The sequence below is a fragment of the Tursiops truncatus genome, chromosome 17 (assembly GCF_011762595.2).
Source record: "Tursiops truncatus isolate mTurTru1 chromosome 17, mTurTru1.mat.Y, whole genome shotgun sequence".
NCBI classification, from domain to species: domain Eukaryota; kingdom Metazoa; phylum Chordata; class Mammalia; order Artiodactyla; family Delphinidae; genus Tursiops; species Tursiops truncatus.
The window spans coordinates 38,095,065-38,239,243 of NC_047050.1; the positions used below are offsets into that span (position 1 = coordinate 38,095,065).

The window sequence follows — 144,179 nt, forward strand, 5'->3', positions numbered from 1 at the left end:
TGCGGAGACAGCGCTTTCCCTCTTCCTTACCCACTCCTACCTCTGCTTATTTCACTACTTGTGGATTTTAATTCAAATACTGCTGCTCATTGGCCTCTTTCTGGTCTCCCTGATAGTGTTTATGTCCCCTTGTGCAATCCCAGAACACTGTGTACCTTAAGGACACTAAACACTGTTTGCAGTAATACATTTGCTTTTGTGATTACTTGTGCCCCCACTTAATAAGGGCAAGGACCCTGTTTTTGTTTATTCCCTATTTATTGTGTTTCCAGTGCCTAATACCTTTCTTGCCTCGTGCATAGTATGGTGCCAGTACATAACTGTTAAACAAATGACTTAATGTATCCATCAGGACTGACACTTTGTATAGACTTTTATAGTCATTTAGGAATCTCTAGGTGAGAATGCACTGACATGGAAATGAGATATAGGCCTCTCATAAAAATTATCCTAATTGTCTTCAAATGGCGGTGTCCACCAAGTAAACGATCTCAACAGCACTTTAAATACTTCAAACAGACACACAGCAGGGCAACAATGATTTCTTGGTCTTTGGGTTACATTTTACCAGAATAACAAAACTGGCCCTTTATCAGTCAAATAGTCGGATGAGTAGGCAAAGTACAGGGGAAACAGAGGAACTTAGGAAATAAGAGTAACAAAACTTCTTTCCTTCCTAAAAATCTTTAAACACTCCCGTCAACCCACCTTGACTTAAAATATAAGGTCTGCTGCTGTTCTTTCCTCTCTGACTGGATTTTGAGAGAGGCAGGGAGGTACAGTCATCCCTTGGTATCTGCGGGTAATTGGTTCCACCCCCGCCCCTCCACATACCAAAATCTGAAGATGCTCAAGTACCTTACATAAAATGACGATGGTATTTGTATATAACCTAGGGAAATCCCCCATTTATTTTAAACCACCTTTAGACTACTTATAATACCTAACACCATGTAAATGCTGTGTAAATAGTTGCACTTTTTGGAATTTTTTTTCCCTAGTATTTTCAGTCCTCGGTTGGTTGAACCTGCCTGAGGATGCATAACCACAGATACGGAGGTCTCACCGTACTCCTGGGCAAAGGACTTGAGGCCGGGAGTGAGGAGGGAGGAATTCCTTAGGTGGCATCTTCTCCTTGGATGCCCAGTTTAAATGGATCAGCTCTGTAGTCCCCAAGGAGAAGACATGTCTTGCCCAGATTCATGGCACATTTCCCTATGCGTAGTTTTTCTGTGCATTTTCCTACCACCGACAGTCAGTAAAATCTTATTTAATGTTTCATCCTCACTTGATGGTGTCTTTAGTCCAATCTAAGGCCAGAGCCTTTGTGGCTGTTGTCTGGAGAGACCCCTCCCCATGGGGAGATTCCTATTTTGTAGTAACCTTCCTGGTTCTCAAGTTTTTTTCCTTAAAGAAGACACTTCTTTATACATTTCCTCTCCCCTGAAAACCTATGAAGTGTACATTATCAGAATCCCCGTTTTTACAGGTGAGAAACTGAGTCCTTGTAAGGCTAGGGAACATGCCCACAGCCACGAGGTAGCACGTATCAGGGCGGATTATTAAACCCATACTTTGTCCACACAGATCACCTAGAATAATTGCTATAATAAAGGTTCAGACCAGTAATTTGCTTAAATGTGTAATGCACTGAGTAATTCATAGAAAATTATATATAATGTATTTAGTTACCCTGACCATCATTTCCCCCTACCTCTCCACTTCAGAGAGATTGGATGAGTCTAGGGAGTATAAAGTGTGATCTGTTTTACAACTTCACCCAATACAAATAACTAGGAAACACCAATGGCTTGTGGTAGCCTCAGAATAGAAGCTTTTACTTTGATTCCCTCTTTTAAAAACTGAGATATAATTTACATACCATAATATTCACTTTTTAAACCGTACAATTCAGTGGTTTTTAGTATATTCACACGTTTGTACAAGCACCACCACTAACTAATTCGAGAACATTTTCATACTTTGATTCCTTTTTGAAGGCTGTTTTCTTACAGGTATGAGAGAACAACTGAGTACATGCAAGTGAGAACTCCAAGAAAGAGCTAGAGACCTCAAAACAAAACTGGAGCCAGCAAATGCAGTGCTGCTACTGTAGTCTTTAAAAGGGAGCTGCATTGCAAGTAATAAGAATATGATATCGAGGTACCACTGTGTCAATAGTCAGGCCACGGTGGGCACGTTTGTCTTCTGTCTAGTTCAAGGGCTGCTCTCTAAAAGTGGTAAGAGGAGAAGGGTCCAAGGAGCTTAATGAAGATAATTAAAGAGCAGGGTAGTAAGATTCATGATGAAAACTTTAAAGAGCTTGCAGTAATTTCGTCTAGTTATTTAAGAAAACCTTCAAGAAAAGAAAAAAGAAGAAAACCTTCAAGGATATGAAACGATTTTTATACAGAAAATAGTGACCTTTTCTTTCTCCTTCTTTCACTACGGAAAAAACAAAGAAAATGGGTTCATTCTATAGTATGGAGGATTAGGTTAACCTAGAAACTCATGAGACAGACCCTTGTTAAACACCAAATGACGGTGGCAGCAAAAAGTCCTCTGATGCTTTTAAAAAAATTATTTTTTAAGTTGCAAAGAATAGTATAAAGAATTCCTTCACTCAGATTCTACAACATTAACATTTTACACATTTGCTGTATCATTCTCTCTCCATGTATGTATATATATATGTATGTATGTATATATTTTTTCAGAATCGTTTGAGAATAAGTTGTAGACAATGATTTCCCGTTATCACTAAATACTGGGTACTTCTTAAAGGAAAGGACATTCTCTGCTGAACTACAGTAATATTACAAAAATTAGGAAATTAACAGTGATACAATATTATTTTTTAATGTTCAGACCTTATTCGATTTTTGCCTATTGTCCCAATAATGTCCTTTAAAGAAAAAAAAAGTTTGTTTTTTAAAGGAAAAAAAAAAAGTTGTTTTTTAAAGGAAAAAATAAAAAGTTTCTGGCCCAGGATCCGTATTGCATTGAGTTCTCATGTCTGGTAAATTCCTTTAATCTGGAATAGTTCTTCAGAAAATAATTTCAAGGTCTTTCATGACTTTAAGAATTTTAAGAATACAGGCCAGTTATTTTGCTGCCTGTCCTTCAACTTGGGTCTCTGTTGCTTTTAACAAAGATTCACTTCTGTTCTGAGAGTTTTAGGTGTGGTCCTTTTTTTTTTTTTTTTAACATCTTTATTGGAGTATAATTGCTTTACAGTGGTGTGTTAGTTTCTGCTTTATAACAAAGTGAATCAGTTATACATATACATATGTTCCCATATCTCTTCCCTCTTGCGTCTCCCTCCCTCCCACCCTCCCTATCCCAACCCTCCAAGCGGTCACAAAGCACCGAGCTGATTTAGGTGTGGTCTTAAGTGAAGACCATCGGTAAAAGGAGGTGCGAGGTTCCTCTCTCGTACAGACTATTCCTGCTATATTAGAACTGTTTGTAGCTGGTGGGATGGACAATAAAACGTCTTTGTATTAGGAACTGACCTTTTTGTATTACACAGTTTTCTCAGCATCCCTGCCTTTTACAGAGTTTAATTTCTTTAACAGAAGTAGTTTCGTCTGTTAGCAAAACAGACAATAATAATAATTGTATAATTAGCACCTACTCTTTTAAAAAACATTTGAGACTTAAATTACCTGTAGACTCCTATTTCCATAATCTCACCGTTGCAGTGATGAACTATGCCCTAGCTCAGGAGACAAAGAGCTGCAAAACTGGGTGGGTGTTACTCATTAAAATCATTCAACAAATATTTGAGTACCTGGTGTATGTCAAGCTCTGTTCCAAGCCCTCGGAATACATTCGAGAACAAAATAAAACAAAAACCCCTGTCCTTGTAATCTAGTTGGACAAATTAAAATTTAAATTTAAAAAATCGCACACCAGGAATCCGACTTCTTAAAGAGGAAAAAGACAAGTCTCTGAGAAAAGGGACAGCCCTGCGGTTCGATTCTAACGTGGATAACGTCGCCGAACCCCTGGCTGGTAATCAAGTTCTCAGTTTATCCAGACGCGCTACTCAAATGATTAATCCGAACACCAAAGACCTGAAAGGATCGGCGGGGCAGGACTTCCTGAACTGTTCTAACCACTTTTTCAGCAACAGTCTCCCGCCCGGTGTGGGGCCTGACCGCCCCGCGGGGACCACGCACCTGGTCTCGCGCCCCTGCGCGGCGGTACCTCCGGCGCCCGGCAAAGCCGAGCACCTGGGAATCAGTCGCGCACCGAGAAAGCCCCGCGGGGAGATGGCTCTGGGGAAACGGCTCCTCCGGCGGCCTCGCCCACTGCAATGCAATCTGGGTGGTTTTTCCAGGTCCCTCCCTGCCTCGTTCCGCGCCCAGCCCCTGCCCCCGCGGCGCCTGCGGGCCCGGGAGGGTGGCTGGGAGACACGAGGACTAGGCGGGGCTGCAGCTGCGAGCTAGCTGAGGGGCGGCGGGGGGCTCTTTCCGGCCCCCGCACCCTGAAGTCCAGGAGCCGAAAGCACGCGACGCTGGAACTCCAGCTGCGGACGAGGAAGGGTGGTACCCAGCACCCTCGTGGGCCCTTGCAAAGCTTCCTGGCCCTGGTAGAGCCCGGCCTTCTCCCGCTCTCTGGGGACGCGAGCTGCGCTACCTGTGCCGCGACCGTCGTCGCCAGCACCCTCTCCAGCCAGGAAGCGCGGCGCCGTCGGCCTCAGACTCCTAAAACCCTTCCGCCACCTCCCCACGCAGTCCGCGCTTCCTCCGCGTCAGGAAAGCCGCATCTCCAGCTTCCCCTGACATGCGTCCTGAAAGGTTCTCAGATTTGCACCTGGAGTGGGTTACTGGCGTGATAGGTGTCTGGTTGCCCGTTTTCACCTCAGGAATAAAGGGCTGGACACCTGGAGCCGAATTAGTAATACTTCAGACGGAATTGTGTTCCCAAGAAGAGATCACTTTCAAATATAAAAGCCGAAGAAACTTCATCTCTAGCGCTTTTCTCTCGAAAATGTCAACAGGACCCACCACATTGCCGTCCGACTTCGTGGCAGGGCGATGGGGGCGGTGGGTGGGTGGCAGAGGTGGGCGCTCAGGCCCCTGGGCAGATCTAACTGCGCTAGGTAGGGAGACCGCTCGGGAACTTGGCCAAATCGACACAGAAGTACAAAGAAGAAGGTATGAGGTAGAGGGCGGGAGATCAGAGCGGGGACCTGTGGAAAAATCTGGCTTTGGCCTGATTTAGGAAAACATTAGGTACTGTAGATACATTTCACTTAGGGCCCAGGGCAAATCAAAGGAAGTGGGCCCCTGCCCCGGAGGAGGCTCCAGTCTCGAGCTAGAAGCCAGGACCAAACAAGGAGTAGCAATTAAGGGAGTAGTTGAGAGAAAAGGGCGTGGGTTCCATTGTGCCTGAACTTCCTCACGGGCGACCCCCTGCTGCTTTGCGCGCCGCAGCTGAGTCCTTGGGCGTCCCTTGGTGTCTGGGCGTCCAGTCCCGCGAGTTCCGCTCAGCCGCGCGCGGGGGGTTTCACTTCCCAAGGTGGACAGTACCTCGGGGTTTGGAGGAGCGGGCGCCCGGAGAGGGGGAGGGCCCCACGGGTTTCGCCTGCTGTTTGCACTTCAAGGTGTGTTGGGCTCGGGAGAGGCTTTTCCGGTGCTTGGCAAATGCTCCCGCCACCTCCCGGCTGCCGTTGGCCGGTCCCTCCCTCCGTGGTTCGCCCTCTCGGGGCGCCGCGCCCTGGGTAGCTCCGCACCCGAGCCACACCTCTGGCCTCCTTTCGCCTCTCCGCGCCAGGCCTTTTCTCTTGACCCTTTAGGACCTCCGGCTTCGCTCCCCACAGCCGGCATTTCCCCAAGACCCCCACAGTGCGGCTACTTCCAAATGGGTAACCCGTCCCTGCGCGCCCTTTACCCCTCACCCTTTTCCCGTGCGGCCTCGGCTACCCTCTGGGTGGCAACCGCCTCTTCCCCGCCCCTCGCGTCTCCCCCTCCTCCCTTCTTGCCCTCCCCTCTCCAATCATCCAGCCATTGTCTCCCGCCCCCTCCTCCCCTTTCCCCCGGGCGGCCTCCTCCCCCACCGCTGCCACGTCGTGGTTTGAAGGAGCCAATGGGCAGGCGCCGCCAGGTGTCTCCTACCTGCACCACGTGGGGGAGGGGGAAGGGGCGGGCAGGTAGAGCCACATCCCAAAACAGAAAAGCTTTCAGCCATTGCGCGCGCCTCCCGCGGGTGCAGCCCTGCTCCAGGCTTTTTGCATAGACGCACGGGCAATTGAATACAAAAAGGGCAGGCCTCCTCCGCCCTCCTTCTCACCCCCCTTCCTGCCCTGGGTGTGGAGCTCGGGCCAGGTGTGGGCTTGGGTGGTTGGTTACCGCCTTTTGCACCAGCGGCGGCGAGGAGGGGGGGGGTGGTCGCTCTTTCTTTTTCTCTTAGAAGAGGTTTTAGCACAGGTTTCCTCGTTCTCACTTCCACCTCACCTCACCGCCTCCCGACCCCCCTTCTCCCCCTCCCCACCTATCGTCATGACGGCGTCTCCGGATTACTTGGTGGTGCTTTTTGGAATCACTGCTGGGGCCACCGGGGCCAAGCTGGGCTCGGATGAGAAGGAGCTGATCCTGCTGTTATGGAAAGTCGTGGATCTGGCCAACAAGAAGGTATTTATCCACGTTTCTGTCCAAATGATAGGAGTGGGGCAAGAGCTTGTAAAAGTTTGGGGAGTCGGTAAACAAGTGTTCTTGCTTGCCCACTTGGGAGGCTGGACCCGGGGCCTAGAGAATCCAGAATAAAACCAAACCTCTTGGCCAACCGCCTTGGAACCGTTTCAGTCCTCCAAAATCTGGCCCAGGTGGGGAGGCCGGGGGCCGCCAAGCCATGCTCTCTACCGGACGGGGGACGCCCCGGGAAGGCGGGGTGGGATCCCTGGGGGCCCAAGTGCTCACTTCCAGGGCCTTTCGGACCTGATCCGGGTGGGGGTGGGGCTGGGGGCTGGGCTGCGACGACCTCTCGGCCACTGGAGCCGCTGGCGACAAGTGAGCTTTGATTCTGAGGCCAGACCCGTCGAGAGGTGTGGGCCGCCCCAGAAGGGGAGCAAGGAAGGAGAGCGAAGGTAGAGGTTCCCAAACTGAGGAAGGGAAAACTGAACCCTAATTTTCTCCCCCGGAGGTGGGACAGTTGCACGAAGTACTAGTTAGACCGGATCAGTTGGAGCTGACGGAGGATTGTAAAGAAGAAACTAAGATCGACGCCGAGAGCCTGTCCTCGGCGCCGCAGCTGGACCAAGCCCTCCGACAGGTGACAGCCCTGGGCCGCGCCGCCCACCCCATCTTAGCCACCCGGGCGTCCCTCCAAGCCAGCACAACTCTATCAGGTCCCACGCCCTCGCCGGGCGGTCCACGCGTGTCCCCGGAGCGAGGGGACAAGACCCGGGCTTGCAGCCCCTGGTGGACCTTCTGCGAGGAGGTCGCTGCTCCTTTTCGCCTCCCAGCCCCCGGGGTCTTTGGGCCAAAACTTGCTAGCTTTCGAATTGCTTCCTGAATTATTCCTGGGGCCAGAGAATCTGCCGAGTGATGAGCGGAGTTTGAATCCTAGCGCTCCAGCTCCAGATCCCAGACCCCAGACCCCAGACCCCAGACCCCAGACCCCAGACACGCCAGCCCTCTGCCGGGTTTGGGTCTGCAGCTCAGCCCTGGGACAGGGGGCGCTGTGGTGTAGACGAGCTGTGGCGTGCTGGAGGCGGCCCCAGCTAGGTGGGAACCTGAAGGTGCCTGCTTGGGTTTAGGCTCCTGAACTCCCAAAGGCCCGGTTCCGGTTCCGCTTCTTTAGTGGCCTTGGTCCTAGCGCCGGGAGGGTTTGCAGACCCGGACATGTGAGGCTGCTCCTTGGGTCACCGTGAAAGTAGTGGAATCCCCTTACTGGGATTGAGGTGACCTAAAAACCGGCTGCTCCAGGGTGCCGACGGGTACTGGATTGCGGATAGGGCGGGGCGCTAAACACCTGTGCACAGGTGAGTGTCCGGCGCTCTCACGGCTTCTGCCCTAGCACAGGAGTTGCGAATTATAGGGGAAAGTTATCATTTCTGTGGTGTGTTACAGGAAACGTATTACTAGATTTTCCAGAGGTCTATATACACATTACCCACATTCGTATCAGAAACTGACATCTTTCTTAAGTCTAGAACATCCTAACATAAAAAATAGCACCAGAGAATGATGTAATCAGAAGGCAACTTGCTGATGAAATGAGACCTCTGACTTAAAAGTCTCGAATGGATTTATCATAGAAATAGAAGGCGGTGGGTGTTGAACGGGAGGAAGAATGCATTTACTAAATTCTCCTGTACGTAAACTGAGGATTGACTGGAAAGCTACCTATATAAAGGAAGCTACACAGTTTGTAGGAACGGAGTCTTTCTAATGTTGCCCCCAGCAGCGGTGTTCTTCACAGCAGTTAGCGCGGTTTTCTCAGGTTATAACCAAGTGGGGCCACTTTTCAGAGTTTGTAAATCCTGCATCCATTGCATCCCTGGGTGTGTTTTGTTCTTTTCAGTTTAACCAGTCAGTGAGCAATGAGCTGAATATTGGGGTAGGAACCTCCTTCTGTCTCTGTACTGATGGGCAGCTTCATGTCAGGCAAATCCTGCATCCTGAGGCTTCCAAGAAGGTAAGAGTGCTGGCTTCTCGAAAAAACGATTGGACCTTACGGGTGACTGGAGGCTTAAAAAATGGTTTATCCAAGTTTCTCCATTTTAAAAATATGCATATGAGGAGTTAGTATTTTATGGGTACAGAATTTCAGTTTGAGAAGATGACAAAGGGATGGTGGGGATTGTTGCACAACAGTGTGGATGTACTTAATGCCACTGAATTGTACACTTACAAATGGTTAAAATGGTAAATATTGTGTTGTGTATATTTTACCACAATAAAAAGGTCACAACACTTTCATAGAGATGTTTGAGATTACAGTAATTTTATAGATACCCTTTGGTGACTTAATAAAAGTTTCCTTTTTGTTTATGTCAAGTTTTTGAGATGCTTGACATTCTCTCTTTTCCAAAGCATATTAGCTGAATTTTTGACATTTAAAATAACTACAAGTAGGTAGAACTGCATTTTAATACATTGTAATATTCCCGTCTGTGTGCCTTATCCTAGAAAGGAAAGAGCAAAGAAAAATCCAATTAAAACTTTTAAATTGCAATTCTAATGATTTCATTAAAAAGTTTTGTACTCTGACTTAACCATATAACTAGTGAGATGTTAATTATAGCATGCTGTACTTTGTGTGACTTAAAGTAAATGTTCAAAACTGATTGAATTTTGTATCAAAACAATAGGGTCACCCCCATCTTTTACCTTTACTTATCTTTCTGGTATGGAAAAGAGTATGAAACAAGAAAAATACTATCTTACTGTAGATGTGATTTCTCTCTCTGGGAAGAATACTGAGGGGCTGAGAAAAAATGGTGAGCGCAGACAGCAGACCCAGTGTAATCAATCATTGCTAATATAGTTGATCTTATCAACTTAATTAATTAGAGCTGTAACTTTTTATTGTGGTAGGCAGATACTGAACTTGAAAAGGTGGAAGTAAATATTTTTAAGGAAACTTTGTGAGGTAAGTCTTGCAATGAAAAGTTTAGACTGGCGTTTGATGTCATAAGTGAGCAGTCAGTGCAGATTTTCTTTCTTTTTACTCCAATAAGGAAAAGGGAAGAAATGAACTAAATGTATAATGACAATTTTAAAAGTCTGAAGGAGAAACTCAAGTTCCTTTATCTGGAGGCTTGAAGAAAACACTCCTTTTTACATAAACCTTAGTAATTATTTGATTAAAAGGGGGGAGTATATTTTATTAATTAAATGCTAGACAAATTGCTCTACCCTTAATCCAGAAATAGATATATATGAGAATTTTTTTTCCCCTCAAACTCATATAAGGGCTAAAACTTAATCCTTCCCTACTGGGCTGGAGGAAAACAGCTGTTTTTGTTATTTTAGGTACACTGCTTTGGATGTGGGAAAACGTCCAGAGAAAAACTGAGACATTTTCCTGAGCCACTTCTATTAGGATTTTGATAAAGAAAACTAAAACAATTAATTTAGTATCATTATGAAAATAATTCTATTCATTACAGAAAAATAAGGAAATGGTAAAACATAAAAGAAAATAATCCTTCCAGTCAGAAAACATTAAAGTGGTTTTTTGAATGTGAACATAGTTGAATGTATTCTTTCAGAGTTGTAGAAAAGCCTTACTTTTACAAGGAGCATTCATACTACACAAACATTTTAGCCTACTTTAAATTTAATATAACATTTGTATCCTTCGTAAGCAGTAAATAAAATATTCAGTATTTTAAATGGATATACCTATTAAAACCAAACATTGTTGGACATTTGAGTTACTGTCATTATAAACAGCTTTTACATAAGCATTTTTGTAGGTAATCTTGAAGATTCACAGTTCTTTTGGTGACTGTTTTGGAAAATGTCACCATGATGTAGTGATACCTATTTCAAATATAGCGTGAGCAGGTCACATCTAATAGAATCCAATAAAGGAAATTTATATAGAGACATTATTACTTAAATATTATGGGTCACAAACATTAAAAAGTATTTATTTCCTTGACTTTATAATGTACAAATTCCCCATAAGTGAATACAAATTATCTTGAAATTTAAAAAAAAATCTAAATTCAGTGTAACAAAATTAAATTTTGAAAATTATTCAATGAGGATTTTTTTTTTCAGGAAAAAAAAGTGACACAATAGTATAATATTTGCTCTGACAGTTGAGCTTTGTTTAATTACGACAAGAGTGATGCTAATAGCTAAGAACGACTGGTAGCAGCTTCTCCTTTGCCGTTGAGATTTGTGATATATATATATTTTTTAAGTGTAATTTGAGTTCTCAGGTTTAGCCAAAATAATAATGGTCAGGAAAACTAATGTGGGACTATAATTTGGCACAAAAATAATCCTCTTCAGGTAATCAGGAATTTACTGTCTTAATCTAATTTTAATACACAGAATATGTATTATTAGAACCCAGTATTTTAAACTACTAGGTTTTAATAGAAAACTAAATTTTGATAAACACATAGAATCCTATGTCTAGATATGTATTGTAAACATACGCATCTGTATGAAAACTGAGAGGCTAAATACAGGGTGAAAATACAGATGGTCTAAAATAATTATGGCTAGACAAAGTACATAATGTTATCAAACAGAAAATATAATAGCCCAAATGTTTTATAGCTTCAGAACTGTTTTGAATGGAATACATAATGGAGCACAAACGTATAATCTAGTGCCTTAAAATAAGATGAATTTTTCTTCCATGAGACTTTTATGTAGGATGTAATACTGTAACAGAAAATGAAGACACTCTAATGTTTAACTTAAAAATATTTTTTTAAATTGTGGTAAAATATACTTACATTCAATTCTTAGGTTCCCAATCATTAGGGAATCACTGAACTAAATTTATCTAGTTAACAGTGTCTACCTTGTCCCTCCTCAGAATGTATTATTGCCTGAATGCTTCTATTCCTTTTTTGATCTTCGGAAAGAGTTTAAGAAGTGTTGCCCTGGTTCACCTGATATTGATAAACTGGATGTTGCAGCAATGACAGAGTGTATCCTTTAAGTGATGACCCAGGAATCATTTGAAAAGACAGCTCCAGAAAACAATGGCAATTCAAGAAACTTTAAAACATTTTTAACTTTGACAGTGCATGAAAATTGACTTGTCCAAAATTTGTCTACTGTGCTAGGAAAAATGGTGCAATTACTGGCGTCTTTCAAAGTAGTTATAATTTACTGAATTTGAATAGTGATTTAGATGGATTTAGACATGGATTTTTGTTAGGTGAAAACATCTAAAATAGAATTCAATTTTGGATTATGGGAGTGGTTTTGTTTTGTTTTTTCAGTTGATGAATTGATAAATGATAAAATTGATAAAAGAATGTGGTGAAGACCACATTCTTTGCCAATTCTAAGGCCACTTGTTCTTGATTATCTTGGTTTTAGGGTTTATTTCATCTTCTTTTGAATGGATAAAAATTTTTTAAAGTTTGGATGTATACTCTTGACAAACAGCTGTTCATTGGCACCCCTTTTAACCTTCTCTGGGTTTGTCAAATACATGTAGATTGTGGTAATTATTACAAGCCATCTTTTGAGATGATAAGATGAAGCTGAGATTGTACCCCAAATTCTTTCATAACCAAGAAAATATATCTGATGCATTATGTATTGTAAAAGTAAATTTTATAATCACAAATCTTGTCATGAATGACCCATCATCTTTCATCCAGTAAGTCTTTAAAGTGCTAACTAATAAGAGTCATGTGCTAACATATCAGATGTAACACTGAGTAACAGAAGTGTTGGAGACTCGCCCAAAGCCACTATGAGAATCATCATGAAGTCAGATTCAAGTTATTTTCATGAACGTGGGGGTATAGATGTTTATTCTAAAAATTTCTCATCCATTTTCAGGTGCTAAAGCTTGATTTTTGTTTTATTTCAAAATTTCTTGATGTGAAAGGTTGTTTGGATATTTTTCCTAACCATTTGTAAACAGATCAGACCCATTTTATTTGCCTTCTTGGAAGTAGGTAGCTAGAATTTTGGTGTAGCTGATTTAGCTACTAGTTAATTACTGGTTTAGCTCCCAGCAGTGCCGGGAGAAGGGTAGAATAAGCGCATTTGAGTGAATTCTTACAAGTTTCATTAGAAGGTTGGGACAGTAGAAAAACTTGCTATGTGTTTTGTTGGTTTAAATGCTGTATGAATTAGCTCAGGCTGCCATAACAAATACCATAGACTGGGTGGTTTATTAGCAACAGATACTTATTTTCTCACAGTTCTGGAGTATGGGAAGTCCAAGATCAGGGTGGCAGCAGGTTGACTTCTGGTGAGGGCTCTTTCTGGCTTTCAGATAGCTGCCTCTTCCCTGTGTCTCAAATGGCGGGTAGGGGGAGAGGCATGGCCAGGAGTGTTGGGAGAGGTATCTTTCTTTTCCTGTCTTTATAAGGCCACAGGCCTAACAGATTAGGGCTTCTTCCTTATGGCCTCATTTAACTTTAATTGCCTCCTAAATACTCTATCCCCAGATACAGTCACATTGGGGGTTGGGGCTTAAACACATGAATTTTGGGGAGGGACAACAATCCCATCTATAGCAAATGCTAAACCATTTAATGTGCTGGTACAAAATAGAGAATGAAAAATTCTGGCAAAGTGTTAGTAGATATTGAAGGGAAAGTGTAATAAGTTAATTTAGAAAAAGACAACTTGAGTAGGAAAGACAGTATATTAAGAACCGTTTATCCCTGACTGCTCTGTTTTCTCTTTTAGCAAAGAAACTCTTTCCCTAGTAATTGTAGGTCAGAGATTAGTAAAAATTTCCATAGCTACAAATAAGAGTTCTTATATTTAGGTATTTTGGTTTTCTCAATGTGTTCACAGCTCAGAGAGCTTGTTAAAAGGTTACCTATTTTTTTTCTCCTTGGTTTCTTCTTAAGAGCTTCACGTATATACGATTTGGGGTTATTAGTAAACATCTTCAGTATGGTAACCTGGGCTTTTTACTTGCTCTATGCTGTCTTACCTGCACAATATATACGTACTTTTTAAAAGTACTATATACCTTTATATAGTTTTTGCATTGTCTGCCCTTAAAGGTGACCTAAGGTGAATGGGTAAGCTATGCTGATTATTTTTTCTGTCATTCCTTTTTATCTTAGCTCTGTAACTGTTTGTTGGCAGTTTTATTTTTCAGGTACCATGGAGAGGAAAATCAGAAATATTTGACTACAGTAAACAGGTGAATTGTGAATAAAGCTAAGCTGGCCTTCATTTCAGCCATATAACACCTGACATTTGAGGAAGGATCTCATGACCATTAAGTAATGCATTCATTGAAAAATTAGGGAATTTTTCTGTTTATTTTAAAACAGCCTAATTTTAGCCTAGTTTCTTTGGACTTACATTGGAAGTCTTAGCTTTTTTAGTCTTATTGACAATCAAAAAGTGGATTTTTGGTTTTTGTTTTGTTTTTGGCCGCACCGCATGGAATGTGGGGATCTTAGTTCCCCGACCAGGGAAGGATCCCATGGCCCCTGCAGTGCAAGAGTGGAGTCCTAACCACTAGACTGCCAGGGAATTCCCCCCAAAGTGGATCTTAATCTTAAATGTTTTTATTAGTGTTTTATTTGCATACTTCTTTCCCATTTAACAGGTAAGAAATGTTGTTAAGCCTTTCTATCTGTGGTTTTTGTTTTATGTTGCTGCTGTGATCAGTTACTTTATGACTCTTAGTCAGAGGATTCATTATTTCCCTGACTAGGCCATCAAACTAGTTCCTCAGGTCAAAGACAATCATACCAGATTTGACTGTGCAGAGGATTTCTACAACGTCTGAACTAAAGAGCTGTCCAATTCTCTCAGACCACTAAACATTTTCCTTTCTAATATGGAAATGGCACTGGATTTGGAAACATAAAGGTACTCATTACGCATCCTTGATGGTTTTGCCAAGTAGCTGGAGAGTCATTTGCTCCAGAGGGATTACCTGTTCCACCAGGTAACCAGCGAGGGAGGGAGAGAGGCTCTTGCCAACCCTCAGAAAGGAACAAGTAAGAATTTGCAGCTTTGCTTCCTTGGGAAAGTTACTGGCCTTCTCCAAGCCTCACTTTCATCTCAGGTAGTCCCCAGTGAAAGCTTTGTGAACCGTGGGTGCTATGTAAATGAAGTAGTATGACCACTTTGATAAAAGAAAAGGTTTAGGCATTTCTTGAATGCAGTCTTCGTTCTTATTTTAGCACATATGTTCCTCTTTTGTCCTTGTGTTGGTTCTAAAACCATTTGTGGTGTTAGAGTTGATCCTCTCTGAGTTATTCCAGCTGCAGTATTGTTACCTGCTTTGAGTTATGCAGTCCTAGCTGGAAAGAAGACCTCATTTAGCAGGTGAACTGTGGGTGGCATTTTGTAAGCTTTTTACTTAATCATGTGAGGTGGTGAGGGTGTGATGATAGGAATTGGGGCCCATGTGATTTTTTTTTTAAAGGAAGAAATTTATCATAGATCCCTTGGGGAAATTAATGCTAGTTGTCCCCTGCTGAAAGTACATTTTGATTATGAGGCTATTTGTATAATGACTTATCTGTTGTTTAAAAAAAAAACAAACCTATTTCCCCCAACGGTATTGGATGGAATTACTTCCTCCTGGTTTCTTAACCTATTTTTTGTTAGCTTTGTAACTCATGAGCTGATTTATTCTCCTTGATCAAGACCTCTGCCGTTGTGTTTATTTCATTTTGCCAAGCCTTTACTAAGAACTCATTTTAAATGAAGTATGGCCTTGTCCAGAGAGCAGGTGAAAGAAGAGAACTGTCTATCAACTGGGTGCTCACTATTTATCCCATCAGTAGCCTCCCGAGAGCCCAGTGGAGGAGGTATTGTCCCCTTTTCATAGCTAGGGAAACTGAGGCTTAGAGATTTTATCTTAAGTTAGAAGTGTCAGCATTTGAACCTGAGTCTGACTGCAAACAGTCTGCTTGTTAACTAGGGGATAATATTCTAGAATTCATAAAGATTATCTGAGGGTGGGGTTGGCTGTTTAAATAGATTATCTCCCTTATAAGTTTATAGTCTGTTTCCTGAGACTAAACTATTCAGGAGAAAAGGGAAGTTAATTTTGTAAAATTTCAATCTAGTTGTAGGGTATTGCATCCATATGTGCTGTTTGATATTATAAGCATATGCCGTTTCGCTAGTGCAGCTTTCCATTAACAGGGCAAAAAAAAAAAATCACTAAACCACTCTTGTCTACCCATCCAAGTGTTAGTAGGGGTGTGTGTGTCTTTCCCTGTGTTTGTGTTTCACCACTTCTTGTTGGGGGTATACGATATGTGTTTCTGTGGGCGTGCTACTGACACAGTGACGAGGGCAAGTTTTTCCCGTATATTAAAGATGGAGATAATAGCCTTACTAGCAGAGTGGTTAAGAACACGAGCTCTGGAGTCAGATTTACTGGGGATGAATTTACTGTACCTCTCAGCCCCAGTTTTCCCATCTTAAAATGGGCATAACTACTGCAAGGAATAATGAGCTAGTACATGAAACCACTCAGCCACTGCCTGCCCTACTGTGTGCTCTCCAGTGTCGACTGGGTTGTAGCATGTCTCCAAAGAAGAAAGCCATCTGCCAAAGACTGAAAGGACTTCCTTATTAATTTAAGACCTTATCTAAACTATCTTACGCCTAAAGAATTTTTTCCTAATCTTTCGTGAGACTGGTTATAGATCTTTTAAAACATCAGCTACATGTTAGTACAGGTAAGCTTCAGGGTTTAGCTTCTCCATATGTAAAAATAGTGTGTGCGAGTGTGGTTCATTCTGCACTTACGTGCTTATTTGTTATGACTAGTTGAACTGGGCCTTTGCAGTCGCAAAACCTTCATTGCTCTTAGAAAGTGGACGCAGATGCTGAATCCTCCTTGGCACCTTTCTGCGTATGAAAGGGATTTTAAGTATCACCAAGTGTACAGTTAAGTTGGGTTAGTAGTTGACCTTGTTGGCTAGAGGGGGGAAGAAATGATCTTTGGCACCACATCGGTATGATGTGAGCTAAACTGGCGAATACTCTGGTATGTGGTCTGTAATACGTTAGGTGACTAGAGATACTGTATATCCTTGGCCAGCACTCAGTTGTTATGTTAATTTTGTGTGGTTTATTTTGATTATAAAATAATTTACTTTTAAAATGTGAGTTTCGGAATTCCAGGATAGTTTTTTTGTTTTAGAAGGCTTTGGAAGACATTATCATGGAGTCTCCCTTTCCTAATTTATTTATGCCATATAAATGTCTTTTTCTAAAGCAGAAATTTTTATCTTTTTTTTTTTTTTTGCATTAGTTCCTACTTCTACCTTATTTCTTCGAAGGTATAATTGACTTGTCAGTTTTGCGCTTTGTTAACAATAATACCTCCTGAAGTAATATTTGGTAGGATGGATCTCGCTTTTTTTGTTTGTTTTTCCCCCTCTTGGAAAGAGTAAGCTTCTGAGGAATAGAGTTAAAACTATGGTTTTAGATTCCCCAGCATTTATTACTGGTATAAAGAAAGTTTTTGTTGCTTTGGCTCTTAGTTACATTCTTTTACACTGGCATTCTTTTTTCTTTTTTTTTTTTTTTTTAATATTTATTTATTTATTTATTTTTGGCTGCGTTAGGTCTTCGTTGCTCCATGCGGGCTTTCTCTAGCCATGGCGAGCGGGGGCTACTCTTCGTTGCTGTGCGTGGGCTTCTCATTGCCGTGGCTTCTCTTGTTGCAGAGCACAGGCTCTAGGCATGCGGGCTTCAGGAGTTGTGGTTGTGGCTCATGGGCTTTAGAGCGCAGGCTCAGCAGTTGTGGCACACGGGCTTCGTTGCTCCGCGGCATGTGGACTCCTCCCGCACCAGGGATTGAACCCGCGTACCCTGCATTGGCAGGCGGACTCCCAACCACTGCACCACCGGGGAAGTCCCTACACTGGCATTCTTGATTTGCTTCTTTCAAAGCTCATTTTAAAATATAGCAGGTTATTTATAGAACCTGTTTTTTATTATTTATTTATTTGGCCATGCGGCAGGTTTGAGGGATCTTAGTTCCCCTACTAGGGGTCAAACCCTTCCCCCTGCAGTGGAAGCATGGAGTCCTAACCACTGGACCGCTGCAAAAGTCCCTAGAACCTGTTTTTTAAATTATACAGCTCCTATAAGGGTAATTTATCACTTTCTGTTTTTTCCTTCATATAATTGTAGGAAATTCAGTTCTTAGTTGGAGCACGATTTCAACTTTTCTCATGACATTTTATGCTTGCTATTCCTTTGTTCCTTTAGCATAGGAATTTTAATGAAAAATGTCTGGCAATATGGGCAGTTGTGTTACTCTTATAAAAGAGTAAACAGAGTAGAACGGGAAGAAACAAACTTGTTGTCTGGGGGGGCGGGGCGGTGTTTAATGGCAATGAAAAATGGCTTTGAGTTGGAATTTTGAATTGGGATGCAATTTTAACATAGTTTAAACTTAATTGCTCCACAGTGTATTTTTATATGTGTGCTTCATTTATTTATTCATTCATTCATTTATTTATTTACTTTTGCGGTACGCAGACCTCTCACTGTTGTGGCCTCTCCCGTTGCGGAGCAACAGGCTCCAGACGTGCAGGGTCAGCGACCATGGCTCACGGGCGCAGCCGCTCTGCGGCACGTGGGATCTTCCCAGACCAGGGCACGAACCCATGTCCCCTGCATCGGCAGGCGGACTCTCAACCACTGCGCCACCAGGGAAGCCCTATTTTTATTTATTTTAAAATTTTTATTTATTTTGGCTGCGTTGGGTCTTAGTTGTGGCACGTGGGATCTTCTCTAGTTGCGGTGTACAGGCTTCTCTCTAGGTACGGTGTGTGGGCTCCAGAGTGTGCGGGCTCAGTAGTTGTGGCACACGGGCTCCCTAGTTGTGGCTTGAGGGCTCAGTCGTTGCGGCGTGTGGGCTCAGTTGCCCTGTGGCTTGTGGGCTCAGTTGCCCTGTGCCCTGTTGCCCTGCGGCGTGTGGGCTCAGATGCCCTATGTGGGATCTTAGTCCCCCAACGAGGGATTGAACCTGCATCCTCTGCACTGGAAGGTGGATTCTTAACCACTGGACCACCAGGGAAGCCCCCTATGTGTGCTTCTTTTAGATAGAAACTAAGAACTTACTTTTAAAGAGAGGTTATTTACCTGGGAAAACTGAGTGTTCTGAAACCAAATGTGTCCATTTTCCGCAGTCAGAAAAGGTAACTTCTTTTGAATGGATAAGTTAATATTGATGGACTTTGTGGCACTGAGGAAACGTTCCTTCTGTTCAACTATAGGCGAAGTCTCAGGACTTGTCTAAGTTCTGTGTAAATGCAGCAATTTGCTCAGTTGTATCCTGACATGCTCATTTTGTTCCCACCATGTCTGGCTTTACTCTTCCTCGTTTCCTCATGGCGTTTCTCATTGCAAAGCTGGCTAAGCCTGTTGGTGCTGTTGTGGCTGCCTCAAGGGCAGAATGACTAAGTTGCGTGACAACCATAAATCAGGAGGCACAGACTCATCTTTCCTTCTCTCAAGATCAGACGTGCAGCAAGTAATTGAATATATAATTATAAATTGATAGGAGAAGGAATCGGTACTAAAAGTTTTTTCTCACTCCCGTTTATTTATTGTTCATGCTACATTCTGGTAAGAATTATGAAAAACTGAATGAACCTTCTGAAGACAGTGGTGTGAGTGGGTGGGTGGTTTGGGCATGCAGGAGGTTGGGTGACTTTTAAAAGTTGCTGGGAGCTTAGAGCTGCTGATCTTCCTGGTGTGTGATGACTTGAAGGGAAACATGTTGGGACGTGTTACGTGGGACCAAGTTAGCCAAATGTCTAGAACGTATTCTTAATTTAAAAAGTAGACTTCAGTAAAATCTTCAGCTGCAAATCTATTCTACAGAGACAGGATACTTTACGTTGTTGCTTTTTCACTTGGCTTTCATATCATACATTTAGAAAGCTTCTCACAAACTATTGCTCAAAACAAAACAAATTAAGCAAAACTTCTTCTCTTGGTGCAGGGAATTACAGACACATTGTCAAATCAGAGCTGGGAAACTTGAATGAGTTACAGAACTTCTCTCAATCCTAGTTTCATCTGTTTGGTTTTACTGTTATCTACCTGGCAGGGCTACTGCAAAAATAGGAGGAAATAGAGTGTTTGGCACAAAATGGTGTGTAGTAAATGCCGTCATTATGTCAGTAGAGTCTTAGAAGTAATAGGTGCTGTGGTAGATGGAAAGAGATCAGAGGAAAGCGGACCTGTGCTCAGGAAATGCATAATACAGTTGAAGAGAGTAATATTTTGTAGGAATAGTATCTAATCAACTCTTAACTTGATGGTTGTGACCTAGAGCAGTTAGGGAAGACTTTGGTGTTGAGTGGGAGTGATCCGTGGTCTAATTTGGTTAAGGGATTAAGAAGATAAGAGGGTTTTATAGGGGAGTTACCTGAGCAAAGGTGAGAAAGTTTATGCCTCTTGTCATTGATAGAGGAGAAAAAACTGGTTTGAATTGAATATAGTTTCCAGTTCCTTCAAAGCTTAATTTTTCCCCAAGATTCTGTTTTGGGATAGAAAGTTACGATGTGGCAAACGTTCCTGTGGCATTCTCTGTTTTCGGCAATTTTCATTCCTCTAGGTCAGAAGTGAGCAAACTTTTTCAGTAAAGGGCTAAAGCGTCAATGTTTTAGTTTTTTTGCAGGCCACGTACAGTCTCTGCTCATTCTTTCTTTACAATCTTTTAAAAAATGTAAAAGCCGTACTTTTCTCTGGGCTGCACAAAAATAGGGTGAGGATCAAGGGTTGACTCTTGCTGTGTTTTCATCCATGTTCCTTACGGTGTAGGGTGTGCGTGCTTGCGTGAGTGTGTGTGTGTGTGTGTGTGTTTGTCTCTGCTGATAGGGGTTTTGCCACAGCATCAGGTTGGTCCTTATGCAGTGTTTCCTTGGTGAGATTTCTTCAAAATTTCTATCTAGTAATGGTCTCCTACATGTAAAAGTTGTCTCTGAATCAATAGATGGCAAGGGGTTAAGTTGCCACTCTTGGGAGATGTTGGCTTATACCTGCGGTTCTCAACCTGGGCTGGGTTTTACCCACCTGGGGACATTTGACAATGTCTGGAGACATATTTTTTGTTTTGTTTTGTTTTTGTTTGTTTGTTTGTTTTTTGCTGTATGCGGGCCTCTCACTGTTGTGGCCTCTCCCGTTGCGGAGCACAGGCTCCGGACGCGCAGGCTCAGCGGCCATGGCTCACGGGCCCAGCCGCTCCGCGGCATGTGGGATCTTCCCGGACCGGGGCACGAACCCGTGTCCCCTGCATCGGCAGGCGGACTCTGAACCACTGCACCACTAGGGAAGCCCTGGAGACATTTGTAATTGTTATTACTGGAGGTAGGTAGAGGTCAGCATGCTACTAAAAATCCTATAGTACACAGGACACTGCCCCACCCCCCCAACAAAAAATTATCTGCCCTATGTGCCACTAATGCTGAGGTTGGGAAACACTGGCTTATACAATGGCATTGGTCTCCATTCCTTTGATATGTTTCTCTTTACTTCATTGTACGCCCTTATAAGGCTGAAAGTGATATTAGAATTGCAGGGTTCCAGACATTTGGTGGCAGAGTTTACATGATAAACTATAGCTAGTCACAGCTCTTCTTTCTTAGTTCTGTAAGGATCCATAAAGTCCCTCCCATCTCCCCAGAAAACTTGGGGCAGTTGTCTCCCTAAAGCATCTTCATCCTTTGGCTCCAGTTTTTCTGTCCTATCATTATGTTCTTTGAAAATGGCGCTGAATTAATAAATACTTCATAGTACAGCTTCCCAAGGAAAATCATTTTAATGACCCCAGTCAGTGGTCATTGCTCTGTTGCTTGAACATCTCTTGGGATTGATTTTCTAATCCCTCAGTGGGGAGCACATTTATTTCATCACTAGATGATTGATGTAAAGGGCGGGACTGCAGGGGGAAATGCAGAAATTATCCACCATTTGAGCTTGATGATTATCCTGTGAGCCTACAAATAGGCATCTGGTGAGTTCAGATTTTTTAGTCATAAATGTGACCCTCTTAAAGTGTGATTATCATAAGTTATGGAAGTTGATCACCTGAGGGTTCTAGGAAGAGCGGGGAGAGCATCACGTATTAAATGCCTGCGTTGTGTCCTGGGCTTGTTTTATCTCATTTAATCTTCACAAGAGCCCAGGGAGGTAAAGATTATCACAACTTTGGCTTTACAGGTAAGCTGAAGTTTAGTGGGGTTAAGTAATTTGCCAAGGAACATATGGCTGCCTTTCTACATGCAGCGTATTTAATTACAGAGAAATGTAACCGGTTGAGAGATGACACACAAATGAATTTGCTTAGCATGTCTCTTTACTGGAGAAAGACAAGAGGAAGCTGTGGGGATGAAATAGAAAGGAATTTTGAATTGAGAATAGAATATTACTCATTCAGAAGATTGGCTATAATTCTTGGTGGGGAGAAATCCCTGAGTTGTTTTTACATTGTATCCTTTTTGTTTGCAGTAAAATAGTACCTACCGACTTTTTCTTAATATTTGTCTTCACATTTTACCCTACTTACAAAATACCAGTCAGGAAACATTTTTATAAAATAAGGCAAACATCTTAATAACCACCACTCAGATGGCTGTTTTCATTTTAAACTCGAGAAAAGATAGAGTCCCATAGTATTATTTGTTATGTGCATTGTACTACATTATTAAACTTAGGCAAAACTTGATGGAAATCTCTTCTGGTTGCACCCTCAAACCCAACTTGAGCCATGCATTTCTTTAAAAGCCATGTTTCCTGGCTTACCCAAACAGTGTACTCACTTAATCAAAAGCTACATTAGCCATTGTTGTCTCTGAGTGCTTGAACCGTTTCTACACATCTACTCTAAAAGGACAAGCATTTGCTGTCATCCAAGATGGGTGTGTTACGGGGTTCCAAAAATCTTCTAGAAGGGAGTTCTGGATAAAAATGGAGTCAGACATGTTTTCAGTAATCTGAAGTGTTTTGAACATTGGGCTTAAAAAAGTCATTTAATACCTTGTGGTCTTGAAGGATGTAACTGTATCTTTAAGTCAGCATGGTCATTGCCTTGTGTGTGTTGTAAAGACAGGGTAGGAATTCTGTTAACTTTGTTGTACGCTTCATGGTTTGACGCTAAAGTGCTCAATATTCATGCATTTGCTACCACTCAATAAACATTTTATTCCCGGTATTATTATTCCTGGTAATCCTCAGGACAGGATTGATTTGGCCATCTTAGCCCAATAGGGCAATTGGACACTTCAGGAAGCCTGGGTGAAGTCCAGACTGATGGGAAGCAGCTATTCTGAGATTTCAAAGAATTGTCAATCAAGATGCATTTTACTTGGCTTCTTGGCTCCATGAGAGTTTAATTTTGGGTAAAAGCAACCTCATTTTACCTCCCCAAAATGCTTCCTTAACTTAATCTCCCAGGTTTAAATTTCGAGAAGAATAGTTCAGCCTCCGGGTATGGAGCCTGTCAAGTTGAAGATATGGGAAATATAATTTTAGCAATGATTTCAGACCCTTATAGTAAGTATTGGTGTTGTAACAATGCGGGCCTAGTATCTGATTCCATCTACTTTCCCTCTCCTATACTTCTGAATCGCCACCACCCTCCCCCTCGGCTTTGTCTCCCTGATAGCTAAAATGATGACTTGTATGTTCTCATTCTAGATCACAGGTTTTCAGATCCAGAAAGAGTAAATTACAAATTTGAAAGTGGCACTTGGTAAGTACTTGAATACTATTCCATTTGAGCCTTTTAATGTGTTTTTATTCATATTGTGATATTTAACTCCTGTTATATTTTAGTAACTTTACTAAACCTTTTGGGTATCCATTTTTAAATAATAGGTCATTTGTTAAAGAAGATTGTATTTTAAAGTAAGCTCGGATGTTGGGATTAACATTTAATGAAATATTTGTATCCTTAGTCACTATGACTTTAGGTCCATCATAAGTTTGTGTTGTTTGTGTCTGCGATTCTGATTTTAGCCTCTCTGAACTGTCCATCCTCACTGGAAAACTTCCAAAGGAAAAAATCATAGGCTTTAAAAGAGTTCACAAGGTTTTTACTGAGATAATTTTAAGTACGTTCTATCAGCTCCTACTTTAAAGCAAAGGAAATAACTGGGGAGAAGTATGAAATGCTGGTATCTCTGTTTGTGATCACAAGTCGACCTATTTAAGTTTGTAAATCACTGCAGTGAATTTCATGAGATTGCTTGGTGCCTGAAGTGAACAGAAACTTCTGACATGTTTGCCCATAAGAGAGATGTTGAGGCCTATTTAGTTGTGGAGAAAGTGACTCATTAGGAAATGTCCTAGGAGTACTGAACATATAAATATGAGAGGAATAGAACATCAGAAGGTGTCAAAGTATAGAATAGGTGATTTAGAAATGACTCATTAAGGTGTGGGAACTCCCAAGCATTTCTGTAAAGGCTCTCTGTGATGCCTCCGTTTGATAGGGGAGATATTGTAATGGCAGACTTCTCACCATGTGCACACATGACCCATGTGGGTTAATTACCAGCTTTAGGTGGATCTTAAGTTTTGCTGTCAAACTGGATTTAAACCCCACTGGTGTACTAGCCCGATCAGAGAAGGAATTTAAACCCATCCTTCTCGGCTGTAGGAACTTACAGGCCATGAGAGTATTGGGAGAACTTTACTTCCTATGAATTGTTGCTGCGTTCTTTTGAGAACAAGGAAGTAGCAACTCAGCTGATAGGTGGTTTGCTGGGTGAGCAAGCTGTGCTGAACTGGCATGGGCAGTTGCCTCTGTATAGTAAACCACCTAAAGAATACTTTGAACTGTGCCCAGATAATTTTTGAGGTTATGAGGTAAGTTGGGCAGTACTACAAGTCTGTCTGAACTCCAAAGAAATAATACCTCAAGTGTCAATAGGCCAGTTGTCTTCTGGGGGTAATAGGTCAGACTGCCTAGCATTAATCATGCAGCCTGACGTTTTGCTTGAATCTGCAGCAGCAAGATGGAACTTATTGATGACAACACAGTAGTCAGGGCACGAGGTTTGCCATGGCAGTCTTCGGATCAAGATATTGCAAGATTCTTCAAAGGACTCAATATTGCCAAGTTGGTTTTCCTTAATCTCTATTTTATTTAACAATCCCAAAGGGATAATAGATTTTCTGTCATTTTCTCCTCACTGTTCGTTTTTTTTCCTATTGCTTTCTGTTCTGTTAATTTCAAAGGGGAGGTGCAGCACTTTGTCTGAATGCCCAGGGTCGAAGGAACGGAGAAGCTCTGGTTAGGTTTGTGAGTGAGGAGCACAGAGACCTAGCACTCCAGAGGCACAAACATCACATGGGGACCCGGTACATTGAGGTATGTGCTCACAACCTGACATGTGACACCCTGACCACCCTGGCATCTTGAATGAGTGTTCACATCAGAAGGCTCAGAAACTGTATTTAATTTCCCTTTCTTTTCTTAGGTTTACAAAGCAACAGGTGAAGATTTTCTTAAAATTGCTGGCGGTGAGTACCTTTTATATAATGTGGCTATAATAAGAAGAATCTAAAAGTTTACTTATATAGCAAAGGTAGATAAATAGGGTCATGAATGGTAGATAAATAGGGTCATTTTATTCCCAATGAAACATAAAAGTTGACTTTTTTTTTTTAATAGGAGGAAGAAATATCCAGTAGTGTCAGTGTAATGTGTAACGCTTGCCCTAAGGCTTGAGTCAACCAACTGTAGTTAAATAGCCATTAAAAATAGTGCTATACAGAGGTCAAAGGGTCATATAAAGTCGTGTACAAAGGGAAAGAGTAGTTCATGAAAGAAATTAAATGGTCTGAAAACTACTTTCAAACGGCCATATCAGAATATCTGGAATTGTTGCATATCTGCTTCTAGTTTTTCTCTTAACTTCCTTTACTCATCAGTGGCCGGGAACATGGTAGCATTCTGGCTTCTAGTATTTTAGAATATATGGTGTTTGTAGTAATACGGTCAGAAAGAAGTGGGAACAGATAAAGTCATTATCTAATTATTGAGTGATTCATAACTTTAAAACCTAAAAATAACAGATGCATAAAAAATGTTAACTGTGGTTTGTCCAACAGATGTTTTTCTATATGTGCACCTACTCTGTAAGTTCCTATTTTTCTGCTCATATTGTTTTAACTTCCTTTCTCCTTTTAGTATATTATGAATATCTTCTTATGCTACTCAAGTTTCTTAAATGTTAAATGCTGCACAGTATTATATGTACCATAATTTTTTTAAAAAACAATCCTATTGGGCATTTAGAGCTTACCTCCATTTCACTCTATGTTGCAGTGAATATTTTTGTATCTCTGTATGTGCCACTCATTAGGATAAATCTCTAAAAATAGGATAGCTAATTCAGAGAATGTGGGTGGACCTTTAAGGGGCTTTTGACACCTATTGCCGAAATATACTAAGGTGATTTCCCCTTAAATACAGAGAACATTTATATCCCTTCATTATATAGTCCTGTTAAAAATCTTTGCAACTGTAAAACTTGTAGTAACAATATGCTGTTTATACAATGTGCTGGTATATTTCTTGCACTTTTTTCTTGAGATAAACCAAGGCTTCCCAATTCAGAGCTTCAAGGTTAATAGTGTTTCCATTGTTTGATATTGGTTGGGGATAAAGTATATTTGGAGGTGCTGTGGTCCTGAGGTTCCATGGCAGATAACATTGCAGATGGCAAAGTTAACGTCCACATCAGTGCCTGGGATTTCATGGTATATGCGCAGTACGATAAGAATTTGTGCTTAGGGAAAATGTTACTAGTAAAGGATGTGTGTTTGAGTATTTGCTGCAGCACTGTACAAAGTGCTTTATGTCTGGCAGAGTGTTGATAAATGTTGAAACTGGCTGCTAAGTATATTCATTATTCTCTCTACTCGAGTATGTTTGGACCTTTCTTAATAAAAAGTAATCAGGAAAATAATACCAAAAATCACTAAAGAGCTTTCTATGTAATAACTTATTCTCATAATTTATGAGGTAGGTAATTTTACTCCCATTTTACAGATGAGGAAACTGAGATACAGAGGTTAAACTTGGCTGAGGTCATAGCTTGGTAAATGGTAAAGCCACAGTTGCACCCAGACATTTCTAGTTCCAGGGCCTGTGCCCTTAACCACCATGACTAGTTGCCTCTCCTTGAGAAGAATATGGTGGTTGGTCCATGATGTAACTGTATGGCTACCTTCCTATATTAACAGGGGTATTTTATGAAAATGGTAGGGGGAAAGTTTTAAATTTATGGGAAGAGGATTCTGCTTCCTGGGATGTTATTAATTCATATGGGAGTGTGGGACTTATGAATTAAAGACATTGCCAAAAATTTTACTTTTTTAAATTTGGTAAAGTTGATGTCTTAACCACTCCTCCCTGTGCTTCCTGATATTTGTGTTCCCTAGGTACATCCAATGAGGTCGCCCAGTTTCTCTCCAAGGAAAACCAAGTCATTGTCCGCATGCGGGGGCTCCCGTTCACGGCCACAGCTGATGAAGTGGTGGCCTTCTTTGGACAGCATTGCCCCATCACTGGGGGGAAGGAAGGCATCCTCTTTGTTACGTACCCAGATGGTAGGCCAACAGGGGACGCTTTTGTCCTCTTTGCTTGTGAGGAATATGCACAGAACGCATTGAGGAAGCATAAGGACTTGTTGGGTAAAAGATACATTGAACTCTTCAGGAGCACAGCAGCTGAAGTTCAGCAGGTTGGTTTTTAAGAGCATGTTGGTGGCTTTGTGTTATTTCTGTTCTTTCTTTTTTTAAAAATTAATTTATTCTTTAATTGAAGTATAGTTGATTTACAATGTTTCAGGTATACAGCAATGATTCAGTTATACACACATATATATATTCTTTTTCAGATTCTTTTCCATTATAAGTTATTACAAGATATTGAATATAGTTCCTATTCTTTATTTCTGAAAATAATACATTATTCATTGTGTTAAAATAAAACTTGGAAATTACAGAAAGTATAAATGCATGAAAAATATCTATTCTGTAACCAAATGATAGCCACTGTTATGTTAATATACACACAAAAAAATACTGTGTTTTTATATAACTGGAATATTGCTGTAGATATACTTTTGTATTCGGTTTCAAAAGTTTACTCATGTCTGAAAATTTTAATCTTTAAGTTAATACTGTGTTTCACAGGGGCATATAATTATTAATTCTATTGTACATTTGGGTTGGGTTTTTTTCTATCAGAAGAAATTTCTAGGTAAACATGCTTATCTGTCAATTTCTTCTTTTTTTAATTAATTGATTTTTATTTTTGGCTGTGTTGGTCTTCGTTGCTGCGCGCGGGCTTTCTCTAGTTCCGGCGAGTGGGGGCTACTCTTCATTGCAGTGCGCGGGGCCTCTCATTGGAGTGGATTTTCTTATTGCGGAGCACGGGCTCTAGGTGCGCAGACTTCATTAGTTGTGGCTCGCGGGCTCTAGAGAGCAGGCTCAGTAGTTGTGGTGCACGGGCTTAGTTGCTCCGCGGCATGTGGGATCTTCCCAGACCAGGGATCAAACCGTGTCCCCTGCATTAGCAGGCGGATTCTTAACCACTACGCCACCAGGGAAGTCCCTATCTGTCAATTTCTCATTGATTTCTTTAGAACTGGATCTAGGGTGTGAGCTTTTAAGGCTTTAATGTCTCGCCAAATTTATTTCCCAAAAGACTTGATCAGTTCCATATTGCTGGTGACAGTGCAAATTGTCCTTTTGTCCTGTTACTACCTTTCAGAATTCAGCGCTGTTTTTGAGGCACAGATGGGACAGTCAGCTCCTGAAAACACACTAAGATCCAAGCATAAAACCATCTGTAGGGTCTCAAGCCTTTCAGCTATTCTTCTTGACTTACCAGCTGAACATTTCTCTTCAAGGGTCAGTTAGTATTACCTTTGCACCTGAGATCCTATAGACTGTTTCACATGGCTCTTCAACTTATTTTACTTGGCTCCATAGTAGAACATAGTCATTTCAATGATTCCTTTGGTCTTTTTTGCAAGCAGTTCAGACACTGACTCTTATTTCTTTTTCTTTTTTTTTTTTTTGGCTGCGTCGGGCCTTCATTGCGGCTTGCGGGATCTTCGTTGTGGCTCGCCGGTTCTTCGTTGCAGTGCTTAGGCTTCTCTGTAGTTGTGGCTTGCAGGTTTTCTCTCTCTAGTTATGGCGTGCAGGCTCCAGAGTGTGTGGGCTCTGTATTTTGTGGCACACGGGCTCAGTAGTTGCGGCTCACAAGCTTAGTTGCCCTGCGGCATGTGGGATCTTAGTTCCCTGACCAGGGATCGAACCCATGTCTCCTGCATTGGAAGGCGGATTCTTTACCACTGGACCACCAGGGAAGTCCCTGTACTGGTATTCTTGAACCCTAAGCTATGAGCATTCTTGTAGTTTAAACAATTCTGTACTTTGTTGAAAATGAATATCATAAATTCTGAATCTCTAAAGTATGTTGAGCATGCTTTAGACTTCAAACACCCCAAACTAAAGGGGGAAAATGAGATTTTTATTTTAGATCTTTAATTCGAAGAACAGTTTCATGGAAATCATGCCCTAGAATCATACAGAGCCTTGGCTACTGTACCTTAATTGGTTTGGTTGTAGAGTATGCTTTCTCTGTTTGACTCAGCCATAGGTGGTTTTGAGCGTGGGTGAACTTTCGCTTTCCAGCCTCCCATCTCTAATAATTTATTTAATAAGTGTTGAAGTAGTCATAGACTTTGCACTGTCTTCTTTTCATTAATAATAATCACTTCATTCAATAACGTTTTACTGATCTCCTATTTGGCAGGCACTGTAGGTGCTAGACCATTTCCTGTCCCAAGTTTGTTTATAACATTTATTTTCTATTTGTGTTCTCCCCCCTAATGTTTGTACTGTGTCTGAATTGTTCGCATAGTTTCTTAAAGTCTCGCTTTCTCTTTGGCTGTGTTGTGTTTACGCTTTGATTGTTGTCACCTCTTATTCAGATAGCAACTGGACAGGCTGTGAGTGAGGAAATTAGGGCAATTTGGGGGGAGTTCATTGATTGTCTTATATTTTTAGTTATGAGCTGATAAAGGCTGCAGTGGTAAATGGTTCAGAAATCCTGGGGATTCCACACACGGCATTTGCACAAGGACCTCCTCGTATTACCTAGTAGGCATATTCTAAACTAAGACAAAAGTAGACAACAACCTTGTAACGTGAGTTTTGCCTGGGAGCAGTTCTTTCTCTAAAATGTACCTGACCTGGCATCCATTCTCAAGATAGCAGGATTCCATGAATTTAAAAGGTAGTCAAGGGACTTCCCCGGCTGTCCAGTGGTTAAGACTCCGCCTTCCAGTGCAGGGAGGCAGGGGTTGGGGAATTAAGATCCCACATGCTGTGCAGTGTGGCCAAAAAATTTAAAAATATATATATATACATATGTATATTCAAGATCCGCTGTTTTGCCACTGTCTCAAATTCACATGATTATTTTTATTTTCACTAATTGATTTTTTTCAGGTTTACGTTACCCAGCCATTCTGCCTTCTGCTTTGTACATCATTATAAATGTGACATATTTTAATATAATACAGTCACTGTTTGACTGTCGTTACTTTGCTGGGTCATTTTCTTTATATTTCTTGGGTTTGGAGGTGGAATGTGAAGACAATATTGAGAGAAACACTAGTGAAATGAAATCTAATAGGTTGTACATAAGTCCACATTTTAACAGTATGTCCCGATTCTTATAAAAGCAACAGATTGTCTTAAGGCAGATAGTGAGACATTTGTCCAGGTGGATAAGTCCTTAATCTAAGTGCATTGTGTTGTGTGTGGTGTATACCTCAGCAGGCATCTCACAAAAGTTGGTATCGTGCTTTCCCAGCTGAAAAGCATGAACAACTTTCTCCACGAGTGCTTCTCAAACTTTAACATGCTTGTGGATCACCTGGGGATCTTGTTAAACTGCAGATTCATATAGACTAGGTCAGGGTGGAGCTGAGATTATGCATTTCTAGCAGTTCTCCAGGGATGTCAGCACTGGTCTGCAGACAACATTGGAGTAGCAGGGCTCTAAACCACTTCTATTTTGCTTTGAGTACAGGTGCTGAATCGATTCTCCTCGGCCCCTCTCATTCCACTTCCAACCCCTCCCATTATTCCAGTACTACCTCAGCAATTTGTGCCCCCTACAAACATTAGAGACTGTATACGCCTTCGAGGTCTTCCCTATGCAGCCACAATTGAGGATATCCTGGACTTTCTGGGGGAATTTTCCACCGATATTCGGACTCATGGGGTCCACATGGTATTGAATCACCAGGTAAGAAAGTCACTTACTGGAAAACTGATTTGCTTATTCTTATTAAATACACCCTTCCAATAAAAAGATAACAAATGTTCATCAGTTGTATAGTAAGTCTTAAAGGAAAGATTTAACTATAAATGCAAGGGGTCTTTAAGATGAACTCCGGAAAGAATGCTATCATTGGTATGGTAATTCAAATTCAGCTCTGATTCCATCATCACATATATCCATCGAATTATCAATAGCATCGGGTAGGAGACAAATACATTACCAGTCTAATACAACATTTTACTGTTGCAGTTACTGAAGTCTGCAGCTCTGCTGCTGTAGTGTGAAAGCAATCATAGACAATATATAAACCAATGAGCATGTCTGTGCTCCCAAGTATTTTGTATCCATAGACTGTTTAGAAATGACTTATTTTATTTCACATATATATAGTAGATACCAAATTACATTCAGTAGAGTACAAACTCCAAAATAACTTGTATCTATACCACCTAGAACACTATGTGATCTTAAAAGGCGCTCAGATGTGTTAGTGAATTAATTGTTGAGAATCCTCTATCAAAATCTGATCAGCTTCTTATAGTATGCAATATATATTCTAAGCATATTAAAAGTAGTTCCTGGCTTGGTGTCTCTCATTTTTTAAATAAAATTAATTATATTAGTTGCTGGGCAGTTTGCCAGTATTTTGTGCCATCATAAGCAGGACAGAACTTTAAAAACCCATAAAGCACGTAGTTCTAATTAAAATGTTGGAACTCCTTATTAAAAGCGAAGTTGTATCAATTTTTGAAAATAAGATGTTTTCTGTGCATCGTAGTCTGAATATAGGTTTGTATTAAAAACACCAATTTTTTCTAAACTGCTAGTTTCCCACTTTCTCTTTTCATGTGATGATTTGGTCACATTCATAACCATAATCCTGTCTCACTGGAAAGTACATGCCACTGGGTACAAGGAATCAGAAAACATTGAGCCTCTGTTTGGTGTTCCACTCCAGCACATGCTCATTCTAACTCTCACGTCAATATGAAGCTATGCAGCATTTTATCTGACTAGGAGTCCTCTCGGCATGCTTCACTGATGGGATTTGTTTTGGATAAAATTCCCCGCAGTTCAGCATCACCAGGGAATTGTTTGGGTTCTCTCTGAGTCACCACTTCTAATAACCTAGGGGCTACTATTACTCTATGATTAACAACAGTAGACAGATTTGCCTCTCATTGACCCTGGGACCTGTTTGACTACACTTGGGAGAAATGCTTCTTTGATGATGGACAAGCTCTTAGCTGCCTCGAAGATGTTAGTTTTCCATCTTGGACTGGGTTTCCCTGGTGTCCTTAACTTCCCTGGTATGGTAACTCTTATGGTAACTTGCATGGTAACAATTTGCAATAACTAGTCCCTTAGAGACTTTAAAGAAATCCATAAAATAAAAAAGGAGTCTTATAAGCTGGTTGTGCCTTTTTTCTCTCCCATAAAATGTCTATGCTAAAGAAAACTAAGGCATTCTGGTTCTGTGGAGCAGACATCTACCAGCTTTGTTTTAAATAGGATTTTTAGCAAGCTATTAGTAACAGAGGAAATGTCTATAAACATCTGTCGGCCAAGGTTTAAAACAGAGATGCAAGGGAAGAGGTGAGAGAAGGGCTCCCAAGCAATGCTGATGATAACAGCTCTCACCACCCTTCACTGTGCTTTGCAACTCCCAGTTCCTCTCCTCCTTCCCTATCCACAAGCCACATTCCAATCTAGGCTTCAGGGAGAAGGGGAAGAGATGTTGCAGGTCAGTGAGAGACAGACTTGAAAGACAAAAGAGAGCAGTGGTTTGTTCAGTTTCATGTAGGAGGATGCATAAGCTCTAATACTGGTTCTGTTACTAGCTTTTCTCAATTGAGTAAGATTTAATCGGACTTTTCAGAAAGGAAAAACCCAGTATACAAGCCTCTGCTTTGAAACTGCAGTCACAAGGAGACGTTTTCAAAGTCCATAAATCTAATTCTAATCGATAAAAATCAAAAAGGATCACATTCAGCTATGAGCTCTCAAAACTATTTCTTCAAGGTTTTGTGGGCAATTCTGTTGATTAGGTGATGAAACATAAGTCTGATTTCAGTAGATCATACTGTCACCCAGATGTTATGGCTAAAATGTCTGTACTATGGGTGATTGTCACTGTGCATGTTTTGTAAGCAACCACTTCCTTGTTGAAGGAGACAGTCTCCTTTTGTTTTTATTCTTCCCCCACGTGCTCAGGGACGCCCATCAGGAGATGCCTTTATCCAGATGAAGTCTGCGGACAGAGCATTTATGGCTGCACAGAAGTGTCATAAAAAAACCATGAAGGACAGATATGTTGAAGTCTTTCAGTGTTCAGCTGAGGAGATGAACTTTGTGTTAATGGGGGGCACTTTAAATCGAAATGGCTTATCCCCACCGCCATGTAAGTTACCATGTAAGTTTTTCTTGGGTCTTGGCGCTATTCTACGCTATATGCTGGTAGGTGCTTAAGCTGCTTTCATAACTTTCTGTGCCCCTGGTTCTTTCTAAGGCAGGTGAGGTGGTTACATAAGTCTTTCCCATCTGAAATCGGTAGTATCTGGTAATCATTTAAGACCTTGGTTGTGGACACCCATAATTAGAGATTCTACAAATACCTCCTTTCAAATTATATTCTTGCTTTTCCAGTGATAAGCACTTGATTTCTGAAGCTTAGTGTGCTCAAGATAAGCACTGACTCTGGGAGACAACCTGGCTATGTAGATATTTTAATACGTAATAAATATTACATATTAAATACATAACATTTAAAGGTAAAATAAGTATGGACAGATCCTTTTTTTTTTTCCTGCAACACATTAAGCTTTTTTGTTTTGTGTTTTTTAAAGAAGGGCGAGTTGATGCCCATTTTGCATTTTTAATTTTTTTGAGCAGTAAGTATTTTGGGGGAAGGATAACCTGAAGAGCATCCCTCTTGCTCTCCAGGATATCTGGAATGAGCAAGTTAGTAAAAAAAAAAAAAAAAAAAAAAAATGCGTAAATAAATTAGCCAAAGTTACCATTGGCTCGCAGGATCAGTGCTTAATATCAAGCCATGCTGTTGCTCATTGGCACCTGGGTGCACGCCATCTGGAATCCTGTTTGAGAGGAATAAGCCCTTTAGTCGGGAGACCAAGTTCTGGTTTGTGACTAAGGAACATTTGGGGATCTGATGTTTAAAACTTGAATTTTCTGACCAAGTTTTCACTTTTGAGTAAGACATACCTTGTTAGGAAGCATGCTGGGTATGTTTAAAGACAGTAGCACTTGGAATACAGTCCAAAGATAACCGAGAAAGTAAACTGGATTATGTGCTTGATTCCAATAAAGTGGGGAACGTTAAGACATCACTTTCTAGTAAAGAGGGATCTACACCAATAAACCTATTTGATAAAGTAGTATTCCTAGGACATTCAGTAGGGCTTAATCCTTTATTTGCCTTGGAATGCCTAACTGCTAATGTTCCATTTATCTGCTGCTTGCTATTGGTGGATATCTAAGAGTTGATCATTAATGAGTATCAAGGTTTAAAAATTCATGATTGGGCTTAAGTGGATATCTTAATGTAATCTTAGTTGGAGGTTTCCTGTCCATAAACCACTGATAATATCAGTAACTTTTACAATTTCCCGTACTGATAATCTGTCAAGCATTATGAGATAAGGGAATTTCTCCATCATGTATAACCCAAATTCTTTTGCTGTGATATCCTTTCACTCCTCTCTTCCTGGTGGAAAAGTCGTCATTACAGACTTCGTAAGATTTTTACTTCTTCCCTTTTCCCCCTCACAAGCCCTAAAATAATAATAATTTCCCTGGCAGTCCAGTGGTTAAGACTCTGCACTTCCACTGCAGGGGCCACGGTTTCAGTCCCTCTTTGGGGAAGTAAGATCCCGCATGCTGCACAGTGCGTGGCCAAAAAAAAAAAAAAAAAAAAAATTTTTTAATCTAAATGCATTTTTACATAAAATATATTTCCATATCTTTTAATACTTTCTAAAAATTTTATTTAAAATTTGGCCATTTGTCAATTTAGTGGAAGAGTTCACTCATTAAAAAATCAGAATTCTAATTTATACATGCTAATATGCTTGTTCTACTGGACTTTATTTTTCCTGCCAACTCGCTTTAGGTGACAATCTCTTTATGACTTAGGTGTCTCGGTTTGTTCTGTTTGTCCTTTTTGTGGACTCTTTTAGGCCAGGGATCATAATTTTAAAATTATCTACACTAGGTATCTACCATGTAGCAATTTTTGATGGGTATGAAGGAGGTACCCAAAAATTGAATATGAAATCAATATGTTGGTCTTGGGTTTTTTTGTTTGTCTGTTTTTGGGTTTTTTTGGCCGTGCCGCACAGCTTTCAGGACCTCAGTTCCCTGACAGGCGTTGAACCTGGGCCATAGCAGTGAAAGCCCTGGAATCCTAACCACCAGGCCACCAGGGAATTCCCAGGTCTTGGGTTTATGTACCCATATTCAGCTGACTCACTCATCTCCATAGACATATAAAAGCTCATAAGAAGAGCAAAAGACAGTAGAGATTTTCCTGTGAAAATTATCCAGTGGGCTTGAGCTATTTGCAACATCTATTAGGTGGTTCTAGGTTTGAAAATTAAAGTCAGGAATTCCAAATTCAGTCAACCTCTCAGTTATCTCTTCTGTTGGGTGCAGATGGCTTGGAGAGTTGTGTTCATCCTACACATTAAAGCTAGTGACCAGCAAGTGGTCTGACTTAAGTGAGTTACTGGGCCTTGAAGATGTTGCATAACCAGAAGACAAAGGAATTCCATCCTTTCTACTTTCTATTTAATCTGAATCAACTGACTCTCAGGAAGACTTGCACATATATTTCTTCAGGGTTATCTCCCAGATTGGATTTTTTTATTTTTTAGACTGGTCTGAAGATGTAGATTAGCGTCAAAAACCCATCTTCCGGGTTGCCTTGAAGTGTACATGATCCAGAGTTAATCTACTCCTTTTGGGTCAGTTTACTCTGGTACAGTCTATGCTTTGGCATAATACATGGTCCTGGTGAATAGTGTTTTGTCATAACTGTCTTCATGTTGTCCTATAGAGTAGATAACAATATGAACTAGCAGCCTAGTGCTCAAAGGGGGAAAACACCCAGCTTTTGGTCTGAAGTTACACTAAATGTCAGTCTGTCCCATGTTTCTTTCCTCAAAGAGTTACTTTGTGGTAACTGGCACTTAGGAGTGGGGGGAAAAAAATCATGTGTCATGAAATGGTTGTGAAGACTTGAAAGTCCACTTGATACTGGTTTTTCCAAATTTCAGGATAAGAACCGTTCTTTAGGTTGACGGAGTGTGTGAGATTTGAGATTGCTTCTAGGTGTTATCTATATAACCAAAAGGAAGATGCTTGGGATGGTATACAGAACTGGTCTCTTTCTTTCGAATGTATATATGGAACAGCGACCTTGTAGCTTTAGTGCTAGCAGATGTGTCAACTACTACAAATATATCTCAAGGTCTCTCTCTTTGCTTATTTAGGCCTGTCTCCTCCCTCCTACACATTTCCAGCTCCTGCAGCAGTTATTCCTCCTGAAGCTGCCATTTATCAGCCCTCTGTGCTCTTGAATCCACGAGCACTGCAGCCCTCCACAGCATACTACCCAGCAGGCACCCAGCTCTTCATGAACTACACAGCGTACTATCCCAGGTAAGGCTCTGATGGAAGTGGAAATGAGGGACAGAAACAAAGGACTCCTTTAATAGCCGCTGCCTGAGTTCACAAAAGAATGTTGTCTGCCACGTTGAAGGTTAGCATGACCGGCAACGGTTTCTGGTCCTATCTCTGACCAAGAAGGTTGTTTCAAGACAAACCAAAATGTTTATTTTTTAACCATCTATTGACAGCATGATATTTTAGGTTACGTGTGTATACAACTTTCCATTTTTCCTTCTATTTTAGGGTTGTTAGTAGCACAGTAATCATTCTAATAGGGTGGCAGTATCATGTGAATGAATTACAAAACGGGAAAATCCATGATGATGACAGTTATATTTTTAAGTACCATGAATTCATGTCAACCCAAAATAAATAAAAACTGTTGTTTTAAATTTTATGAGGCTTGTATTCTTTCCTCTCTAAATCTTTACTAACAAGTCCAGAATGAGATTATTCAGTACTTTATTAGAATCAACATATTTTAAATCTGATTATTTTTAGTTGTCCTCAATTTCTTGGAGGCAACAGGATATAATGGAGAGAAATTTGTCAGTCTGGAAATTGGGAGACCCGAGTTTTGGTCTCATCTGTTCTTCTACCTGAGGCAATTCACTTGACCTTTCTGGTTGTTACAAAATGATGAGGTCAGCCACGCTTTTGGAGTCCCTCCCAGGTCTGATTGCCTGTGATTCTAACTTGTATATATAATAACCTCTCGTTCTCAATTTTCTTTTCAAAAAAAAAAAAAAAATTTTTTTTTTTAAAGTCTTTGTTTGGACTTCCCTGGCGGTCCATTGATTAGGACGCCGCACCTCCACTGGAGGGGGCCCAGGTTCGATCCCTGGTTGGGGAAGATCCCACATGCTGCAAAGCCAAAAAAAAAGTCTTTGTTTAGCTACTAACCAGTTCACTTTATTAAAATAAAATTTTACTTTGGCACAAGCAATATTGCTCAGAAACTTTTTAAAGTATACCAGGCCTTGTTTTTTCCTTCTCAAGCTATTTAAAATGTATGTTTTGAGTACATCCACCAATGTGTATGTGAGGTTTTTGATAAGTGGCCTGGAACTTACCTATCTGATCTCTGTGTGGTTTTTTTGGTTTGTTTATTTGTTTTTTTGGCCTTGCTTCGTGACTTGCAGGATCTTAATTCCCCGACCAGGGATCGAACCCAGGCTCCCTGCAGTGGAGGTGCGGGGTCCTAACCACTGGACCGCCAGGGGATTCCCTGTCACACTGTATTTTTTATTCTCTCTCCATCTGCAGTTTCCCAATAGGGAGCAAGAACTTTGGAATCTTGGTAGCAGTGAAGCTGGTAGCCACTATTAATTAAATTTGTTTAATTTTTTTAGAAATTTTAAAAACATGCATTAATGCTATTGAAAATATTCTTTTTGTTTGTTTTGTTTTGTTTTTTGAAAATGTTCTTTATTCTCCTGGGGAAGAAGAATAGGGAGAAAGCCATGATAACCATCAGCTGGCCATCTTTTGAAAGCTTGAAAAAGGTCTCAGAAGCATGAGTAATTGTTAATTGTTCATGGTTGAGTAGCGTCAGACACCCAGCCCAATCCCAATCTGTCACCTTCTCTAGACCCTGTGACAGTCACTTGCTGGTAGTGGCTCTGGTTATAAGAAAGATCTCTGTCTTCTTGTCTGACACCATCAGAATGTCAGGAGTGGAATGCGTTGTGCCACTGGATGCCTGGTGCAATTTCTTGTGCCTATAATACACTTGCAGAGTATCCAATTCCACCATTGCCTTGCTATCTGGGCACTGTTAAAAGAAGGAATCTCTTAGAAAGAGTTTTCCATCACAGTGAGATGGGAACTTGAGTCTTGAATTGAAGCCCCAAAGGCAAGCGGAACTGACATTTCTGGCTTAATAGCTCCTGTAATTTTGGGTCCCTGCTTATATGTTAATTTTTTTCTACTAGTGGGTTTTTTTTTTTCTACTAGTGGTTTTAAAGTTTGTAATGTCCTCATTATTAAGTCTAAGAGGATAGAAGTAGTGAGTAAAAGTAGACTCCCATTCTACACAACACCAAGTCCAAAAGTAACCACGGCTATCAGTTTGATAACATACACGTATCTGTGTGCTTGTAATAATGTGGCGTACTAACATACTGCCCACTGTTTTGTTTTGTCTGTTTGTTTGTTTTAACTTGCCAGTATGTCATTGACTTCTTCCCTAAGGAATATCTGTATATTTACCTCACTCTTGTAACTTCCATATGATATCCCAAGAATGAAAATATATCATAATTTAACAATTCCTTTATTTTTATAGACATTTAATTTTATTTTTCTGTTAAACAAACTCGTATTGATCTTTAAATACTTCTATTTCTGTAGAACAATTTCACAGGAGTGGGATTTTTAAATCAAAAGTCATGTATGTTATATTTAAATTAATATTTCCAAATAACTCCTAGTATGGTTCACTTTCAATTTACATTTCCCTAATTCTAGTGAAATTACTGACACAAAGTGTCCAAACATGGGGATGTGCTGTTAACCATACTTAAAATCTGTAATAATTTAAAAAGCAAATTCCAAAAATGATAAAATATTTTACAGTTTTGGGAGAAAGCCATTAATTTCTAACATCACATGACTGTAAGGCATTTGAGGCTCTGTGATGTAAATGTTTAAGTATATTTTGGCCTATTCTCTGATACGTAGGAAAGTGTGAGATAGCAAACTTTAGGCTAAAACAAGATATTAAATCAGAAGCTCTGGAGTTTGTCTCTTTTTAAATCAAAAAAAAATAAATTCCCTCCATTTTTTTTTATATTTCATTGAAGTATATTGATTTACAGTATTGTGTTAATTTCTGCTGTACAGCAAAGTGATTCAGTTATATATTCTTTTCCATTATGGTCTATTACACAATATTGTCCCTCCACTTTTTTTTTTTAATTTTTAAAAAATTTTTATTGGGCTTCCCTGGTGGCGCAGTGGTTGAGAGTCCGCCTGCTGATGCAGGGGACACGGGTTCGTGCCCCGGTCCGGGAAGATCCCGCGTGACGCGGAGCGGCTGGGCCCGTGAGCCATGGCCGCTGAGCCTGCACTTCCGGAGCCTGTGCTCCGCAACAGGAGAGGCCACAGCAGTGAGAGGCCAGAGTACAGCAAAAAAAAAAAAAAAAAAATTTATTGGAGTATAGTTGATTTAAAATGTGTTATCCACTTTTTAAATGAAATATGTCCGTTTGACTTCAGATTATGCAACATGTTCATTACTTTAAAACATCAATATGCTAACATTTTGCAGACTTTTAAAAGTATGCCCCTCAAAAAAAGTAACTGGTTTTACTGTTTTTAACTTTGAATTTATCTGGGCAAACTATAATTTAGTACTTCTGTGTGCGACATACTGGGAATATTAGGGTTAATGAAATATGGACCCTTTCTGGTGTAGAGTAGCTGACAGAGTTCATCCCTGTGCAAAGTCAGTGACTTCAAAGGGCTCCTTCAGCTAGCAGGCATTTGTTCTTATTTTATTTCCTCTAACTTGGTATATTTGGAGATAGAACCTATGACGGGTATTTCATCATAAGGATTTGGGTTACTTGAGGAACATTTAAGGAGAAAACAGTGAACCAGTGAATTGCTTTCTTTTTGTTTATTGTTAAATGAGTTTTTAGCAGTTTAAATGTGTGGCTGTAACAACAGCATCTTGAAGAGCAAGTGAAGTTAAAGCAAGTGGTTCTATTTTCTGATTATGAACATTGGTTTTTCCTTTCACCCCTTGGAAGAAGATTTCGGTTACCCAGTATCCCAGAGCTTAGCCCAGGGTACAAAAGAATTAGAAGGGACTATCTGTTCATACCCACCCTGCTTATTACTCAGAACTCTGTTTTCACACCTTGTCTCTCCCATTACATAAAGTCCTACCTTTTGTTCTGACCGCTCATTTTTCTTAGAAAAGAATATTCTCTTTTGCATCAAAGCTGTAGCACACGTAAGAAACATGCTGAGTCTTCAAAGAAATGTCGTGTGATTTAAAGAAACGTGGATTAACATAAATGTCTTTTGTATATCCGTTGCCTCACCTTTTGTAGGTGAGGCAATAGATATACAAAAGACATTTATGTTAATGTCTTTTATATGTTATAAATAATAACATATCACCTTGAACCAAAAGAGAGGGCAAGGGATGTTTGACATTTTTAATGATTGATGCTTTATTTGCATACCCATCAGAAAGGTTTGGGAGGTGTGGGAGGGGACTTTTATTTTTTCAGATAACCATTATTTGTAAAATCATTCTTTCTACCCAAGCAATGAATACGTATATTTAGTAATATTGAGGCATTCTGCAATGCTTGGTTTGTTGTGTGGTGTTCTTGTATTCTATTCTGAAATTCTTTGCACCTGAGCCAAAAAGAATACCAAGCCTCTGAGAGATGCATGCATTTCCTATTTTGAACACTTGGCTTTCTTATTCCAGTTTCCTTTTGTTATTGAGATAAATATAGGTTCACAAGGTTGTAACAAACAGTACAGAGGCATCCCATATGCACTTTAACTAGTTTCTCGCAGTGGTAACATTTGACAACCAAATGTAAAGTTAAATTTACTTTCTAATTTACTCATTGAAAGCTTTCTTTTTTTTAGTATATATTTTATTTATTTATTTTTGGCTGCATCAGATCTTAGTTGCAGAACGCGGGGTCTTCCTTGATGCATGTGGGATCTTTCGTTGCAGGACAGGCTCCAGAGCACATGGGCTCTGTAGTTTGTGGCATGCAGGCTCTCTCTTTGAGGCGCGGGAGCTCAGTAGTTGTGGCACGTGGGCTTAGCTGCCCCGCCGCATGTGGGATCTTAGTTCCCTGACCAGGGATCGAACTTGAATCCCCTGCATTGAAAGGCGGATTCTTTACCACTGGACCACCAGGGAAGTCCCAAAAGCTTTCTGATAGGACTAAGAAAAAGTTCTTGTTTTAAAAAAATTCTTTTTATAACTTAAACATTTAGTGCCACAAATGCAAACTGGAACTCAGCATGCAGTGAAATTATACTAGAACATTGTAACAATGCAATATTAATGCAATATCAGGCAATGTTGTTATAACGGAGAAGCACCAGATAATTTTTGTTGGTGGGAACAACTTTTTTTTTTTTAGTTTGAATGACATGGCTAAATGATGTAAGCAGGAACTGCTGTGGGCAATTCAGTCTATACTATCAGTCCCTGAGAATTCAGTGTAGTTTCATGGAATAGTCATTTGTTAGTCTAAAGACCTTATTCATATGATGAGCAGTTCAGGGAATTTAAAATATGCTTAAAATTCTTTTCAGCGTTGTAGAAAATTATCAAGTGCAGTGAAGGTCAAGGAAAAAAATTTTCATTACCCAAAACACTTGATTGATTTCAATGTGTAAGGTTTTTTTCCCTATGGATTTTTTTTTCTTACAAAATGGGGATGGTATTATACATGTTATTTTCAAGCATAACTTTAAAAGAATCTATTACAGAAATTTTCAAACTAACATAATTTGGGAGAATATCTATTACCCAATTTCAACAATATCAATATTTCCCAATCTTGTATCATCTGTTTCCATGCGTACCCTGCTATACCCTTACCCGCAGAACATTTTAAAGCACAAAAACCTAGAGATCATTTCTTTCACTTGTTGCTATTTATGTGCCCAATATATCTTTAAATTAAGCACCTTATTCTTAAGCGTTAATGACTTTAGTTAAAGCAGAACTTAACTAAAACACATGTGTCAATGTTGATAAACCTATTTTGCCTCCATTGCCCTATTTAAGCATTCCTTGGTATATCTTTAAGACATTACCTTGAAGTAGGCTAAAAGGAAAAATTGACATTTGTCTATGAATTTTATCTAATAATATAGAGTAATGACTTTTGATTTTCTTTACTGTGTGTTATGTGGTCTTTTAAGCCGCCTTTTTTTTCTTTTTCTTTCGGCTGCTTTGGGCCTTTGTTTCTGCACAGGGGCTACTCTTTGTTGTGGTGTGCGGGCTCCTCATTGCGGTCTTCTCTTGTGGAGCTTGGGCTCTAGACTCACGGGCTTCAGTAGTTGTGGCTTGCTGGCTCTAGAGCGTGGGCTCAGTAGTTGTGGCTCACAGGCTCTAAAGCGCAGGCTCATTAGTTGTGGAGCATGGGCTTAGTTGCTCCGTGGCATGTGGGATCTTCCCGGACCAGGGCTGGAAGCCGTGTCCCCTGCATTGGCAGGCAGATTCTTAACCACTGTGCCACCAGGGAAGTCCCTAAGCTGCCTTTTTTTAAACCAAAAGCAAAATGGCTTTATTAGCAAACATTTTCCATTTAAGTTCAAAATAATCAAATCATAATAACCACGAAACTAGAATGGGATTGCTTCTGGAGAGGTTCTGATCTGGAGGGGGAGGGGTGTGATGGAGTCATACTGCTGGCTCTGTATTTGTACCTTTCAATGTTGTATGCTATTCCTATTCCAAAAAGACAAAAGCTCATTTAAAAAACAGAACGCCAAAATAGTTTACAAAATAATAACTTCTGTAAATGTGCCTCTCTGGAAATTGTTGTCTTCTGTTACTTCTGTTACAAATGTCCACGGTTAACAGTGTGTTTTGCTTCCTTCTTCATCTAGATTTTTCATCAAAATATTACTTTTAAAAATGTCACTGTTTTCTAAGCATGTAAGAAGATCAGTTGTTATCATTTTATACTTTAAATCAAGCAAAAAGATTACTTATAAAATAATTTCTACTTGTGAGGGCAATTCTTGTTTTGAGTAAACAGTCTGTAACTTTACTATGTATTTGGAGCATATTATGATAACTGTAGTAGGGGGGTTTTTTGTTTGGTTTTGGTAATCTTTGACATAATTAGGGTAAGTTAAGTTTAGTTACCAAACTATTTTGACAGTACCTAAATTTGCTTACAGTTTCAGTGAAATAGATTCTTAGAAGATTTCTTTATTCCTTCCAGAGTGTTTTTATATTTGTTGGTTACTTAAACTTTCTCCAAGGGGTAGATGCACATGCACAGAGCAGCTTGTACAGCCTTTAGGAAGAGCTAACAGACATTGAGAATCCAGATGTGATCATCCGTCCTTCTGCCTCAGTTTTAAACTCAAAAAGAATGTTGAAAAGTCATCCTTCTTGAGATTGTTCATTTCAGATGAACAAGTTAGTTCAGAAATTTCCTACGTGAAAAGTGACTCCATCTTTTGCACTTGCTAGGATTAAAACATTGTTTCTCCAGTCACTTTCCAAAAATATATGGTCTTTGTAACACTAGGGGTGTTAATAACCTTAATACAAAGGCTCGGTGCAGTAATTTTGCAAGAAGTAGAAACCAGATTTCTTTTTGCAAGACTTCTCGGCATGTTTTCTATGTAACTGTGTTTTAATTTTCTATGTTTTTTATGTGTTTTTTTAATTAATGTGTTTTAGTTTTCTATGTTAATGTCATCTCATCCAGAGGAGAGAATATAGTCTTCTATTCTTTTCCCTTAACCTCTTTTTCTAATAGGACAGATAATGCTTTGATTCTCTCTCCTCTAGGGAAATACGGCAGGTCCTCAAAATATGAATATTATCGTGCTATGACTACTTCTATTTTGGAATGCTACCTGATAACATCAGTGTTACCAATGTTTAGTAATTTGTAATTATTAGATGAAAGGGTGTTATGAGAATTATTTCCGATAGAGTATATATTGTGTTGTTAGACACCCTGGCCTTCAGTATTTTCATATCTTTCCCTGCTCTACAAAGAATTTTCTATGAGTTATTAGGATACATAGAATATTATAAAATTAGATTATGTAAATTAGGATTTGAAAAAATATAAGATAGGAAGAAATATTTGATAGTCTGACAACAGAATCTTAGGCAATTAAATTAATATTGGCATAACAATCATAGGCTCTGAGCAGGAGGAAACTTGAATTACAAAACTCATAATTTCAAAGGAAAGAAAGTCATTAATTCTCAGGGAAATATAGTTTTTCTCTACATTGGGTTTGAAAGTTTTTACCCAAATACGTAGAGAGAACATGGAGTACTGCCATGGAGGAAATCTTCACCAACTTTATAATGTAGTCACTGGTGTGTTTCATTCAGTAGTTTCTTTTTCTTTTTTTTTTTATAATTTTTTTTTATTTTTGGCTGCATTGGGTCTTCGTTGCTGCACGCAGGCTTTATCTAGCCGTTACTCTTCGTTGCTGTGCGTGGGCTTCTCATTGCAGTGGCTTCTCTTTGTTGCAGAGCACGGGCTCTAGGCGTGCAGGCTTCAGTAGTTGTGGTGCGTGGGCTCAGTAGTTGTGGCGCACGGGCTTAGTTGCTCTGCAGCATGTGGGATCTTCCCGAACCAGGGATCAAACCTGTGTCCCCTGCAATGGCAGGCGGATTCTTAACCACTGTGCCACCAGGGAAGTCCTCAGTAATTTCTTAATGCAATCTCAGTGTGACTTGCTGAATGAATCTCAGCAGTAATGTCTTCATAACTGTGATGCTCTAGCAGTTTTCTGAATATAAACCTTTGGGGAGACCCCTCTTGTGCTATTTACTTTTTCCCTTCATTTCCTCTCAGCTCCCTCCAGTTCTTTGCCCATTCAGGCAACTCCAACAGGGTTTCTTACCCAGCTCAAGTGCAGTCTCCTTGTTAGTTTATGTGATGCGGTACAGTCCCTCCATGCACTGTAGGACCTCGGAGTTCAGGGTTACATTGACTCACTCATTTGGCCCCTAACCCGTTGGGTTCCTTTGTAGTTTTATCAATTTTTGATCCTCTGTAGCTTTTGAGTAGCAGTTACATTATTGTTACCATGTACACCTGAGACTGATAAATACTGACACTTGAGAATCTGAAACCTAAGTAAAGATAAAATGGAGGTAAAAACCCAAAACAATGACTTAAAATGAATGTTAGGATGAGCTACTGGCATAGTCTTGTTTTGATGGACAGCTCTCTTTTTGCCGTTATTTAGGGTGTGGTTAAAAAATTCCTTATCTTTCTCTAAACCACCAGCAAATGCACATAATTTTTACGTTATCCTTATTCTGTGGCGATGGCATAATCCATTTATTCTGTGGTGATGGCCTAATCCATTTATACTTTATACTTTGAAGCTATTCTTTTGTTTAATGTTTCCCTTATAACATACAGCACTCCCTACCATTCCTTAAATTACATGGGATTTGAAAAAGGCTAAGACTTTCTGATAACTGAGTAACTTTCCATGGAAAGCATTAAATATCTCAAACATTGACGGTAAATTGTACTTAACTGAATTGGATTAGTTGAAAAGTTAATTTATTTACTTATTTTTTTAAATAAATAAATTTATTTATTTTTTGCTGCATTGTGTCTTCGTTGCTGCACACGGGCTTTCTCTAGTTGCGGTGAGCAGGGGCTACTCTTTGTTGCTGTGCGCGAGCTTCTCATTGCGGTGGCTTCTCTTGTTGTGGAGCATGGGCTCTAGGCATGTGGGCTTCAGTAGTTGTGGTGTGTGGGCTCAGTAGCTGTAGCTCCTGGGCTCTAGAGCACAGGCTCAGTAGTTGTGGTGCATGGGCTTAGTTGCTCCGCAGCATGTGGGATCTTCCTGGACCAGGGCTCGAACCCATGTCCTCTGCATTGACAGGAGGATTCCTAACCACTGCACCACCAGGGAAGTCCTAAAAACAGCTTTATTAAGGTAGTTTACATATCATAAAATTAACCTATTTTAAGTATACAATTCAGTGGTTTTTAGTGTATTTACAGAATTGCACGGCTAATTTTAGAACAATTGTGTAAACTAATTTTTAGATAATGTAACAATCTAATTTTAGAGTAACCCATTACCCCCAAAGGAAACCTGGTGTCCATTAGTAGAAACTCCCGTTCACTTCCTTTCTACCCACTTTACTTGCCCCTCCCCCATCCCTAAATAACTATCAATCTATTTTCTGTTTCTATGGATTTGCTTGTTCAGATATTTCATATAAATGGAATCATACCATATGTGGTCTTCTGTGACTGGCTTTTTTTTTTTGGTGGCATTGGGTCTTCATTGCTACATGCGGGCTTTCTCTAGTTGTAGCGAGCGGGGGTCGCTCTTTGTTGGGGTGCGCAGGCTTCTCATTGCGGTGTTTTTTCTTTTTGCAGAGCACAGGCTGTAGGTGCACGGGCTTCAGTAGTTGTGGCACGCAGGCCCAGTAGTTGTGGCTCGCGGGCTCTAGAGCGCAGGCTCAGTAGTTATGATGCACGGGCTTAGTTGCTCCGCGGCATGTGGGATCTTCCCGGACCAGCGCTCAAACCCGTGTCCCCTGCATTGGCAGGCGGATCCTTAACCACGGCACCACCAGGGAAGTCCGACATGTGAACTCTTAGTTGCAGCATGTGGGATCTAGTTTCCTGACCAGGGATTGAACCTGGACCCCCTGCATTGGGAGAGCAGAGTTTTAGCCACTGGACCACCAGGGAAGTCCCTGCACATTTTTAAATTGAGTTATTTTTCTTACTCTTTTTTAGTTGTAACATTTCTGTATATATTCTAGGTAGGAGAGCTTATATGACTTACAAATATTTTCTCCCCATCTGTGGGTTGTCTTTTCATTTTCTTGGAGTCCTTTAAAGCACAAAAGTTTTAAGTTTTGATGCAGTCCAGCTTATCTATTTCTTCTTTTCTCACTTATACTTTTGTTGTCAGATATAATGCAAGGTCATGAAAATGTATTACTACATATTCTTTTTTTTTTTTTTTTGCGGTACGCGGGCCTCTCACTGTTGTGGCCTCTCCCGTTGGGGAGCACAGGCTCCAGATGCGCAGGCTCAGCGGCCATGGCTCACGGGCCCAGCCACTTCGTGGCACGTGGGATTTTCCCAGACCGGGGCACGAACCCATGTCCCCCGCATCGGCAGGTGGACTCTCAACCACTGCGCCACCAGGGAAGCCCACTACATATTCTTTTAAGAGTTGTGTAGTGTTAGCTCTTACACTTAGGTATATTATCATTTTGAATTAATTTTTTATATGGAGTGAGGTAGAGGTCTAAATTCATCCTTTTGCATGTGGATATTTCATTGTTCCAGCAACATTTACTGAAAAGACTTCTTTCCTCATCAAATTATCCTGGAACCCTCATCAGAAATCAATTGACCAGGGAATTCCCTGGCTGTCCAGTGATTGGGACACCACGTTTTCACTGTCACGGGCCTGAGTTTGATCCCTGGTCGGGGAACTGGGATCACATGGGCTGTGCAGCGTGGCCAAAAAAAAAAAAAATCAATTGACCATAAATGTAAGGGTTTATTTCTCACCTCTCAAATTCTATTCTATTGATCATTACCTACCCTTATGGGAGTACCACACCATCTTGACTACTGTAGCTTTAGAGTAAGTTTTGCATTTAGGAAATGTAAGTCTTCCTACTTCGTTCTTTTTTAAGAAAGTTTGGCTATTCTGGGTCATTTGTATTTCCATATATGTTTTAGCTTCAGTTTGTCATTTTCTGCAAAAAAGCCAGTTGGAATTTTGATAGCTATTGCATCGAATCTGTACAATTTAGGGATAGTATTGCCATTCTAACAAAATTAAATCTTCTGTTTATGAACATGGGCTGTCTTTCCATTTATTTAGATCTTTTATTTTCTAACAGTGTTTCATAGTTTTTAGTGTACAAGTCTTGCTCTTCCTTTGTCAAATTTTTTTCCTAAATATTTTGTTCTTTTTGATGCTATTGTGAATGGAATTGATTTCCTAATTTCCATTTTGGATTGTTCATTGTAGTGTATAAAAATGTAGTTAATTTATTTTATGCATTGATCTTATATCTTTTAACCTTGCCAAACTGGCTTATTCTAGTAATAATTCAGCAAACTGTATTCGATTTTCTACGTATAAGTTTGCCTTCTCTCTATACTACCATTTTTACTCCATAAGTTACTTTATTTCTTGCTGTTTTTTATTTCAATAATCTGAAAGACCTGGAATTTAGGTTGAAAGAAAATTCTTATTCTCATGCCCTGTCAGGTAGATACAGATTATTTAATTTTTCTTAAGATATGTTGTCTACAGCAGATAATGCTAGTGCAAAGAATAAAGATGTGAATCCCAATTGTATTGTGTTTTGGCTTCATTGGAATAGGTGCTACCCTACAGATGCTGAACATAATTGTCATTTATAGCCTTAAATTTCTAGTTAGATAACTTTTATTTTATCTTGGTTGTATTTTGAAGGTATTGGGTTGGCCAAAAAGTTCCTTTGGTTTTTAAGTGAAAATAAAAGACATATTTTTCATTTTCACCAAGACCTTTATTGAACAACGTATTCACCATTTTGTTCCACTACCTTCTGCCATTTTTCAGGCAACTTCATAATTCCATCTTCCCAAAAGTTTTTATCTTTTTGAGCAAAGAACTGTTCCGGGTGCCTTTTACAGTCTTCCAGGGAATTGAAATTCTTTCCATTAAGAGAGTTTTGTAAAGACCGAAATAAATGGAAATCTGAAGGTGCAATGTCTGGTGAATACAGCAGATGAATCAGAGCCTTCCAGCCAAGCTGTAACAATTTTTGCCTGGTCATCAAAGAAACATGCGGTCTTGTGTTATCCTGATGAAAAATTATGCATTTTCTGTTGACTAATTCCGGACACTTTTCGTTGGGTGCTGCTTTCAGTTGGTCTAATTGGGAGCAGTACTTATTGGAATTAATCATTTGGTCTTCCAGAAGGAGCTCATAATAGAGGACTCCCTTCCAATCCCACCATATACACACATCACCTTCTTTGGTTGAAGACTGGCCTTTGGTGTGGTTGCCCCACGATCGCTTCCATTCCACATTATTGTACAGTATCCACTTTTTATCACCTGTCACAAATTTGTTTTAAAAATGGAACGTTTTCGGGCTTCCCTGGTGGCGCAGTGGCTGAGAGTCTGCCTGCCGATGCAGGGGACACTGGTTCGTGCCCGGTCCGGGAAGATCCCACATGCTGCGGAGCGGCTGGGCCGGTGAGCCATGGCCGCTGAGCCTGCGCGTCCGGAGCCTGTTCTCTGCGGCGGGAGGGGCCAGAGCAGTGAGAGGCCTGCGTACCGCAAAAAAAAAAAAAAGGAACGTTTCAGTAGAGAATTGCATGCACAAATATGGTCAAGAAAGTTTTTATCGCTTAACTTAATGTGGAACCCAAACATTAAAGCAATTAACATAACCAAGCTGGTGCAAATGATTTTCAGCAGTTGATTTGGATATTTTGAGTATGTCGGCTGTCTCCTGCGTGGTGTAACATTGATTTTTTTCCATTAATGTCTCGATTTGATCACTATCAACTTCAACTGGTCTTACCCGACCTTGGAGCATCACCCAGCTCGAAATCTCCAGCACGAAACTTCACAAACCACTTTTGACACGTTTGATCAGTCACAGCACCTTCTCCGTACACTGCACAAATGGTTTTTTGCATTTCAGTTGCGTTTTACCTTTCTTGAAATAAGAAAGCATAATATGCCGGAAATGTTGCTTTTTTTCTCCCATCTTCAATATTAAAATAGCTACACAAAAATCACCAATTTTGATAAGTTTTTTTTTTTTATGCATGCTGATATGACAGCTGTCACAATGCAATCTAACAAAATTGTTTCAAATGAAGTTAAGACAACTAAGTGCTACTAGGGCCATCTTATGGAAAAAAACAAGTGAACTCTTTGGCCAACCCAATACGAGATACATAGATTTAATTTATAAGAGATCTTTAACCAGAGGCATAGAATATGCCAGGTCAGAGTCATAGAAGTAAGTTGTATACTATGGAAATGATCTGATTTTCATATCCAGTGTGGAAAGTCTGAGTAACTCAGCAAAATACACAGAAGTCTTGATAGTCTTTGAGTATTAGTGTTAGTATCTATCAGGCATTTGACATAAGCAAATATGGTCTTTGAATGAATGGTGCTTGTATAGGGAAATACTGAACTAGAAGTTGAGAAATCTGGGTAGTTCTTCAGTTTTGTGAAGAGCTAACTGGTTGTGTGACCTTTGGGAAATTATTTAACTCTTAGTTTCCATTTCCATCTCTGTAAAAATGAGGAGGTGTGGCTAAATGATGGCTAAAGTCCTTCTCAGGCCTAAAGTTCAGCATTCCCTCTCTTTGTTCTGACAGTTACACACAGATTGACTCTTGATCTCTAAAGAGACTCTCCTCAGAGAGTTGTAAAAATCTCGCTAAGTGACTCTAATATGCAGACAAGTTGAGAATCACTGTTTTAGAGACTTAAGTTATGGGCAGCTTGATGTCAAGTAATATTTTTTCAGGCTCCCATATTTTAGAAATGAAATGGAAGAATGATTATGGAAATAGCAAGAGTGAGAATAATAATAGAACAAGAAATTACTGTATTTTATGGTTTGTGGAGTAATTTGATATGTTAAATCATTGAAGCTGAAGAACAATTATGTGAAACTAGGAAGTGTAATCCCCATTTAACAAATGATAAAATTGGAATTCAGAGACATTAAGTGACTTGCTCAAGGTTACTGTGCTACTAAAATGGAGTCTGAGGGGCCTCCCTGGTGGCGCAGTGGTTGAGAGTCCGCTTGCCGATGCAGGGGACACGTGTTCGTGCCCCGGTCCGGGAAGATCCCACATGCTGCGGAGCGGCTGGGCCCGTGAGCCATGGTCGCTGGGCCTGCGCGTCTGAAGCCTGTGCTCCGCAACGGGAGAGGCCACAACAGAGGCCCGCGTACCGCAAAAAAAAAAAAAAAAAATTTGCATAAAATGGAGTCTGGGACTGGATTCACCATCTGGTATCATTCCTATTAACCCATCAGTTAGGATTATGTAGGATAGATAATCTCAAAGATTTTTAGTCCCTTCCATTATGTGTTTACTTGTCTTTGAAATGGGATAATTACTTACTTAGAATGATTTATAAGAGTTAATAATCTAAAGCTGTGGGTCTTTATTGCTCTTTAAGCTAATGACTACTTAAAAAAATTTTTTTCCCTGTGTGTGTGTGTGTGTGTGTGTGTGTGTGTGTGTGTATTTTTTTTTTTTTTTGCGGTATGCGGGTCTCACTGTTGTGGCCTCTCCTGTTGTGGAGCACAGGCTCACCGGCCATGGCTCACGGGCCCAGCTGCTCCACAGCACGTGGGATCTTCCCGGACAGGGGCACGAACCTGTGTCCCCCTGCATCGGCAGGCGGACTCTCAACCACTGCGCCACCAGGGAAGCCCATATTTTTAAATATGGGTATCTAGCAACTAACTGTGGTGGCAAACAGATTGGGTAAGGGACAGGGTGAAACTAATTTCATAATACAGTAATTAGTTGAGTTACCACATAAAGAATGCTTAGGGGGATTTCCCTAGTGATCCAGTGGTTAAGACTCTGTGCTCCCGGGCTTCCCTGGTGGCGCAGTGGTTGAGAGTCCGCCTGCCGATGCAGGGGACACGGGTTCGTGTCCCGGTCCGGGAAGATCCCACGTGCCGCGGAGCAGCTGGGCCCGTGAGCCATGGCCGCTGAGCCTGTGCGTCCGGAGCCTGTGCTCCGCAACGGGAGAGACCACAATAGTGAGAGGCCCGCAAGAGTCTGTGCTCCCAATGCAGGGGGCCCGGGTTCGATCCCTGGTCAGGGAACTAGGTCCCGCCTACCACAACTAAAGATCCTGCACGTGGCAACGAAGATCCTGAGTGCCACAACTAAGACCCAGTGCGGCCAAATAAATAACTAAACATTTTTTTAAAAAAAGAAGAAGAATGATTAGGTATTCATGTGGCTTTTGTTCCTTGGAGGTAATTGCCCCCGATACACAAAGAGGACCCATCATCAATTTCCCCTCGTGTTAATGGTGGTTGATGTAGTTTGTTATGCATCCCTTCCAATTTACTTGTTCCTTTCCACCCCCCACACATTTTTTTTTCAGTCAGGTTGGAAACAATAACTCATGGGTGCTATAGTACTCTGCTGTCATATTATGCTCTACTTACTGTGTTGTACATTTGTGTATAGGAGTAAAACAGTCTATTCTTTGGAGCAATCATTTTGTATACTTTTTGGTCTCTGTGGCTATGGTTTCTATTATTCCTTTGCGTTCATGCCTTTTCATGCCTTAGTATTCTTGATAACTAGCCAGTTAATCATCAATGAGCTCGGCTTTGGAAGCGGTGCTTTGTGGTTGAGTGGCTGCAGAAGTTTCCTTCTCTCCTTCCTTCATTTAGGACTGTCAGACAGAACTGGATCTTTGGGGAAACCCTGTATTTAACTCTGCATTAACCCTTCTATCTTTCAACTTTCGGCTTTTGTGGAGCTGTGGGACAGAATAGCTATGGTGTACTTGTCTTGGGAGAGATAATTCTAAGAATTCTAAGAAAGATCACCTTGAGAAAGTCTGTTTCCTTAAGTAACTAATGTTTTTAGAGTAAATATTAGACATTGTCTATTTCTATTGGTTCACTGTGCTTTCTCTCCCTTTAGCCCCCCAGGTTCGCCCAATAGTCTTGGCTACTTCCCTACAGCTGCTAATCTTAGCGGTGTCCCTCCACAGCCTGGCACGGTGGTCAGAATGCAGGGCCTGGCCTACAATACTGGAGTTAAGGAAATTCTTAACTTCTTCCAAGGTTACCAGGTCAGTACCTTGAAGAAGAAAAATACTCAGTGCCCTTATTACTTAAGTTGATGTGCCTAAAGAATGCAGCCAGGAAAGAAGCAAATTCTCTGAAACTCGTGTGTACGTGTTAATAAATAGATTTTCTTTATGAAGAACCAGAGTCAAAGTCAGGGGGACTAGTTGTCTGAGTGCTAACTTCAAACTCATCCCTTCAATACGATTGGGGCTTTTCCATGCTGTTTTAATTACTTCAGCTTAATCTATTGATGCTTTTTTTTTTTTTTCCAATTGGGCTGCTTTTGAGAAAGCTCTTTAGGGCACACAGTGATGTGGGTGTTTCCATCTATAGTAAGATTGGCTAAGAAGGAATTTTCCTCAGACGTGGAATTGGAGTATTTAAAAAGTAGTCCGAGGCCTCTCTGCCTAATCTGGAAAAATGAGGGTGACTCAGTGAATCTTTAGATGGTAACGCCTTAAAATGAGCTATAAGATATTCAGTGAGTCTTTTATGATCTGTTAATTCTTGTGAAACTGCTATTTACTCTTGTCAGTTTTTCTACGACTGTCTGTGTCCATCAGCTGTTCTTTGACTTAAGAACAGCTTGGTAAGAGCTCCTTAACAGCAAGCAAAATCTTCTCATTGTCATCTCACCTGAGCGGACACCTTTCCTTCCTTAAATCCCATGGTTAGAACCCGAACTCCTTCCTTTCCTGCAACGTCTGAAAATCAGTATCTTGCAGCCTTTTAATTGCGCTAAAAGCAAAAATGGTCTTTCCTCCTGGAGCTGAGTTGTGCTTGAGTCTTCAGAATTGAGAAGCACTTGTAGGCCTAATCATCAAATCCTAAAATAGCCCTTGAGCATTTACAGTACAGCATGATAAGGGCTGTGCCTGCAGGTGCCATTTCACTCTTAGAACAGGTTTACAAGCTCTTGGTATCCATGAATCATGGAGGATTGTGGAGCTTAGCTAAAATGATGTCAGTGGGGATGCCCCGAACCTACCAAGTTACCATGATGGAATATTTTTTGACAAATGAAGAAAAGCTGTGTCTGATAGTGAAGACTGAATGAAGGTGGACAAAAGTTATCTTTTGTTACTGCTTGGCTTGGCACATTCTTTCCAGAAGTAAGCTATTTTTCAGAGATCAGTAGATACTTTACTTCTTCCCTAAACAATTATGCTGCCTGTTGGAAACCCTTGCAGGAATAAAAATGTTACTTTCCGAACTTCGTATCTGATTCACTAGATTATGAAAAGAGTAGAGAATTTTACTGAAGGCTATTGAAAAGATTATTTAATCTCATGGGGAATACATTTGAGTTTTGTATTTTCTCCCATGGTTTTCCAGGTCTAGAAAGTATAAGCAAAGTTTCAGGTTTTAGTAGTCAGTTGAATTCATTTCTTTTGTTTTGACTAATTAACTTTTATTACATTCACACTGAATAGAATTAAGTGGTCGTACACATATATTGATTATGAGAGTAAGCAAAATTGCTCTTACTATGAAGAGTGCCATGGCTGGCTTTTGTGGGTATTTATTATACCACAAACACGTAATAGCAGCTATTTCTAGATTTATGGCTAAAAGGTTGACATGCTTCAAAATTAAGATAAACTGCTACAGACTGAAGTTATTTTATTTAAAAATTTTATTTACTTCTTTAAAAGATTTTTTTGATGTGGACCATTTTAAAGTCTTTATTGAATTTGTTACAATATTGCTTCTGTTTTATGTTTTGCTTTTTCGTCTGCGAGCCATGTGGAAACTTGGCTCCCCGACCAGGGATCGAACCCATAGACTCTGCATTGGAAGTCTTAACCACCAGATGGCCAGGGAAGTCCCTGAAGTTATTTTATCTTCTAGTAGCTTCTAGGGAATCATTGAAGGTTGGAGCAGACCTAGTATAATCAGAAGCACAAAGATTCTGTGAAATTATTTTGTCTCAAGGCATTTGCCTTCATTTCTGAAGTGCTTGGAATTTATGACCTGGATCAATAAAGTAGGATTACATAGGAACCTGAATTATCTAATTCAGTATATCATATTATTCTTCAGTAGTTTGAGCTTTAAGGTAGTCACAACGCATACTTTCAAAATCTTTTGTGTATAACCTGATTTCATATCACGCTTACATAAAAGCTGATATTTTCTACTGCGTTTAAGAGTCCTTCCTTGCCTTCTTATTTATTTTTGCCTGTTCTCAGTTATTTTAGTAATAGCCGCTAACCATGAGAGTCTAGATTCTTTTAGATATGGCTTTGTCACAAGACAAAAATCAATGGATGGCTTTTAAAAAAAATTGTTCTCAAGTGTAATCTGTGTCTGTCTCTACCTATGGTGCATTTATTGCTGTTGCTGATTTCATGGGAAGTTTTCATTTGATTGTTATTTATGATTCATCCTACATGATTATATAATTTACTTATGTAATTAAGCAAATCCTTGGTAATAATTGGTTGAATGAATGAAATCTCTTAATGGTTTCTGTTTCTGTCTTTTAAAAATATATATATATAATATATAAAATGGCATATGTTATTATATATAAATATATATATTATATATAAAATGGCATATGTCATCTTTATAAATGTTATTTTTAATTTTCGGATGTATGTTTCCTCTATCCTCAGCGAATTCTTTCTATAAAACTACTCCAACTTAATTTTTCCATACTTCATTTGGGGTCGAGGAGGCTGTAAAGTTGGAGAGGGCAAGGATTTACAAAAAGGGAAGAATTCTGATGCTAAAGCAAGATGCAGGACATGGGTTCTGCTATCAAATCTGCATTCTTGTAAAAGTACCCGAGTTAGGCCCATTGTGATAAATGAGATTAATAGAATGAGGATTGAATTTACGAAGGCAAAAAGACAACTGTAAAAATATTTGGTGATGAGGATGTCATTCTGGTCATGGAAATAAATCTGTGTCTGTATTTTAGTTGATGGGCCTCTTATTCTGAAATGGGCTGTTAGGTATCCTTATATAAGTCCTTTAACTTTTTCACTTGCTCTTTTCATTAACCTCTACCGTCAATGGCTTTGCGTTTTCAGTAGTGCTAGTTTTTGTTTCTCCTCGAAGTACTGACTTTATTCATTATCTCCTTGGGCCTCTCACTGCTTTTTACTTGCTGCACTGCTGAGAGAATTAGTTTGCTATTACAAATATATCTAATGCTATTTAAAGTTCACCAAGTTATATAGAGATATTGGGCTTATTGTAGAATACCTTGAAAATAGTTGGTGCTCAAATATTTGATATCTAGTCATACTTGTGGTGTGATGGAAACTGTACTATTATCAAGATCTGAAGTGTTTGATGGCGTTGCAGTACGATGTTCTTTTTCTATCCACGTGTTCAATCTAACTTCCCTCCTAGTAGGGATTTTTATGGTATTTAGACGAGTTAAGTAAGAAATGACGACTTGGGATTAGCAGTTACATATATGGCTTGTATCAGTGTTAACTTGTTTCCTATGGTCTAAATGTCCTATAATTCAGTTGGTAGATCTATTCAGTTGAAATACTAACCATCCATAGTGACAATTTGTCCATCTTTTGATCCTGTTTGTTTTAACTTGCATTTTAGTATGCAACCGAGGATGGACTTGTACACACAAATGACCAGGCCAGGACTCTATCCAAAGAATGGGTTTGTATTTAAGGGCCCCAGCAGTTAGACCATCCTCAGAAAAGAAGGTAAGGCTCTATGATGTGAAAGTTAAATTATGAAGGGCCAAACACATAGAGGTCAAGAATCTCAAAGTGTTTTTTAGAAGTCAGGTGGCAGTTGCCATCTTCCCTTCATGTGATGTAAGAATGTCAGAAATCTTAGAAGGAATGGAGACTGGAATTAAGGTTGTCATCTAAGTAGATAGTATCTAAGCAACATATATGGAAAGACTTTTCCATTTGGAAATTTATTCATATCCTGTGGAATACAGGTTGGGTATGCTTTCTTTCTTTTGTTTTTCTTTTTAATTGAGGTAAGAATCGCATAACATAAAATAAATCATTTTAAAATATACAATTAAGTGATTTTTATCAACTCTGAAAGAAAATCCTATACCCATTAAGCAGTAGCTCCCAATTTCCCCTCCCCATAGACCCAGGCAACCAATCTGCTTCATTTCACGTTTTTGAGGTTTATCCACGTTGTAGTGTGTATCAGTACTTCACTCCTTTTTGTGACTGAATAATATTCCATTGTATGGCTATACCACATTTTGTTTCTTTTGTTTATCTGTTGATGGGCATGTGGGCTATTTCTACCTTCTGGATATTGTAAATAGTGCTGATATGGACAATTATGTACAAATATTTGAGTATTTTAAATTATTTTGGGTATATATCTAGGAGTAGAATCACTGAGTCATACGATAATTCTATCGAGTTGGTTACACTTTTTTTCCTAGTTTCATTTTTTTTTTAATGTTGTGGTGAAGTAATACATAATATAATACCATTTTAATCATTTTTAAGTGTATAGTTCAGTGGCGTTAAGTACATTCACATTGTTATGCAAACATTACCACCATCAACTTTTCACCTTCTCATACTGAAACTCTAAATACATTAAACAATCTCCTTTCCCTCTTTCCCCAGCACCTTGGGAACCATTATTCTCTTTTCTGTTTCTATGCATTTGACTATTCTAGATACCTTATAAATGGTATAACACAATATTTGTCCTTTCATAACTGGCTTATTTCACTTAGCATAATGGTTTTAAGCTTCATCTGGGTATACTTTTAAATATGCTCCATTCCAAAATGACTGTGAGGTTTTTGTTGCATGTCTTTCTTCTCTTTTAAACTAAATCTAGAAGACCCAACACAGCCATCAGTCAATCAATCAATCAGTCAATCAATAAAAGAAAAAAGTCACACTATCTGTCTTCTCATGTAGCCTAGTCCTCTCAAACCAGCCAATATTTGTTGACTGCCTCAAGAACTACAGTAGATATGCCTCTTTTTTGGGTCATAAAAGACCCCCAAGGACAGCTCACAGTCTATTAAAGATGCCCAAGTTTCCCTCCAAAGAAGGAGATTGTGATGGCGGGCTGGAAAGAATGCCTTCTCAGATGGCCAGGGTTCTGGTACCCCCCACTTTCACTGTGAGTTCCAAGTCTCATACTCCTAGGATTTCAAAGGGTCAGGGTCAGCTCATAAATTTAAATCTGTCAACAAGTGCTTCTTAACTATATTTACAACTATATTTTGCATACATATGGAGATGATAATTCTTTAGAGGTGACATTTCCCTTCTCTAAAAATTGGGGAAAAATCTCTTCTACATATGTAACATTTTTGGGGGGTGAGAATTAGGTGGATTAATAAGTATAAAGTTATACAAACTAAAGTTCTTTATGTATACAAATAACTATTTTGTTGCTAAGATCACAATAATCATTACACGGGCAATGTTTTTGACTACTATCTACATTTCAGACATTTTTCAGATTTCACCAGTATTTCCATTAATGTCCTTTTTCTATTCCAGGATCCAGTCTAGGATTTCACATTTAGTTGGCCTGTCTCCTTAGTGTCCTCTGGCCTGTGTTAGTTTCTCAGTCTTTGCTTATTTTCTAGACCTTGACAATTCTGAGTTATGCTGCTTTTGAAGTCTTATGGGCTGTCCTTTAGTTTGAATTTGTTTAATGTTTTTCTTGTGATTAGGCTGGGGTAATGGGTGTTAGGAAAGAATACATAGAGGTGAAGAGCCCCTCTCATGAGATCTCATGATACGTAATATCTGTTGTACTATACCCACATGACCTCCCTGGTGGTATCAATTTGATCATTTGGTAAATGGCTTCATCCATTCAGGCTGTCCTAACGCAATTCGATGGACTCGGGTGGCTTATAGACAACAAATATTTACTTTCTCATAGTTCTGAAAGCTGGGAAGTCAAGATAAAGTGCTTATAGTTTTCTTTGCTTTTTTGTGAAAACTTTTGTCTGTATACTAGGTATTTTTGGAGATTCTTGCAATATATTAAGCCTGGTATTCTCACAACAGCTAAATTTTATGCAAAAAAACAAAACAAAACAAAAAATCTCCATGTAACTCATTTGAAGAGTGTTTTTTATACTTGGTCTCTTAAGTGTATAGTTTAGATTACTTTGTGGATTGAAAAATCATTTTTTGTTTCTTTTTTGGATCAATATTTTAGTTTTTGGCCCAAAAATTCAAGGTATCTTTTGTTTGTTTTTGTGTGCTTGATTTTAGAGATTTCAGTTTTGTTTTGTTTTTTAATTAATTAATTAATTAATTAATTATTTAGCTAGCTTGCTAGCTGCACCCGGGTCTTGGGCACCCAGGGTCTTCGTTGCAGCATGTGGGATCTTTAGTTGCGACATGCAAACTCTTAGTTGCGGCATGTGGGATCTAGTTCCCTAATCAGGGATTGAACCTGGTCTCCCTGCATTGGGAGCATGGAGTCTTAGCCCCTGGACCACCAGGGAAGTCCCTCAAGGTATCTTTTGGATAAAAAATGTAGCTTTCAAAATTAGACAAAACTTCTGTCTTCCTCCTCCAACTAGTATTATAAAAATGGGCAAGAACAACAGATAAATGCTAATTCTATTGATTTAAATGACAAACAGGCTTTCTTTGATTAAAGAATCTGAGTTATGGGTTTTATTTTATCTTTAATATAAGGAAGAAGAAGCTGTTCTTCTGTCCTAACAAAAAAATCTCACCTATGAATTATACTTTCAGAAAAGAGATGTCAGAATTACTGGGAGGAAATAAAATATTACAACTAATCAGAATTGCAAGCTTTTTTTTTAAGGGGTTTAGGTTCATTCCATAGGGCATAACACCAGTTGGTGAAATCCAGATATCTTAAAAGAATTCTTGGTACATAGTACTTTTAATGACAGTTTAATGCAAAATACAACATTGTATGTCTTAACACAGACCTTACTAGAAAGGAAAGACTGATTTGTGGATACTTGCAGTTGTAGCTTCAAAATTGTCTTTGCATAATAGTGTTTGCTTTCCTGCAGCTAAAGGGGAATAGGAAACATTTTCTCCTTATTTGTCTGAGATCTTCTATTTTTTGCTGGCAGCTAGGAATGTGCTCTTTGCTAAATGCTAAAATTCCATTGGATACCACTGGGATTAAAAGGCAGGTCTGAGAAGGTTAAACTTTTAATTTCTTCTGAACTCTTCCACATTTTGACAAAATATGAAGGTATAATTTTCAGCATCTACAATGGTTTCCTACTAGAATACTAATAGTATGGGCTGAGAATGAGGAAGGTAGAATTCATTGACTCTGATAACAGACAGGTCCAGAGTTGACTGACTTGGCTGGATCCAAGGGCTCACTCTCAACCAAACTCTCTCCATGATGTACCCCCAGCAACTCCTGCCTTCCCACCCTTCCATTGCAAGTCCAGAGGAAGCCAGGAATTCAGTGTCACTGGCCCCACTTTAAGTCCATCTCTGAAACCACTGTGGCCAAGGATATGCAGGGCTCTTACTGGCTATATCTGAGTCACGTGTTGGGCTCAGCAGTAAAGTTGCCTCTTTATGGCCTTGAGATTGGGTGAGGGGCAGTCATTTAAGGAAAATCTGTTGCTATTGCCAAAAGAAGGACAAAATAGTTATTGGACAATAATGTTGTTGGGTCATTGATAGAGATTTTCTTGTCTGTACCAAGGAGGAGGTTTCAGTGCATAATGTTTAAAGCTAAATGTTAACTATGGTCACTTTGTAAACCACATTTTAAAAGCGAGTTCTAACAAATAAATGTTTCTCTGTTCTTAAAGTACCTGAATCTAAATCTCTACCAATTTTGGAATCTGTTCTAAAAGCAAATCTAGTCTTAACCACAGTTACAAACTGGCCATGTGAATAAGGCTGAACTCTGAACAGCTATCTTTATTTCTATCTTCATTTCTGTTTCTCATTTACATGTCAAAGTATACACATGCCTAGTTACAGTTTTCATTTTAAAGATTTTGTGTGGTGTATAAGAAAAATAGCACAGTGGAACTAATTTACATTCAAATTCTAGATCTTCCAATTATTGGCTTAATTGCTCTGTGCCTCAGTTTCCCCATCTATAAAGTGGGGATAACATGGTAATATAATAAGGTGGTTGTAAGGATGAAATAATCCACATAAAGGTGGCTTTTATCCATTAGTCACTGACATGTAGAGCTCATGTTTGCTACAGTGTCAGTGTCATTCCTCAGTGCTTCTTTTTTTTTTTTTTTGGCTGCCCCACACGGCATGTGGGAACTTAGTGCTCAGACCAGGGATTGGACTTGCACCCCCTGCATTGGAAGTGAGGAATCCTATTGACTGGACCGCCAGGGAAGTCCCCTTTCAGTGCTTCTTACTGATACAAATATTCTTGAAATTTTTAAAAATTTCTTATACTAGAATTTAATTTAAAATTTTTGTCTTAATGGTTTAAGTTATTTTTAAAATGGTATTAAACCTCTAGTATCAGTAAAATGTTCTGATAACTTGGGAACCCAGAATAAGGAATGAGGAGAATAGTCTCTTCACAGAAGAATTAAGTGGGGAGGTGAAAACACACACGTCATCCCATGCATGGTAATACAAAGGGTAGGGTATTGTGGAAATGCCAATTATCACATAAATTTCACTTGTCAGCACTGTATTCCCTGAGAATTTGCTGGGTAAATCCCAATTCTGTCTGTGTAAAATAAAAATTTGGACTACCTAAAGGCTTTTTCAGACCGTTTAGAATTCAGAATCTCTTTTTTTACGGCTACTAAGAATTGTAAAATTTAGAGACTATAATTTTTCCTTTGTTCATTTTTTTCAGTGTTTGAAAGATGTATGGTGATCCTGAATCCTTCAGACATAAGACAACTTCTAGCAACTTCAGGAGAAGTTTGTCTACACTCAGGCTGCAGTATTTTCAGCAAACATGATTGGACAGTGGGCCTGTGCCCTATCTTTTGATGGAGTGAAAAATTTGAGCCAGTGAAGCCAAATTCTTATTGCAAGCAGCATGCTTGGCTCCTTGCTGATTGCAAATAGGCATTTAAAATGCGAATTTGAAATCGGGTGTCTCCATTACTACCAGCTAACGTGGCATCATAGGTGTTTCCTAAGTTTTAAGTCTTGGGGGAAAAAAATACACCACTAGTGTCTACTATCTCCATCAGGAACTCTGTTATGAAAGCTTCATTTTTGTGTGTTCCCACTCTTTTCTCCCCATCTTCTGCACAATCACGTGCTCTTCCTAAGTAACTCAAGAATAAGGTCCTGGACTAAAGTCACAAACTTACAAAAAGAAATAAAGCTAATATCTTCCCAGTCTCTTGGCCATCACAGTGTCTTACAGTTAAAAGCCACCGAAACTATTTTTAAAACACCTTGGAAGAAGTGAGATGAAATGGTACACCCACCACAAAACATACATAGTTCAAAAGTTGGATTTTTTCTCAGTAGGTATCAATTGTAAATAAGAATGAACTAGGGGCCAAAATGTAAAACCAAAAATGAAGCAGCTACGTGTAGTTAGTAATTTCTAGTTTGAATTGTAATTGAATATTATGGCTTCGTATGTATTATTTTATATTGTACTATTCCCATTATTGATGGTTTGGACTTTAATAAGGAATTCCATAGTTTTTAATATCACAAAATGAGATATTTGAACAGTGTATTCTAGAAAGCAATATACTAACTAAAGTGAATGCTTGTATATATTAAGATAGCCTTAAAACTTTTTCTCTAATGCCTTAACTGTCAAATAATTAAAACTTTTAAAAGCATAGGGTTATAGTCAGCATGCTAGACTGAGAGGTAAACACTGATGTGGTGAGAACAGGTACTGATGCTGTCAGTGTTTAGCACTATGTGTTTAGCTGTGTTTATGCTCCAGAAGTGCAATATTAGACACTAGCTAGATAGTACTGCTGCCTCGTGTAACTCCAAAGAGGAAACGGGATTTGATTAATTGAGTGCACGTTTCTTTAATTTACTCATATTGTCCTTAGCTTGGATGCAATGCCATGCAGATTTATGTGGCTGCTATTTTTATTTACTTTGCATTACTTTAACACCTTGAATGGAGAGCCAAACATTCCCTCTTCACTGACCAGCAATGGCCCTTTAACTGCAGTAGGAGAAATAAAAAGAAAAAAGAAAAACCATTTTGTGTGAAAATTGGTGATAACTGGCACTTAAGATCAGAAAAATAGTTCTTTATACTTGGCTACCTTAAGATGCTGTCTGCCCAAAGCTCTGAAAGACTTTAAGATAGGCAGTAATACTACAATACTACTGAGTTTTTGTAGAATTGTTACATTTGATAATAAAACTTGCCTGTTTAATCTCAATGTTTGCATTCTGTTTTGTTATTAGAAGAGTTAAGGGTAATGGTGGAAGGGTGTGGTGGGTAAAGCCTTTTTTTCCTGAGGTGGTAGGATATTTACCTAAGTTACTATAAGTATTTGTAAAAGCTATCAATGATTAATGCACTTCAGATACAGATCAAACAACTATCCTTAGAACATAAATCACTGAGACTTTGATTTTGAAATTCTTAAGTTATGGTAGTGATAGATACTAATACGTGGTCCTTGCATCTTATTACTAGGGCTCTATTTGCTTGACAATTTGAAAACCTATTCAAGCCACATAAGCCTTTTTCTTTTTTAAGGATTTTTTTAAAAAATTAATTTTTGGCTGCGTTGAGTCTTCGTTGCTGTGCCCGGGCTTTCTCTAGTTGCAGCGAGCGGGGGCTGCTCTTCGTTGCGGTGTGCAGGCTTATTGCAGTGTCTTCTCGTTGCGGAGCATGGGCTCTAGTCACCCGGGCTTCAGTAGTTGTAGCACGCGGGCTCCGTAGTTGTGGCGTACGGAGTTAGTTGCTCCGTGGCATGTGGAATCTTCCCGGACCAGGGCTCAAACTCGTGTCCCCTGCATTGACAGGTGGATTCTTAACGTCTGCGCCACCAGGGAAGTCCAAGCCATTTCTTAAAAGCCATATAATAAGAGCTAGAACTTTAGTGTTTCTGAATCCCACATGCTCCTCCTTTATTCCAATCACTCTTTGCTAAAGCTGAGTTCTCCAATATTCTCTCTAAGCCAAATTTATTTAGGACCCCGGTTAAGTCTTGTGTGACTTACACCACTTTAGAGTTACATATATTGTCAGTATCACTTATTTGATGTATATACTCTATTTTATAGAGTTCAATTCCAGATTTAGGTTATAACCTCAAGGGCAGGAAGTACCTGTATTTCCCTCACATTTCTACATACATGTTCTTGTTAAGCATTCACCAAATGAAGTTTAGTTCACCTAGACAGTTTTTCAGTCTCAGTCCTTGCCAATGTCATTTATAAAAATGAAGCAATTTCTTTCCATTTTGTGCTTCAGCTTTGGGTCTCTGTTATCTGCGAGGAGGCAACAGAGCTCTCTAGGCAAGCTGAGGTTCCTTTGCGCTTTGATGTCTCTGGCAGGCATTTAACATTGTCCAGGCTATTCCTTGCCTTCAAGAAAAACAGGTTGCGTGGGCTAAGGGAATTTCCTATTTACCTCCTTGAAATAGCACCTCATGTAGTTGCCCTCCTCATGGCAGAAAAGGAACACAGGCAGTCAGGAGGGTATGGAATCGAGTAAAGCTGGTGGGGGAGGAAGAGACTGAGAATAGAGAGGACTTGAGTATATTAAAAAACCTTAAAGGTCCACCTCGTAGGTTTATAGTTGATTTCACAACTTCTCTTCCTCTCTCTGCTTCCCCTAGCTCTTTGGGGAAAAATTTTTTAACATATACAAAAATAGAATAATGACCACCATGTGTCTTTCCAGCTTCAACAATTATGAACTCAAAGCCAATCATTCCTATAGATTATGTAATCAATTGTATAATCTATTACATATAGGATTATATGTAATTATATAGATTATCCATATTCTTTTCCACTTTCCCCACTGCTGTATTTTTTTGAAGCAAATTCTTTGGGTCATGAGTAAAATGGAGTTCCAGGTTTAAAACTGGGCCACGGTAGGAAGTGCTCTTATTGAGAAGAGGAAAAGGATAAATAGGACTGAACTGGTGGAAGTAATTCAGTTTCCAGATGTCTTCTGTTTAAGGTTGAATCTCTACAGTTGTGCTCAGTACTCCATTCCCTAGCCCATGTGCTAATAAGAGACACAGACTAGACAGGAGGCGATGTAAACTTTGAGGACTGGAAGGCCACCAGGATGAAATTCAGGAGTAAGAGAGCACTGAGTGGGTGCCACAGGGAGAAATTGTTTTTCTACGTTTTTGCTGCCTCCTTTGTGTTATGTGAGATCTTGAAGGCCAAGATCCCAAAGGGTGGCCCGAGGGATAAAAGGTTCAGAAACAACAGCTTGACTTGCCCCTAGCTTAGACCTAAGTTAAAGGGCAAATGTCCTTATTTCAATGTACTTCCCCTCAATTCCTTTATGTGGAAGGTGGAGGGATATTTGGGGCCAAAATCCAAGCTGGTAATCATTACCTTGGCAGAGTATACTATGAGCTACAACCAAAAAAGCCACCGAGAATATGTGTGATCAACAATAAAAAGCATTGTATTGGTTAAATGAATCTTCACAACAACCTATTACAGTAGGTACCACTATTATTATTTTTATATACCAGGAAATGAAGGGTAGGTTAAGTAAAAGATATCATGGTTGCACAGAAAGTACAGGAAAGGATCTAGAATATAAAGATCTGGAGACAGGTTGAGGTGATTAATGCTCTCCTAATTGCTTAGCTGCTCCTCTTTTCCTAGCATTGCACAAATACAGTCCATCGTTACAGAGTCACAGAGTAGTGCTTCATAGTGTTCCTTTGGTCTGCCTTTTTACTTTATTGCCGGTATGCCATTAATTCAGCTGCTGAATTATTCGATAGCTATGTATTGTTGCTGTACTAAAAGTGAATGTTGATAAATGGGTAACAAAGCTGCTTATTACAGACTCGAATTTGAGCCAGTGTTTTATAATGCGTATAAAACCAATATGATAGTAAACACCAGAAACATTTTTTTAAAAAAACCAATGTGGAATTCTCAGCTGGTTCTGGACGGTTCTCAGCCTGTGTGTGTGTGTGTGTGTGTGTGTGTGTGTGTGAAAGAGAGAGAGAGAGAGAGAGAGGGAGAGAGGGGGAGAGAGAGAGAGAGAGAGAGGGAGGGAGGGAGAGAGGGAGGGAGGGAGGGAGGGAGAGAGAGAGAGAGAGAGATTCATCCTTCCTTACCTGATGGTGTTTCTCATGATTTCTTCCTGAGCCACTTTCTCTATCTATTCTCTGGGCAAACTCACTAATTTACTTCCACACGCTTCTTTGGAGCTACCGGCTTCTAAACCCAACAATGCAATAGATATTTCCATTTGGAAGTCTCCCTGGGCGTTTCAATTTCAACATGTTAAAAGAGAACATATCTTTCTGTGTCCAAAAACCTTCTGGTCCTTGTGTTCTCTTTACTTCAGGAAGCAGCACCGCATACCACCAGGTATTAAAGGTAAGAAAGCCTTTTTTTTTTTTTTTTTTTGCGGTACGCGGGCCTCTCACTGTTGTGGCCTCTCCCGTTGCGGAGCACAGGCTCCGGACGCGCAGGCTCAGCGGCCATGGCTCACGGGCCCAGCCGCTCCGCGGCATGTGGGATCTTCCCGGACCGGGGCATGAACCCATGTCCCCTGCATCAGCAGGCGGACTCTCAACCACTGCGCCACCAGGGAAGCCCAAGAAAGCCATTCTTAACTTCCTTCCCTCACCATCGTAGTCATCAGTGACTCTCACCGGTTCTTTGCCTCAGTATTGGATTCTTTATATCAAATTCTGCTTTCCTCTCTTGCCAGTACGTTTTTTTAAAAGAACAATCTTTTAAATTAAAAACACAGATCTGATTACATGTTTTTTAAACCACTTTACTGAGGTATTATTGAGATATAAAAAGCTGTACGTATTTAGCATACACAACTTGGTGAGTCCTTGGAGATAAGGCTATACTAGTGAAACCATCACCACAATCAATGCCACCAATATCTATTACCTCCAAAAGTTTCCTCCCACCCTCTTTATTTTTTGTGTGCATGTGTGATAAGAAGACAACAAAGTGATTATGTGCCCTTAAAATCTTATTAAAGGTTTCCATTTGCTGTAGGAAAAAATACCCAAATGTATGACTGCATGCTATTGCATGAGCTGACTCTTGCCTACCTCTTGAGCTTTTTTCAAGGCATTCTTCCTCTCACGCTCTACACTTTGTTGTACCTTTTCCAGTTCTTCGCAGGAATGATGCACTTTTTGTTTCCTCTGCCTGAAACACATTTTTTTCCTGTTATTCCTCTCTTCACTGACTGCTATGCAGAAATCTTACTTTTCTGAGGAAGGCCTTTCCTGACTCACTAGACTCTGTAAGATCTCCCTATAATCTGCTCCCCATGTTGTAACTTCCATCAAGGTAAAATGTGTCTTCTTTCCCCCTGTATCCTTAGTGACTAGCCAGCCCTTGGGATATATACAATAAATATCTATTGAATGAATTAATCTATGTTCATTCCTGCTGGTGAAAACTAATGTGCTTTGTACAGTTTTCTTTTAGAGTTGTTTACAAATTTAAATGTTAAAAATCAAAAATTGTTTTTCTTTAGCACCGTTTAAAAATGTTAAAAATGTTAGTATTAATCTAGTTATTAACAGTATGCTTTTTACACTGAGGTACAAATTCAGAGAGTTGCCTTTCACATTGATATACACATCCAAAGAGAGTTTGGTGTGAAATTTACCTAAACATGATTTCAGCTGCTTCTGCCATCTCCAATTCTCAACCAGAGTGCCTATCTAGGATTCCAACAAGATTTTAAAAATATATCTATATTTAAATCATGTCATAATCGATGAACAGGTTTTTGTTTTTTTTTACTGTATTAAAAAAATATCATGGCCATTACTCTGTTACACACAAATTGTTATGGTGATAAGTCATAATTGGTGGGAAATATTTTTCCCCCCCACAATCACTGTATGCTTTTGGTTTTAAGATACCTATACTTTGGAAGTGTGATTAGTCCTCCAAACAGCAGGTCTAGATATGCCCAGTCAATCATCTGCACTGGCTGGTTGACTAAGAAGTGGTTCAATGGCAGCTCCAGGACTGCACTAGACCCATCCAGTTCTAGCTGGAGCCCTTTGTAGGGTGGGAAGACAGCAGAAGCAATTTCATGTATCAGGGCATTAGGAATGGCAGATTCTTCCCTGAATTAATAATTGAGGTACTCAGAATCCATCTGCTATCTAACTACCTTTCCTCTATCATGCGAAAGAATTCAATCTGTTATTTACATGTGCCCAGAAGGCCTAAGAGCAGTCAATGCTAGGGAGCTCCTAGCACTGAGGGGGCAGTCTCAATCCATAAATAGGATCAACAGAGGAACAAAAAATCAAACCAAAAGCAGGATACTCAATTAAATGGAAATTTCAAATACATAACAAATAATTTTTAGCTTAAGTCTGGCCCAAATATTGCATGGAACATGTACTAAAGTGTCCTATATTACCTGGCAATTCTAATAGTCAATTCAACTAAATTTCACAAATATTTGGAGGGCTTACTTATCTGAAAGAAGAGAGGATGGAAACTTGGTCCAAAGTCAGCAACCTTTGTCTACTAAAATAGCTTTGCCTGGGAAAATCTTGATAATAGGCCGCTTAGTACCAACAATGTTTTTCTTTATTTATGAATATTATTTCATATGATCAATTTGGTAAAAAAAAAGTCTCTTCCTGGAGGAGTTTTAACTGTAGGAAAAAAACCTACTTTAGAAAATGTCCTAAGATGCTTAATATGTTAATTCAAAAATATCTAAATAGAACACACATTGTTCAATGTGTCCCACTAGGGAGGATTATATGGTTCCCAGTTTGACTCTGTTGGTTTGTATGATTGTAGTTCTCCCAGTCAGTGGAAAAGGAAGACAGCAGATCCTTAGGAGTGATAATAGAGCAAATATACTCAGGAGGCACTGACGCATAGCTTCAAACAATGAGGAAGAAGTGAGGCCTGCTTGAGAAATAACTGTAGGAGCAACTGATAAGTGCAGCCCCTTATCCCCTTTTTTACAGAAAAGGCAGAGAAAAAAATTAATCCGGGCTTCCCTGGTGGCGCAGTGGTTGGGAGTCCGCCTGCAGATGCAGGGGACATGGGTTCATGCCCCGGTCCGGGAAGATCCCACATGCCGCAGAGCGGCTGGGCCCGTGAGCCATGGCCGCTGAGCCTGCGCGTCCGGAGCCTCTGCTCCGCAACGGGAGAGGCCACAACGGTGAGAGGCCCGCGTATCGCAAAAAAGAAAAAAAAAATTAATCCACAGTCACAAGTAGAACTAGTGACAAGCTAAGACAAAACGGCTTCAAATCATAGTTCTCGTTGATAGTGCAAAATATACAGCTTATCACGTTGGTCTTCTAAGACACCCACAGCTAATACTATTGTCAACAACTTTTAAGTCAATTACCAAAATACTTGTCTACAATGTGTTTCAAAGAGTTGAAACAACGGTATAAAACATGACCAAAATACAAGCCAGGATATAATGGTGGTAAGAGTGTTATGTGTTTTCAAAGATGAATTGATCATATTTGGTTCAGACTTCACAAAGGAGATGGTGTTTGAAAATAATTTAAATATGTTCATCAATGGATAATTACAAATTTATGACATAATAAAGATGAATCAGAGTTCCATATCTTTAACAGAAGAAGAGCTGAACTAATGCAAAGATTTCACACTAATTATTCTGTTACTAGTAATAAGGTGACGCATTGGATAGAAGAATGTTTTTGAAATAGACTTCGCCTGTACTTTTTTGGTTTCAAGTAGGTAAGTCTTCAGGGGCTTTTGTTTTATATTTGTCTCATATCCTGGTAACAAACTACTTGGCACACAGAAGGCACATATTTAATTTTAAGATAGAAACCTTAGGAATCATTTCAACTCATCATTTATCACATCCAATTTGTCACTAGGCCCTGTAAATTTACCTCCAGCATCTTTTGAATCCCTTCTCTTTGAACATTTTTATTTCCATTGCCTTATTTCAAGACTTTACTTTTTTAACCCAGTTTACTACAATAGCTTCCTAATCTACATTTTCTTAAAAGACTTACAACAAAGCATTTCACATCAATCCCTAAAAATATCTACTGCATACTAAAGGGGTCCTCAAACTTCTAGAGAGGAGGCCGAAAATCATATTGTTCTTTGAGAGTGGACTGTAAATAAAAGACCATTTGAGAAAATTTGAGGTGTTTAGGATTGGTCAAGATGAGGCAAAGGATAATGAAATGACCCTTCAAATTCTGGATGGGAAACTAGCAGCCCATGGTTTGCAGTCGTAAAATGGTCAATCAAATTCGAATCGGAAGTTATCTTAGGACCATGTGTCCACTAGCTATGTGCATTATTATCTGGAAGCAGCTGGTCTTATCGACTTATGGAATGACTTACTGAACGCTCAGCTATACGGCCAGCTGCATGGCAACATCTTGAGCAGTTAGGGGTACATCTTTTTGGATGAGTTGATATTTTGAACAAAAAATGTCTTATTTTTCTCATAGCAAAATTACACTGGTTCAGGGATAAAATGACCCATTCTCATTATTCTTATGTGGAAGTTTAGGGTTCAAGGGAAGAATGTTTCTACTAGGGAACACAATCACGATTCCACTGATTAGTATCTAAAGACTGAATATTTATCTCTCTTCTTTCATGTTTCCATTTGATTTTGAGAAGCTATTTTTTTCTGTCTCCACTACTGTGTAGAGCATGCAGTATAATTTAAATTATACTTAAATTTACAATTAAGTCCTTGAGGTGATCATGAAGGAACTATGGGAGGAATGGTCATCACCTCAAGACCCTAGACTTGGAAAACAGTGGCCCTCAGTGGCCACTGTATTGTTCTCGCATGAGGTGGAGCTCTGCCTGCTTATCATCTGATAAGCTGGACGCTGAAATCTGCTGCTGTGTACGTGGGCTCTTGTGGTTTTCAAAGACCAACAGTTTTGTTCTCTCTGCTTTGGCCCAGGCCTTTTCTGGGCAACTGGTATCTTCCATCCATGTTTCTAACTCCTGGTCCAGTGCTGTTTGACAGGCAAGACATATTTACATGCAACCAAAGGCATAAAAAGAGTTCCTGGAACTGTTTTTGCACAGCACTGAAAATTGATAGCTTCTCCCCAAATATCCTAACTTGATAAAGGAAGGAGACTCTTGCTGCCTGCTAAGAACGCCTTTTTCCTCTCGTTCTATAATGGGCATTTTGTCAGTTCCTAAATTACTTCTTAGTACTGTTGAGGGAGATAGATCCTGGTATATTTGGAGAATGCCAGATATAATAAAAGTGAAGACAAACAGTATAACAAGTTAAAACTATGTTCCATTGTTGTGGAATATCTAAACGCACCTCTCCCCCGCACTGACCATAAGTATTACTGTTTTCAAAATAATATCATGCAAATACATTTGTTTAACCAGTTTGGGTGGTTAAAAACACTAAGTTCCAAGTACAAGCTTCTTTCCTGTAGATGTCTAGCGGCTTACTAAACCAACGCGTCAACCCAGAGGGTTTTGCCTCGCTCTGAAAGCACCAGGAGGACGCAGGAGCCCTGGGTTCCAGTTCTGGCTTCGACTAGTTTTGTGACTTACACTCGTTGCACCTCAGTTTCCTCTCTGTAAAATGGGGCGGGCATGCGGGCTGGATCTGGATATTCTCTTGACCTGAGTCCACCCACAAAGGCCCCAGAAAGCCCGCTCGGGCGCCCACCTTTACTGTGAGGACGGGCGAGGAAAGGGGAGGCAGCTGGACGCCCGCACTCACCTCCCGTGGGGGGCGGGGAGCCGGGGGAGCGGTCCCGGAGCACCAGCAGTGGGCGGTGCCACTTCGCGTAGAGCCGCCTTCCGGCCTGCGCAGGACCACGCGCGCCCGCCAAACGCTCCGGCCGCCCTCCGCTCCCGGCACTCTGGTTCCAGGGCCGCCCGGGGGGACGCGGTTGGCCGCGACACCGGAGGGGGGCGGGTCAGGAAGTGGGGGCGCGGCGGCCGGGAGCGGGCCTGGGGAGGCCGAGGGGTTCCACAAGACGGAGGGCGGGAGACTCTGAGCCGCGCGGGAGCCGGAGGGGTGCCCCGGCCTCCGCGGGGACGATGGCGGAGGAAGAAGGTGACCTCCCTGGGGTCCAGCGCGCCTACTGTCGCCCGAGGTCTCGGGAAAGGGGGCGGGGGCTCGAGGGCCCCGGAGGCCGGGGCTGCGGGCGGCCGCGGCGGTCCGGCGGGAAAGAGCGGGGCGGCGGGGGGAGGTGTGTGGAGAAATTCAGAAGGAGCGGAGTAAATAGCCCGAAGTTGTGTCGGCCCTAGTGGGAAGCGAAAGTGGAGCTTGAAGTTGGGAATCGTGTAGGAAGAGAGAAACCTGTGTGGGGAGTGATGGAGAGGGAGGGCTGTGAGCAGATGACTGATGGGGGTGGGGGACATACTTGGGTTTAGAAGATGTAGGTTTAGGTACTGAATGCATTTTCGAGAGGGATAGTTGTTTAACCAAATGCCCCTCAGTGTGAGTGCGCTTTTTAGAGGTCTGTGGATTCTGACAAATACAAAGTCATCACCCGTGAGAGGAGCCGCAGGCCAAGGGGACAAACAGAGGCAAGGGTTTGGGGTAGACATGGTAAGGTGGATTGGGAGGGGATGAGCAAGCAGAAACTGAAGAAGGTCAAGTTCAGTTACAGGTTAGGGCGAGATGGCAAAGGGAGAAGGGATGTAAGTGGTTTTGGGGGCATCTGGAAGCCAGGAGTACTTCTGGGTGAAAGTGGGTGGGCTGGAGAAAGCTTTTCATGCCCCTTCAGGGCCAATGCCAAGAAAATTATTCATAGAAATCGATAGGTATGAGATAAAAATGCGGAGTTGGGAGGAACTTAGCTAGTGAGAGATGTTATAGGAAACATTCGTGTCATGATATCTTCATGATAGGCATGCTACTTTCAGGCATAGGTATAATGGTGTCTCTTGACTGAGCAGTTAGATTTTTCATCCTTTTGGAAAACATGACTTTTTACCTTATTGAGGGGAGTTGTGAATGTGATCTGTTTAGATTGAAGCCTTACTGAACCAAGAGTGGAAGAAGGGAGTTTCAAGAATTCAGTGGAAAGCAATTTAAAAAAATTAATTGTAAGAATTGTTTGCTGTTCTGTGTCTTGCTGTTCTGTCCCTGTGCTCCCTCTTGCTTCATATTTGCCTCATCTTCCTTAAGTTTTCTGTGTTAAAACTGATCTAAATTTAAGACAGTCTACCTAAAAACATCTTCAAAACCAAAACTCTTTGTAGTTGGTAAGGAAGAAGGTAATTCTGTTTGTTGCCTTGGTTTTATCTTTGGTTGCAGTATATGTAATACATTTTTTGATATTTTTTCCTTTTCTGATTAACTGCAAATCTCTAGGGGTAGGTTGATGAGCTAGCTTATATGTTTCCATGAGCACTTAAGTTAAAGCATAAAAAAATTAATACTGCAGTACTAAAAGTCTTTAATATTATATATCATGCAAATGAGAAATTGTTTTAAGAGGTTATAGTTACACCTAACCAGGTAGGTATGATGTAGAACCAGTTGTGGTTTCACAAACTATACACGTTTGTGAAATTTAATTCTGTGATATAAAATGAAAAATGATTTTTGTTTGTAGAATTACAGATAATCCAAAGCAATGAAATACATCTTGGAACAATTAATGGATTGCAGTTTTGTTAAAGTTTATTCAACAGAGTTTTTATTTTTTTTATTTTTTATTTTTTAACATCTTTATTGGGGTATAATTACTTTACAATGGTGTGTTAGTTTCTGCTTTATAACAAAGTGAATCAGCTATACATATACATATGTTCCCATATCTCTTCCCTCCTGCGTCTCCCCCCCCCCACCCTCCCTCAACAGAGTTTTTAATTCCATAAATATTTGACTGTCTAATGTGTTAGGTACTGGGATATAATAGTCAACAATGAGTGAGTAATTCTCATTTATTGTAATCTAGTAATGATATTTATAGTAAACATGTCTATGTCCTACGCATTTTTCTGAGTACTTTCCATTTATTAGGCACTCTATACTGTTTTTCAAAATGCATGTTATTGGGTTTCCCTGGTGGCGCAGTGGTTGAGAGTCTGCCTGCCGATGCAGAGGACACGGGTTCGTGCCTCGGTCCGGGAAGATCCCACATGCCGCGAAGCGGCTGGGCCCGTGAGCCATGGCCGCTGAGCCTGCGCGTCCGGAGCCTGTGCTCCGCAACGGGAGAGGCCACAACAGTGAGAGGCCTGCGTACCGCAATAAATAAATAAATAAATAAAATGCATGTTATTTGTATTCACTGTGTTAAAATTAGACTAAATAGTCTATTTTACTTGTATCCAGATGTTCTCTATATCGCTTTTTGCTTATCATTCACATTCACTTGGATCCTCTTCATTGTCCCACTTTTCTCTAAGTAAATACTCTTTGGGAAATCTCATCTTCTCTTGATGCTGTAGAGGGTCATGGTATTTATATTTATGTTTCCTGGAAGATATGTTAGAGCAAAGAAAGAAGTGATAGCCTTGAGCAGAGTAATGTTCATAATTCACTTGGAAGTTGCTATGTATAGTCTAGATGGACATTTGCAAGCCTATTTGTAGCCCTGTTAACTATCTTATGTGAAGATCACTGAGCCAGAGACTGAAATAGCAGGTTATTTTTGTGGCTATGTTATCATTTTTTTTTATTTGACTTTTTCTTTTATTCTTTATTTTTGATATGGTTAGATTCTTTTGTTTTTTCTTCCTTTATTTTGGCTGTTGGGTCTTAATTGCGGCACGTGGGGTCTTCGTTGAGGCATGTGGGATCTTTGTAGTGTGCGGGCTTCTATCTAGTTGTGGCGTGTGGGTTTTCTCTCTAGTTGTCGCACAGGCTCCAGGGTGCGTGGGCTCAGTAGTTGTGGCGCACAGGTTTAGTTGCCCATGGCATGTGGGATCCTAGTTTCCCGATCAGGGATGGAACCTGCTTCCCCTGCGTTGGAAGGTGGATTCTTTACCACTGTACCACCAGGGAAGTCACTCTTTTTTTTTTTTTTAATTGAAATATAGTTGATTTACTACTTTGACTTTTTCTTTACAATGCTAAAAGTATAAGATAGTGAAAAGGAAACCTGAATTCTATCCCAGAGCTTTCCTATCAGGATTAATAATCTAGTTTGTCCACAGCTTTGGCCTTTGTTACTTACCCACCTAAAGATTCTGGGCTTTGTTTATCAATTATGAAGTTAAAAGATCAATATAAAGGAAATGAGGTAAAGTTTGCATCCAGTCAGTTTTGATTTATGGTCACAGGCAAAACATTTAGGGACAAGATTGAAGAGATTGGTTAAAAAGTTTACTGTATTTCCCAAGTAGTACTTTTTGCTCCCACAGTTTAATGCCACTGAAATTGCCATGTCTTAAAACCAATGCACATATTTAACATGGTAGTGCCAATTTTCCCCTTGAAAAACATCAAATAATATCTTAAAATACAGGCTTCTTAGAATCAAGAAAATATAGTATTGGAATTCCCTGGCAGTCCAGTGGTTAGGACTCTACGCTTTCACTCTGCGGGTTCAGTCCCTGGTCAGGGAACTAAGATCCCACAAGCTGTGCAGCACGGCCAAAAAAATAATAAAGAAAATACAGTATTATAGATCCTTTACAGATTATTTATTTGTATGACAAACATTGCTAATATAGATTCCTGAGAGATGACTGATTAAGATTTATATACTTCATAAATAATGGGGTTCTGTGCAAAATTTTTGTTAAATTCCGTGGTGGTCCAATGGTTAAGACTCTGTGCTTCCACTGCAGGGGGCACAGGTTCCATGCCTGGTCAGGGGACTAAGATCCTGCATGCTGCGCAGCGCGGCCAAAACCAAAAACCAAACCAAACAAAAAAACCATTTATGTGCACAGAGAACACTTTATTAAAATCCTTGTAAAGTGATTGATTTTATAGAGAATTTTTTTAAAAAGAAAAATAATAGCTTTTTGTAAAGAACACTTTATGTGAATATCCCCTTCCTTCCCAAATTATCTTTATCTTAAATGTGTGCTTTTAGACTGTAATAAAAAAAGCCCTATCTAACCCATTGGTCACATAATTTGTTAACTTCCTCAGTAGATTTGTTAACTTGATTTCTGAAATTACCCAATTAAAATTTTTTAATCCAGTACTGTTAATGTGTTTAATCATGCACGTGTATCTACTAAGTATATGTCCTGTGGTTATATTTTTTCCATGTATTCTTTTTTAATAAAATTTAAAATAATAACTTGCATTTGAAGACTTCATTTGGCTTTACATAAATTTTCATTCTTGTTGAATGCTTCTAACTTTTGCTTTAACCCATAGTGGGGGAAAATTAAACGGAAATCATGAAGAAGGAATATAATAATATTTATTAGTTGTCCCAGATTTGTATGCAAAAATACTCAATATCCATGGTATGGCTTTTCTAATAATGTCATTTTGTAATGTATTCACTGACTTTACTACTTAACATGATTATAAAATAAATGATAAATAGTATAGAAATGGTTAAAAATTAACTAGTCAGACAGAATCCACTAAATATACAGTAGTTTTTCCCTCAGTGTGTCAGTGTTTAAAGATATTTTAGCAAACGTGAATTTGCTTTGAAGCTACTTTAAAATCCATTTTACTCATTTTCCACAGTAAAGTTAGAGAATCAGCCATCTGATCATCAGCAACAGTAGCTGATTCATTTCTCCTTTTTTAACTCCTCTTTTTAGGCTCATTTTTCCTAGCCTTAAGCCATTACTAAGAAAAAAGAAAAAACTCTTCTCTGCTTCTATTAGAAGGAGATAAGTTCTTGTACCACCTGAAACCTTGACAGCCCATCATAGTATCCTATATCTACATGACATAGTCTACCTCATAATTAACTCTAGGGAGGAAAAGTAGTTAAGTTGAATATCGTAAATTCCTGTTTAATTTAGAATTTAGTTTACTGATTTCGAGGTACTTTCTGCATTACATTTTTTTAATTGGGTATAGAAAGAGTAGATACTCTAATTTTGGGAAAATTTCTGAGAGTTTCCCAAATATAGGGATTTTTATAGGTTCAGCCTGTTTTCCAATACCTAAATCTCTAAGACTGTTGAATGATACTGTGAAATTCTCCAGAACCTTCAGGATTATTTAAAAAAATGAAGTATAGGACTTCCCTGGTGGTGCAGTTGTTAAGAATCCGCCTGCCAATACAGGGGACATGGGTTCGAGCCCTGGTCCGGGAAGATCCCACATGCTGCGGAGCAGTAAGCCTGTGAGCCACAACTGCTGAGGCTGCGCTCTAGAGCCCATGAGCCACAACTACTGAGCCCGTGTGCTACAACTACTGAAGCCCTCGTACCTAGAGCCTGTGCTCTGCAACAAAAGAAGCCATCGCAATGAGAGTAGCCCCTGCTCACCGCAACTAGAGAAAACCCACGTGCAGCAATGCAGACCCAATGCAGACAAAAATAAATAAGTAAATAAAATTTATTTTAAAAAAATGAAGTATAGTTTTATGATCAATGTATTTTATTTTTATTTAAAAAAATTGTTAACTCATGAATGATGCATGTTATACTCTCAGGTAACTAGAATAATAAGCTAATTTATTAAATAACACTTTGTTCTCCAGTCATTCTGGAAAAGAGTTTACTTATTTTGGGATATTTTGAAAATAGCATCATCTCAGGAGAAGAGCTCAGTTTATCAGTAGGACTATGAAAGCACGAGTTGGAGGCAGAACTTATACTGTCTTTTTGTATGTAGGAAAGGAAAGTTTTGCGGGAAGTGCTAAAATACTTATGAAGAAAGTTATCTTTGGTACAAATAGTTCTTCATGGGACTTTTACCTAAGTATAATAAAAGTAAATCAGTTTGAGATATAGACAGAATAATTTGATACATACATTGCAATAACTTTTCAAATATTTTAAGGACCAACTATAGAACTGCGCCAAAGAAAAAAGCCAAAGTCTTCAGAAAATAAAGAATCTGCCAAAGAAGAGAAAATCAACAATACCGCAATTCCTGAAAGAGTTCCAAAACGTAAGTTAGAGAGATTTGGAGTTTTTATGCTATTACAAAAATAGTTACGTTAGGTAATATATTTTACATTAATATTTCAAAGTATAAACATATTTTATCTTAAGTATGTGGTGATATTGGTCAACTTGCATTAGGTTTTGCTGTAGAACAATTCCTAAGTCTCACTGGCTTACAAAAAACATTTATTTCTGATCAACATTACATGTTGTGGCTGTAGGTTGGCTGATGTAGCTTCATGTCATGAAGGCATAATCCCTATTTGGGATATGTTTTTCTTGTGGCAGAGAAAAAGAGCAGGAGAACAGGCAGAGTCATGCAGTACCTCTTAAAATTTCTGCTGAACTGGCACACTGTCACTTGTACTCACATTCTGTTGGCCCAACCAAGTCATATAATCAATCTAGACAGTGGGATGGAGAAGTTTAGTTGACTACAGGGAAGCATGGCAAGTCACATGGTAATAGGCAGGGATGAAAAATCTTTTTATAGGAAAGGACAAAATAGTTGGGAATACGAATAAGTCTACCACATTCTGGCCTTTTGGTCATAAACATTTACTTGTCTCCCTCAGACAAAATATACTTGGTACCTCCCCGACCCCAAGGAAGACACCCAGTGTTATCCAGTCAGGGCATCAGTCTTGAAGCCCAAGGTCTTGTTATCTTCATCAGGGTCAGCTATGACTCATTCAATCCAGAGACCTATGAATTAAAAAGACAAGTTATCTGCTCTGTGTCCGGGGTCCCCAAGAACACCATCATGTTCAGAGATTAGGAGGAGTCACAGGTCTCAGAATTTATTCATATTCACAGCTGTAATTTATTACAGTGAACAATACAAAAGAAAATCAGCAAAGAGAAAGGACCTATGGGCTAAAGACTGCAAGAAACTAGGCAGAAGCTTCCAAGTCACGTAGGACATACATAATTCCTTCAGCATCAAATTGTGACATTTGTAGGTTTGTCTACCTGGGAAGCTTATTAGCAACTCTGCTCAGGGTTTTTACTGGTGGCTGGTCATGTAGCCTCTGCTTAATGCATAGGAAAATTCTAGATTCCCAGAAGGAAAGCAGTAGGTATGAACCACACTGTTTGCACAAATAAGTTAGGCACAGTAAACCACTCATTAGAAAATGGTGGGAACCCTTTTGAAATCCAGGTTCCCAGATGCCTGCCAAGAGCCTGCCTTGTAAGCAGGCTTTTCTTAGCAAAGCACATGCCCCCTCTCCCATTATACACTTTTGGATGAGAATATGATATCAAAATAAATGCTTCCATTCAGAAAGAGGAAGAGTGAGAGACGCATTAACCACTGGTCCATAGCAATTTTGAAATCCTACTAGGTAAATATGACGTCTTCCTCCTCTGGGGAATGTTTCTTGATTAGGCCCTAGTTGTTTTCCTTGGAAGTAGTTTCCCAGTTCATTGTTCTTTGTCATCCTTGGCTTCATCCTCTGGAGGTCCTTCCGTTTCTGTTATCCTTCTGAACCATATCTGAAACTGGCTTTGGAGACTATGCCATCCTTAGGAGCTGAACAGCTTTCGTAAATAGATTCTTTCCCATAGGGAGTTCAGGGGCCATTTATATAAATTTGCTCACATAAGATAAAGGCAGTGAGTCACCTACAGATCTAGTTCAAAGGTTAGCAGCAAGAAAACTTTTTGGGAGCTGGAAAATAATAATCCATCTGCGTGACAAAACATTTTATAAAACTGTTTCCTGTGAATAGTTGCAATTTTAATACTAATTTTTAAATTATTTTAGGTAACAGGATCACAAACAGAATATTACTAGAGTACCTTGATTATCAGCAGCTTTTTTTTTTTTGACATTTTTATTTTAGACTGCAAAAAATAAAAACGAGCAAACAAACAGACAACAAAAAACTTGAAATAGGCTTGTCAAATGATGTAAATTCATCCTTTCCAGGGAAGCAGAAGATAGACCAGTGCAGGTTATCCTCAAGGCCACATATATCCTGCTTCACTGCTGCTTGCACTCTGCTGGGTTTTGATCCTTCTTTGGGTCATAGTCTGGATTATTTTCCACATCTCCTTCTTCTTCCCCTTCCTCATCTGCTTCTTCACCCTCTTCATCATAATCATATATCAATAGCTTCTCCAGTAAAGTATAACACTGATCTTGGGATTATATGCTCACGTAAAAAGTGACCAATTTCAAAGTCCACAGCAAGGATAGCTTCAGCCATCATCCAGATGTCCACTCTCAGGAACTTCAGGAGGGGCAAAAACATTAAAGAAAGAGTCATTAGAAACTTTTTTGGTCACAGTATGAATTGTCCCACATCCCTTGTGTTTCTGTTTCTTCGTAATGGTTTTCAAAGTGACATTCTTCCCTTTTTTCCAATCTATCTGGCACACTGTACAACCCATAATTTCTGGTCCATCAAAAGAAAAAGGATCAGAATCATCTGGTTCTGACCTCATCCTATATGTCTTTGTCAGCCCTTCATTTGTCAAATATTCATTGGGTTCAAAGTGAAGTTCTAAGACAAAACTCATAGGCTGACCAGCATCTGAGAACTTCACTTCAATATCTTTCAAGTGCTTCAGAATAGGTTCATCCCGTTCCTGAACCATGTCACTGACCAACATTCTTAAACATGGTCAGCCAAAATTCAGGAATTCCCTTGGGGTCTTCTTTTTCTTCATCCTTTTTCTCATCTACAATCTTGGCCTTTTATTTTAACTCCTCCGAAATTTTATCTTCCTCATCTGGTTTCCATTCACATTCTTCTTCTATAGGCTCATAAATGGCATAATGATCTCAAATCGCATATCAAATAGAGGCTGATAGGGAACAGCATACCTTCTTTCAAGATCATGAACTCCCTCATAGAACTTGGCTTCTATCTGTGCACATTTAACTTGAAGGTTTTTGAGAGCATTCACACATCTTTTAACTACCCTAGACAAGTTGTCGATGTCTGCCATGTTGTATGAATGCCAAATATCAGTGGCTAGCAGGGGGAGCCGGGCGGCCAGAGGTGTGCAGGCAGTGACTCAGGGCGGCGGTGGGAGGAGCAGAAGCTATCAGCTACTTTTGATTACAGGAAAGGGACACATGAGAACAGAATTGGCCCATTTGTAGTCAGGAAAGAAGAGGAAAATAGGAATCCAAAATTTCTGGGGCTTGTAGTGTTGAAATTAGTATTGTTTGTCTCTTTAACTAGGAAAAAATATTCAATAAAATTGAGAAATACTTTAAGTAACAAAGGCTGATTAAGATGAATCCTTAGGGCAACGCCCAAATCAAGGGCATGACTGTCACATAGTTTGTTAAAATGTATGAATGGATTAAAGTAGCTCCTACTAACTCCTTTCAGTTGAATAAAGCACTCAGGGAAAAAGAACAAAGGGTGTGGCTTTATGTGGCAAATAAACAAAGCTTCATAAGCTCAAAATACTTGTAGTTAAAGAGAGGCTTATCTAGAAGAATTGTGGGTATAGTTATTGGAGTATGGAGTTGACTGGAATCAAGTAGGTAAAAAGCCAACAAAATTGTCTTTTCTTTGCAAAAATGAATGATTTAATTTTTAAAAATTAAGGTATAACTAACATATCATAAAATGCACAGAATCAGGGCTTCCCTGGTGGCGCAGTGGTTAAGAATCAGCCTGCCAATTCAGGGGACACGGGTTCAAGCCCTGGTCCGGGAAGGTACCACATGCCGCGGAGCAGCCAAGCCCATGCGCCACAGCTACTGAGCCTGTGCTCTAGAGCCCATGAGTCACAACTACTGAGCCCGTGTGCCACAACTACTGAACCCTGCACGCCTAGAGCCTGTGCTTCACAACAAGAGAAGCCACCGCAATGAGAAGCCCGTGCACCACAACAAAGAGTAGCCCCTGCTGGCCACCACTAGAGAAAGCTTGTGTGCAGCAATGAAGACCCAACGCAGCCATAAATAAATAAATAAATAAATAAATAAATAGAAAAGAAAGCCCTGATTAAAAAAAAATGCACAGAATCATAGGTATTTAATTAAATGAGTTTGGGTACTTGACTACAACTAAGATACATAAGATTCCCTTATCCCGGAAAGTTCTTTAGTGTCCCTTTCCAGGAGATTTTCCCTGTACCCCCCAAAACAACCACTCTTCTGATATTTTTCAATATTGATTAACTTTGCATGTTCTAGAATTTCATATAAATGGAGTCATACAACATATATGTCCTTGTGCCTGGGTTCTTTCACTTAGCTCAATATGTTATCCTTTAAAAATATAATCATTTTCAGATTCATTCTTCTTGCTGTAAGTGTTCTTGCTTTCCCTATTGGACATTTGAGTAATTTCCAGTATTCTGCTATTATGAATAAGGCTGCTGTGAATACTTGGACGAATCTTTTTGTGGACATCTATTTTTATTTCTCTTAGGTAAAAACCTAGGAGAATTGCTGGCTAAGCTTTGAGAGAGACATACTGTCAAAAGAACTGCCAGCCTAGATTAAGGACACAACTATTCATGTCTTAAAATGATGTATGAGTCCCTAACTTTCTACATGCAGAAAGCAGGCTGAGTAAGCTGCTCTAAGGGTATCTTTCTTGAGAAGGAGTGAGTGTGTTTTGCCTTTGGGAGGGAAGTAGACATTTGTGACTAATGGGGCAAATCCTGGTGGATCCTTCTATTGTTCCCAAATGTTTTCTCTCTGCCCTGAAAGTGGATTATACATTCCTTCCCATTACCATGTGATTTGGATTGCCTCTCTGAAGTGGAGTATACTTCCCTACCCCGTTGTCAGGTTTATCCATGTGACTTTCCAGGGCCAATGGAATGTGAGTGGAAGTAGCAGTGTACTAGTTCTGACCAGAAATTATAAGAGGCATTGTATGTTTTTGTCTGTTCTGCTGCTCTTTTCCTTTGTAATGAGAACAGCATGTCCCAAATAGGGACTGATTCCATTCTGGAATTCTGAAGATACAAGAAGAGCCACAGCTAATCTGAAGTCTGGAATTGAGTGGAGAGTGACTGCTGACCCCAAAACCACAGTAACATGAATGAGAATTAAATATATGTTCTGTAAGCCACTGGTAATATGGGGGTCACTTTTTTACTACAGCAAAGCTGACTAATAAGAGTAATCATTTAAAACGTTTTGGAAAATACAGTATAAGGAAGGTATTTAAACAATTTAGAGATAGCTCCTATAAAATAGTATTTTCCCCTGATTACAAAAATATATTTTTAGGGTAGAAAATGTGAAAATAGAGATAAGTATAATAAAAATATATGCATAATTCCAGTAGATAATAACTATTCTTAAAATTTTGGCAAGTACTGCTTATATTTTTTTCAATGTATTTATACTTTTTCCTTTCTTTTTTTTACTTTTTGTGAAATTGAATCCTACAATTTTTTTTTCTTTTGGCCGTGTGGCTTGCCGGATCTCAGTTCCCCGACCGGGGATTGAATGCTGGTTGAGCCATGGAAGTGAAAGCCTGGAATCCTAACCACTAGGCCACCAGGCCCATGATAATTTTTTAATATAAATTTACTTATTATTTATTTATTTATTTTTGGCTGCATTGGATCTTCGTTGCTACACGCGGGCTTTCTCTAGTTGCGGCGAATGGGGGCTATACTTCATTGTGGTGCATGAGCTTCTCATTGTGGTGGCTTCTCTTGTTGAGGAGCACGGGCTCTAGGTGCGCGGGCTTTAGAAGTTGCGGCTCGCGGGCTCAGTAGTCATGGCATGCAGGCTTAGTTGCTCCGCAGCATGTGGGATCTTCCCAGACCAGGGATCGAACCCATGTCCCCTGCATTGGCAGACGGGTTCTTAACCACTGTGCCACCAGGGAAGTCCCCCGTGATAATTTTTTTTTTTTTGCGGTATGTGGGCCTCTCACTGCTGTGGCCTCTCGCGTTACGGAGCACAGGCTCCGGACACGCAGGCTCTGGACGCGCAGGCTCAGCCGCTTCGCGGCATGTGGGATCTTCCCGGACCGGGGCACGAACCCGTGTCCCCTGCATCGGCAGGCGGACTCTCAACCACTGCGCCACCAGGGAAGCCCCCGTGATAATGTTTTAATAAATAATTTCCAGGGCCCAGAGCTCTTTATTTTCTCTAAAATATATACACTTATACCAAACACTGATAGCTTGATTCCAGCTTTGACTCTTTACAAAATCTTCCATAAACAAAATAGCACTAAGGTAAAGCATTTATATATAAGATTTGGTTGAATATATTTTTTGTAATAGCCCTTGATAATTAGGATTAATTTGTCATTGTCGAAGACTTAATTTAAAAAAAAAACAGAAAAAGATACATATTTAGAAACTTTGTAGCACTTTTACCAAATTGCCATGGTAGGTAAGTTTTTTTATTAGTCTGTTTATAGTTTACATTGTGTCAACATTGCTTTAATTAACTGTCTTTTTTTTTTTTTTTTTTTTTTTGCGGTACGCGGGCCTCTCACTGTTGTGGCCTCTCCCGTTGCGGAGCACAGGCTCCGGACGCGCAGGCTCAGCGGCCATGGCTCACGGGCCCAGCCGCTCCGCCGCATGTGGGATCTTCCTGGACCGGGGCACAAACCCGTGTTCCCTACATCGGCAGGCGGACTCTCAACCACTGCGCCACCAGGGAAGCCCATCTGTCATATATTTTTGCAAGTATGCTTCTGTAGCCCAATAATAATACCTATTGATAGTATTTACTGATCTCTTACTATGTGCCAGGCCAAATGCTTTACACGTACTATTGGAAGCAGTGATTTTATTTTATTTATTTATTTATTTAACATCTTTATTGGAGTATAATTGCTTTACAATGTTGTGTTAGTTTCTGCTGTATAACAAAGTGAATCAGCTATATGTACACATATATCCCCATATCCCCTCTCTCTTGCGTCTCCCTCCCACTCTCCCTATCCCACCCCTCTAGGTGGTCACGAAGCACTGAGCTGATCTCCCTGTGCTATGCAGCTGCTTCCCACTAGCTATCTGTTTTACACTTGGTAGTGTATATATGTCCATGCCACTCTCTCACTTCATCCTAGCTTACCTTTCCCCCTCCCCATGTCCTCAAGTCCATTCTCTACATCTGCATCTTTATTCCTGTCCTGCCCCTGGGTTCTTCAGAACCATTTTTTTTTTTTAGATTTCATATATATGTGTTAGCATACAGTATTTGATTTACTCTTTGTGACCTACTTCACTCTGTATGACAGTTTCTAGGTCCATCCACCTCACTACAAATAACTCAATTTCATTTCTTTTTATGGCTGAGTAATATTCCACTGTATATATGTGCCACATCTTCTTTATCCATTCATCTGTCAGTGGACACTTAGGTTGCTCCCATGTCTTGGCTATTGTAAATGGAGCTGCAATGAACATTGTGGTACATGTCTCTTTTGAATTATGGTTTTCTCAGGGTATATGCCCAGTACTGGGATTGCTGGGTCATATGGTAGTTCTATTTTTAGTTTTTTAAGGAACCTCCATACTGTTTTCCATAGTGATTGTATCAATTTACATTCCCACCAGCAGTGCAGGAGGGTTCCCTTTTCTCCACACCCTCTCCAGCATTTACTGTTTGTAGATTTTTTTTGATGATGGCCATTGTGACACGTGTGAGGTGATACCTCATTGTAGTTTTGATTTTCATTTCTCTAATGATTGGTGATGTTGAGCATCCTTTAATGTGTTTGTTGGCAATCTGTATATCTTCTTTGGAGAAATGTCTATTTAGGTCTTCTGCCCATTTTTGGATTGGGTTGTTTGTTTTTTTGATATTGAGCTGCATGAGCTGCTTGTATATTTTGGAGATTAATCCTTTTTCAGTTGGAAAGCAGTAATTTTAAAGCAATTGTGTCATGCTGATTATTTTTTTAAATTTTTATTTTGTTTATTTACTTATTTTTTATTTTGGCTGCACCGAAGGCTTGTGGGATCTTAGTTCCCTGACCAGGGATTGAATCCGCACCCTTGGCAGTGAAAGCACAGAGTCCTAACCACTGGACTTCCAGGGAATTCCCTGATTCTAATGTTTGATTTATTGGGTAGTGTCTTTCAAGCACTTTGAATATAATTCTTATTAATTTAGTGATATCTAGCTAGTTATTCTATTTAATGTTTCTAGTATACTATACAAATTAATATTTATTGAATAATGTTTTGAAAATAGCTAAGTTAATAAGTCAACCAGTTTGTTTTTATAAACCTCTCAGTCATTTAATAATGTAACACTGGGCTTTGGGCCTTTAGGCCTGGGCTTAATTTACTGAATCTTTTTTTTCCCCTATAGTTTTATTGAGATATAGTTGACATACAGCACTGTATAAGCATAATGATTTGACTTGCATACATCATGAAATGATTATCACAAAAGTTTAGTGAACACCTCGTATAGATGCAAAATTAAAGAAATAGAAAAACATTTTTTTCCTTGTGATGAGAACTCTTTTAAGATTTTACTTTCTTAACAATTTTCATATGTAACATATAGCAGTGTTAATTATATTTATCATGTTGTATATTATATCCTTAGTACTTATTTATCTTACAGCTGGAAGTTTGTACATTTTGACTGCCTTCATTCAGTTCCCTCTCCCCCACCTCTCATCTCTGGTAACCACAAGTCTGATCTTTTTCTCTATGAGTTTGTTTGTTTTTGAGGTATAATTGAGCTACAATACTATGTTAGTTCCTGTTACACAACATAGTGATTTGCTATTTCTGTAGATTTCAAAATGATCACCACTGTAAGTCAGGTTGTCATCTGTCACTATAATTATTGACTATATTCCTCACACTGTACATTTCATACCTGTGATTCATTTATTTTGCAACTGGAAGTTTGTACCTCTTAATCTCCCTCACCTATTTCTCTCCTCCCCTCACCTCTCTGCTCTTTGGCAACCACCTGTTTGTTCTCTGTATCTATGACACTGTTTCTGTTTTGTTATGTTTGTTCATTTGTTTTGTTTTTTAGATTCCACATATAAGTGAAATCATATAGTATTTGTTATTATTATACTAAATTATAGTAAATAGCTATAACAGGACTAAACCATCCTGTGTGTTCAAAATTCAAATGTGTTTTATGTTTTCATCAAAAAGTATTTACATAGGGGCTTCCCTGGGGGCGCAGTGGTTAAGAATCCGCCCGCCAATGCAGGGGACACGGGTTCAAGTCCTGGTCTGGGAAGATCCCACATGCTGTGGAGCAGCTAAGCCTGTGCGCCACAACTACTGACCCTGCGCTCTAGAGCCCGTGTGCCACAACTACTGAAGCCCACGCGCCTAGAGCCCATGCTCCACAACAAGAGAAGCCACCGCAGTGAGAAGCCCGCACACGGCAACAAAGAGTAGCCCCTGCTCGCCACAATTAGAGAAAGCCTGCGTGCTGCAACGAAGACCCTACACAACCAAAAAATAAATAAATAATTTTAAAAAATTATTTACATATATATAATGTGAATACTTCGTATATGATGTTGTATATGACGTTTTAAATACATAATCATGAAAAGTCATTGAATTGTACAATTTAAAGAGCTGTATGTAATTTATAGTATGTAAATTATTCCTCAATAAAAACATTTCTTGATAAGGAAAAAAATAACAATAGTAATTCTGAATGAACCTGTTTTTTTTTCTCTAGATATTCGGTAGTATGTTCCTTTTATTCCTTTTTTAAATTAATAGACTTTAATTTTAAATTTATAGAAGAAGTGAGCAGACAGTATAGTACAGAGTTCCCATTTTACATGCCCCGCCCCACAGAATTTTCCCTATTATTGACATTTTATATTAGTATGGTACATTTGTTACAATTAATGAACTAATATTGATACATTATTTTTAACTAAAGTCCATACTTTATTCATATTTCCTTAGTGTTTATCTAATGTCCTTTTCTGTTCCAGGATCACATCCAGGATACCACATTACATACAGTTATCATGTCTCCTTAGACTTCTGTTGGCTGTGACAGTTTCTCAGACTTTCCTTGTTTTTGATGACCTTGACAGTTTTGAGGAGTACTGGTCAGATATATTGTAGGATGCCCCTCCCTTGGAATTTGTCTGCTGTTTTTCTAATGATTAGACTGGGATTATGGGTTTTGGGGAGGAAGACCACAGTTAGAATGCCATTTTTGTCACATCATATCAAGGATACATACAACCTTTGATTACTTTTTTCTTTTTAATAGAAGTCCATAAATATAAATATCATCCACAACTGATTACTTTTAATATGGTTTTTCAGATATATTATTTCAGCGCTTTGCAAAGATATTCATTGGCTGTCTTGCAGCAGTTACTAGTGGTATGATGTATGCTCTCTATTTATCAGCCTACCATGAACGGAAATTCTGGTTTTCCAACAGGCAGGTAAGAAGAAAGAATTTTGAGCATATGAACGTTTGTTTTAATACTTAATGTTAATTTAAATAATGTGTTTTCCAGGGAGCCAAAACATGCATGATAAGTATGACACGTGCTTTTTTTTTGGTTGGTACTCAGGCCTCTCATTGCCGTGGCCTCTCTCGTTTTGGAGCACAGGCTCCGGACGCGCAGGCTCAGCAGCCATGGTTCACGGGCCCAGCCGCTGCGCGGCATGTGGGATCCTTCCGGACCGGGGCATGAACCCGTGTCCCCTGCATCGGCAGGCGGTCTCTCAACCACTGTGCCACCAGGGAAGCCCGAGAAGTGCTTAATGTTATGCTGTAAGCCAGTAGGAACAAAATGGTATAGAAGCTGTCTTGAGTCACAGTATCAACCTTGAAAAATTTAATAGCATGTATTTCAAGGTGGTAGAACAGAAATTATGAGGGGGCTTTCCTTCATGCAATTGATTTATCGGGACTTTTGATGACAGTGAAATGTTATGAAGTTTAGTCAGCTTTTTCGTAGTTTTGGTAGTTTACATTTAAGAAACAGTCTGTGGCAGTTTCAGCATCAAAATATTTTAATTTTTAGATTAGAATGTTTTGAAGTGCTGAAAATGATTAGCAGACATAACAGTATTTATTAAAATGTTGCCTTATATTATTATGTTTAATGTTTGGTTTTAAATCATGTTAATCACAGACTCTACTCACTATAGTTATATTCATAATTTGTTTGGCCTTTGAATAAGTTTGTTTTCAGACTTACCTTCGCAATCAGGTATACCTGTAATATACATTGGCAAAGTTCGTGGTGTTACCACTTGACTCTAAAGTTTTTTTATTTTTGTTTTAATCCAAACTCTTTTTTGTTGTTGTTCTTGTTTTTGAGCGAGTAGTCAAGCTGACTAAATGTTTTTAAGCCATTGATTTATCTAACACCACCAAAACATTTAACTGAATAATTACTCACCTGTATTGATTTGACCAAGGATTTTGTATAGCCTATTTCCTTGAAAATGTTATGAAGATTAAGTATTAGTTGTTCTCAACACTGGATGTACAATAGAAAAATCTGGGATGATTTAAAAAATAACTTCCCTCACAGATTCTTAGGTGGGGTAGGGCGAGTGTCTGGGGTCAATATTGCACAAAATCTTTCCATGTGATTCTGTTATGTAGGCAGAATTGAGAACAATAAGGTTTAAAAATCTAGAAGACATTCATGAAGAGCATTGTGATGAGCCAGGAGCATTGGCATCATCTGGGAGCTTGTTCAGAATTGCAGCTTCTCAGGCCACACTTTAGAATCAGAACCTATGTTTGAATAAGATCTCTAGAAGTTTTATATGAACATTAACTTTGAGAAGCACTGATTAAGAGTGCTTAATCACATCTTTGAAATCACATCTTAGAAAAATCAGTACCCATTCATAAAAAATAATTTTGAAGAAATTTATTTAGACTAATAAGCTCTAGATGAGAAGAAAAAAAGGGTTCACTGGTCAAATAAATCTAGGAAAGACTTTATAGAGATTCTCAGTGCATAATGAATAGTGAAACTGAAAAGTTGCAATGAAAAAACTAATTTAATTTTCTCAAATCCAGCCTTTACATAGCTTATTTAACTCTTTTTAGGTAACACCCATTAATACCTTAGGAAGTTCTGTTGATCAAACTTTGGGGAAACTGCTCTGAAATCTTTTGTATTAATTGATAAAATTATGCATGAAAATAAACATGTTTCATTTTAAAAGATTATAGATTTATGAAAGTTTGATTCAGCATGAAAAGCACAGGTTTCAGTGTTTTTGACTACCTATATTCTTGGTTCTTTACAGCCTAATTTTAGGAATTTTAAGATTCACTTACATTTCTAGGAGTTCATTTGAAAAGAACTGGTGAGTTATCTGCTGCTCTTGGAAAGCCCTAATTAAGGGCTTGCTGTTCTGGATACCTAGGGAAGTGGAATAGCAATAGAAAAATAATACTTTCTTTTTAAACTTACATTTTTATTATGGACTTCTGACACCTCAACCATCATTTTTTACTTCCTGCTGTACTGTTCTTGTTCTCCTTATGGTACTACTTTGGGTTTTCCTTCCAGATTTTTCTTATGTATAATAGGCAAATAACTTACGAGTTACCATCTAGTTTAAACCTTAAGTATTTCATTAAAGTGATTGTCAGATTATTGAAAAGTTTAATCTTATTAATGTGGCCACTAGTGGTTAAAGGAAAATTCAAACATGTCTTTGAATAAAAGGATAAATAAATAGCATTAATTTGGAATATGAGGAGAGAAAAAGATTGCAGTTGAAATTTAAGACACTGGTATTTAAATAATCATTTCATTTTCTTTTAGGAGCTTGAACGGGAAATTACATTTCAGGGTGATAGTGCCATTTATTATTCTTATTATAAGGATATGTTAAAGGCACCTTCATTTGAAAGAGGTATGATAACTGCATTTGTATATTTAGTAACAATATTTTCCTAAAATAAAACATTGTTCTTATATGTGGGAGCCCTTGAATGTGGAGATTTGTCTCAGAATATAGGTATTGGTCTTTCTTGTAGTTAATTTAAAAATTGGAAAAATGAGGCACAGAGTATTATATTTTGAGATCCTTCTTGGTAATAAAGTATTTAATGACCTCTGAATAACATGTTCAATTCTTGTAAAAGCAGAATAAATAATCTGGAGAAAAATTTTTCTGGCTTTAGGTGTATACGAACTGACACACAATAACAAAACTGTATCTCTGAAGACTATAAATGCAGTGCAGCAAATGTCTCTATATCCAGAACTTATTGCCAGCGTTTTATATCAAGCAACTGGTAGCAATGTATGTGTTTCTTTTGACTTTAATATTTATTTTCTCACATATTTATGAATCCTCAAAATTATATATTGTCATCCTATTATCTCCTTCTCTCTTTTTTTTCCCAATTAGGAGATTATTGAGCCAGTATATTTCTATATTGGCATTGTTTTTGGATTGCAAGGAATATATGTCACTGCTTTATTTGTTACAAGTTGGCTTATGAGTGGAACTTGGCTAGCAGGAATGCTAACTGTTGCATGGTTCATTATTAACAGGTAAGAAAGATGTTTTTAATTAAGTTTTACAATTTTTTGTGACTGTGGTAGAGTTCTAAAAATGACTCCCCCCCCCAAACCTTCCATGCCCTGATTCCTGCCTGTGAATATGATGAGATTTCATCCCTGTGATTATGTTGTGTTGTACGGCAGCAGTCCCCAACCTTTTTGACACCAGGGACAGGTTTCCTTGAAGACAGTTTTTCCACGGAAGTGGGGTGGATGGGTCAGGCAGTAATGCAAGGGGCAGATGAAGCATCGCTCGCTCGCCCGCCGCTCAACTCTTGCCGTGCAGCCCAGTTCCTAACAGGCCGTGGACCAGTACTGGTCCGTGGCCCGGGGGTCGGGGACCCCGGTTATACGGCATAGTTGACCTTAAGTAGGAAGGTTAGCTGGTGGGCCTGATCTAACCGTATGAGCCCCTAAAAGTGAGCAGCTTTGTGCAGCTGGTACAGAAGGGAAGTCAGAGATATTTGCAGCATGAGAAGGCTTTGGTGCCTTGTTGCTGGATTGAAGTTAGGAGGAAATGAATTCTGCCAACAACCAGTGAGCTTGTAAAAACTCTACAAGCCCCAGTTGATGCTTTGATTTTAGCTTAAGGAGACCCTGAACAGAGAATCCAGCCATACTGTGCTGGGTTTGTGAGCCAATGAAGCTGTGTTATTTTAAGCCACTACATTTGTGGTCATTTGTCATGCAACAGTTGAAAAATAATACACCCACCTCTATCTCTCTATTTTCAACCATAGCAACATTGGCATACATGTCTTTCCTCATTTATTTAAAATTGATGACATAGCTTCATGAAAAGAAAGAAGAGGCATCAGATATATCAGTTTTAAGTTAACCACTATATTAATCTATGACAGTGTGCTTTGAATAATAAATCCATTCCTTTTGGTGATTAAAGGAGCCTCAGTTCTTTAATAGTGAGTACAAAGAGGGTAGGGGATGGGACTTCTTTGAAATGGAGAGCTAAAATTTTCTTGGCATTGGTCAGTGTCAAAAATTTATTTTTTGAATGATCCTTTTTTGGCTTTTGAAAGTGCTTCCTCTCCATAGCACTTTCCCCTCATAACACTTAACGTGATTAAATTTTAGAAAATGAGACCTTTCTTCTGTTATATGTTTTCTTTTGCAACTGCCAAATGAAAAATATGGTACTTCAAAGACACTGAGTTTCAGATTTAGGGCTATATCTCTTACTGGGCTTTGTTTAGGGTCACATGCTGGCAACAGTTTGAAGTAAACGATTTTAAAAATCTTCCTTAGAAGTTTTAAAGTATGGCTGTCCAGCTTTATGAGTTATCAGTATATTTCTTCTTAACTCATAAAGGGAGTACAGGGATGAACCAAACTTTATTATTATAAAAGCAACATATGTACATCATAAAAAACTTGAAACCAGCAAAAATCAAATAATAAGTTCACATTCCCACCACTTGGAAATCACTCAGCATTGTTTATATCTTGGTGCATATTCTTTTGGACCTTTTTCTGTTGTGAATATGTGTGTGTATACATGTATGTATTTGTGGTATATGTATGTATATATATGTATATATTTTTTAAACAAGATGAGATATATTGCACATACTGTTTTATATGCTGCTTTCCTTATTTAGAAGCCCCTGCCTTTCTATTTCAGTAACTTTTTTATCTTTTCTAATACCCAGCCCATATTAGAATTTCCTGTGTTGACCCCAAAATACCCTCTATAACTGGTTTATCCAAACCAGTATTTAATCCAGGACTACATATTGCATCTGGTTGTTACGTTCCGTAACTCTCTTTAAATATAACATAGTCCCTTTTTTTTTTTTTTTTTTCTTTTGCGGTAAGTGGTCCTCTCACTGTTGTGGCCTCTCCCATTGCGGAGCACAGGCTCCGGACGCACAGGCTCAGCGGCCATGGCTCACGTGCCTAGCTACTCCGCGGCATGTGGGATGTGGGATCTTCCCGGACCGGGGCACGAACCCATGTCCCCTGCATCGGCAGGCGGACTCTCAACCACTGCGCCACCAGGGAAGCCCAGTCCCTTTTTTTTAATGACAGTTGGCTTGTTGAAGGGACCAAGTGAGTCGTCCTACAGAATGTCCAAACTTCTGGATTTCTCCTATTGCTTCCCTGTGGTGTTATTTAACTTTTCTCTCTGTCTTCTGTGTTTATGTAATCTGGAAGATACCTGTAAAGGCTTGATGGATTCAAGATAAACAATTTTGCTTAGAATATATTGTTGATGATGTAGTTTTCACGTTCTGTGACTTTACAAGTTACAGGGTATTTAGTTGGCCTAACCCTAGTGAAGCTGAAATTGCTGGTTTGAAGGATGACAGTCTGATCTCTCCATTGAATAATTATGTTTTCCTCTTATGACTATAAAACAATCTGTGCGGTGTTCTGGGGCATCAAATGAACGTCCTTTTCACCATTAACAATATACCCAAGGGTTATAACTCTAGTTGACAGCCTTTGCCTAATTTAGGGTTTATAAAATTAGGGTTTTCTATTTTCATTAGCTTCATTCTTCAAAAGTAAAATCTTTATTAACCAGGTTCTTTGGTTACCTTTAAATTCAGTTACTATTAGAAAGTTAGGACAAATGCTTAATTTCACTTTAATTACCAATTTCTTTGTAAGAGATTGTTTTAATAGCTGTCTCACACAGTGATAAAAAGCATTTTCTGGTGTTCTCCTTTTTAAGCATCTTTCTGTACTTAGAGATTTTCATTGATTCAATAGGGCTAAAATACATTATCATCATTATTCTTTTTCTTGCTTAAATTTTTACAGCATTGGTCGATAGGAGTGCTTTCAGACTGGCTCCCGAGTTCTTTTGACACATCTTCATTAATCTTTGAAAGTGTTTTGTTTTCTGGCTCAACAGGAAGAGCAGGCTCACCTTGTATATTCCAATGAAAGATTTGCAATTAGCCTTTTCTCTCTGGAGCTTTGATTCCCTTTAGTATAAAATAGTATTAGAAAATCTGGTGTGGATGCCAGGGGTATAGATGACTTCTTGTTAAGTCAGGAAGTGCCCGTGAGAGAATATTTTAAGTTGCCTTGTGCTCTTCTAAAATTTCATTAGGATTCATTGTTAGAAATTTAATAGCACACTCACAGAATTTATTTCAGTGCTAATAGACTAGGTCTAGAAATTTCTTGCTTTTTAGAGTGAAAGTGTGTTTCGTATACAGCATTATTTAAAATAGAGACCTTCTAAAAGGATTGCTTTCTTGACTATGTGATGCATTAGTCATTGCTGTATAACAGATCAACCCAAAACTTAATAGCTTAAAACAACAAACATTATCTCTCACAATTTCTGAGGGTCAGGAATCCAGAGTGGCTTATCTGTGTGCTTCTAGCTAAGGGTTTCTTGTGAGGTTGAGTCAGTAGTTGGTTGGGGCTACAGTCATCTGAAGGCTTGACTGGCCTGGATCATTTTTACTTAGTTCACTTCATGTGGCTTTTGCAAGAAGCCTCAGTTCCTTGCTGGCTGTTGGCCTAGAAGGCCTTAGTTTCTCATCACATGGACCTCTGCAGAGGGCTGCTCACAGCTTGGTTGCTGGCTTCCTTTAGAGTGAATGATCCAAGAGAGACTGGAGTGAATGTGTCATAGTGGAAGCCAGCTATCTTTAATAACCTAATATCTGAAATGATAGGACATCACTCTGCCATATTCTGTTGGTCATGCAGACTAATCGTGGCACAACATGGGAAATGGCTACACAGAGTGTTAATACCAGGAGGCAGGGACCGTTATGAACCATCTTGGAGGCTGGCTGTCACCTACAATGAACTTTAATATTCATTTCATTTAATCCCTAGATCTTTCTCCATCAGAAGTTCAAAGAGAAAGACTAGGCAACTTTATCATGTAAAAATAACAGCAATTAAAGAATAATAAGACTCCCTGTCAAATAAATTATTTTAAAAATCTTAGAATGGTAAGGAAATTGCCTTATTTAATTATAATTCAGTTGCCTTATTAACTTGCCTTGTTTAATGCTACAATATATTCTGGGTAGCTGGAGCAGGAGTTAGGTAGAAATATTAATCTGATATATTCTGTTAAAGTGTATCTTTTAGCAATTGAAACATCTAAGCAAGTAGCTTTTTCTTTATGTGTTTGTTTTGCATTGTTTATTGGTATATATTTTCCTTTTTTTTGTTTGTTTTTTTGGCCGTGTGTGTGTGGCATGTGGGATCTTAGTTGCCCACCAGGGATTGAACCCGTGCCCCCTGCAGTGGAAGCACTGAGTCTTAACCACTGGACCTTAAGGAAGTCCCATATTGGTATATATTTTATACTGCAAAATATATTTGAATGCCATGAAAGAGTACGCTGTCTTTTTTATTTATCAGCTTTGGTTTATATATGATTGCCTAGAAAAGTGCAAAAAGATATTAGTCATTCCATTATATTATGATTATTAGTTGTGTTCTTAATGACGTTTTGTGATACTCGTTCCTTAATATTAGAAGTAGAAAGCAGGATTATAAAATAGCTCCTGTTTGTTCAAACTAAAGGATGTAGGTATATTAGAAAATTCAAGAAAATTTCAGGAAATAGCACTGTGCATATAGTAGTGGGGGGAAATCAGAGGCAGATGACTCCCTTTGATCAGACTATCACCAAAATGGGCTAACCTGAGTCCAATCTTCATGTATAAACAATATAGAAATTGCTCTTGGTCCCCACTGATCTTCTCATCTACAAATATATCCCTGAGAATCACTTTCAGTGGACACATGTTTATATTTGAAGAGCAAAGAAAATATATCTGATTAAAAGTCTATACTAAGTTTAATCTTTGGCCTAAAAAGGGTAACTGTGCACATCGGTGATTCATAAAAGGCTAAGATGCAAGGAATGCACATGTCCCAGAGTTAACAAAAAATAATGGTAACACATGGTGCTGGGTCTGTAATAATGATATTGGTATACTCTGGATGCTTGTGGAAGTATAAAGTTTTTCAATTTTAGATGCCAGTTTTTCCCAGGAGTTTCATTGTATTCCAAGGAAGTAATCCAAAAAAGAAGGAAAGAGTTCACTGCTTCAATTTATTTATTATAGTATTATTTGTAATATTATGAAAAATTAGAAAACAACCTAAATTTAAGGGAATGGTTAGGTAAATTGTAATATGTCAATGCAAGGGAACATATAGCCATTAGAAGTTATACTGATATTGCATAGGTGTTTTTCAACTTTCACACATTATACATTGGATTGACATGCCAAGCTGTTTTTCACATCTAATCTAAATCAATGTTTCTCAAACTTCAGTTATATATATTTAAAACTTAATAATCATGGATTCCATGTTGATTTAAATAATTTGAATGATAATGCTACTTAAATATAAAGCATTAAACTATGTTATTAAGCTCCTTATGTATTGAAACCAGTTTACTAATGAAGTAACAAACCAGTAAAATATTAACTAAAAACTTTAATGTGAAAAATTATATTTTGCTAACACCAAATTTCTACTCTCTGTGTATGACAAACCTACACAGTTAGGTACCGTGAGATGACTCATTTCTCATCATGTTGCTCTGTTCAGTCCATTATGAAATCTTTTTTTTTCTTTTAGCACAGTGATCAGTGCATCATTCTGTTTTTACTTAGCAATACATCATTTAGTATTTTTTTTCTGATTAGCCCAAGCTAATTGAAGTAGTACTGTGTTACCAACTGGATTGTTAACACAAACATGGAAGTGAGTCCTGAAATCTTCTTGGCAGTAGTGAGTTACAAAGTGGTCATCCAAGTGATTCAGGTTATGTTTATACTATGATGTGTTTAAAATGAAAACACAAAAACTCAGAGTTAGCTGATCTCTGGGAATGCATCCATAGATGAAATTGGTAAAAGTAGTTGTTATTTGAATTGCTGGTTTGTGCTGCTGTCTGCTAGACTCTGCTGCTGGGGAGGAAAAAGTGAGTCTCATTGGATTTTGTCACATCCCACTAGTAGCCTTCTGGTTCTCACTACCACCAGGCATGGATGGTGTGGGGAAGAGCAAGAGTAGCACAAGTGTTCAGGACTGTGGCCGTGAGGATGCTTGTTCACGTGTAGAGAATAACTGGCAGAGACCCTACTCAGCTGCAATGACTAGAGGTTTCCTTCATCCCTTCTCCAGACAGTGCTTCTGGTGCAGAGTTTTATAGGTTTCACTGCACTAAGCTGTGTGTTGGGTAGGGGTAGTGAGTGAGTCTTTGGAATGAGGATTGCCAGGTTCACCTTCCCAATTCTAGGCTGATAGAGTGGTTGGCAGAGTCCTGACTTGAGAATAGACATCTTCTCCTTCGTACTTTCTGACTTATGACATGTGAATATCTTGTTTTGTCTTTTAGAAAGCTAACTTTCACAACAATTTTTCATAAATAATATTGCATGAAAGTAGGTGGCCTTTAGAATACATGATGTTCACTAAATGGTATTGCAGCAATCAAATCTGGAAAAGAAATACTTATTGCACACATAGTAAAATAAATTCCAATTGGATTAAAGAATTAAAAGTTAACAGTGAAACCAATGATCACTATACAAAAACATTGGTTCCTGTTTTGTTGTTGTTGTTGTTGTTGTTTTTGCGGTACCCGGGCCTCTCACTGTTGTGGCCTCTCCCGTTGCGGAGCACAGGCTCCGGACGCGCAGGCTCAGCGGCCACGGCTCACGGGCCTAGCCCCTCGGCGGCATGTGGGATCTTCCCGGACCGGGGCACGAACCCGTGTCCCCTGCATCGGCAGGCGGACTCTCAACCACTGCGCCACCAGGGAAGCCCTGGTTCCTGTTTTTAAAAAACGTTTTTAATAGATAAAGCCAGAAACAATGTAAGTGTATAACAATAGGAACTGGTTAGATTATGATAAACCTGTACAGTTATGTGCCATGACCATTCAATATTCTTGAAGTATATTGACATATATACTATGGAAAGATGCTCATAATATATTGTTAAGTAAAACTAGTTCATTACAGAGTTGTAAAAGAGATAAGATCTAATACTGTTTACTAGGTTCTGGACACTGTACTAAGTTTTTTCCAGCTTTTATTTCATTTTATCTTCAGGTTTTTAATTTATGTATATATATTCAATTACATATACATTCATAGAACACAGGTTATTTTCTAATACGTTTTAGAAGTTTTATTGAGATGTAATTGGCATAGAATAAACTTGTACATATTTAAAATGTAGAAGTTGATAATTTTAGACACTTAGACACACTTGTGAAACCATCAACAAAATCAGTATAATACACATTATCATACCCAAAAGTTTCGTTGTGCTCCTTGGTAACCTCTCCCTTTTTCCTCTTCTTACCCCACCTCTATTGCTGTAGAAAATCAGGAAAGATCAGGAAACCAGTGATCTGCTTTCTGTCACTATAAATTAGTTTTCATTTTCTAGAATTTTATATAAATGGAGTCATATAGCATATACTTTTTCGGTTCTTTTTTTCCTCCACTCAGCATAATTATTTTGAGATTCATATATGTTGGGTGTATCAATAGTTCATTTCTTTTTATTGCTGAGTAGTATCCTATTGTATGGCTATACCACATTTAAAAAAATTTTTTTTAATTTATTTAATTAATTTTTTTGGCCATGCCGCGTGGCTTGTGGGATTCTAGTTCCCCAGCCAGGGATTGAACCCGCACCCTCGGCAATGAAAGCATGGAGTCCCAAACCACGGGACCACCAGGGAATTCCCTGTACCACAATTTGACTGAACTAAATTACACGCAAGAATTTTGTCTCCATTAGGAGAATTATGCAGCAATTTTCATGAAGTTTTTTAAGCAATAGCACCTTTGTTTTTTGTGTGGGAAATAGCCATTGGGTTTATGAGATCCAGATTTAATTATTGTTGGGAAGGGAGTCCGTTGTGGTGTGAGGATATGCATGGGAGACAACAGGCTCTCAATGAAAACTGATAGAGGAGAAACTTAGGAGGAGCCTGCAAAGACATTGTGTTTGATTCTGGAGATTTTCAAAGCTCTCTGGATCTGTCACATAAAGGACTACTGTAATGTTAATTCTGGGTAACCTGCTGATTAAAAAAAGTATTAAACTAGATATCAGAAGATATGCATTGTAATCCTAGTTGTGTAACCTACTAGCTATATGACTTCATTAAGTCATCACCTCTCTGAACTTCATATTCCTTTTATATAAGGATTAGTATAAGAACTGTGGATCTGCCAGGCCTGCTAGTTATGTAGTGCACATTGTGCTCTAGAGAGGCATAGCCATCTTGTTAAGGGAAGGGAGGGTGGGGGCTGAACTCCAGTGTACTCTGCAGCAAGCTGTGTGTTGTAGCATGAGGCTGTATCTGCCCAGAGCAGGGATGCCTTTTTCAACTTCTCACAGAGGCCCATCTATTCATCAAGCAGACACAGCAGCACTAAGTCTTCCTGGGTGGGAGGTAAGGTAAGGGTGAAACACTATTAATTTGTTCAAAGATGCTGTATAGGTAATGGTGGCTTTGTCCATGCCTACCTCACAGGATATGGAGAACAACAGTGTGTGGAAGTGCCTTGAAAAGTATAGTGTTAACACAAATATAATATCTTGCTCTTTTGCTGTTCATCTGTGGTTTATTTTAGGGTAGATACGACAAGAATTGAATACTCCATTCCTTTAAGAGAAAACTGGGCACTACCATATTTTGCATGCCAAGTTGCTGCACTTACAGGCTATTTAAAAAGCAACTTAAATTCTTATGGAGAGGTAAGATACAAATTTATTTGTCACAATTCTGATGTATTGCAAATGTGGTACATTATTTTAAAGCTATTCATATTAAGAGTTAAATTATATTCAGTGAAACCTGAACCATACCGTAAAGGATATAGTTAGGTAGACTTGTTATAACTGTTATTCTGTAATCTGATTGACAGTAAATTATATTTATGAGAAAGGAGATGTTATATTGTTTTAGTGCAGTTACTTGACAAATATATGAAGAATATCTTATTTTGAAAATTAATCTGTCTCGTTATTTTACCATTTCTCTCACTTCTGGAACATTGATGGCCTTTAATCATCACAAGTTGAAGAATATTAATGAAGATATAAAGAGTGACTACAAGGGACAACAATGGTAGCACTGCATATTTTGTTTGCCCGTATGTTGTCTGTGACTGAGGTGTAGGTAAGCTAGTGAGCTTCAGGAGACTATCCTGGATAGTTTAGATTCTTAGTGTTGTGCTGTTGTTGTTGTTGCCATAAGCCCTTTCAGCAGTCAAGTGAAGCTCAGAGACTCTGTATCAGAATAATGATTTTAAATGCATAAAATAAAATAAATGTGATTATAAAAGGCAACCAATTACACTGAAATTGACTTAAATGTAGCAATCCTTTGACAGTCTGTCTGCCTGTCTTAGGTTAAGAATTCCTGGCTAGAAAAAGGGACTGTAGGGACCTGGTTGGCCAGGAAATTGTATTTACTTATGGTTCCTTTTTGAAATCTCTGAAAAATGTTCTTTCCTCCTTTCAGTGATGTCAGATGTCCTGAGCATAGTAAACTTTATTTCATTTTTTATAACACTAGTATTTCCTTTCTTATCTAAAATAATAAGAACACATGTCAGATTTGTAATTTTCCTTTTGTTGGTTTTGTATAAACAGCTTTCTGAGAAAGAATATTTTCTATAATAGGGAGTATTTGCGTGTTTTCCTGTTAGATTGTGTAGCTGTCTCTTAGGAAAGAATAGTTCTTCAGTTTTTTGTTTTGTTTTGTTTTTTTGTGGTTCGCGGACCTCTCACTGTTGTGGCCTCTCCCGTAGCAGCCTCTCCCGTTGCGGAGCACAGGCTCTTTTATTTTATTTTACTTTTGGCCATACCACCCAGCACGTGGGATCTCAGTTCCCCGACCAGGGATCGAACCCGTGCCCCCTGCAGTGGAAGCATGGAGTTCTAACCACTGGACCGCCAGGGAATTCCCTTTCAAATATCTTTTTAATAAAACTATTATTCTTATTTATTTTAAAAGGAGTTTTGGAAAAGGTAGAATGAAATGTAAACTTATTTTTTCCCTTCTATACTATATTTTATATTTTTCTGAATAACTTATTTTTATTGCCATGTTATGTATTCTTTCTAGTAGTTTTTTAAATTCTAACTTTTTTAAATTAAAAAAGTAATACAGGGGATTCCCTGGTGGTGCAGTGGTTAAGAATCCGCCTGCCAATGCAGGAGACACGGGTTTGATCCCTGGTCTGGGAAGATCCCACATGCCGCGGAGCAACTAAGCCCATGCACCACAACTACTGAGCCCACACACCGCAACTACTGGAGCCTGCACACCTAGAGCCCGTGCTCCGCAACAAGAGAAGCATCCACAATGAGAAGCCTGTGCAACACAACAAAGAGTAGCCCCCACTCGCTGCAACTAGAGAAAAAGCCTGTGTGCAACAACGAAGACCCAATGTAGCCAAAATATATATATATAAATAAATAAATTTTTTTAAAAGTAATACATCTACATTGTACAGATGGTAAAAAAAAAAATTCAGTCACTGCAAATGGATAGATATACAGTGAAAAGTATATTTCCATTCAGTTTACTGTTGTTTACCAAGGACCTGGTGCTTTTTGAAGGGATCCAAAAATAGCTTATACTCCTATTTTAGTTTATATTTTGTTTCTCCTTTTTTGTTTAACCACAATTATTTTTCTCTGTTTTGAAAGTATTCCATAATATTCTCCCTTCTTCCCTCCCTTCCTCTCTCTCTTTTTTCCTCTCTTCATATTAAGGTAAAGGAGGAAAATTGTCCTTATCAGTTATTTGATTATTTGTAACTAACCACTCATCTGGTATTCAAGAGTACACAGCAAGAGCAAAATATCTATGAAAATATTAAAGGGGTAACAATATTAAGGATTCTATAAAAACATGGTAGTAAAAAAAAGCAAGTTTACTGTATTCTTAACCCTTCAGCTTAAAACTCAATTTTTTAAAAAGCAAAACTGCTCTTTCTGCCTATGCTGCTGCCATGCTGCCCGTTAAAAATCTCATGGCACAGGGTGGGCAAAGAAAAGAAGTAGGTCCTAAAGTTTACTCTTGACTATACCCATTCTGTAGAAGATGAAGTCATGGATGCTGCCAACTTTGAGCAGTTTCTTCAGGGGAGAAAGTGAATGGAATAGCTAGGAATCTTGGTGGAGGTGCTGTAACAATTGAAAGAAGCAAAAGCAAGATTACTGTAACTTCTGAGGTGCCTTTTTCCAAAAGGTATTTGAAATATCTCACCAAAAAATATTTGAAGAAGAATAATCTGTGATTGGTTATGCGTAGTTGCTAACAACAAAGAAAGTTATGAATTGCGTTACTTCCAGATTAATCAAGATGAAGAAGAGGAGGAAGATGAGGAATAAAAATTATCTGGTATATTTTGTATGAGTTCTTGAATAAAACTTAGGAACCAAAAAATATATCTATATAAAAAGCAAAACTGTCCAATCCTTCAGTTATGTTTGCTTCCCCTTGAACTTACCCTGTACACACATGCCTTTGTGTGTGTGTGTGTTGAAATCTAAAGAAGGTTTGTACCTGAATTAATAGTATTGTATCAGTGACAATTTACTGGTTTTTTTGGGGTTTTTTTTTTTGCGGTATGCGGGCCTCTCACTGTTGTGACCTCTCCTGTTGCAGAGCACAGGCTCCGGACACGCAGGCTTAGCGGCCATGGCTCACGGGCCCAGCCGCTCCGCGGCATATGGGATCTTCCCAGACCGGGGCACGAACCTGTGTCCCCTGCATCGGCAGGCGGACTCGCAACCACTGCGCCACCAGGGAAGCCCAATTTCCTGGTTTTGACAGTGTATAATGGTCGTGTAAGATATTGTCATTGAGGGAAGCTGGGTGAGGCAGTCCATGGGAATTATTCTTCTTTTTTGGCTGTGTTGGGTCTTTGTTGCTGTGCACAGGCTTTCTCTAGTTGAGGCGAGAGGGGGCTACTCTTGATTGCGGTGTGCCGGCTTTTCGTTGCGGTGGCTTCTCTTGTTATGGAGCATGGGCTCAAGGCGTGCGGGCTTCAGTAATTGTGGCACGCTGGCTCAGTAGTTGTGGCTCGCAGGCTCTAGAGCGCAGGCTCAGTAGTAATGGCACATGGGCTTAGTTGCTCCGTGGCATGTGGGATCTTCCCAGACCAGGGATTGAACTTGTGTCTCCTGCATTGGCAGGTGGATTCTTAACTACCACACCACCAGGGAAGTCCCATGGGAATTCTTTGTACTGTTTTTGTAACTTCATGTGAAGTAATTAAAACTAAATATATATATGTATTTTTTATTATAACTTTTTTACATGCATTCCTTTTCTGGGGGGAAGGGTGTATAATTGTATGAATTTTTATCATGTGTAGTTTCAAGTAACCATTACCATAATCAAGATGTGTATGTATATATACACACACACTATACGTCACTTATGTTACCCCTTAATAGTCATATCTTTCCCTCAGCCCTAACCTCTGGCAACCATAGATTTGTTCTCTGTCACTGTAATTTTGTCACTTTGAAGGGTTATGTAAATGGAATTCTGTAGTGTGTTATCCTTCAAGATTGACTTTTTTCATAAAGCCTAATGCCATAAACACCTATCCAAGTGATGTTGCATGTACCAGTAATTTGCTCCTTTTTGTTACTGAGTAGTAGTATAGGAACATGGATATTTTAATCATATATTTTGTACTTTGCTTTCCACTCTTGAGACTAGATCTCATGGTCCCAGTTGCATCAGGATATCCAAGCTCAGATCTTTTGTGCAGTTACCTGGAGCCATCCAGAGACATCTGTGGTTGATTACCGAAACCCATTTAATGTTACTTAAGTAATATATATAAAAAAGCTGACAATAAAGGCATAGTTGAAAATGAAGTGAGAAAGGTAAGGGGTAGACAAGAGTGCATAGAATTTTGAAAATGTCCAGAGAAAGGAGAAACTTAGGTCATTCTCCAGATTGTGTTTGACATGTGTTCCTATTACTATTATTATTTTTAATTTGGCGACACCGTACGGCATGCGGGATCTTAGTTCCCTGACCAGGGGTCCAGCCTGGGCCCTGCCAGTGAAAGCGCCGAGTCCTAACCACTGGACCACCAGGGAATTCCCTCTATCATATTTTCACCGCATGTTCTTAGAGTAGTTTGAGAATAAACCTTTGGAATTGGCAATTTGTTTCATTATACTGTAGCTTTTCGCTAGCATCCCCAAAGTAATCTCTAAGTGGCCAGTAGGTTACTTAAGCTGAATCTAGATCTGACCCTTCATTGATTTCTGGAGCTGGTTTTTCTGAGGATAATGGTTTTAGGCCTGGTTATTACAGTTCTGTTGTTCCACATGAGAAGATTTCCAGAACACTTTCTCTTACAGCTATGGTGATAGATAGAGCAGAAGCTTATGTTATTCTATTAGTGCTGAGCCCTTCTGGGCCTTGCCCTTGATATGTGATCAACTGGTGGAATTTTTCCATCTCTTTCATTTTGTTATCTGGTCTTAATCTTATTCAGGATGCTGAAAAATTCTTACATCTGCTGATGGTCTGAGGTATCTCTGACTCTGGAATTTATCATTGAGTATAGTCAGCTGAGTCTGAAAGATTGAGTTTTGGAGAACACAGTTCTTATCTTAGGTTTCTTGACTTGACTCTTATTGTCCTTTCATTGTTCTTATCAGAACCAATTGTTTTGACACTATGGCTGATGGAGGAATTAGGAATAAAAAGGTAGGTCCCTAGAAGAAGTTGAGACTGTTGCTAGAAATATGCTAAGACTTGGTTTCTCACTAAGGGATCACTTGGGAGATGACATTTGGAGGGACAGAATAGACTTTAGCCAGGCATATTTCAGGCAAGGGCAGTGAAATCCTTGTGTTTAGTACTTTAGCAGATGAAAACAGCTGAGAGTTTTATATGGTTGACAGTATAAACTTTGGGAAAAGGTAAGGCCACACTGTGCTGAAAGGAAATGAAAAAAGAAATGGACTTTTTTCCATGGGGTGTGGAATGGGCTGAGACATAAATAGACTAGTCACATGGAAGCTCTTAGGAAAACATGAAGCACCAGGGAAGTGAAAATGTTATAGAGTGAAAGGAGTTACTTCCACTGTAACTAAAGCCGAGCAGTCAAGTCTAGTAAAAGCCACCATTTAAAAATATTTATTCCTTTATCTCTTTTGGGGTGAAAGAAAATTGTACTGAATTTTCTTTTTTTCTTTGTCTTCCTGAAGTTCTCAGTATAATGTTGAACATTGAAGGGCAAGTGGTTGATTTCTCTTTAGAGTGCTTGATTTACGATCTTATTGTTTATGTAAGGATTTAATAATTATGTGATTTAAAAACAAAGTTTCAAAAATTGTATAGCCTTAAAGTGGAAGCAGTAACAGAGCTGCAATATTTGAGGTAACAACCTCACAGATTTTTATAGTAATGAAGCTGTTGATATTTAGTTTCTTTCTTTGTTTTCCCTAGAGGTTTTGCTACTTGTTGATGAGTGCTTCAACTTACACATTTATGATGATGTGGGAGTACAGCCACTACCTCTTGTTTCTTCAAGCAATATCTCTCTTCTTGCTAGATAGTTTTTCACTGGAGCAAAGTGAAAAGGTATTATGGCATTTCAAAATTATTATTTTAAATCTAGAGAATAAATGTCTTTATAGGGTTGTATAAAACCACTTAGCTTTTAAGCTTAATTTGAAATGTTTTAATAGGCTCTGATTTATACTTCTACTCAAAAGGTTGCTAAACTTATTCTCCCCTAGTCCTTTTAGAAGCACTTTGAAATTCCCTTAAACATGGTCTGCTTAACCAGAGTCACCCCTGTGCTTCCTCTCTATTTCTAGCTACTTCTCCATCTTCCCTTTCTGTTTCTTTAAAAAAAGAAAAAGGTGAAATATAGGAATGTACAAAAGAGTATATGCATGCTGTATATACAATGTATAGAAAAAATATGAGTATTTGAACACCCAGGCCAAGATATGGAGCATATGAACACTAGAAGCCCCTTTTTCTCAGTCACATCCTGCTCCCTCCCCATCAGAGGCTAACTGTCCTGAATTTTGTTAATCCTTTCCTTCTTTTTCTTTGTTTTTTTACCACCTCTCTGTGTATTCCTAAAACTATGTTGTCAAATAATGTATTGTTTACTTTTGCCTGATTTGCTTCTGAGATTCATCCCTGGTGATGTACAGAGCTATATTTCATTCATTTTTATTTACTGATGTATTCTATTGCTGATGAACATTTCAGGTTTTTTCCAGTTTATTGTTCATATGACCAATGCTGCTGTAACATTTTTATACATGTCACCTGGCACAGAAGTGCAAGATTTTTCTAGAATATATAGTGGAATTACAAGTCAAATTCATAGTGGAATTACAAGTCAAAGGATGTGTACATATTCAATCTAACTAAAGATACCAAGCCTTTCCCCAGAATGGTTATATCAATTTATACTTGTCAGCAGTAAAAGTTCCCATAAACATTTTGTTCCTTTGTTTCTTTATCTTTTTCTCTTTTGCCCTCTCATCTTTTTTTTTTATTTATAAACATGTATTAAGTATTTAATATGTTGTCTAAGCCAGAAATTTGGGAATCTTCTCGCTCTTCTCTTCCTTTTCTTCAGATGGTCCAGAATTCTGATGAGTACCAACATTTAGGTTATTTCAATAGAGAGAATTTAATATAAACAATCATTAACCAAGTATAAAGTTGTTAACTTGTTAAATGAAAAGGTAATAAGTACCTGAAAGTATTATAGAGGTAGCAACTTCAGGAAGCAGCTACCTCCCCTAGAGCTGAGGGCTGAAAGGAAGAATTTGGAATTATTAAAACGTAGAAGCTTAGAGGAGGGAACCCCGTGGAGCTGAAACAGACTTCTGAGGAAGGGCCACTGCTCAGCTTTGCTGGTATCTCTGAACTGGGGAGAAGGGCTCTGTGGAAATGGGACCCAGACTTCTGAGAATGGTACTCTGGCCAGCTGATTCTGCCATCTCTGGGGTAAGAAGATGTGATACAGCTCGTTCTTCAAGTGTTAGGGAAACTGCAGCTGCATCCAGCTGCCTTAACAGGAAGGAATTAACTCTGTTGGAGTGAAGAAGCATTGCTGAGGTGATCCTCCCAGGAGCTGCAGGCTGCAGTAAGGAACACGCCCCTGCTCTCTCCTCCAACTCTTATTATCTCTCGCTAACATGGATTGGCAGAGATTAATAGAGAGCCAAATGAAAAAGCAGAAATGTAGACTGAAGAAGCCGGCCCCAGCATTATGAGGCCAGGATAGAGGGATAGGTTTGGAGCTAAGAGAACCAGCAGCCAAGATGAAAAAATAGAACATTACCAGCACCCAGAAGATCCCATAATGCCCTCTCTTGTCATTGCTTCAGCCTCCCGACAGTGAGGTATCTTTTTAAAAAATGGCTCTGGCCTTTTTGGGATTTTTTTTCTTTTGGTTTTTTTTTCTTTTTTTAACTTTTAACACTCTGCCTTTTGATTCCTCCCCCTCCCCCCAACTAGTGTCTATATTTTGTCTTAGTTCTCCCCTTTCTAAAAGGAATTTATTTTATGGCAGATTAAATTATTATACCATAGAATTTTAGAAAAGAAATATAGTAAGACATAACTTTCCTGGGAGATCTTCTATTAGGAAATTGAATTTAACTTTCTTATTGTCACTGTTAAATGGACCAAGTGCGAAATCCTTTTCTCTGGTGCTACATTTCATGGGAGTATATTTTCACCGGATAGGTTTTGGGAACTGCTGCTAATGGTTATGATTTTTGATTTATGCAGCTTGATGTTGCATAGATGGACAAGACAAACCAAGTGAAATTAAGTCAGAGCCTGGGATTAAAGAAGGTTCTTCCAGTCTGATTTAGACATCCATGGTTTCAAAGCTTTTTACTTTGCGGAGAGTTCTTTCTAAAAAGGAAGTGATAAATTAGTTACATCCATTACATGTACATTTAATGCCATTACATGGCATTAAAACTACGAATTGAATGGTTGTAAATATAATACTGTCCAAAATTATAGTAGAGCATTTACTTTATAATTGTAGTCAAATCTTACGTAATGAAAATATGTACAATAAAATTCATTTAATTCTCATTCATTTTATTTTTGTCCCAACAGGTTCATGAAGTTTATAAAATCTATATATTTTCTCTCTTTCTGGGATATTTACTGCAGTTTGAGAATTCGGCTTTATTGGTATCTCCTTTATTAAGTTTTGTAATAGCCTTAATGCTTGCTAAGTGCCTTCAGGTAATTAGAATTGCCTTTTTATCATTCTTGGGGGGAATTTTTAAATTGTTAATTTTTTTAAACCTCACTTCTTTGTTCATATAATTTTCCTCCCTGCATAGCTGAATGTGAAGAAAGGAACTTTCGTGGCTAAAATAATGAAAGTGATTAATTTTTACTTGGTGTGTACTCTGACAGTGACATTGAATATTATAATGAAAGTAAGTAACTCTGTGTTTGAGATTCATGTGGTAGAGCAAATTGAATAATGAAATATACTGGGCTAAATTTTAACGAGAATAATGGGATAGCAAAGTAAGAGTTTGTACAGTAACATGTTTAGTTGAACAATAATCATACCTAGTATATTAGGTGCGAAAATAGGATTCTGAGTCTTTCCTATAGAAATACTTTTTAAAAATTACACTTTATTTTTCATTTAATTTAAAATGTCATCATTACCCAATTAACACTAAGTAATATATGGAATAAATTCAGATGAGTCAAAGACATTCAAAAGAGTGGGTAAGTTATTTAAGCCAGGTGGGATAAGGTTAAAATCTTCTTACTACCCCATTATAGTTTTATGCTTAACTATAAGGTAATGTGATTGACTATGCCAATAAATCTCCTTGCTTCATAGTTAGATCATGTATTTTTAATTCATATTTTTTGTTTTGTGGTCTTGCTGTATTTTCTAGTTCTAGTATTGGACTAAAGCATATTGCTATAAACTTAGCTAATAGTTCTTTGTTGTAACTAGTGTTTTTCTCCTTCAGATGTTTGTCCCCCACAAAGAAAATGGACATATGCTGAAATTCCTTGAAGTAAAATTTGGACTAAATATGACTAAGTAAGTTTTAGATTATGTAAGTTTACCTAACTCTATAGCACTTAGAAGATAAAGAGCAAAAATAATCAAAGGAGGGAGTACACACCTAATTACATACCACTTAGAAAATAATTTGGGATATTACAATATCTAGAAGAAATAAGACATCAATACTTTTCTCATTTAAAAAAAAATCTCATTTAGGTCTTTTAAAATTAGATATACTTAAACCTCAATAGCATCACAGTATGTTGAGGCTACTTTCCTTGATGAGGAGTGATGATACAATCTAAGGTCAGAATAAATTAAAGATTTAAAATGAATAAAGAACCAAGGAAATTTTAACCACTAACTGCAAAATGTTATATTACAAAGAGTATGGGTGTAAATCAACTATAGTTCAATTAAAAAAAAAAAAGTTCATGATATACTCCAAATCTATACTTTAAAAAAAAAAGGGCATAGGCATTAAAAATGGGGTGGTCAGTAAGATATTTATTTCATAGCAAAGAATCTTATCTTTGGTCATAATAGTGGATTGGACCAGAAGCTGACTTTTTAAATTCAAAAATAGTGTTGTACCTTTTGTTGTTTAAATGCATTTTTTAAATCTAAAATGAAATAAATGATTTTATGTACTGATAGAGTCCATTTGCATAACAGAAAATATATATTTACCTATACATATCTCAAGTTCATATAGTAGACCGTAGAATCTTATAATCGTTTGCTGGGATTACATGGGATTTTAGATACTGTGAATGAAATTTTATGTTGTGATATATCAGTTAACCAAGTGTTTGACATTGCTTAGACACTGGAGAAGCCTTCTGAAGTGTAAATCGTATATGGCTATCTAGTAAGATAAAAGGATCCTTTAAGAGGCCATGTGCTTCATAAAGGTAGGGACCATGTCTTTTTCAGGTGTATTTGTAGGCCTGACACTCATCAGGCAACTAGTAAAAGTTGGTTGCAGACCTCCATAATTGACTGGCCTTTTCACTGATTTTCTCTTTAACCTTGGAAGACTCTAGAATGAGCCTAGCATTAAGCTCTGCTTTTGTCCAGTGTTTCTTAGTTGATGTTCTATAGTGCGCCTTTGTTCCTCATGTCAGGTACTAGGCTTCACAAGGTAATACACTGGGTATTTTAAGATTAAGACTTATTAATCTTGTCCTTAAGAATATTGCTGGCTCATTAGATAGTTTTTATACAATTAATGGCATGGGTGGTGTAAATAATAAGTGCCTTGTGTGCAAATGTGCCAATTGGATATCAGGATTTGTAATTCACCAGAATTTCAGGAGACATTTCTGTTGAGACGGAATTTTAAGAATCAGTAAAGAGGGCTTCCCTGGTGGCGCAGTGGTTGAGAGTCCACCTCCTGATGCAGGGGACACGGGTTCGTGCCCCAGTCCGGGAAGATCCCACATGCCGCGGAGCGGCTAGGCCCGTGAGCCATGGCCGCTGGGCCTGCGCGTCTGGAGCCTGTACTCCGCAACGGGAGAGCCCACAACAGTGAGAGGCCCGCGTACCACACACACAAAAAAAATAAATAAAATAAAAAGATGTTAAAAAAGGGGCTTCCCTGGTGGCGCAGTGGTTAAGAATCCGCCTGCCAATGCAGGAGACACTGGTTCGAGCCCTGGCCCGGGAAGACCCCACATGCCGCAGAGCAGCTAAGCCCATGCGCCACAACTACTGAGCCTGTGCCCTAGAGCCTGCGAGCTCCAGCTACTGAAGCCCGCGCGCCTAGAGCCCCCGCTCCGCAACAACAGAAGCCACCGCAATGAGAACCCGCGCACAGCAACGAAGACCCAACGCAGCCATAAATAAATAAAGAAAAGAAAAGAAAAGAATCAGTAAAGAAGTGTTAATAAATATTTATTTAATGTGCAAGATACTGGGCCAGGTACTCTGGGGGATACAAAAATGACTACGATCTAACGCATAGCAGATTGCATTAAGCACTATAATAAAGGCATAATTAAAGTGCCATGGGAATATGGGGAAGGAAGGATTGAGACGGGGGTTATGGAAAGAATATCATTAAATTGGAATTTGAATTAGACCTTATAGAATCAGTTACTTTAGTAGGCAGATTTTTAAGACGTGCTTTCGTCCTAGGTACAAAATATTTTGATGGCAGCCTCTTTGATACAGTTGTATAGCTGTTTGGCACATTGTGAAACTTTAACCTTTTAGTTTAAACCCAGTGATTTGTGAAGCATTCTCAATCCATCCGTGAGCACTCCTGAACATCATTCCATCGCTCACCTCTTCCCCCAGGGCTAGGAATTTGAGAATTAAATGGAGGTTGAAGATGGATTGGGAGTGAGAATGCAGATAAATCTACGTATAACTAGGAGGCTTGTTGATTATATTTAGTGTGGGTTAAAAAAAAAAAAGTTTATCCTGACTGTTATAGCTCAAAAAACTTACATTTCACATTTTATGATTTCTGTCTTAATAATTAGATACCTCTTTTTAAAATGGGTCCTAGTCAAGTTACATTTATCAATATAAAACAGGGCTGTCCAATAACAATATGACATTAGTTGCATACATAATTTTCTAGTAGTTGCATTAAAAAAAAGTAAAAAGAAACAAGTGAATTTAATTTCAATAACGTACTTTATTTAATCCAATATATTAAAAATGTTATTTTAATGTGTAAAAAATATAAAATTATTGAGATATATTTTGTATTTTTTAAATTCCTTTTTTCTTGATTTTTTTATCTTTGAAGTCCAGGGTGTATTTTGTGCTTAAAGACTATCTCCATTTGCACTGGCCACATTTCATGTGCTATTAGCTACGTATAGCTAGTGGCTATCATACTGGACAGTGCTGTTAGAGGTTAGACAGTTGAATTTTTTTGTTATCTTCCAGGTAAAAATAGAAAGTAAAACTCCCCTAAAACTGTATTGGGTTCTAGAGATGGTCACATTGCTGGATCATAAAAATGTAGTTTTAAATTTATTAGGGCAGTTTGTTGAGGAGGGTTACTAATGCTATTATTTTCATTTATAAAGGGTATGACCTTTCTGTTGTAAGTTAACGGATTTAGGAAGTGCGTTTAGTTTTGTCTTAGTTTTTACTGAGATGGAAAAAATAATTTTAAGTTCAGTACTTTAAAACATCTGTGATTTTAATATCATGCTTTTGTTTTCTGTAGGAATTTTACAATGAATTGGCTCCTATGTCAAGAATCCCTTCAAGCACCATCTCAAGAATTTTTTTTGCGATTGACACAGTCTTCTTTATTACCTTTCTATATTTTAGTGTTAATTACTTGTTTTCTTTCTATGATTCAAGTTATTTTTAGGAGAATTAAGTAAGTACCTAGGAGAACCAATCATATTACTAACTAAAGAATTATGGAAATATAGAAAACTTATTTTTAATATCCTTCCAATATTTGTGTGTTTTAGAGTTTCTAATTGAATTCTCTCTTTATCAGTGTATAAAATATCATTATAAGTTAAGTAGATGAAATTCAAATTTAAGCTTATACATCTGAATATGTAAGATTCATATTTATTTATTTAGGCAGTGCCGGGTTTTAGTTGCGGCACATGGAATCTTTAGTTGCGGCATGCATGCGGGATCTAGTTCCCCGAGCAGGGATCGAACCCAGCCCTCCAGCATTGGGAGTGTGGAGTCTTACCCACTGGACCACCAGGGAAGTCCCTGTAATGTCCATTTTTAATGCAGGAATAGTATTTAAATAATCAGTTAAACTTTTACAGACTAATTTACTCAGATTTTTTATTTACTGTAAGCATAATTTTTTCTAATTACTTGAAACTAGTAGTATAAGTGATTTCAAATTATAAAGTTTGACTATTTAAAAATATTTTTATCAAACTTGAAAGGAGGCTGTGTGTAGTAACTTAATTTTGAGAACTTAGTAATTCAAATTATTATTTAACTGTATTGATTTAACAATCATTAGTTTAGTGATAATTCATCTTGGAAAAGGAACCTATGTATCTTTTTTATTATATTTCCTGAACTTTCATGTTTAGTCTTTATTGAGGCAGTTGTCTTCAAGCTTCAATAGCCATTTTCAAAGACTTGGAGATACCTAAGTTAGGTATTTGACCAGCAGAATATACTTTCAAATTTTAAGAACTACCTATATTTTTTTAATGAAGATATTAAAGATCTTTGATTTTTCAAATATTTTCAAAGTAGTAAAAAAACACATTTCTTTCTGTAGTGGTAAGTCCCTGAAAGAAACTATTACGCTTGAAGATGGACAAATTGGAGAAAGACCAGAAATAATTTATCACGTGATTCACACTATTTTATTGGGCTCTCTTGCAATGATTATAGAAGGGTAAGTGTATATTTGAGCCATTTGTTTTTACAAAGAATTGTCCTTTCTAATGGTAGTTAATGGATACTTTCAAGAACACATTTATAAAAACACTATAAAAACTCAAAAAAACCTTAATCTAACTGGAGTTTAGAGAGGTGTTTATAGTACAGTGAACCGATACTTACTTAGTAATTTATTTGTTCAAAAACTATTGAATGTTTTCCAAGGGCCAGGCATTGTGCTAGGTGCTGGGGGTACAGCGGTGGACAAGATTCTGTAACCTTATGTGACTCATGGTCTATTGAAGGTGACAGATGCTAACCACACAAAAATAAAATTATAACTTTGATAAGCGAAGGAGAGGTAAATGGTGTTATGAGGGTGAGGGTGAGGGTTCAATATACCCTTTTCTTTGAAGTTTGACTCAGATGAGAAATAAGACATAGGAGTATGAAATGGTTCTGAGCACCCAATTTCAAAGTGGGGAGGAGGTTTCTTCATACCAACAAACAATTCTCTGGCCACCAGCTGGGTATCCTACAATTCAACTCAATTTTGACTGTCTGCCAGAAGTACCATCAGAATCTACAGGCTTGGGTTCAGTCCAACAAGACTCCCCTGCTACCTCTTCAGACACCAAGTTACAAGTCCAGGTTGTCACCTGTGTTTCTGGTGAACTGGCTATAGATCAGAGGTTCCCAAGACCCCCTCCTCAGGTTTGATTAATTTGGTAGAGCAGCTCACAGAACTCAGAGAAACATTTTACTTACTGGTTTATTATCAAAGGATATAAATCAGGAATAGCCACATGGAAGAGGTTCATAGGGCAAGGTATGGGGAAAGGGCTGGAGCTCCCATGCTCTCTCCAGGAGAGAGAAATCCCTACATGTTCACCAACTGGGAAGCTCCTGAACCCTGTACTTTTGGGTTTTTATGGAGGCTTTATTACACAGGCACGATTGATTAAATCATTGGCCATTGGTGATTGAACTCAGCCTCCAGCCTCTCCCCTCCCCAGAGGTCTGGGGGGTAGGACTGAAACTTCCAACCCTCTCATCACCTGGTTGGCTCCACTGGCAACCAGTCCCCATCCTTAGCTGCTTTCCAAAAGTCGCCTCATTAACATAATAAAAGATACATTTAAGCTCTCAGCGCTTAGGAAATTCCAAGGGTTTGGGGAGTTGTGAGCCAGAAACCCGTGGTCAAAAACCAAATATATATGAGGAATATATTTTGGTCATCTGAATGATTCTGATTCTGATAAAAGTTGCACTGGAGAACTCTTTTTCATGTGTGACCAAAAGACCTTTGAATATCTTCCACCCCAAACTGAGTTTAGTCCTTAAATTGCAGGCCTTCCCTCTTGAATGGCCAGAGCCTTGGTAAGCCTGCTGCACCTATATACACCCATGCTGCAAAAGGAAGATCCAAAATGTAAAAGCCTATAAGTGTGTGTTGAGTATTGTCACCTCACACTCACAAATCAGATAAATTGCTGCCACAAGGAGGAGCAGTTAGGGTTCTGAAGTATAGGGAGGGGAATAAAAGCAGGGAGAGGTGAAGAATATTGATACAGTATAAGGTTTAAGTTTCCTTTAATTATGAATACAGATACAGAATCACAGTCATTTTAGCAGTACCTGTGGTGCTTTCACCAACAGAAAGCATAGTTATTTTCTCATTGTACTGGTTTTTTACAGGTATCTTGAATATTGTTTATATACATCACTACTTCAAAATTATAGTAATTATTAGACCTGCATTTAATGTATTAATAAACAAGTACAAATATTGCTGTATTACAAATACAAATTTTATTATTTAATATCAGTATTTCAGTATAATTGGTTTCCTTTGTAAGCCTATGTATTTTATGCATTTAGAAATGTTTTCTTATAAGGGGTCCACAGACTTTATCAGACTGCCAAACCCATGACAAGGGGGTATCTCTATGGAAACTTGAAGTGAGAATAAGGTTCACTCTAACAGTTAGCAATCCATAGTACCTAAACAGGATGAAGAAGTGTATTAATCCATGAATATTTTAAGTGATTCAGGGTTTGATTCTCATCTTGTTGCCTAGTAGTACTAGAATTTGGAGCATGGTTTACCTTTTTCCCCTCCTTCCCCTCCTTCCTCAGTTTTATTTCTCTCTGAAAAAGAACTTTTTGTTATTCCCACCATTCTTCATTGTTGGATCCGTCATTTTAAGTTCAAGATCCCTTTTTTGAACATGTAATCTGCATTATTCTATCATTGGTCCTTGATTCTCTAATTTACTCACTAGACCTCTAAGACATGATCATCTATTCATGCAGATAACTTGCATGGTCCCCTAGGAGGTGCCAGGCACTCTACCAGGTAGGCAGTAGGGATTAGAGAGAGATGAAATCTAGTCTTTTTGAATCTTTTCAGAGTTCCTATTCTAGATACGTCAACCAAGAGCTAGAACAAAGTAAAATACTATGAGAAAGGTATACAGAGGGTGCTCTGGTCATCCAGAGGAGAGGTACTAACTCACTTGTGGAAGGTAGGTAGGGGAAATCAGCTTAAGGGAGATTTTCTAAACAGGGCCACAGTCTTGAGAGATAGAGATTGGCCAGGCTCTCAGTTTTCTCGTGTGTGTGTGTGTGTGTGTGTGTGTGTGTGTGTGTGTGTGTGTGAGCGCGTGCGTGCGTGTGTGTATAATAATCTGGGAAAAAGAAGTATTCTTTGGGAACCAATACTATGGGACGAATGTGAGGGAAATAGCGAGATATGTCCGGAAAAATAAGCAGGGAACAGATCAAATGTTTTAAGCAGAAGTTTGATATGATCAACTTTACTCTTTTATGGAAAATCTCTCGGGCAGCAATGATTGAGAAAGATTTGAGGAAAACAAGATTAGAGGAAGATAAACCAGTTAAGAAGGTATCATAGTAGAATCTAGAAGTGAGTAGCGATGGAGATGGAGTAAAGGGGCCAAAACTAAGATATTTGGGAATTGGAAACTAAATAAGGAGTTGCAGGGACTGTGGTGGAGGGATCCTAGGAAGAGTTGCAATTCAGAAGCCAAAGGAAGAGTTTTTAAAGGATATGATCAGAGAGAAAAGAAGCTGAGGAAAGAGAGATGAGTGTAGACTTCAAGAAGTCTGGCTATAAAGGGAATCAGAGGCTAAGGCAGCAACTAGAGAGGGGTGCAGTTTTACCAGGAGGGAGAAACTTGTGTGCATTATGGGATGGAAACACTGAGATTGTTCTGCAAACTCTGGCTGGAACTCTAATCATTTAGGGAAGTAGTAGAAAAAACTGAAAAGGTATGTCGGGACCATATTTTAGAGGGCCCTGAAAACCATTTGAGTGAGTTTTCATTTATTTCTGTAGGTATTGGGAAACTAAAGATTTTTGAACAGAACATGTCTTCTCATAGTTATGTTTGAAAAGGATTCATCTGGCATTTGGTTGAATTGGAAGAGAATTTAAAAGTTGAGATGTTAATTAGCTGGCTATTGACATAAAATGGTAAGGAGAGGTTGTATACGAAGAAATCAGTGGATTGGCACAATGGTCCAATGTCTAGAGCAGAGAGTTTGTGTTCCAAGGAATGTCATATACATGTAATTCAATGTGAGTAGTCTCTCCTGGAGTTATAAACCAGACTCTAGTATTGATTCTGGCTGACTGGAAAAATAGGTTTGGTATTTTCTGAAATGGGGAAGTTATTGGTTTTAGGAGTTACTGGTTAACCAGAGGAAACGAATGCAATTCCTCTGTCTTAGCAACATGTATTCTATATACATCCAGCTACCTCTCTCAAAGCCTGATTCAGTATTCATTGTTTTAAACCTTAAGTACATTCTCAAATTGGTCCTTTTGCTTTCATATCACCCTAGACCTTATATAAATTTTTTATACTTATTTTCTAATTGTTTCCCATGTGTTCAGTTTTATTCCATCTTAATAAAGCCCTCCTTGAGGGCTGTAGCCATGTCTTGTTTTTCTTTTTTTCTCTCTAGTACTTTGGTCACCCTGAAGTGTATGATCAATAAATTTTTATTAGATGAATGTTACTTTGTTTTCCCCATTTCATAGCTTTGCTGTTTTATAAAACCACAATAGTTCACATTTGTACTCTGGCCTCATATTCTTCTAGTCTCTTTTGAGTTTGTCATCAAAGAATATATCTTAGAAGGATCTTATTGTTTCCTTAGTCTTAACTACAAAAGTTATCTTCTGAGATGTTATTTTTCCTTGATAATCTGTGTGAAGCAATGACATCCACAAAGTTTTCTAAACTCTTCCTCTTCTGTCTTCAGCTTTTACCATCACCTAGGGTGATGGGTTTCTTTTGTTTCCTGTACAAGTTACAACTTAAAGTAAGGTACTGCCTTTTATTTGCACAAGTTCATTTTTCTGTACACCTGGATTTTTAATCTTTTTAAGTTAAGGGCCCTAATTTTTCAATCCTGTTTTTAAAAAATTAATCTCAAAAGTAATAATGCTGATTGTTTAACAAACCCAAATAATATAGATATGTATGAAGTAAAAAATGAAAATCCTTCCATCCCAGTCCTCAGAGGTCACAACTGTCAGCAATATCTTTTCAGATGTTTTTTTTTTGGCTATACTGCATATATGTACATTAGAAAAAAAATCACCAAAAAACTAGGGTAACAGTATACATAAAATTTTGCAGTTTGCTTTTTTGTTTTTCATAAGGATTTATTATTTAATCAGTACCTGTTGAAGGATAGTTAGGTTTCTTTGCAATTAAAACAACATACTACAGTTAAAACCCCACATGTATATCTTTATACATTTATGCTAATATATCTGTAGGCTAGTTTACTAGAAATGGGATTGTCTTGTATTTAGAATTTTTATAGGTTCTGCCAAATTGCCTTCTGAAAAAGTATAACAGTTTATGTTCTCTCCAAGAGTACAATTTTACTATACCTCATATATATTAATGTCTTATTTCATCCTCATTTTAGTAACCCACATGTCTCTTGATTATTTAAGCAGTGAGTAACAATATGTTGCTGAAAATTAGAGGCTAAGCTTTTTCATTGTCCTTCAACATTGTGGTATTTTCATGAGTATTAGGAAAGAACTCAGAAAAGAGAAATCACGTAATAATTATGTTTATAGGATAGCTCATGTATGACTCTGTCTTTTCCAGCGTGAAATACCTCTGGACTCCTTATGTGTGCATGTTAGCAGCATTTGGTGTATGTTCTCCTGAACTTTGGATGACACTTTTCAAGTGGCTTCGATTACGAACTGTACACCCAGTATTGTTGGTGAGTCATTGTTATTTTGTGTTAAGTTCTTGTTTCTCTTTCAGTTATATAAATGGGAACCACATGAATACAATTAAAATAGCATGAGTATGGCTTCCCTGGTGGTGCAGTGGTTAAGAATTCTCCTGCCAATGCAGGGGACATGGGTTCGAGCCCTGGTCCAAGAAGATCCCACGTGCTGTGGAGCAACTAAGCCCGTGCACCACAACCGTTGAGCCTGTACTCTAGAGCCCATGAGCCACAACTACTGAGCCCGCATGCCACAACTACTGAAGCACACAAGCCACAACTACTGAGCCTGCCTGCTGCAACTACTGAAGCTTGCGCGCCTAGAGCCCATGCTCCGCAACTGGAGAAGCCACTGCAATGAGAAGCTCGCACACCACAACGAAGAGTAGCCCCCACTCGCCCGCATGAGAGATAGAGAAAGCCCACGTGCACCAATGAAGACCCAACACAGCCCAAAATAAATAAATAAAATAAATAAATTTATAAAAAATAATAGCATGAGTAAATCGCATTATGATTTATAGGTAGAAAAAAGAAAAAGATTCTATGGCAAACATTTTTTAATAATTTCTGATTATAAAAATAGGGTGTTTTCAATGCAGACTACTTAAAAAATAGAAGGTAAAAATATAAGTGAAGCAATGTGAGAGGCTTTCAAAAATTAATTTTGATAATATTTTTCTCAGTTTGATTTAGAACTATGGAATGTTTTCAGTGAGAATGCAACATTTACACTGTGCCTGCTATGTGTAATGTGCTTGCAGTAAAAAGATAAATAAAACATGATTAGGGGAATTCCTTGGCAGTCCAGTGGTTGGGACTCCACACTTCCACTGCAGGGGGCACAGGTTCGATCCCTGGTTGGGGAACTAAGATCCTGCATGCCCTTCGGTGCGGCCAAAAAAAAAAAAACAAAAAACAAAGAGATTAATTTCATCAAGTGGATTATAGTCTCCCAGTCATAAAAACAGATAAGAAGTGTTGATAGGGTGCTGTTGGAACAGAGAAGGGCTAAGTAATTCAGTTTTTTTAGGGATTCCCTTTGATGTATTCAAAGGGAATAAAAACAGAGGTAAAGAAAAAGCACGATATATTTAGTTTTGTTGGCACATAAAATGTGAGGTAATAGTGGTCAAGAAATGAGACTGGAGAAGTCTAGGAGGGTAAGGTCATCGAGGTCTTTGAGTGTCCTGTCATGCTTGGTGCTATCCCACAGGCAGTAGGAAGACAGTGACATGTTTATGCAAGGGCAGGAGAGAGTCAGCCTTACATTTTCTCTCAGCTCACCCTTATAGTTCTGTGAAGGATGGGCTTAAGGGTGAGAGACTGGAATCAGGAAGGAGGCTGTCACCCAGGTACAGGCCATGGAGAATGGAAACGATAAAAACTTCAATTGTTTTGAGAGCTCACTATGTGTCAGGTACTGTTTGAAGCATTTCACATGCTATTCAAAGCTTACAAAGATCCTGTTAGTTAAGTTTTATTATCTGTATTTTATAGACAAACTAAGGCATAAAGTGGTTAAATAACTCACCCAAGATCACATAACTTGTAAGTGTAAGAACCGTGATTCACTCCCGGGTTCTTCTAGCTCCAAAGCCCATTTAATTAATACTGTACTACGCTGAAGTGGAAAAAATAGTTAGAAGAGTAATAAGATTTGGTGCCTCGGTAAGTATGGGAGAAGGAAGAATAGGGAGAAATCATAGACGTTTCTTAGGTTTTGGGTTTGTGTGACTGGATTGTGGGGTCACCAACAGACATGGGACAGGTTTTGGTAGGAAGATGATAAATTATCTCTAATAATAGTCATGTTGTATTTTGCCAGTCTTTTTCCAGAGGAATTTATGCATTCTTATCTTAGCATAGTAGCATATTGATGTATATTGGCTATTTTTCCTGTGTTAATTCATTGTCTTTTTGTTGTTGTTAGCTGTTTTCATAGCAGTTCAATGTTTTTTGTAAGCTCTTCATAAGTTAAATTCCTGGAAAAATTGTCAAATATTGACTTACTATTTGAAATATTGCGATGTGCATTACCCTTTTTATGTTCTGCCTTAAATTTATATTGCAAATATGTATTTCTCACTTTGTCTCCAGCTTGATATAAAATTTATTATTCTTCACCCATCTCACTCTGTGAACTAGGTTCCATGCTGACTCCAATTTCTCGGAGTGAAATTGTTATAACTGTAAGAATATTTGATTGGTCATAGAGTCAGTGTCTAGTACCTCTATAGTACATTCTGAAATATATTTATCCATAACCCTTTTTGCTTTAACATTTTAGGCTCTCATTCTGAGCATGGCTGTCCCTACCATAATAGGTCTCAGCTTATGGAAAGAGGTAAGAAAATTAGATTTTTCATAAGATGAAAATATATGTTATCTATAAGGTAGTGATAAATTTATATGTGTGTGTAGGATACTTATATTGGAACAGTATTCTAACAAAATAAAGCGTGATATACTTAATAATACATAATTTTCTACCAATAGGAGCATGATAGAAGAGGTAAGACAGTTTTACTCTGATGCAATTTTCTGTAGTCTAATACTGGTATTAATTCAGTTTATAATTGACAAAGGAAATGGCTGAATAAATGGTATTTATTAGTAAATAGTAAAAAGTATTTTGGCAATCCCCAAATTTAAATATTTATAAAATAATGTAAACTCTTTGGGTTATCATAATGTAACATGAAATTAATTGCCAGTAAACCTGTGAATTATTTGACTTGATCTGAAATTTATTTGTTTGCTTACTTATTTATTCAGTGTGCATGTGCATGAAAGATACAACTGATGATTAATTGTTTGGTTGATAAAATTATGTATTGAGCGTAGGCAGTGAATTAACCATACAGTAGATTATTTGGGCTGAGGAGAACTAGCAAGAAACTGAAGGAGAGTAAAGCAATTCATGCCATTTTTTCTGTGAGAACAGTGTTGTAATATTGTTTGTCATAAGTTGGCCTCTTAGTCTTTGGAAGTACTCTGAAACAGTTTTAAACTTTCTAATTACTTACACACAGGTTTTGGGGATTTTGTTTTGTATTTTAGTTTTTTCCAAGATTAATGACAGAATTAATGGAACTACAAGAATTTTATGACCCAGATACGGTGGAACTTATGACCTGGATAAAGTAAGAACTGAACTGCCCAAGACTGTTGTTAAGCTATTAATTAATCATTGAATGCTATTTAATGGATTCAGGGGAAATAATAAATTAATCCTTTTCCAAGTTCTTCTCATAAATCTCAGGGATTTTACCCTGTATTTTTAGGGATATTTAGTTTTCATTTAGACATATAATTCTAATTTTCTAATTGAACTCATTTCCAACAAAATATAGTATTGATAAGTTTTAGATATGAAACTCTAGCTGTTAAACATCTAGAAATGTGGAATAAAAAGGAACCGATGTTCTTTTATTTAGATAGTCAAGAGATGCTTCTTTTAACCGGAGTTGGAGGTGAATGAGCGGTGGATTTCTAGTCTTGATCACCAAGGTTAACAAGATTTTAAATTTTAACACTCATGCAGATTTTAATACGACAGGAGATGTGCTCTTGGGCCTATAGAAGCTGGGAATTTTAATTGAAACACCTCGTTCCCTCCCCTAACATACATATATAACTAAGGGACCCTCAAAGGGCTACACCATCAGTGAAAGGATGGACTATCACAAAATAGCCATCAAGTGGTAGAGAAAGATAAGAAAGCACATCTTCCTCGGTTTCAGCTCTTGGTCAGAAATAAAGTGTCTCCTCTGAATTTGTAGCAATGCATCTGAATTCACATGTTTGTAGTTTGAAATTATACTTGTCTAATCCAGGAAACCCTATATCAAGAGATTAGCATAAAAAGTGGTTCTGGGATGGTCTGGAGTGCCTGATATAATCCTCAACCCAGGCTACCCAGGATTTCACAAATAAAGCTTCATGAAGATAAGCTCTAAAGTTACAAAACACATGAAGAAACAGTTCAACGCAGCAACAATCAGTTGTTGGTTGTGATAAGCAATAGAAGTAGACTTCTAGCAATTTCTGGTAATAAAATTTGCTTGTGTCAGTTTTTGCTGCACAGTGGACTACCACAAAACTTAGTGGCATACAAACAATAAACATTTGTTATTTTGCACCATTTCAGTGGTCAGCTGAGTAGAAGCAATTGGTAGGATTCTTCTCGTCTGGGCCAGCTCATCTGGGACTGGATAGTCTGGCATGGCCTTTCTCACATGTCTAGACTGGGTAGGTGTCACTGAGGTCATGGAGTTGACTTAGCCACATGCTTCTCATTATCCAGCCCAGGTGAGACTGGGCTCATTCATAAGGTGGTGGTTGTAGAGTTCCCAAGAGCAGCAAGAGAGGACAAGTCTCAAGGTCAAGCGTGTTTTAAGTGTCTGCTCAAATTATGTTTGCTGTTGTCCTGTTGGCCAAAACAAGTCACATGACGAAGACCAGCATTTCCTCCAAGAGCATACCTATAGAAAAGAATCATTGTAACCGTTTTTCCAACCAGTCTACCCTATGGATAGAGACTATGAAATAGTATGAAAATTTTTAAACACATAGGAGAAGAAACTAAAACTTGAAAAAGGAATGAAACACTCTCAGAAAAGGCCAGGATAATAGGGGAAAAAAGGCAAAAAATGTTTCTAGAAATGAGGAATAGGTTTATAGAACAGGTATATAGAAATGAGAATAATAGGTCTTATTATAACGTCTCGTTATTATAATGACACCTCTTGTATGTATAAAAATTATTATGTTTTTAGATCATCCTTAACTACTGCCTATTAATACTTTTTTGTGAATTGTATTTACCTTTGTGGAACACTGACTATATAGCCTTGTGTTGTCATTAACAAAAGAGAAAGTCACATCTATGTGTGTGATTTACCTCAATATTTTAAAAAACAGCAAAGGCCTGAACATTGGACCTTTTACATCAAATGATTGGACATTTATGTCACTGTGTTGTGATTTTTCTGTTTCATTTTTGTTTCCCCATTACTGAGGGCTCTTTGAGGACAGTGGCTGTGTGCTGTCTCTCTATTTTCAGAGCTTGACAATATCACTAGCACATAGTAGGTAGATGCTGAATGTTGAATACAGGGAGGTAATAAATAGGTCAGGACATAAGAGCAGCCCTTTGGGACCTGTCTTGTGAGTGGCATCTGTCTGGGACTTTGGATTATGATTTAGAGTAGAGAAGTCCTTCATGTGTTATCTGGAGATAGACATATGGGTAAAGGTAGGGAAGGAGCAGGAGGATAGATGGATCTGGAAGGAGTTGGGTTCTGGTGGTTAATATTTGCCAAAGACGAATTTGAGAATTCACAGTATCAGCATTGAATTGTCACTCCCATTACCCTGCATTTTTTTTAATAGCATTATTACCACCTGACCTGTATGCTTATCCTCTCCCCCTGCTCCCTCTTGAAAGCAGGGACCTTGTCCTCCCACCTCTCTTTTTAAAATATTTATCTTTAGCAGTCTGAACAGTTTCTGGCACATAATAGGTGCTCAGTTTTTTTTTTAATAAATCCAAAAATGAAATGAAATGAAAACTGACACTGAAACTTAAGTGTGCAATACATTTTAAGTTGCTTGGTATTTCAGAATTGATATAAATCAGTGATCTAAATAGTATACTTACCTTTTCAGTGTGTGAATCTTTATGGTTCTTTGCAGAAGGCAAGCTCCAGTCGCAGCTGTTTTTGCAGGAAGTCCACAGTTAATGGGTGTGATTAAATTATGCACTGGATGGATGGTGACAAGCTTGCCTCTTTACAATGATGATGATCTTCTCAAGAGAAATGAAAATGTAAGGCATTTTAGATTCTACATTTGGATCATTTTTATTTGACTCCTTAGTATAGTTCTGTAATGATGCATATGTTCCTGGTTAGCTAGGAAAATCCAGACAATTTTAGAAGAGTTAATTAGCTTTAGTTTTAAAAAAAAGCTGTATAATACATTTAATCAGGAGAGGCCAACATTAGACTATGAAGTTCTTTGTTTTATGGAAAGTATGGATATATTTCTAGGAGAAACATCTCATTTCCCATAAGGTTTCAAGGGACTGATGTGTAATATTTTATAAAGGGAAGCATTCTTTTGAGAATATCATTGTTCTCAATGAAATTATTGAAGGAAGGCTTTCAGTTAATGTCTTTATACACTTTGTATTTCCAAGCCAAAATTCTATTATTGCTTATAAAACACTGATTGATTTTTCATTATGGGCTATTATTAATAACTTAGTATAACATTAGTATGGTATCTAATTGCTTCTTCTTCAGAGAATATATTATTTTGCATGTTTGGTATGGATTTAAATAGTAACTTCATATCTGAAGGTAATGACCAACTGAACCTGAGTTCTAAATATTCTGTTTTTCAGTTGGAGAGAATTTCATATAGTTTTTAAGTGTACTCTAAGCTAAGGAGGAAGTATAGCAATATAGAAGTTAGACTCTAAGCTTTGTGACCTTGAGCAAGTTTCTGAATCTGGAAGTAATAATAATTCTTACCTCCTAGTTGTGAGAATTAAATAAGATAATGCACTATGCCTGAAACAGTAAAATTTAAGTGTTAGCTAGTATTAATATGTACTATTAAATTATAATTGTATGTGCGCACACACATTCACATATAACCACAGAAAGTAGAGAGGAGTTCAAAAGCAGGAGCAGTCAGTTCTGCCTACAAAAATCCAAGTCTTCATAAAGGGCATTTGCTTGATCTGGGCTTTGAAGGATGACTAGAAGCTTGTTTGGAAAAAGAATACAGTGATTCCAGGTTAAAAAAGTCACATGAGCCTTGAAATTTGTTTGGCCATGAAACTGGAAAATAAATAAGGCCAAATTCTGGAGGACCTGGAAGGTCATGCTTAAGAATTTAGACTTACCCTAGAGGCATTTGGGAGTCATCAGAGACCTTTCATAAGCCCAGGAGTGGAACCTTAGATCTGTTTTAGAGTTAATTAACGTCAGGGAACAGTTGAAGCAGGGGAGAGGTCAGAGACGGGGGAGATCTACCTTTAGATCTACCTTTCAGTGATTTACCTGAGAGACAACAGCTGCCTCTGATTAGTATTTGCTGCAGTTGAAAAGGTAGTGTTGCTTAGAAGATATACTACTGCATATTCCTAAACTTTACTTTTTGTGGATTTAAACCAACAGACTCTGACATGGCTTTGTTTTCTTTGTTGTCTTTTGATTGGTCTTTGTCCTAATATAGAATTTCAGAATCACTTATAATTAGGTCAGAGTTCTAATTAGGTTCTAATTAAATTTAAACATTTTAGAGTTTTTAGTTTTATGTGACTTGGCTGTGAGAATAGAAACCATTTTTTTTTTCAAATCTTGGTCTTTCTATATGGTGTCTAGTACATAGCAAGTACTGAATAAATTTGTTGTTAAAATAAAATTCAAATTGAACTCCATAAGTGAGACCATACCATTTGAATTAGACACTGTCTATAATTCATAACATGGGACTGATCTTTATAATCAGTGATTATAGGCCAGTGATTCTCAAACCTGGGAAGATGGTGCTCCCAGGGGACATTTAGCAATGTCTGGAGACATTTTTGGTTGTCACAGCTAGGGGAGGGGTTCTACAGACACCTAGTGGGTAGAGACCAGGGATACTCTTAAACATCCTCCAATGTACAGAGCAGCCTCCATTCTGTCCTGACAAAGAATTATCTGGCCCAAAATGTCAATAGCGTTGAGGTTGAGAAACCTCACTCTAGTCTAACGGTAATGTTATTGCCATTGCATAGAGGTGTTTTTTATAGGCCCCCGTAGTATGTTACAGTTTCCCCAAACTTAAAAATAAGTAAAAAATATATAAAAAACTATAAATAAGTATAAGCTGGATAAGATAGAACCATTCACATGCACTTATTTAACAAAGTGAAATGAGTGAGAAACTTCCTCTTGATTTATTAACATTCTGTGTTCCACAGAATGAGTATCTCTAGCATCTCAATGGACATTGGACCTAAAGTTGCTAGATAGACAGCAGCCGTAACATGTAGTAAGCAGCTGCTGAATATTCTGCAGATAGACTGGAATCTTGTCCAATCTAGGTTGCAAATCTCAGTATTTACACAACAAACAGTATATGATACTTTTGGCCTAACTTTTATGGTTATCCAAGGTTAACATTTCAGAAAACCTGAAAAACGTATTAGAAGATCCAAAGCTTATTATCTAATAAGGTCAGCAAAATTGTAATGAAAAACACCACGTAATCAAGACATGAGTTTTAAGCATGCATCCCTGTTCTTTCAGTATTTGTGACAAGGGTCAAATTATTTTAACCTCACTGACTTTATCTCATATATAAAATGAGTATAAAATACTATGATACATGGTAATAAAAAAAAGTAATGGAACGATCACAACTCAATAATAAAAAGACAACCCAATTAAAAAAATGGACAAAGGCCATTTGCAACAACATGGACGAACCTTGAGGGCATTACGCTAAGTGAAGTAAGTCAGATAGAAAAAGACAAATATTCTGTGATATCACATATATATGGAATCTAAAAAGGCTGAACTCATAGAAACAGAAGAGTTGTGGTTGCCAGGGGTTGGGAGGGTTGGAGAAATGAGATGGTCAAAGAGTACAAACTTCTAGTTATAAGATGAATAAACTCTAGGGATCTAATGTACAGCATGGTGATTGTAGTTAATAACACCGTATTGTACGTTCAGAAGTTGCTGAGAGTAGATCTCAGATGTTTTCCCCCAAAAAAGAAATGGCAGTTATGTAACATGATGCAGGTGTTAGCTAAAGCTATGGTGCTAATGATTTTGCAACATATGAGCATATCAAATAAACATGTTGTACACCTTAAACTTACACAATGTTATATGTCAATTATATCTCAGTAAAACTGGGGAAAAATGGGCAAAGGACTTGAATGGACATTTCTCAAAAGAAGGTACACAAGTGGCCAATAGCAGATGAATATAAGCATCCTGAGGGAAGGAATCAAGTCTTAGTGAATATCTTTATTTTCCACAGATAGTACTAAGAACGTAGTAGAGGCTTAATGTATAATTTTGATAAACAGAAGTTTTAAATGTTGTTTAAAGTTGTTGTTTTAATTATATTCTTTCAGATCTATCAAATCTATTCAAAGCGATCTGCTGAGGATATTTATAAAATACTGACATCCTACAAGGCTAACTACCTAATTGTAGAAGACGCTATCTGCAATGAGGTGGGAACCGTGAGAGGCTGTAGGGTTAAAGATTTATTAGACATTGCAAATGGCCACGTAAGTAACCATTTGGAAAATTAAATTTTTTTGAGAAAAATGACTTTATTTAAACTTATAAAAGTATCTTCAAACTTTATTTTTAGAACTTAACTAAGAATATAATTAAAAGTTATATAACAGTGGGGGGGAGCTTATAAAAGTAGTTTGAACTATTTTTTCAATGTACAAAAGAAAAGTTGGGCAATTTTGCAAAAAAAAGTTTACCAATATCTCGATTCCTTATTTGTTGCCTGTACTTGTGCATGTTCAACATTTATAAACAAAAGATAGTTTGTTTTGAATGATGATTTTATTTTAACATATTATAAAGAGTAGCCGTTTGTTTTGTTATATTCTTATGTTGAGAAATTTCTTGTAATTTGATACATATCGAGAAAAATTGCTTACTAAATTGACACAGTCCTGTATATTGGGTCCCTATTATCCACAAAAATTAGTGTATTCAGAGCTACTTTAGTTGTTAGGATTTAACTGTATCTTAAGTTTTCATTGATTTTAGCTATTTTACCAAGCTTTCTTACTTCTCAGCCTACAGTGTATACTGTATACCTGGCAACTAAGACTGACAGGGGAGTTTGCATATCTGGTAATTAGTGTTTGTATATCTGATAATTAGGCACTGGAAAGGGTGCCTTTGCTCCTGGGAAAGTTGGGGGTGAAGGGTCTTAGGCATAGTTCAGTAGGTCATTCTTGTTTGGAGTGCATATTCTATTCAGGTTGCAGCCAAGACCTTTTCTGTCCCTTCCTAATTAATTAGCTCTTTGTCGTAATCATCCCAGACCAGTTTGGAGGTGAGAAATTAGTTTGTTGGGTACTTTTGGGGGGGCCACCCTCTGCAGCATGTGGGATCTTAGTTCCCCAACTAGGGATTGAACCCACGCCCCCTGCGGTGGAAGCACAGAGTCTTAAACATTGGACCTCCAGGGAAGTCCCGAGAAATCAGTTTTTATGATTTCCACCTTTCCCTATCTTCATGACCCCTTAATCTTATAATATAAACTTATTCTGTTTTCTGCTGTATGTATTTTGAATTTTCTCTGTTGGCACTTGATATCTGTGGTCTTCGGCTTAATTGGTGACAAAATGGAATTTTATTAAACATCAGGTGTTCAGTAATTACTACTGTATTGCTATCTGCTGTCTAGAGCCTTATCCTCTGCTCTTGGCTACCCTCTTGCTCCATTTTGAAGATCAGGTTACTTCTTTCGTGTAATGCCAGGCATGGACTTAAAGCGAATCCATCCTTTTATTCTTTGCATTTTTTTTTTTGTTTGTTTGTTTGTTTTAACCGGTATATGGGCCTCTCACTGTTGTGGCCTCTCCTGTTGCGGAGCACAGGCTCTGGACGTGCAGGCTCAGCGGCCATGGCTCATGGGCCCAGCCGCTCCGCGGCATCTTCCCAGACCGGGGCACGAACCCGTGTCCCCTGCATCGGCAGGCGGACTCTCAACCACTGCGCCACCAGGGAAGCCCCATCCTTTTATTCTTAAAGTTGACTCTCTGACATCTTTCCTAGGCATTAGAATAATATTTAGTATTTTATTGTAGAAAACTCTTCAAGCTAGCTAAGCTCTCTTAGTGAACCTCATTAAGGTGAAAATGTAAAGGATTGTACTGGATAAGTCACAGAAACTTGCTTACTAATGTGAGTCAGTCCTGCACAAGGAGAAGAGTATGAATATACGTTAAGAGTATATGTCCATTTCTCAGCCTTGGCAGGCTCCATGATAAGGTTCTTCAGAGGAATGATAGTAGACTATGGAGACATAGCCTTCTAAATTTTAGGATTAAATCTTTTAAAAGTTGGAAAACACTTTATACTGATTTCTCAATCTCAGTGGGAAGCTCAAGAATTTAGTGGACATGGTAACTCTTATGAAGAGGCTTTTATTTGCTGAACAATACGAGATGTTTGCTAACCAATGTGAGATAGTCCATGTTTAGCAATAATATATTTCTTCATATAAATATCATCACTTGTACATTGATTGCATTTCTCCTGTAAGCTTAATAAGCTTTTTAATATTTTGTTTCATATCGTTTGATAGGTGGTTTGTGAAGAAGGTGACAAGATAACCTACTCAAAACATGGAAGATTTTGTCATGAGGTCAAAATTAACTATTCTCCTTATGTGAATTACTTCACTAGAGTGTACTGGAACAGATCCTACTTTGTGTATAAAATCAACACTGTGATATCCTTTCAGTCTTGAAAAATAGCAGAGCCTTCATTTCAAAGACTTATACCACCTGAAGTAAAATGCAATTTTCTTCTACCTACGTGGTGTCTTTTGGAAATCAGAGTGTGGACATTTGAAATGTTGCTGCTGCTTTTCCCCTCCTGCTGTTAACTGGATCTAGAATTCTGTGGGGGAAAGAAGATCAAACATTACTGTCCTTTGGTAAAATGTCAAATCTGCCACTCTGCGTCATTCCAGCCAGGTGTCTTCCTTACTGCTACATGGTCTTTAAAGATTTTACCTTCTAAACGATTGTAAAATTTTCCTCATAAATCTTCATTCCATCATAACATTAGTCTTGAATTTGAATATTTTCAAGGTCAGAGTATATATCTCAAATATAAGATTTAATAAATAATTAATGTGATATACTTATAGAAGGAAAGAATTATTCTTTCCCTCAAGGAAGTTTCTGAAGGTATTTCATGGTGTATAATAGAACTGAAATATTACAATAAAAAACTAATTTAAATGTTCACTGAAAATTTGTGGCATTTAAATTAAAACGGAAATTATATAAAGGAAAGTGATTTTTAAGGATATACATAAAGATATATCCAGATTTTCTATGATACCGCTCTCCTCATCTGCTGCTTATGTAAATGAGCACTTTCTTAGTAATATACAGTGTATGATATTGCATTTCATCACTTTATGACTATTAAGTGGTTAGTTTTTTCACTTATGCCCATAAATTTGATACCAATTTAATCATGATAAAACAGTAACTCTTGTTACCTATGGTTTTTTTTTTTGGTTGGTTGGTTGGTTTTTTTTGCAGTACGCGGGCCTCTCACTGTTGTGGCCTCTCCCATTGTGGAGCACAGGCTCCGGACGTTCAGGCTCAGCGGCCATGGCTCACGGGCCCCGCCGCTCCGTGGCGTGTGGGATCTTCCCGGACTGGGGCATGAACCCGTGTCCCCTGCATCGGCAGGCAGACTCTCAACCACTGCGCCACCAGGGAAGCCCACCTATGTATTTTTTAAAACAGACATTTAAAAGAATGTTCAAAATTTAAAAATAAAAGTATGTTGTTTAGGTTTTTAAAAAATATGGATATGGAGTATATAATCTATTCACATGTTTTCTATTGAAGTATTAAGTAAAAAATTAAATCTTTATCAGAATGAGAATATGAGCAACTAAAGTGAGCAACAATTTCTGGAGATATGTGCAGATGCTGTTTAACATACCTCTGCATAGAGGTGTATTTATGATAAAACACAAGTGCTGTTATTTATGAAACGATGATACAGTCTTAAACATTAAGAACAAAATGACAATTATAATAAAATTCAGAGCACAGTTCCACAATCTGTTATGTTCCTTTAAGTTAAATGTTTTCATATTTTTAATTATTAATTAAAAGAAATTCTAAATGATTAATTTGGCCTTATAAAGAGATTCAGGATGGATGTATCATTTTAATAAGATGGGATACATATTCAGTTTTACCTTATACACCTGTTAAGTGAACAGATTTAAAATTTTTTCACTTGTTAGAGTGCTGTAAAAATTGCAATTTCATTACTCTGAATTACTACGTTAGAAAGGAACATCTTTCCATTTTCTTTATTTTCTGTAATATATATTTTAAAAGTACAAAAGCACATGCATTCTTAGATTAGCTCTAAGATGTTTTGTTCTTTTGGAGCTTAAGTATTGTTTGATGGCAGTGTCATATGTCTGGTGCGTTAGTTTTATTGGTTCTTATTTCACGTTTTTATATAACTTTTAACAATTATATTAAGATAGCTACAGGCAGGTTATTTCAGGTTCTCTGTACATCTTAATAGTGAGTCACTAGTATTTAGCTTCAAGCCTTACGAAAATATTACCATAGTTACCTAAGTACACAGTGAATAGTCACATGGTAGTACTTACAATTAGAGGGAGCATGTAAAACAATGTAATTTAAAAGTCAGCTTGCATTTTTTTTTTTTTTTTTTTTTTTTTGCGGTACGCGGGCCTCTCACTGTTGTGGTCTCTCCGGTTGCGGAGCACAGGCTCCAGATGCGCAGGCTCAGCGGCCATGGCTCACGGGCCCAACCGCTCCGCGGCATGTGGGATCCTCCCGGACCGGGGCACGAACCCGTGCCCCCTGCATCGGCAGGCGGACTCGCAACCACTGCGCCACCAGGGAAGCCCAGCTCGCATATTTTGAAAGGGAAATAGAACAACCTACTTTCTATGTAGCATGAGATATTTAATTGAATTTTTATTGATTTACTTCATGATCACATATGCTGAATTAGTTTTGATTGTTGTATGTTTTTTTGTTTTTGACGTATTAGTAAGTTGCTTTTGCTTCTGTCAACTTATTTCTTAAATAAAATAGATTTGGATCCGTTTTTAATTGAATTTTTTAAATAATGAAGTTTTCACTCAGCATAAGTTGAAAAGAAAAATGTGAACTTTATTATAGAAATAATAATACTGAGTATGAAAGATAAGTTTATTTGCTTCTATTTTAGCTGTAGTTAAAACAATAGTGCTAGAAAACTTTCAGGAGCATTTAATTAATTTCCTTATTTGTAGACTAACAAATGATTAAGAATTCTGCAAGTAATTCCATTTGGGTAACTTACCGTTGTTAGGTATGACAATAAAGATCTACTGTGAAAGGGGCAAAGTTTATGGGTTTGGGGTAGAAGGAATTTCTCAAAGAAATACAAAACATAAATACTTTGCCCTTGATGTTGCAAAACTATTGAAATAAGTGCCTTAATAAGGAGGTTAAAATAAGAAGGTTAAAAGTAAATAAAAGTTTACTTTTTATTTTCAAAAAAAAAATTATCCATTTCTTACTTTTTCATAAGAAAAGTTTGGTAACTTTTTCCTCATCATTAAGCACAGAGAAAGAATCCTCACTATGCTATTTTCACTATTAACTTTAATTCATTGGTAAGCAAATCTTTGTTAAGGGTAGTGATGGGATTTCTAGCCTGCTAAATTAATTTATTTAGCTTCTCAAATGCCAAACAATAGAATAAGTAAAACTTGATAAGGTGTATGATATTGACTGCTGGTTTACATTTTCTCTAACTTTGGCATCTGTGTCTCGGTGCTTTTTGTTAGACTGGTAGGGTTTTACAGCCTATGGAGTATGCATTGCACTTCTAAATTTTTTTCTTCATTACTTTCTGAGTATATACACAGCATGTTTTTTCAGGACATTAACCCAAATTGCTAAAAGCCTAATGTTATGACACTTCCGTACAGTCTAGATTGATTCAAGGAGAAGTAGAAATGGAGGTCAAAGTGGGTTACAAGTTGGGGCTGAAAAATATGCTTTAAAAAAATAGGCTGTTAATTTCTTGAAAGGAACAGTGAATAGCCATCTTATTAAACTTTGTTGTTTTGGGGAAATCAATTGGTTTTTGGCCCTTTCTATTTTTGAACTGTTAAAACATTTTGTTGCCTTTTGTGGGTAAAAGTAGTGTCTCTCTTTATAAAATTGTTGGGGTTTCTAAAAGTTGTATGTAAATCAATTTCTTGGTAAATTTATTTTAAATGCATGAATATTTAAAGGGCATATATTATGAACTATTCTGTGTATTCATGAACCTATTGTAAAGCAAATAACTACTTCCTGATTTACATCTCAATATATTATCTCATTTGTCCAGTTTTTAAAATATACATTCTCTATTGTTGCTATTTGCTAATAGTTTTAGATCCCAATATGTATTAAAATTACACCTCTGAAAAGTTGCAAGTAAAATTGAACAATTTCTTATTGAAATAATAGCTCATTATTTAGTTTTGGAATGTGTAAAATTAATACTTTAAATAAAGTTAGTTGTGAAAATTGCAAAGGAATGTATTTGATTCAGCCATTTTCCATCCATTAAGGTTTCTAAGCATTATATTTGTTTTCCGTAATAAAAAAAAGGGGGAGCATTTTAGAACCATATTTGCTGAATTTAACATAAAAGCATCTCTGAATCATTTCTATTTAGAAGTCCCTTAGAATTTGCAACATTCTAATTTTGGTATGTATAATCTTATGTGCAGTTTTTTGGGTTTTTTTTTGGCTGCACTGGGTCTTTGTGGCTGTGCGCGGGCTTTTCTCTAGTTGCGGCGAGCGGGGGCTACTCTTTGTTGCGGTGCACGGGCTTCTCATTGAAGTGGCTTCTCCTGCTGCAGAGCACAGCTCTAGGTGCGTGGGCTTCAGTAGTGGCACGCGGGCTCAGTAGTTGTGACTCACGGGCTCTAGAGCGCAGGCTCAGTAGTTGTGGTGCACAGGCTTAGTTGCTCTGTGGCATGTGGGATCTTCCTGGACCAGGGATCAAACCCGTGTCCCCTGCTTTAGCAGGCAAACTCTTAACCACTGCGCCACCAGGGAAGCCCCTTATGTGCAGTTTTATAAGAGATACACTGAGCACCTGACCACTGTATTTAGTGGAATAATAGCATCAAAAAGAAATATGCATTCCATACTTATAGTGTGAGATATCTCATAAACAACCCTTTCATATTTTAAATTAATAGCTTTGTACAGCTGTTTAACAAAGATGAATACAACTGATTTTATGTATGTTGACGCTTGAATCACATCTACAGCAATGTGTGTGTGTGTATATATATATATATATATTTTTTTTTTTTTTTTTTTGCGGTATGCGGGCCTCTCACTGTTGTGGCCTCTCCCGTTGCGGAGCACAGGCTCCGGACGCGCAGGCTCAGCGGCCATGGCTCATGGGCCTAGCCGCTCCGCGGCATGTGGGATCTTCCCGGACCGGGGCACGAATCCGTGTTCCCTGCATCGGCAGGCGGACTCTCAACCACTGCGCCATCAGGGAAAGCCCTCCAGAGATTTTTAAGTGGTTGTTTTTTTAAAAAATCATTGTCACCAGTTAGGTTTTTTCATGGGGGCTCCTCACGCTGCCATTCCAACTGTGGGAGTGTATATGTAAACTTTAAGGCTATTAAGGACTGGAGAAAAATGTAGCAGGTCATTTACAGTAGCTACTAATCAACTTTCTCTCTTGATAGTATCATTGTTAAAGAAATAGAATTAATAGAACTATTGCTTAGCTGAGAACTTGGGGCTAGAGCTATTGAATGCGGGAATGGCTATTTTTCAGTCTGATAAATGTCCTATATAAATGAAAAAATAGGCTCAAGTAATTGATGCAAATATTCAGTTATAATACTATTTAGTGGATTTCATAACCACAGTGACAAAGTACAATGAAATGAGGATAATGTTTACCCTGTAGGGTAAGTGGTGAGAAATAAAAATCAGATTTTAAGTAAAGCATTTTAAGTTCTTGCTACATAGCTAGTGTTTTGTAAATGTAATTTATTATTATTTACTATTATTTTCTCACATTAAGTTTTTGTCCAGTTCCTAATACATAGCAATGTAAGCACTTTCACAGCTCCTATACAGTATTGTCTTTTAAAAAGCATTAAGTGTTGCATTAGAAATTAATTCTTCAAGAGTTAGCCCTAAGGGGGAGAAAAAAACAGCCCTCAGGATGAGCTTATTAAATAAAATATAAGTATATTGGACCAAGTAACTAGCAATATATATTTACATGATTCTAAGGACTTATAATTTTTATAAGCAAAAAAAGTGATATATATAATATTTTAAAAATTTGAGATCCTTTTTTACCCCTACTCAGTGAGCATTAATATAAACAAATCTCAGCCATTCTATTATTACCTTATATGATTGGATTTGAATTTTGAGTCATCTTTAATGGTGAAATGCAAAGAATTTTCATGGTCATACTTTATTTATAGGACCAGCTCTGAAATTAATCCTGCTTTAGTCACATGAAACATGTATATATGACCAGAGTTAGGGTCTGGTTTCTTTTCATCACTACCTGCTTCCCTGGAGCAGAGAACCAGCTGGAAACTCCTGTTTTATAGTTGCTAACTTAATCCAGATGGAAGCAGAGAAACAAAGTGATGTCATGTCATTTTGTTCCAATCACAACTGGGGAATCCTCTAGTTAAACGCTTCCACTTGCAAAGAGCAGAAGTTAACGTACCTTAAAAGTTAAGGAGGGGTCTTCCCTGGTGGTGCAGTGGTTGAGAGTCCGCCTGCCGATGCAGGGGACACAGGTTCGTGCCCCGGTCCGGGAAGATCCCACATGCCGTGGAGCGGCTGGGCCCGTGAGCCATGGCAGCTGAGCCTGCGCGTCTGGAGCCTGTGCTCCGCAACGGGAGAGGCCACAACAGTGAGAGGCCTGGGTACCGGGAAAAAAAAAAAAAAAAGTTAAGGAGGGAGGAGTTTCATTGTGGAAATAAATATCAGGAGCCAAGACCTCTTAAGTAACCAGCGTCTCTCATTTGCTGCATGGTCCCTCACCAGACATCTGCATCTCACTGCATCTCCTCTGTTCTCTTAACAGTTAGTGAAGCAGTGTCTCTCATTTGCTGCATGGTCCCTCACCAGACATCTGCATCTCACTGCCTCTCCTCTGTTCTCTTAACAGTTAGTTACCTATGCTTACTCATTTCCTGCTTTTTTATTCCTTTGGCTTGGCCCGTTCCTAAATCTGGGTCATGGCATCATTTCAGCTTCAACTCCAATTTTTTAATTGCCTTGATCTATTAGATTCATTTCAAGTTTCTGAGAGAGGGAATCTGGCCTAGCTTGAATTTTTGGACTAGGCCACTGGCCATATTTAGTAACAATAAACACTTATTGAGATTTACTTTGTACTAGTCACTATACTATATGCTTTGACATAATTCTTTCATTTAATTCTTTAACAACTCTATAGAATAATTAGTATTATTATGTCCATTTTACAGATAATGTTCATACAGCAAGTAAATGTTGTAACTGGGATTTAAAGCTAGATTTGCTCTCTTGGCTGGCTTCTGGCATTTATCTCAGATTTATGGGAATGGGAGATCTAGGAGATGGGGACCTCTTTGGCAGAAAGAACTGAGCAGCAACCTTCGCCGAAGAGGCTGACACAGGCTGGGACCTGGGACCCTTTGCTGCACTGCTGCAGTGCCTGTACCTGGACAAACGTCTCCTCCAGCTACAAAATATTGATACAAAGAAACTATAAGGGACTAAAAATAACTATGTGCATGCACAGTTGGGATGACTTATGAGCAAAAAATACAAAAAGACAAAAAAAAAAAAACCCAAACTGCCACTTATGAAGACCCGGAGCAAAAGCAGGGTACTACTGCACATGCCCCCTGCACACACCACCACCAAAGGGGTGGGCAAAACACTTGAGTCATCGCTCTGGCCCGACCCCTGGACACACCCCTACCATCACCCCATATAAGGAAGCAGCTCGCCGCCCTCAGGGAGTGAGCAAGGGAACCTTACTTATTGCTTCTCCTTGGTGCAGCAGGGTCCCCAATAAAGCGTTGTCTGAATTTCTTGACTGGCCTCTGATCAATTTCTATTGACTGGGGAAGGCCAAGAGCCTTGTTCAATATCAGTCCCAGATTATTCTCAGGTGCGTAAGCTTTATTCAAGGAAACAGAAGCCAAGAGACCATGTGATAGAGGCTAACGTGAGATCTCAGTGTAGCAGTTCTAGCTAGAGCCGTCTGAGTGCAGCTGCACAGTGCACAAAGGGCCCTCTGCCTGGAATCTAGGCAACTGCAGCAAGGATGGGCACCCCAGGAAGCGCCCCTGGTGGGTGGTCTGTGTTGAGACCAAGTCTCTCGGGTTGGTTAACGCTGCGAGGCATCCTGAAATCGACGAGTATTTAGAGAAGACTGCTTGGCACTAATTAATGGAAACCGAGTTGACAAAGTGAAGGGAAGCCTAACCCTCCCGCAGCAAACAACTGCAAAGGCTCGGTGGCCAATTGCCCAGGAAGCGAATGGAGAGGGGGCGGGGCCCGCCGCCAATCGAGGGGAGCGGATTGGTTGCTGAGGATCGGGGAGCGGAGTCACGTCCTAGTGTCTGGGGGCTCCGGCATCCCTGTTGCAGAGCGCCGCTTTCCTGCCTGCATCCCGGAGCGTCTGGGTCTCAGGTTTCCGGGTCTGCCGTTGCTTCTTCCTTTCCTCCTGGGCTTCAGAGAGCCCCGCGCTCCCCCAGACGGCTTCACAGGGTCGCGGGCCCCGCCCCTCCTTGTCGCCTCCGCGGGACCCCTGGAGGGCGTCACACCTCGTGCCGGTGGCCTCGGGAGCACAGCCTAGCGACCCAGGTCCGCGCTTGTCCGGGGCACGGCCGGTTTGAACTGCTCGGAGGCGGCCAGCGGCTGCCCGGCTGCGACTCGCGCGGGCCTCGGCGGGGGCGTGCCCAGGTGCGCGTAGAGGTGCAGCTGCCCAGTAGACACTGTAATCCCGCCGGCGGGCGGAGCAGCGGGTGCGCCGCTCCCCGCGTGGATACCGGCGGGCGCCGGGCGGCGAGGCGCCGTCCCAGCTCCGCGGTCCCCGGGTCCATTACCCAGGCTGCGCCTGCATCGCCGCCGCCGGGGGAATGGAGGTGGCCGATTGCCGCGCGACGTCGGGGCACCGGGGAAGCGGAGAGGGAGAGCCTGGGACCTCGGGGTCCGCGGCCAGTCGGGGGCCCGAGAGTTCTGGAGTCCTGTGGGTGATGCTCGCGCCCTTTCTTGGGTCCTCCCAGAGGCACTAATGTTCGCAAGCGTTGGTTTTGATTTTATGGGGCGGATGCCAGTAGCCAGCAGTTTGGGGCGCAGCTGCAAACACAGATGGAGTGAAGCGCCGCCGGAGCGGTGGGGGACTCTGGCTCTTGGGTGCGCTCACTTATTGCTACCCTCTCCCGGACGCTACTGGTAGAGTTGACCTTCTCTGAGACTAATTCCACTACAGCTACTTAGAATGCAGGTTGGGGGCGGGGTGGTCGGGAAGTGGTGAGGCTTTGATTCCCTTATTGTTCTGAAGTTTTCTTCGAAGTGTGGTCATGGGAAAGATTTGGCGCCTACTTGGGAGCTGGGAACGACCTGGTGAAGAGTTCAAGGCACCTTGATGGGAAGAAGGAGCAGACCTAGTCAAAGCAAAGTGCAGCAGTCGAGTGTGGATGGAGGGCGCCCCTGCTCCAGGAAAGCCTGGGGCCTCAGCCTGGGCCGCGCTCTCCCTGAGGCCCAGGCAGTGGGTGTCTCTGGTGATACGGTGTCCTTTTAACCTCCAGAGGCAGGGAGGAAACCTTTCACATGGGAGACTCAGTTCCTGCTCTCAGGAGGACAGGGAGGAGGGTCAGTGTCCCTCTTGTATCAGCTATTTCTTAAGTAACTTTAATGCAAAATAATTAATATGCCACTTAGGCATATTTGGCGGCAGCCTGCCCTGAGCCCCAATACTCCTTGAGATGATCAGTTTATTATGAAAGGATATAACTGAGGAACAGCCAGATGGAAGAGATGCACAGGTCAAGGCGCAATGAAACAGTGCAGAGCTTCCGTGTCCTCTCTGAGCTCGCAGCTCTCCCTGAATCTCCACTTGGTCACCAGCCTTGAAGCTCTCAAGAAGGAATGACTTCTTTGTAAAGGTGTTGAGGCATAAACCAGATAAAGGGCTTTAATATATGTGTATATATATATATATATATATATAAAATTTCCCCTGCTTATTCCAAAAGGTTTTTAAATAGTTTACATCAATATAGTAGCACAAGATAAATTGAAAATAACTGGGGGAGGAGTTCAGAATAGGGAAATAAGGACGAGTTACGTTAGGTAAGTGGTTAGTTTGGCTTGTAGAATGGAAAAGGGAGGAGTAGTGAGGAGAGGTGAGAGAGTGTGTATGACACCAAAAGGGGTCACTTAACACACACACACGAATGAATGCAGTTTTTTTTTAATGCTGAAAATGTATAGAAGGCCTATAGTTAACAATAACCTACTAAGGTCCATTTCCTGTTTTGATATTGTACTACAGCTATATGAGATGTCACCATTGGGAGAAGCTGGGTGAAGGATATAGGGGAATCTTTGTGTTATTTTTGCAACTTCCTGTAAGTGATTTCAACATAAAAAGTTTTATTTAGAAAAACTATAGGGCTTATGGAATAAGTAGGGTTGGGACACTATCCTCAAAAACTTCATCAGTGACACTTCTTTAAAGAAAGAGATAAAACCAGTAACACAGCTTTACACATGTTAAGTGATTGCAAAATTTATAATTACTACAATAAATATGACTACCTTGAAATAAAAATTGGTATAATTTTACTTGCCTCCAGCTCTACCAGTTGGTACTGTTAGCTTAAGTATAATATACACTGTTCAGTTATCGTGTATGCCATTCAAAGATGGCTTTTTTCAGAACTCCTCTTTTCCCTACCCCCTCTGCTCTTACTGCACCCCCCTGCTTCTGTTTTCTCAGCTTCTGTTTTTCCATAAACTCTTTTGAGAACTCACATGGTGCCTATTGACTAATGCCCTTTGGACCTGAGACCGTTATTCAAGATGTGCCCTGAGCCCCTGTCTGGGTGTGTGAAGAGAATCGTGCCTACAGCTGTTACTTTACCCCCCAGGCATACAGTTAGTAAGCTGCCAGTTGGTGTAAACCAAAAAGTGAAGAGATCAGCAAGTCGCGTTTCATTGAAGCAGTTGTACTTGTTTGTATAGCTGTTGCTATTTCAACTGTTATTTTAAACTTTCTAAACTTGCCTGACTTTAACAGAATTACACTCAGCTTGTCGTTTTGGCTGTACTTGAGAGGTATCGTGGCATAGTGGGACACCGTGAGCCAAGTATCAGTTTTCAAGTGTAGCTTTCTTGATAGTTTGGTTCTTCAGGAAGCTTAATTTCAGCGCTTTCATATCAGATCTTTTTCCTACTGATAAGATAAGGAGGTGGATAGGGGATGTAACTCAGCATATTTGGGGGGAGTCACACGATTAGGAAGAAGAGAGAATAAAATATAAGTATTGTGGCAAAAAAAAAAAAAGAAAGCTTAATTTCTCAGTTGCCCATTTGGGGAAGGCACAGGGTAGGGTTGTGTTTCTTTCTGGGGAGGGGACATGCTAGTCTGACTTTTTTTTTTTTTTGGCCGTGCCCTGTGGCTTGTGGGATCTTAGTTCCCCACCAGGGATGGAATGCGGGCCCTCGGCAGTGAAAGCGCGGAGTCCTAACCACTGGACCGCCCCTAGTCTGACTTTCACTGTTTGTTCTTTTTCAGATTTTTAGTTTCCAAATGCTAAATATGCATGAGATTTACAGCTGCACGTCTAACCTTAATGCACGGCCCTGCCTCTCCACATGGACTGTGGCCAGAAGAAATGGTTTTGTGGTTTAGGGAGCTCTGCGTCCAGTGCTGTCAGCCCCCGAATTTGAGGTCACAACCTGGATTATCCACTGTGTTGAAGGGAGGAAGTCAAATGATGTGCCCTTCGCTCTGGCCTTTGGGGTCAGATTGTGGGTTTAGGTGTTTCTTTAAAAATCTCAGGAAAGGGCTTTTTAAAATTTTGGCCAAAATGGTCAGGCTGCTTCTAAATCTGTGTGCATTTACAGTGAAAGAAAAATTGTGTTAGGTGTCGATGGTTTCTAGTTGCCATCCACACGCAGTAATAACAACAACATTAACATACACGAGATTTATCAAGTTCTATGCAGCCTGAACTGTCTGTTTTATGGTCTTACTCTCCTTGAACCCTTGCAACAGTCCTATGAGGCGGATGGTTTTAGGAGAGGGGAAATGGTTTCCCAGGCGCACAGACGCCTTCCTCTCCAGCGCAAACACTTTTATTTCGACGTTTTCTCTTTCTCTTTAGCTTCTCTTGTAATAAAATGGTTTCCAAGGAGTTTAACTTGTCAAACCTTGATTAATAAAAGAAAGAAAGAAAAAAAAAACCTTTTTTGAAGGGAGCAACAACCAATATTTTTATTAGAATATTAAAGGTGGTTGTTTAAGTGTGCAATTAGAGGTTCTCACTTCCTGGTATTCTCATGCTTCTATTTGGGTAAGTTTTAGGAAAAACTTTGTGGGGGAAAGACTGATTCTTGGGAAATTTGCTTTTCACCCCTTATTTTCCCCTTTATAGTCTCCCATTCAAGCACGTGGTGGGATGCGGGATGCATTCTTTGGTCGGGTAGGAAGGGCACTGGCAGATTCTTCCAGTCGGGGAGACCCCTGCTTGTGTCAGGTGTGGAGGAGGGCAGAGCCCCTCAGGGCCTGGCTGAGTGGAGTACTGGTGGGGACAGCATGCTTGGCATGGAAGCCACAGATCCAAGAGCTCATGTGGGCTGGAATGAGAGAAACTTTGGCATCATGTTAAGACCCAAAGCTTGATACTCCCCTAGGAAGGTGAGTGAGAGCCCCAGGAATGACCTGCGTTACATTTTCTGCCAGCCCGGCGGGATGGAGTCTGGAGTCAGCTGTAACACTGAATGAGATTCATACCAGTTATGTGGGTAGACTTTTGTATAATATGTGGATGATATCAAACTCCTTTTAGAAGTCCTACTCTACTCTCTGTGAAATAGCCAAAGCTGAACCATCCAGCCTGAAGCAAAAGGAGAGGTGTTTGTTCTTGAAAGGAAGGTTGGGTTCAATTCATTAGATTACAGGCATACCTCGAAGGTATTCAGTTCCAGACCACCACAGTAAAGTGTCACATGAGTTTTTTGGTTTCCTAGTGCAAATAAAATTATGTTTATGTGGTACTGTAGTCTATTAAGTTCATATGCAATAGCATGTCTTAAAAAATCAATATACATACCTTAATTTAAAAATACTTTAATGCTGGGCTTTCCTGGTGGCGCAGTGGTTGAGAGTCCGCCTGCTGATGCAGGGGACACAGGTTCGTGCCCCGGTCCGGGAAGATCCCACATGCCGTGGAGCAGCTGGGCCCATGAGCCATGGCTGCTGAGCCTGCACGTCTGGAGCCTGTGCTCTGCAACGGGAGAGGCCACAACAGTGAGAGGCCCGCATACCGCAAAAAACAAAAACAACAACAAAAAAAAACTTTAATGCTAAAAAATGTTAACCATCATCTGAGCCTTCAGAGGGTTGTAATCTTTTTGCAGGTGGAGGCTCTTGCCTGGATGTTGACGGCAGCTGACTGGTCAGGATGGTGGTTGCTGAAGGCTGGGTTGGCTGTGGCGATTTCTTAAAATAAGACAGTAATGAAGTGTGCTGCATCGATTGTTCCTTTCACGAAT

The 144,179-nt window shown here is 39.0% G+C and overlaps 2 protein-coding genes and 2 pseudogenes across 10 annotated transcripts; 3 read left to right on the forward strand and 1 right to left on the reverse strand.

Annotated features, from left to right (window-relative positions):
- Positions 1 to 6,298: 6,298 nt before the first annotated feature.
- ESRP1 (epithelial splicing regulatory protein 1) lies at positions 6,299 to 63,584 on the forward strand. Of its 7 annotated transcripts, none has more exons than XM_019925123.3 (16): positions 6,299 to 6,641; positions 7,150 to 7,278; positions 8,533 to 8,646; positions 11,518 to 11,632; positions 23,085 to 23,183; positions 23,328 to 23,382; positions 24,643 to 24,753; positions 24,873 to 25,005; positions 25,115 to 25,157; positions 27,084 to 27,385; positions 30,754 to 30,972; positions 33,223 to 33,421; positions 36,519 to 36,687; positions 53,112 to 53,262; positions 56,837 to 56,946; positions 62,060 to 63,584. In XM_019925123.3, the coding sequence occupies exons 1-15, from the start codon at positions 6,510 to 6,512 to the stop codon at positions 56,909 to 56,911; spliced, it is 2,046 nt and encodes a 681-aa protein (XP_019780682.1). In that variant the 5' UTR covers positions 6,299 to 6,509; the 3' UTR covers positions 56,912 to 56,946; positions 62,060 to 63,584. The 7 variants fall into 7 exon arrangements, with proteins under 7 accessions (XP_019780682.1, XP_004326761.1, XP_019780683.1 ...); XM_004326713.4 differs by having other exon boundaries at positions 6,376 to 6,641; positions 33,223 to 33,409; XM_019925124.3 differs by lacking the exon at positions 56,837 to 56,946 and having other exon boundaries at positions 6,376 to 6,641.
- Positions 63,585 to 72,280: 8,696 nt separating this feature from the next.
- DPY19L4 (dpy-19 like 4) lies at positions 72,281 to 134,928 on the forward strand. 3 transcript variants are annotated; one of them, XM_073794594.1, is made up of 21 exons: positions 72,304 to 72,436; positions 77,548 to 77,810; positions 78,269 to 78,379; positions 88,618 to 88,742; positions 91,104 to 91,194; positions 91,466 to 91,587; positions 91,696 to 91,841; positions 100,469 to 100,592; positions 100,916 to 100,965; positions 106,338 to 106,470; positions 108,997 to 109,128; positions 109,230 to 109,328; positions 109,887 to 109,960; positions 113,118 to 113,276; positions 114,165 to 114,284; positions 119,428 to 119,548; positions 121,848 to 121,904; positions 122,621 to 122,703; positions 125,258 to 125,390; positions 128,709 to 128,867; positions 130,919 to 134,928. In XM_073794594.1, the coding sequence occupies exons 4-21, from the start codon at positions 88,680 to 88,682 to the stop codon at positions 131,081 to 131,083; spliced, it is 2,031 nt and encodes a 676-aa protein (XP_073650695.1). In that variant the 5' UTR covers positions 72,304 to 72,436; positions 77,548 to 77,810; positions 78,269 to 78,379; positions 88,618 to 88,679; the 3' UTR covers positions 131,084 to 134,928. The 3 variants fall into 3 exon arrangements, with proteins under 3 accessions (XP_019780681.1, XP_073650695.1, XP_033698714.1); XM_033842823.2 differs by lacking the exon at positions 77,548 to 77,810 and adding an exon at positions 73,358 to 73,434 and having other exon boundaries at positions 72,346 to 72,436; XM_019925122.3 differs by lacking the exons at positions 77,548 to 77,810; positions 100,916 to 100,965 and having other exon boundaries at positions 72,281 to 72,436; positions 106,336 to 106,470.
- On the reverse strand, positions 80,254 to 81,364 carry LOC117308636 (nucleosome assembly protein 1-like 1 pseudogene; annotated as a pseudogene).
- Positions 100,972 to 105,549, forward strand: LOC141276912 (large ribosomal subunit protein eL22-like; annotated as a pseudogene).
- Positions 134,929 to 144,179: the final 9,251 nt, after the last annotated feature.

Bases quoted from the DNA above. Each gene is read 5' to 3' on its own strand.
- ESRP1 (XM_019925123.3), top strand. From the start codon at position 6,510: ATGACGGCGTCTCCGGATTACTTGGTGGTGCTTTTTGGAATCACTGCT. The intron at 25,006-25,114 runs GTATGTGCTCAC...TTCTTTTCTTAG, and splicing joins TGGGGACCCGGTACATTGAG to GTTTACAAAGCAACAGGTGA. The intron at 27,386-30,753 runs GTTGGTTTTTAA...CTTTGAGTACAG, and splicing joins CAGCAGCTGAAGTTCAGCAG to GTGCTGAATCGATTCTCCTC.
- DPY19L4 (XM_019925122.3), top strand. The intron at 109,961-113,117 runs GTAAGTTTTAGA...TGTTTTCTGTAG, and splicing joins TTTGGACTAAATATGACTAA to GAATTTTACAATGAATTGGC. The intron at 114,285-119,427 runs GTAAGTGTATAT...TGTCTTTTCCAG, and splicing joins CTTGCAATGATTATAGAAGG to CGTGAAATACCTCTGGACTC.